This window comes from Perca fluviatilis, chromosome 12 (genome assembly GCF_010015445.1).
Source record: "Perca fluviatilis chromosome 12, GENO_Pfluv_1.0, whole genome shotgun sequence".
In the NCBI taxonomy this organism is placed as follows: Eukaryota; Metazoa; Chordata; class Actinopteri; order Perciformes; family Percidae; genus Perca; species Perca fluviatilis.
In genome coordinates this window covers 2,744,737-2,866,632 of record NC_053123.1, presented here as the reverse complement: position 1 = coordinate 2,866,632, position 121,896 = coordinate 2,744,737, and the positions used below count along the sequence as shown (strand labels likewise).

At 41.6% G+C, this 121,896-nt stretch overlaps 2 protein-coding genes and 1 non-coding gene across 3 annotated transcripts; 1 reads left to right on the top strand and 2 right to left on the bottom strand.

Moving 5' to 3' along the window:
• Positions 1–5,156: 5,156 nt before the first annotated feature.
• Positions 5,157–37,154, bottom strand: slc37a1 (solute carrier family 37 member 1). Its single transcript, XM_039818265.1, has 21 exons — positions 36,966–37,154; positions 35,551–35,738; positions 32,791–32,872; positions 31,588–31,723; positions 31,158–31,236; positions 29,714–29,789; positions 28,112–28,188; positions 25,257–25,423; positions 24,845–24,897; positions 19,905–19,979; positions 19,156–19,194; positions 17,271–17,393; positions 16,486–16,576; positions 15,320–15,382; positions 14,861–14,946; positions 13,468–13,516; positions 9,217–9,290; positions 9,029–9,107; positions 8,393–8,490; positions 5,841–5,905; positions 5,157–5,237 (listed from the first exon to the last, which is right to left on the bottom strand). Exons 2-21 carry the CDS (start codon positions 35,604–35,606, stop codon positions 5,222–5,224), a joined length of 1,584 nt encoding a protein of 527 aa, XP_039674199.1. The 5' UTR covers positions 35,607–35,738; positions 36,966–37,154; the 3' UTR covers positions 5,157–5,221.
• LOC120570676 lies at positions 25,770–25,874 on the bottom strand. The gene has a single exon (XR_005641100.1). It is a non-coding gene; the product is annotated as a U6 spliceosomal RNA (small nuclear RNA).
• A 6,489-nt stretch (positions 37,155–43,643) lies between the features above and the next one.
• Positions 43,644–74,133, top strand: rrp1 (ribosomal RNA processing 1). The gene is made up of 16 exons (XM_039817701.1): positions 43,644–43,866; positions 44,413–44,495; positions 45,389–45,446; positions 45,581–45,666; positions 53,584–53,645; positions 53,736–53,865; positions 55,579–55,643; positions 59,030–59,241; positions 60,071–60,183; positions 63,352–63,449; positions 64,802–64,821; positions 64,953–65,102; positions 66,508–67,958; positions 68,065–68,229; positions 71,781–71,847; positions 73,735–74,133. The coding sequence occupies exons 1-16, from the start codon at positions 43,740–43,742 to the stop codon at positions 73,944–73,946; spliced, it is 3,099 nt and encodes a 1,032-aa protein (XP_039673635.1). The 5' UTR covers positions 43,644–43,739; the 3' UTR covers positions 73,947–74,133.
• Positions 74,134–121,896: the final 47,763 nt, after the last annotated feature.

The following is a 121,896-nucleotide window of genomic DNA, read 5'->3' as shown; positions in this document are numbered from 1 at the left end:
GAAATGAAGACCGATTCAGCAACTGCACGGCCTATTTCTCTCTTCAAATGTTCTCATTTGTCTACTGTCGCACAGTAGACAAATTACCGTATAGTCAGGAGAAGCTCACAGGCAATCAGGGGGACGTGGAGGCAACAGTCAAGGGAGATGCCCATAGAGAGTCCATGAAAGTATTGCAACAAAATATTTGAGCAACGTTTTGCTCCTGCTCCTACGCTCATGGACAGCTCCTACTCACGCTCTCTCCGTCTCTGTGAGATATGGAATGATTGAGATTTCTCTCGGCACAGCTACCAGAAGACTTCACACTTTCAGACAGGTTGCTCACGTCACATCTACGTCTTCAAGCTCAGTTGGAGGCTGCTCAGTAACGCTCAGTAAGCACCGGGAAAGAGACTTCTAATATCCTTCACTGGTCTCCGTGGGAAGTCTGTGTCCATTTGTTTTACTGTCTATTGTCTTTATTTGTAGCTGCTAGCAAATAGCCTTCTTTGTTCTAAACATTCAAAAATATATCTGCATCGGTTGCTTTTACTGACGTAGAGGAGCCTCATTGTTAACTTTTTTTATTATGTTTTTCTGTAGGGTTAAATTGCTTGAGTCAACTTGAGATGTTTAATTTGAATTTGAGAGAGGTTTTTACAGATTGATGCATCTCCACGGATTATCTCAAAGGTTTGAATCCCCCCCACCCCCCAATCGTAGTTTCACAAAATAGGGGGCCCCCCAAACAGCATCTTGCATAGAGCCCGCCAAAGGCTAGAAACGGCCCTGTTGACACAACAGGACACGCACACATTTCACACGGTGTAGTGCCAGCTTTTCAAAAGACCTTCAAATATTCCACATCTTCCATACATTATGGCTATTATTCAACTTTTTTGAATACCATTCATACTTATTGGACCCTTTCCCATTTTTCCAACTCATTCATAGTCCTTCAACTGCTTCTTCATACAGATTAAAGGTTTTCTAAGCCATGTTGGGTGACGGCACTTCTTGTTGACGTTCAAAGTATTTTCAAACAAAACGGAGGCTAGCTCGCCCCTCCCTCCTCCTCATCCCGTCCCCTCTCCCTCCTTTCCATGCTTCCGCGCACTATCCCCCCCAACCCCCAAATCCTTCTTGTCGGTTATTGGCTGGAACACTGTTATGTTTGGTGGTGCAGGTTGGCCAGTTTGTTGCCGTTTGTAGACCCTGGGCTGTCTACAGATACCGCGTTTTTTTACAGAGTGTTCAGGGGACAGGCAGCTAGTGGATAGTGAGGAGATGTTTGCTGTATGTGACACACTGCAGTTTCTTCAGAAATGGCCTTCCATAGTAATTATTGTTATTCTAGCCTGCCGGGCACAATAACTTCTAGGTGTAGAGATAAAGCATGTTCATTTGTCACCTTTAGCAGTGTTGGAAGCTTTATTTAGACATTTGAAATGAGCCAAGATAGTTGCTTGGCTCCATAGTTAAAGAATGGGTTAAGATTATTTCATGTCAAAACGTACATACTGTTGTGGCTAAATCAGATTGCTGGTGCCTCATATTAACTTCTACTAAACTTGAGCATGCATTTCTGCACAGATCAAGGCCTGTGAGTCACTTAAGGATCACTTCAGGGCCCGTATATGGATAGAAGGAACTATTAAAAATGGACCCATAACCCCTTCAATGAACAGATCACCATGTAAGACGGACATAAAAAAATTGAAACTTGTCCTTCAATGCACAGTTGAGACGGATTTCAATCTTGTCATTTTTTTTTCACTTCAAACCTTTGGGTGGTAAAAGTGAAGGCAGAGGGTGAATTTTGGATTATTAAGTGGCATTAAGTCCTATCTCAAATCAGGGCTCAATATGCCTGTAACCAACCCTATCCCAATCCTTGTGCGTGTGTGTGTCTGTGTGCCTTGTTGTCTGCCTGTGTCACTGAGTGGGTTTCTGTCTGTCAGGAGCTTACCATTTCAGATGACACCTGCCACCTCCAGCTGAGACTTAAGGCCACTCCATGCCATGAATCAGACCGATTTAGCCGACCTGTAGTATAGTATGCTGCAAGAAGAGCAGTCAAAAACACGACCCTGGAACACCCTGGAACAGTTAGGTGAAGAAAACAATTGGTTTATTTTTTTTCTCCAGAATGCTTTGAGAGTAAACCATCCCCAAACCAAGTTCATTCCCCAAGAAGCAAGGACACATTTGGATGGTTTTTTTTCTTTACAAAATCAACTGCCCAGCAAAAAGACATACAACAAACAAGGCACACAATGTTTCAAGTACTAGGCCTACCACTGACACATAATAAATATATACACAACAGGTGGTCTTGTTTTAAGGAAGGCATAATTATGTCTCAATGCTACCATCACAACATTTACATTGAAAATATAAATGTATATATCAACCAATAACCATGAGCTTATTGTGTCTAAGTTTTCTGATTTTCAACGATAGGATTTTTTTTTTTTTTTTATGCTTACAAGATTAGATATTGGAAGATAAAATGTAGTCACTGTGACCAATTATCTTAAACACTACCCTAACGGATCGACATTGCACTGCAAAATTTATCCATATGAGGTTTGACAAGTCAGTTATCTCATTTGACAAGAACATTACATTCATAAGACCTCAGAGCTCCACACACAGAAACAAACATGAATCATTATCTGCAGGTTTTATATCAAAATACAACTTTGGTGCCTTCCTTTCATAACAAAAAAAAAAAACACCACCACAAAACGGACAGGAATAACTTAAATGACTTAAATAAGTAGTCTCTTATTTAAATCCCCACAATCTCTTTGGTTCAATAAGGCAAAAGGTGACAGTGAAACAGCAGCTTCCACCCAGTAGAGGAGGGCTCTAGTGGTCTTGGTTTGTCCTCCTTTCACTCATACAGCATCACCAGTTGGTCCAGCAGCCCTCTGTCATTTGTCCACAGAGTGGGAGAGCTCTTTCTTTCTTTCTTTCTTTCTTTCTTTCTTTCTTTCTTTCTTTCTTTCTTTCTTTCTAACAGAGCTACTTGTCAGAATTGTAAAGCACCAACTCTACAGTGTACACGTAGGAAGCTACTAGTGTTTCCATTAAGGTTCAAGAGTCAGTTCACATAAATTACAAACAAACATATTTTCACACTTCCCTCTCGTGGTATCTATCCATGTAGATCTTTTGGGTTTTATTTGTCCAGTTTGAGATTTCTGCCTCCACCCAAATCAACCCCTTCAATATAAATTGGACGTTAGCATTCACATATGACATTTAAAATGATCAATAAAAACATGTACTGCACCTACAGAAACGGTGTTCTACATAATTCACAGAACAAAGTGTCAACAGGGACACTATTTCTGGAAAGCCTTTGCTGTTGATTGTCACTTCTGAATGGTGTCAAAACCCCATTGTACTGGGATAAAGGCAGACCTCTCAAAAGGCTAAAAACCTGGACTAATAAAACCAAAATGATCCAACTTGACAAATACAACTACAGGGAGTGGGAATGTTCTTAATTTGGGTGAACTGCCCATTTAAAGATGCCCTGTGAAGTCTTTGTGTGACAGGGATCACAGAAGATCCACTTCCATTTTTTCATCATTCTGACACAAAATATCTGCATGACATGATGGATCCCATCGGGCCTGATGAACAAACTGAATTGGCATTTACTTTAAAAGGACAATTCCAGCGCAAAATGAACCTAGGGGTTAATAACATGTGTACTGAGTCGACCGTTCTCTGGGATCTGTGTTCATGCTAATCAAATGTGTCTCTAGCTTGAAACAAGCTACCGCAAACCGGTGGTTAGCTGCTAACGCTAGCTTTCGGGGCAGATGGTAAATCTCTATTTCTACACCACTAACAAGGCTCAAAATAGCACCACACTTCAACGGTAGAATAATGAGGGTCCCTACATGTAAACCGAAGCATTGAGAACTTTGTAAGTGTACAGACAGTTTATTACAAAGATAGGTTATAAAGACCGTAGCGTTAATGTTTACATGTGGCCACCATCTAGGATAACAGTCTTTTTAATAAACTGTCTGTACACTTACAAAGTTCTCAATGCTTCGGTTTACATGTAGGGACCCTCATTATGCTACCGTGGAAGTGTGGTGCTATTTTGAGTCTTGTTAGTGGTATAAAATAGCAATTTTCCATCTGCCCCGAAAGCTAGCATTAGCAGCTAACCACCGGTTTGCGGTAGCTATTTTAAAGCTAGAGACGCATTCAATTAGCATGAAAACAGATCCCAGAGAACGGTCGACTCCGTACACATGTTATTAACCCCTAGGTTCATTTTGCGCTGGAATTGTCCTTTAAGTTCATTCAATTCCGTCTGACATTGTGTTCACGAAAACAATTTTCAGATGAGTGGTGGATATTTTGCCCTAACCAATCATTAGTGAGTCCATCTTAAGTCAGTGTTTGGCAACATGGAAGCTGCGATGGCGGTTGCTAGGAGGAATTAACATCTTTCCCAAAAACAGCCTACACACTTATACTGTTGCCATTTTTTCGGGTCTGGCAAAGAAACCCAATTCTGACGACCCCATTCTTAATCCCTCCTGAAAGCTCTGATGGGATGGGCTTATAAGGATAAGAAAATGAGGATAACTACAGGCATGGAAGTTGCTGTTTCAAAAATTGCTATCTAAAATAAATAGCTCTGGTCGCTTAATACACATGTCAAAGTAAGGCTAGTTTCATACATCTGCCAATCCTCAGAGTAGAACGAGCAGGTAGTGTGTTCGAGCTTAAATTGGCTCCCATTGAAAATAGATAGAGGAAGATGAGAGAAAGCGGCAAGGAATTGAGTATGTGTACATTTCCGTGTGCAAGTACAGTATGTGCAGATGAAGCCTCCAGGCTGAAATCTGCTGCAGTTCCTTCCTTCAGCTTCAGCTCTTCCTCAGGGACGCAAGTACAGTCTTAATTACAGTGAACTGCTGCAGCTGGCGCACCACTGTGTGCACACATGTTTTATTAACATGTGCATGTGTTTGTTTGTGCGTGGTAAATGTCTCATGTCAGGGAGAGTCCAGTTATTGTCAGAGCCACAGTCCATTTCAGGCTTAGACAAGTGGTTTCAATACACTGTGTGTGTGTGTGTGTGTGTGTGTGTGTGTGTGTGTGTGTGTGTGTGTGTGTGTGTGTGTGTGTGTGTGTGTGTGTGTGTGTGTGTGTGTGTGTGTGTGTGTTCCTATGTGGAGGCAGTGCATTCAAAGAGAGTTCAGTGCTCCTTTAACCTGTGAAGTAGAGACAAACATTAAAACCACATTCATAAGTTGGCTTTCATTAAGTTTTACAGTCTGGTGCAAAAAGTTCTATGAAAACTGTCCATGAATTATCCTTTTCTTTTTCTTACTGTATACCTTTTTCCTAAGTACATCAATCAAGCTATTAGTTAGTTCAGGCCTTTGATGTTACACAAGACAATTCCTATTATAGACACTTTAATCTTTAAATTGGTTATGAAAAATTGTAATATTAACTATCAAATTCTAACCTAACACTAACCCCATTAAATCCCACTTGTCTCAGCAGTCGTGTGTCGTGCAGGGATGCTACTACTACTACAAATAATAATAATAGAAAAAGTACTGCAAGCACATACTGTAATGTATTCTGCAAAAATTAAATAAACACTTAACTGGTACTAGTTTTCAATGCACTGTATATGTGTTCATACTTATTTGTTTTTGAATATAACTGGAGAAAGCTATTTCGACACCACAGCCCAACACTTGTCTATAAAATCAAAAGGATCAACAATGTGGATGTGTGAGAGATAGGGTGTAAAGAAATGAACCATTGAGTCAAATGATGAAGAGGAGGATGGCAGGACTTACTCTACAGCGGAGATGGGACGGGATTTAGCGGAAGTCAGTTCTTTTGTCACGAGCCGGAGCAAGAGCTGCACACACACAAAAACAGTTTTTAGTTTCTTAACCATTTAGAACATATTGTTATTGTGTGGCGCTGGTATCAACACTTGCATTTAAAGCTGCATTAATTGTAGGGCTGTCAGCATTAACGCGTTAATCGCGATGCGATTAAGGGCCGAGCTTTTTTTTTTTTTTTTTTAAATCGTATGCCGCCATATATTAATTTATTTTCACTTCACTCGGCTTCGTGTCGTGCCTAACAGGCTACCATTTTGACCCTTTGCCACACTTTGCCATACTTCCTCGTAACACATCCTGCTGCTGCAGGCTGCAGGCATGATGGAGAAAGCCATATGCACATTGTGTAAAGCCAAATTAAAATATCACCGAAGCACGTCAAGCTTGAGCTACCAGCTACGAGCCAAGCATAGTCCAGTTAACATGACTCAGGTTGATGCTAGCAGGCTCAGGGAAAGCACTATTTTGGAGAGTGCTACTCGCTGACCTGTTGATGAAACCAAATCCCCAAAAATGACTAGCGCTCTTGCAAAATGGGTGGCAACTAACTGCAGACCTGTCAGCATCGTAGAAGACTCGGGTCTTAAAGACTACGGTTGGCATGTTCTGACCCGTCTTATACATTGCCGTCGAGGGGGACAGTAGTTACACACACACACACACACACACACACACACACACACACACACACACACAAACACACACACACACACACACACACACACACACACACACACACACACACACACACACACACACACACACACACACACACACAGCTGCAAAGTGATCACTGGACGTCAGTGAGTAATCAAAATTATTTAGGAGTTACTGCACACTATATTGACTCTAGATTCAAATGCGTGACTAGATTCACACATTTTTCTTTTGTTAACAGTAAATAAATAAATAATAAACAAATACAAATCTTAAAGTCAAGTTCATAAAGTCCCTTTCTTTGCATTCATTTGATTCCCAATCAAGATACATTGGTAAGAATGGCTTTCTATTGTTAATATGTACTTAAAAAACAAACAAACATTCTGAAAGGCAAAATAATAAAATTTTAATCATGTGATAAAATATGCGATTAATTGCGATTAACTATAGAAATTCAGCCATTAATCACGATAAAAAAAAATTAATCGTTTGACAGCCCTAATTAATTGATTTTTTTTTGGCGACAGCAGAACAAGCTGAAAACCCAATCTGATATATTATCACCTTATTAAGTTGTTATGGCAACATCAACATTCATTTGGAGTTGTGTGGGTGTCCATGTGATGAATATACATCCAATATTCACTCTCCTTTTTGCTCTGTATTTGTCTCTAGCATCTCCTGAGAAAATATCTGGTTCTTTAGCGGCTAAAGGCTCCACTATGGTAGTCTATATCGACGACCGTTCATTTACAGGATTGTTCCGGTGCCGCCGGATGTCACTCATTTTCAGCCGGATGTCCGTCACCTTCTGCTGTCTTTGTGCTGGCATTCTAAACTTGGGTCGATTCAGTAAAAATCCTCCGAGCTAGAACCAACAATCAAATCAATCAATTTATCTTTTTTTTTGTTGCTGTAAAATTCTTGACACGTTCCACCAAAACTAGTTCCTTCCTGAGGCTATTCTGCAGAGGCACTGTACGTGCGTCCGGCGCTTTACGCGTGCCCAAGACAATTGTGATTGGTTTAAAGAAATGCCAATAAACCAGAGCACTTTTTTTTTTCTCCTATCCCGGAATGCTGTGTGGACTAGCCAGACCTTCCTTGCGAGACTACCACTATGTTGACCGGCTGTTTGGTGCTGGGCAGACACCGTGCAGTGACTTTATCAGAGCTTTTTGGCTGAAAACATCTGGCTGCTGGAAACAAGCTTGATGACAGCGGTGGCTGCGAACAGAACCAGTAAAGCTGTGATAACTCTCTGTGGGCTCATCACTACGAGTGATCCAGTCATTAGATCCAATGTCAAAATACGAGCATTGTTTAGTGCAGCTTTAAGGTAGTCTGGCTATCACCAGACCGAGCTCAATCCTTTAAGATTGAACATTAGTCTGGGGAGTCTGCTCTGGATTTTCTACTGCACAAGAGGCGTGATCAACGGGCATAGTTCAAATGACTCCGTACGCAATTGGATAGTCCTTCAACCAATCAGACCAACGATCCAGGTGACGTAGCAGCGACAGCGGCATCAACGGGTTGCCGCGCTTCGGTGGCCGCCATGTTGAATGTTAACAAAAAGCTGCTCGCTGTCGCTTCTCTATCGCCATCGTGTTAAACCCGCCAATAGCGCGCCAGGTGGATAAGCCAGTTTGTGGACGGAAGCAGGATAGATAAACGTACAGGTTTCCAGCCTGAGCTGCAAGGAGGAATCAAATCGCCGGCAGATCGGGCTGGGTTTAGCCAGTCTAGCTTTAAGGACCACTCAATGAAACATATTCACAACAACTACTATTATCGGTAATGACGCTTGTGTAGTTTATGGTTTTTGTAGCACTCACCAACAGAGCAAGGAAGTCAGCCGTCATCAGCATGTAGAAGACCCGATCCCAGCCGCCTGCAGACAGCAGCCCAGCCAGCAGGGGGCCCAGCGCGGCGCCTGGCGGCACAAACACAAGCACGGCCATTTGTTGGTGTGTGTATTACCTCAACAGTTTCATCTCCGACAGGCTGTTATAGGTTCATGTTAAATGCTACACTGACCTGAGAAATAACAGAAGCTATGCCAACACGAACACAACTAAGCAGATCAATAAAAATATACTGCTCTTTATTTTCACTCAATTTCACATCCACTGTTCTGCTGCTTTAAATATTCAATAGAGCGCCAAATGTGGATTAATCCTGCGCTGAAAATAGTCCTCCTGGTTGAGTAACATTTTCTAAAAAATATAGTAGACTCGGAAATGACAGAGTGTGGAAGTGAAAAGTATTGAGAGAAGGACTTACACATTGTTGGTTTAGCTTTGGGAAACATTTTGAATAACGCCAGCCTTATCCGTTAATTACTTGTATTTTGTCCTTTGCATGATAGGTCATATGGCGTATCCGTATTTCGAATATATGCAGTTGTGATGCTGTGTTCCATGTTGTGTGTGTTTCAGTAACCTAAATGTCTGTTAATCGGTGATACTGACCTACAGAGCCTGTGCCATCGATGATGGCAGTGACAGTAGACAAGGCTCTGGCGTTGCCTTTCAGGCTCTTGTGGGTCCCCTAGGGTCAAAGGTCAGAAGAGGGAATGAATGAGAAGGGGACCTGTGCAGACTGAGTTGATAATCATGTACGAACTCAGAAGATTGGAATAAGAGTTAAACACGCTTACCAAATCAGCAGACACTGCAGTTGTGATGAGGGAGTATGGTCCATTGACTAGGCATCCACACACCAACAGCATGCCTGGGAAACACAGACTGGCTTGAGTTCTATCTTGAGCTGGGTTGGAAACAGTTCCCTAGCATGGAAATAGTGCACTATATAGTGTGTTCTCCATTTTGTGGTGGCGTTGGAATTCTCCACAGGTAATTTCATTCAGTATATAATCCATCTTAAATACCCACAATGCACAGTTAATTTGAGTGTACATACGATGTGCTCTACATTTTACTCCCATATACCACAATGTAATGCAGACGCATTTTCCCGGCAGAGAATAGGGAAGAAGAAGCACCACCCACGAAAACTGAAAAGGAAAAATGGAGCGGGCTTTCGTTTAAAAATATTGGAAATGTAACATGCTACATATATAATATATAACATTTTACTATCCTCCTGGGTGCTCGGTCTGTTTCAGGGACGTATTACAAGTATTTTAGTTTTGGTCGGTTTACATGATGCTGGGTGGCGCCCGCCTCCATCACACAAATAACCGGCGCATCTCCTGACGCAATGATGTTTTCAGTGTAGTGTCCGAAATCTCGTTTGGTCGTTCCCTAAATAGCTCACTATTTAATAAACACTATATAGGGAAAATGAGTGAGTGAATGAGGGAACGGTTTCGAACACAGCTTTGGTTTCAGTTACGGAGATTCTACAGCCACCCATGGCACAGACTCCTGTCATGCTGAGAACATTTCAGAAAACGTTGACTCTACTTCAGTTTGGAGCAAACCCTGTGGGCAGTAGTGTTAATTTCGTCAGACGAGACGAGACTAAATATGTTCGTCAACGACCCTTTTTTCCATGACTAAGACGAGACGATGACGAGACTGCGCCAATGTCCAAAAACGCTAAGACTAAATTAACATGCATTATTGTTGACGAAAAAAGACGAGACTAAAATGTTTTGCATAAAATAAAAACTAAGATAAAATCTCTCTTCATTTTCGTCTACAATCGTCTCTACTTTTTCATCATGAGATAGAATATTCAGCTGTTACCGAGACCCGGTGCTACGGCACCGACAGGTGCCCTAACGACCGTTATCTACCGGACCGAATAGCCTGCGCTGCTCTCTGATGCTCCTAAACGGACGTTAGAGTCAACAGAAACATCGCTGCACGGGACGCTAGTTAACACTACACTTGGCAGCAGGTAACGTTAGCATACCGTTAGCTAGCAGTTAACACAGTTACAATCATTGACATATATAAAAGGGTTACAATGCTGACAGCTAAACGCTGTAAAGGTTTGTCTCTATTTCCAACACGAGACGTACGACAGTCTGTAGCTGCCGTTGTCTGAAAAACAACACATATGTTGCGTTCACTCGCCAGTTTCGTGCTGCATTTATTTTATTGTAAAATATCCTTTTCCCAATGGAGTGGTTGTTTTTGTCGTTTACTGGTGAAATAAGGAAGAGGCTCAATATTTATATAACTTTAGCATTTATTTATTTTTATAACTATTTGACTGAAATGGTTATCAGAAATAATTTATTTAAAAAAAGACAAAAAATGTTTTGACTAAAACTTGACTAAAATGGCGAGACTTTGTCGACTAAAACTCGACTAAGATACCTTGAGTTCTCTTTTGACTAAAACTAGACTAAAATGACGAGACTTTTAGTCGACTAAAACTTGACTAACAAAAATGTTTGGCACAAGACTAAGACTAAATTAAAAATAGGTGACAAAATTAACACTAGTGGGCAGTACATCTAGCAGGCACGCTACCCCTGATGTCAATGTGTGTTATGATATTAATTATACTGTCAGAGCTGCTCATCAGCTGCACCTCGTCCTCTCGCACTCTATCACATACTGCCATTTACAAATTGCCTTCAGCATATTCTGAGCATAATGAGCCACAGCTGTGAGCATCCTGAGCTCAGTGTGAATGAATTAGGAGCCATCAGTCGCTCCACAGTGTCTGCACTGAATGAGCCGCTGATGATCAACCAATCAGTGCTGACGAGCTGCCCTGATAAACGTAGCCAGATCATGTGAGCTCATTTATCTGGATGTGTGATCAGCAGCTGGACACACACAGAGGGATATTGCGCCCAAGTGGTGGCATTTCTGTGTTCATTTACACCACATGGCTCCAAAACAAAAAGACAGATTCATTAATACGCTACAGAGCAAAAACCCACATCTGGGAAAGGTGTGGTTTTTACAACCCCCCCCCCCCCTCAATCTGGGCAGGTGTTTACCTACAATTCCCTCCCTCAAGCATCAGCCTATCGCAGGCCTCCTGCTAAGCTTTAGTCATTTCTGCCTTTTTATTTTTATCGATTGATCCGAAATCCTGTATGTCACAGCTTGTGGAAAAAAGTGTAATAGTATAATAACTTTTTATAATGAGTATAGCTGTGGTCAATGTAAACATTAAGAGGAATCCCATTCAGTGTGAAATCTTGATTATATTCATGCTGAATCCATCATGTCATGAATCGCATGATTTCATCTTTTTCAGCGTCATCATGCAGGAAAGATTGTAGCCGATCCCTCTCACCTATATTCTTATACATTCTATATTCTTTGCACTCAACCCATTCAGCCTTTTTTCTTATGCAACAGTTACTTTGTATGTATGTATGTATGTATGTATGTATGTATGTATGTATGTATGTATGTATGTATGTATGTATGTATGTATGTATGTATGTATGTATTTTTTCTGTATTTGTTTATTTTATATTAATGTTTAATATGTTTGTTTGTTTATGTATGCACCTTTCACCAAGGCAAATTCCACATAAGTGTACTTATTGTGGCAGTAAAACCTTTCCTGATTCTGACTGTGAGCATGCATTTTCCAAATTCGGTGCGCTGCAGTAAAGCCATCTGCTGGTCACTCGTGGCTGACTGAGGACACTGGAGACTTAACACGCACAAAGTGTTCTCCATGGCACTCTCCGTTGAAATGAATAAGAGAACACTTTTGCTCTGCAGCTTTACACATAGCAGCCCCTTGTTGTCTAGAAAGAGGACAGTAATGCTTTATCAGTTTGATGTAGTGAGGCGTAGCAAATATGATACAGAAAGAAACTGAAATACCTGTCGGTAAATATGTCTTTTCCCAAATGGACTTTATCAAAGTGCTAAACCTGAAACTTTGGACTTTTAAAGCTACTAATGTAACTTCTTTTACATTTAAATGCTCACAGCAGGTCTTCTGTTTGTTAAGAGTAGCCTGTTTGAGTACTTAGTTTATTGTTGTTGTAGTACATAATACATTTTAAGATGAACACTATCAGACGACTAATTTATCTGAAGTAATATGTCTAAGTGCCATTTAGGCTTTTGCAGAAACGTATGATTTTTTTCTTCTTCAAAATTTGCACATCCAATAATTCTAAGATGCGGGTACCGTGGAACATATCACATCAGACTTGATAACACAAGATCCCGTGCTCTGCTCTTTCTCAGCGTCACAATTTATTGTCGATAATAACGTTTCGGGCCCTCTGGACCTTAGTCGAGAGTGACAAAATAAGTAATAAAACACTCTTGACAAAAAGGTCCAGATGGGCTGAAACGTTATTATCAACAATAAATAGTGATGCTGACCAAGAGCAGAGTGCGGGCTCTTCCTTTTTGAAAACATTAACAACGGAGCAGATGTAGGGTTAACCATGTCTGACTGGCCTTTATTCCTCTCTGAACATTCATGTAATCCCCATCTGTTAAAGGTCACGGCTACACTTCACTGTGGGAAATGAGTCCCTAGATAAATGTGTCTTATTCTTCTATTTCAGCAAGGCCTTTTTTTGCTCCTCCGTTGGCTCTTGAGAGCATTCTGAAGTGTAATAAGTATGTATCCAGGCTTTTAGAAATCACCAACGTACAGTACCGACTGTCCACCATCTTCAGTACGGCGAGTTGTTCCATTGTTCCAAGTACAGCATTAAACATCGTTTTTTAATTTAGGCAAACATGCAGACACATTGCCAGTGGGCAAGGTGTGAATTTGCGTGGGATTTTCCCCTTTCTGGTCTATATATCCCTGCCTCTGCTAATGATAAATCTGGATACTTGAGAACCCAGAAAATGTTTGGTAGTTTTCATAAGCAACAATGTATTTCTTCTCAAATCTTCCACCGAATAGTATTTGGTCAATCAACTAATAAATTAACCATGTGATTATTCAGCACAAGCTTTGATTAGGCAGAGGAGTGAGAGCTGGTACTTACCGATGGTTGGCCCCAAACCAAACTCGCTGATCATGGAGAAGCCATACAGCTGCAGGAGCAAGAGAAAGCATGGCGGTCAAAACACATTTTGACTTGCTATTCATAATTCACAAGTCTGAACACCTTAGCAGCAGCCTGGAAGTTAAATTAAGGTCAAGTGAACAAAAGGATATCTGGATGTAAATTGAGAACACTGTGCTGTAGCTTGCAGTTATCAGAAACGGCTAAAAATGGCATTCAAATATGCCTCATTTTCATGTATATCATAAACAAAAAGACATGTAATCTATCTATTGCTCCACTGTCAACAAAAACACCCATTTGGCTTTAGTAAAATCTGTTTGCTACACAGCATGGGGAGCCGGATGCACACAGACCCCTATTTCCGACCCCCGCGAGCAATCACGGCCATTCAAGTCAATGCTTGATAATCCACCAGCCGCGCTGTGACACGTGGCAGAAGCGTGCGTGAAGCGGCTCTCCGCTCTGCTATAGATACGCGCCAGGTCTATTTTCACACGAGCGGCGGGCCGTTAGGACAGCCGGGGAGGAAGTGAAACAGCGAGAGCATCCAGTTACCAAAAGACACCCCTCAACATCGTACATACGTCTAATCCACAACACCACGGACAACAAGAGAGTTATCTTGGAGGTGGAAAAACATAATACGACATCACCAATCTTTTTTATAAGGACACAGGATCGGGCTGGCCTCGGGCTTGTGCTCCGGGTTGCGCGTTAAATGAGCGGTCAGGTGATGTGTTTCGATTGGAGCGAAAATAACAGAGGCTGGCCACTGGAGGACTTATTTTATTTCTTTGTTCCAACTTCCAAGTGGCCTATAGCCTATGTTAGTCATGAATGAATTATGTTAAAAAAAAATTATAAATTATTCTTGACAAAAGGCAAAAACAGCTGTGTGCGTGCACACATTTGAATAATGTCAGGCTGTAAACGGGTTCGAGATTTTAAAAAAGGGGTCAGTCAAAATGTACTTGTCGGGCTGGGGCCTTGTCGGGCCGAAGTCTTAAGTCCCAATTACAGCTCTAGTAGATACTAGCTTAATAAACAGGGGATTGTTCTGTAAAGTACTGCGAGTCGGGAGGACGGAACAAAACCGGAACGTAGCACAGAAGAAAATCGGGGTGAGGCCTGGTGAAGCAGTGGAACCTGACTGTCAGCTCCAAACACCTTCCGCAGGCTCCTGCTTAAAGTGAATTCATTTATTAGTCACTTCTATGCTTAGCTAGTGTCTGTCGTACTTCTAGCCACAGGATACAGATTCTTCCCAAAGAAGAAATATGGGTCTGAACTTCCTAATCTAACATCGTTAGAAGTCACTAATACTTGAGGTTAGATTCTGGGTGAGTGTAGCAGCGCACTGGAAACTTACTGTAGGAGCAGCTAGCAGCAACATGACTGCACAGGTGGTGGCTCTCTTCCCTAGTTTATCAGAGATCACTCCTGCCAAGATCCCCCCTGTGGGTGCATGCATTTGACACACACACACACACACACACACACACACACACACACACACACACACACACACACACACACACACACACACACACACACACACACACACACACACACACACACACACACACACACACACACACACACACACACACACACACAGCTTGAATCCACTGTGGCAGAATATTTAATTATAAATACAATAACAGCTAGAAGGCAATGAGCCAGGAAAATAGCATGTAATAGTTTTATAAAAACCATAATGCACAAAACGAAGTAAGTAGGCTACTGTCAGTAAGTGAATTTGGGAAGAAAAAGTCACACACACAAGATAAGAGCCAGATAAGAGGATGATGTGAGCAAAGGCACCTACCCACTATTCCTCCCACATCAAACAGGGTGGAGAGATCTCCAGCCTTCTTGGCATCGAGGTGAGCTGAGACACACACACACACACACACACACACACACACACACACACACACACACACACACACACACACACACACACACACACACACACACACACACACACACACACACACACACACACACACACACACACACACACTTCAATTCTCTGGCACAGTCTTTTGTTTGACACAACAGTGGTGGTAATAAAACAGAGTGGGCTGGTCAGCCTACACACTGTACCACAGCACAACAACAATGTGACATTACTGTTACAATGCAGTGTAAAACCACCCAGCCAAAGGCCTGTTCATCAGTGTCAGTATCCACGCTAGCCTTGAGTCTCTTTCAGACATACAACCCTTGCCGTTATTAACCTGATGGGCATTAACATGATGGTCTCGTGTCTGAATGAGCACCTGAGGCAGTTAGCAATCTTACAGGTCAGGCCTGTAGCAGATCTGTATCACTTTAAACACGGCACAAGAAGGATCTGAACGCAGTTCGATTAACATTAAGGCTACAGCAGCAGCACAAGGTTAAACAGATAGAGAGAAATGCACGTCTTGTTCTGCCTTCTAAAATCACTGGAGGGCTGTGCAATCAAACAATCTCCAAACGGGATCGCAATAAACTGTATGTCGATAGAGGGCGGAGCATAGCTCTTAAACTAAGTCTGGATCAGTCCGAGCAATTAAGGTTTATTGTGTCATTAATCGTTGACGAGACAACTAGGCCACAGAGGAAAAAAAGGAGACCAGCAGCTGCCCTGGCAACATATTTGATAATGTACAGCCTGGCTGCAAGTCAAACACATGGAACTTTCTTTTTTTTTTTTTAAATGGAGGGGATCTCCAAGTGTCCAAAGATACCAGAATAAGTCACAGTGAACATGAGATAGATAGATAGATAGATAGATAGATAGATATTTCCTTAATTTTTAACATCATAACATGTCAATTAACAATTGAGAACAAGCAGATACAGAACATCGCAGTATACTAACATAAGGTGTTGAACCTGAAGGATTCATTTTTGACATTATTTTGTTTAGTTTCATTAGTGAGAATTCTGTGGAGAAACTGACACAAATCAAGACCAATGGTTGCAGTTGTGTTTGGTGCTCACCTGCTTTGGTGATATAGAGCGGCAGCCAGAAGAGGAAGGTGTAGCTGACCAGCTTGGCAAACAGCAGACACAGAGAGAACTCGATCACTCCCTGCAGAGACAAACAGCCCACACTTTAACACAAGCTTGTTCAGTAGATTTTCTGTGACTGAATGACACCGGTGGGGCTCAACTCTCCTGATGCAGTAAAACCTTCCTATAATAATGACCACTTGACCTAGTGGACCCAGTCTGATACAGGGACACACACACACACTGTCAGAATATGTTACCACAAGGCATTTTAGAGACTTTCTGACATTCAAAATAGCAGAGAATCTCTTCACAGACTGTAGGGCACGGCCTTATCAAACAGCAGACAAAAACACTTTAGTGACAAAAGAAAGTAACTATTGGACATACATTCATCAAGTGGTCAGAAACCCAACTCCAAATGAATGTTGATGTTGCTCTGTAACTGCTGGATGTGTAAATAAGCAACTGTCTCCAAACAAGTTTGACTTAACTTAAAACTTAAAAAGGTGATATGTTAATGATGTGTTCACTTGTTCAACTGGTTTCCGCTGCCCCTAAGTGGCCAAAAATCTGTTTTTGCAAGATTAAAGTAATGGCACGTGTCTGATGTCAAGAGATTAGATCTTGTTTACTGACTTTGTGATAAATGAGCAGGGGAAACTGTGGCCTGCAATAATCAGGATGACCCTACATTAGCATGGACCTCGGCTAAACACTTCCATGGTTCTAAGTAAGATTTGAGTGCATCTGTGAGTGTATGTGGAACTGACGGGTATGCGTAGCGCTCCCATGAAGCTGATGGCGGACGGCTCGGACTCCCTCTTCACCACCACGACAGGCTGCGCGGGGACACACACACTGTCCCTGGGTAACAGCAGCTCCGTGTCATAACTCTGAGGGAGAAAGGAGAGGAGGCGAGAGGGACGAGCAAGGGCAAAGATCAGGGGCTGCAGGTGGAACTGTTGTAATGTTCATTCAACATTCTCATCAGTTGAGTTCATGCACGGACTTTGATAACTTGAATGGTAACCTCCGACACATTCAGTGCGTTGACATGCACAGCAGTAACCTGAGTTATGGTTTTACTATACTGTATAATATACTATATACCAGGGGTTTTCAATAGGTGAGGTGCGTCTCCCCTGGGGGGCGCCAAAGGGCCACACGCGAAGAAAAAATAACTGAATGGAGCTCTGTTGATATCGGTAATTGTGCGTGCGTGTATTAGCTTTAAAATGCATCGTTTCCTTGTCCCAAGTACAATAGTAAAAAATATTTACATTTTATCAGTTCATTTACTGCACAGGCAAGTGTGTGGGTTAGGGCAGGCGGACGGGATTTTGGGGAAGGGGGGGCTCGGCTGTCCTTACCTACTCTAAGGGGAGGCTCACATTCACTCAATTTGAAAACCCCTGCCATATACTATAATATGAGTCCTTAAGGACTGTTAACCAGGGTATGAGACCTCAGATCTTAGCTGGGGTAATGTGTTTACATGGTGTCATCCTCACCTGAATATAACCATTTCATGTTTTTTTTAAGGATAATTTTTTGGGGCATTTATGGCCTTTGTTGACAGGACACCTTGAAGACAGAAAAGGGAAGGGAAAGGGGGGGACGACCTGCAGCAAAGGGCCGCGGGCCGGACTCGAACCCACAGCCGCTGCTAAGAACTCGGCCAACATGGGGCGCACACTTTACTGGGTGAGCTAGAGGTCGCCCCGTAATCGGGTTTTAAAGTGCAAGTAAACACACTGAATGTGTGACAATAAATGAAAGAGATAACGTAGCCAAACTGTGATTTGAAGAGTAATCAAAGATGACTTTATCCAAGTAGGCAACCAATTAAAACACCCTGATTATCCCGGGGGAAAAGAATGTTACACACAAGCACATTTGGGTCAAATAATATCAATGCAAGCATTTATCTAGGTGTGTAAACTCATTTGGTGTAATAGATGGGCAGGGTTTGCCGTTTAGACCTGACAGATAAAACTGAAGTGGAAATAACAATTGCATGCGGTAAACCCAACCCAACTATCATTCCAAAAAGGTTCAAGAACCCCTGAGGCTGAATCCAAATGTCCCGACTTCCCCGCACTTGCACACTCGTAGACTTGACTGGCGTGACCGCAGGAGTACCGAGGGCTGTTTAATTCCAAAAATATAATATTCATCAAGACTGCAAAAGAACATAAGCGCTCCTCCTGCAGCCTACAGAGAGGACCATTCTGAATGAAGTATTGTGGTGCTGCAGAGCCGTCCTGGCCTCGTAACACATCGTATCCTACTGACTAAAGAGAAAATCTTTGTGTGGTACAGATCCTCGCAAAAAAAATAAAAATCACACTATAAATCATTTTAATTTCTTTCAATGTTAATAATTTTCAATGAAAATGAGAATAATGATACAAAAACGATCATTCCCTCCAATATCATATCGCAATCGCAATATCAGTCAAAATAATCACAATTAGACATTTTCCTCATATCGTGCAGCCCTAGAGTCCACCATAGGGCCCAAGGGCTCAGCCCACAAGTCGAGAGGATGGACATTGGGATTCAGCCTACGAATGATTTTTTTTTTTTTTTTTGTTCATCCAGCATCCCGCGAAATCTGACCATGAAACACCTGGAAGCACTGCAGGAACTGACCTTCCTGTTTTGAACCCTATCCTCGTAACAGTAGTACTCCTGAATGGATTACAATGACATGTTAAAATGCTACTTACTACAGTGTACTCATTAATCAACTATTAATTGATTCTTTTTTTGCAGTTGAAACTACAGGTGCTTTCTCTTTTCCATGGATGATTAATAATTATCAGCGCGGGGCGGCCTCTAGTTCACCCAGTGGGAGCGTTCACCCCATGAGTCCTGCAGCGGCGCAGGGTTCGAATCCGACCCTCATCCCCCCCATCATGTCTATCCACTTTCAAAATAAAGGGAAGAAAAGCCCCCAAAAAAATAATCTAAAAAAATAATAATTGTCAGAGCAATAATGTAGCTCTTTGACTGGATGTACTGGTCATGTTTAAGATCACTGAAAAAGTGTTTTTGGGGTGATGTTTTCCATTCAAGCTGTTGAAACTATGTTTTCTCAATAAATGAACATTATATTTTACTGTTTTAGTTAGTTCACATGACAGATTGATCAGTATTTGTGTCTTTCTCCCTGGTTTGAAGTAGGTGGGGCTCAATTGGAAAAAGGTGACGTCCCACACTTCTGTGCACCAATCAGGGTTTCACAACATTTAAATCAGAATGTGATGACGGTTGTGGGGTTGTTTGGTCACTGTCCATCCAATCGGATTAAAGCCTCACAGTCCTGATAAAGACAGTAGCAATGCATGTCAAATACACACTGCATGAACATACACACAGTGACACACACACACACACACCTGTGTTTTGTTGTCTTTGTATTGCATATACATCTCTGTGTGTCCATTTTCACCGGTCCAACTCTTGGTTGGAACCTGCTTGAAAAGAGAACACATCACATTGTTATTCACACAAGTTCCACTTCATTTTTCAGGCATTAAAAGGATAAAGGGCCATCCACACCAAGAACGATTACAATAATGATAACCGTATCTATAAATGTAGTTTAGTTTTTCAAATCTTTTTAACTTAAGTAGATGGTGAAGTCCACACAACAACCATAACGACAGGGGTGAACGATATCGTTGGGATCACTTTTTACAGCGATTTGATGAACGATAGAAACACTGACAGCCAATCAAAATCCATCTGAATTTACAACATGATACGGCAGATGACACTGCGGAGAGATGGTGTATTTGTTCCACGCAGGTTGGAGCAGTGGTGTGATGGGACTTTTCCTCTCCTCTCGGTGGGGCTACAATCCTTTGGGTATCTCTGTGTATTTTTTAAACATTAGTACTTTGAAAGTATTTCTCATGTCACAGGAACCACTGAGAGGGAATCTTGTGTTTGGATGTTATTATCATGCTGTTGGTGATACGTCAGTGTTTCTGCACAGACCCGGTAATAACCTTTTCAGTTCATAAAATGTACCTGAATTTACAAATATGTAGGATATTACTGTTTTATCGCATAGTGTGGGTGTGTGTGTGTGTGTGTGTGTGTGTAAAGCTACAGTCGCCCCTTCAGACAGCTGCTGCTTGAGAGACTGTAGCTATAGTGACTGTTATAATACTCCACGTTGAGTGCTCCGTGCTCGTCTCTGCACGTGAGCCACCCACATCTCCGAGCTGCCGAGGTGACTTTAATAAACCAGCAAATGTGTATTTGTTCAATCCATCTTCATAATAGAATTGTATGTAAGTCCAATTTCATTATTGCGTTTTAAGATGTCTCTTGGCTATCAAATAGGTTAATTAGATTTTCGTTGTAAAGAACTAAGAATTCAAAAACACCTAGGGAAATCTGGCAGCAGGTCTCTTTTTAGGTGAAACTCCTAAATGGGACATCTTGATATAAGGGATCAGATTTCATTCACCTTCACCGGCGCCATCTGCTGTTACTTTGATTTAACAGCTGCTACATCAGGGGCCTCATTTATAAACATGGTGTAAGCTGCTCTCTACGCAAGAATTGGGATTTATAAAAAGTAAACTTGACGGGAAAATGTGCAGCGGTCCACGGACACTCTTACCCAGGCGCACGCACAGAAACGGGTGAAAGGAGAAACGGCGACACCCACGGCAGATGGATGAAACTGAGACCATTGTGTAAAATACATCAAAACATTGCCTTTCATTAATAATATGAAGAATTCACAAAGCCATTCTTACAATTAATAGCCTACACAAACACCTGTTGGATCGATCTGCGATGAAAACGGACAAAATAAAAGATACTATTATATATTCGAAAAAAGACATTTGCAAAAAAAAAAAAAAAAAAAAACTCAAATATGTTCTGTAATTATATTGGCATGTTATGGAATTTATTCTCATGAATAATACGCTAAACAGGACAAATAATGTCTACACTGATGCCGGTTTCGATGTCATTTTAATATGGTCATCATATACAGTATCAGAGTGTTTTATACAGTGTTTGTTTTTATGGCTGTAGATTGTTTAATTTTGCTTTAAATGTGTGTTCTATTGTAGGCCTGAAGCATGTTTTAACCATTGTGAAAGGTGCAATAGAATTTAAGTTTTACTAATGACATGCTCCTTGCGCAGAAGATTGATTCTGACACCTTTAGCTTTCCAGATACAATCAAATCGATGGGTATGAAAAGGCATGCCTTGCGTAATGACGCACAATGGCCGGCTTTGCAATGTTGGAAGATTGGAAAAAAATGGAGACAGACAGCAAGAAGACTTGCTGGCAAACTAGGACGAGTGGCTTATGAGCCGGTTCTGACTTCCTCGAGCTGTCCTGTTGGGTCTCTGAGCGGTTTTGGGCCCAGCGTTACAGAGCCGAGCCTGTCCCACTTCAAGAGGGGTCAGCACCGGTGTCCCGTGGCAAAAACACTTTCTCGGTGTAGCGCTAGGCGTTGTTTTGTATCAACTTTAATATCGGACCATTTCTTTTAAATTTGGGCCAGCGGTCCGACCTCATGAGGCGGTGGCATTAACTGCGTCTGCAACAGGTTGTCACTCTACAGGTTTTTTGGGCTTAAAGTGCTCATATTATGCTCATTTTCAGGTTTATAATTGTATTTAGAGGTTGTACCAGAATAGGTTTACATGGTTTAATTTTCTAAAAACACTTTTTTGTTGTACTGCACATTGCTGAGTATGAGGGCGTGCCCTGACAGTACCTAGGTAAGGACTACTAGCCAGTCAGAAGCAGAGTATGAGGGCGTGCCCTGACAGTAGCTAGGTAAGGACTATAGCACAGGCCTCTCTAAGGACTCTAGCCAGTCAAGAAGCAGAGTAGGTGCGTGCCTGACGCAGGTAGGTAAGGACTACTAGCCAGTCAGAAGCAGAGTAGAGGGCGTGCCCTGCGACAGTACCTAAAGGACTACTAGCCAGTCAGAGGCAGAGTATGAGGGCGCTGACAGTACCTAGATAAGACTACTACCAGAAGCAGAGTATGAGGGCGTGCCCTGATAGACTAGGTAAGGACTACTAGCCAGTCAGAAGCAGAGTATGAGGTGCCCCTGACAGTACAGGTAGGTAAGAACAGTAGAGCCTGACAGTAGGCTACTAGCCAGTCAGAAGCAGAGTATGGGCAGTATTGCCGCGGCAGCTAAGGAGGCGCATTATAGCAATGTGGTTCCAAAGTGACAACGTCTGTCTCTGAAGTAAAGGCTGGACTACAATAGAGCTGTTTGGAGCAGTTTGTGAACAGTGTTTTCTGTTGGAGATGGTAAGTCCCTTTGGTGGGGACTTTGGGCTTTTTCACTTTGTAACCCTATAACGTGCACAAAAAAGATGTATAACAATAAAGGAAAGGGAAAAAGCCAAAAAGCATGATATGAGCACTTTAAGAAATGCCCACACTGTGCCATCCAAACCATTTTTCCTCTTTTCCACCTCTCTAACAAGAACTACAACTTCACATTGAGTCCTTTGCTTTGTTTTCCTCTGTGCGCATGTCGTCAGTATGAATGAATATTAATTTGGGGCGTTTCACTGACTATTTAAGAGCAGCTATGGGCGTGACACAAAGCCGCGCCACATTTAGAGTCGATTGTGATTTATTTTAAAAAGGGAAACCAGCGTAGGACGTGCGTGCGCAAAAATCTGAATATTTCTGTGCGTATGCACGTCCTGTCCTCGTCTGTATGCCACTACTGATGCAAATTTGCCGCACAGTTTTATAAATGAGGCCCCAGATGTTAAAACAGCATCATTAATGTATGAGAGAATCTTATAAAGTGACCCATTTGAGAAGTTTCCTGATATTCCAGAGCATTAACCAGATCCTCCGATTTCCTCGGCCCAGACTATACAGCTGGGTGACAAATAAAGGCAAAAACAAGAGACATGTCGTTAAATCTCTACTGGAGGGTTGAACACCATTCTCATTATGTGTTTGGTAGATGGCTCTGCAGAGTGCTGTCTACAGGAGAGGCCCTTTCACACAGAGCATGATTTGTGTGCATGTCATCTAAAATTGTATCACTCAATGTAACAATACACACACAAGAAAATTGCATATATGTGATGTCGCTTGGTTCAGCCAAGTTCATCATGGCAACAGCTACACAGCAACATGCACTGTAACAACAATGCAGGATCACCATCTGGCAGCGGCTGACACTCCTTAGTGAAGTCCCTACAAACTAGGACTACATTCAGGTATTGGCTCTCCGAAACCACTTAGCAGTCAAATTAAAACCTGTTGTACTAAATAAATGCTCACACCTAGAAACAGGTTTGTGTTAGTCTCTCCTCTCTGTGCACGGACACATCAGAAGAGCATGCTCAGGCTTGCTAACAGCATCTCTTCTGACTCCATGCTCCATGTTTTAAAACTATGAATACCAACTTGTGCTTTCTAAAAGGCCATTTAAAGTCTCTTCGTTTAGTGACAAAAGACTCTAAAACTCTTTACATCAGGCTATCCCGTTGCTAAACCAAAACCATTCTGCTCCCAATTAAGATCTGGATCATGAATATTTTTGTCATGGCTGTCGATGTGTTTTCATCTTTTGTACTAATAGTGTAATTGTTTAACTCTGTGTACTTTTCTTTCTTTTTTTTTAGCAGAGATGCTCGGCAATGCAAAATGAATTTCAGTGTAAACTGATAATAGAGTTATTGTATCTACTTGTCATAACGGGCACAGCTGACCAGAGTGGATTAACACGCTTTCAAAATGGCTCACTGTTATCTGTCCTTTCATGGTGTTGAAATGTATTGAAATAACTGGGACTAAATTCATGTCCCACTAGATGTAAATATGTTTGATGCAACAATATAGCCTCAAAACACCGTTCCCCAACGTCCCTTAGGTGCTCAGCTGGGTTCAGATCTGCTAACTGTAGAAGGGTTTATCATATGACTCACATCATTTTCAGCCCTCGTGCCCTGTATAGAAGCAAGTTATGTTTCACCACTCATTTATTAAAAAGGAACACGGAGATGAGAAGGGTATGTATGGACTTATCTAACTCTGGGGGTTACGGTGAATAAGCTAAATTCCCAATAAGTCGCCGTGTTCCTTTAAGGTTTCTCCTTTCATTTGCCACCAATCTGTATAACGTATAATCTCAATTTAATTTCACAAAAACCTAGCAATGAATGAATCCTGAATTGAGACACACTAACACTAATTTGGCACTAGTGAATGCTGGTACAGATTACACAGTGGCACATATAAAAAGTGTTCACAAGAAGAAAAAATGTGTTTCCATTTACAAAAAAAAAAAAGAAATGCTCTGTGTACTCACACTCTTGCCTGGAGAAGAACTTTGAGCATACATGCTTTTCAAGTCATTTGGATCTGGAGAGGGGAAAATAAGCCATGAAGTGAATGAGGCTCCTCAGATTCACAGCTGTGAAGTCCTGCTAAGAGCTGCTTCTGTTCTTCAGAGAGCCAGCAAACAGAAAGAAAACAACTACTCTCACAGCTAGTTACAGGTTTTCCTTTCTTCTTTAGGCTTTTGTACAAACAATTAGTGTGCACTGTTGATGGAAACTTGTGTTATTAAAGGAAGAGAAAAGTTAAGCCTGTTAATATGTTTTAATATGTGCATTAACTGCACAATAAGCTAAATCCCTCATACACATTGAGAAACAAATCAAGCCTAGGACCAAAATAATAAAATATTGCCATCAAGCCAATGAGGAGGCTGCACTCACGCTCAATGAGGAAGAAGAAGCAGACGACGCCCATGACTGCGATGATGATCCCCGGTACGATGAAGGACATGCCCCAGTTGGAGGAGACCCAGTAGCCGGCGATCAGAGAGCCCAGGATGTTTCCAACTGAGGTGTGAGAGTTCCACAGCCCCATGACGAGTCCACGCCTGACAGGAAGACAGACACATCAGCAACTTCTCTCTCAATCTCCTCCTTTGCTGGCCACAGGAAGATTCCTGTGTGCTAAATTGAGTCATTTAATTCCTCGCAAACGCTTACTGTTTTTGTGTTAAAATCCAGCTAAATGCTGCAGCTGAAATGAGCTTGCATCACACCTCCACTAACTGAAATGCTGTACGTTCTCCCCGTTTGCTGAAATGAGTGGGAACACTTTTTTAATAAGTGGAGAGAACAAATCAAAACGCGTTTCCTAAATTACGGTGGCAGAGCATTCCACAATTTAAAAAAGGAAGGAAGAAATAATATATAAAAATATAAAAATCACATTTTAATGAAACGTGAGAACGCTTCTTGATTGTGCATGTCATCTTTGCGCCAGGGGCCACGCTACTCCTCTCTATCATTCCCAGTTCAGTACATGTGAAGTGAACGGAGTACTAATGGAACTTTAGGAATGAACGGTTCTGTTCCCAGAAATAGCTTAGTATAGTAAATGGTTAGCAGTGGTATTAAAATAAAAAGGACCACACCATTTGGCACCTTAACTGAATTATGTTGGCATCAGGCATGTTTTTAAGCTGTTAAATGTGCTACAGCTAACTAACTAACTAACTAACTAACTAACTAAACTCACTATCGAGCCGACAGATGCAGCAGCAGCAGTGCAGGTTTTCCTGGTGAATGTTTATTTGATATCCCATTCAGCAAGCCAAGTCTGCAGATAAGAAGGCAATGGGTAGAAAGCTAACGTAGGCTGTGGTTCAAAGTCTGTCGTTCTTTTTTGTGTCTGTCGCAAGCTGCGGTCTGTGTTAGTCAGTGTCACTGTCAGCCACTGATAAGAGCAGTGACGTCATACTTTTTCATGACTTGATTTACAGAGCAGATCTGTAGACTGTAGCAGACATTATATTGCACTACATAATGTACTTGTATGTATGTATACATAATGTATACATATTATTGTAATTCATATTGAATTTTAACATACTAATAATAATAAACTTACCAATACACTGTCCCGTAAATCTGTGTTTCTCAAACTTTTAACACCACGTACCACTTGAGAAAATATTAGGCTCTCCAAGTTCCACCATCATGGCCCACGTTAAAATAGAGTAGCATAGGTCTACGCTATTCAGCTACGGACAGTTCACACAGGAGTAGGGCTGCACGATATGAGGAAAATATCTCATTGAGATTATTTTGACTGATATTGCGAATGATAATTTTTGTATCATTATTCTCATTTTCATTGAAAAATATATATAAAAAAGATTGAAGTGTGATTTTTTGCAAGGATCTGTACCAAACAAAGATTTTCTCGTCAGTCTGTAGGATAGGATGTGTAGGCCAGGACGGCTCTGCAGCACCACAATACTTCATTTTAGAATAGTTTGACACATATTTTGCCTTTAAAAAATATTGCGCCCCCCCCCTGCAATTTTGATATTGCACTAGTTCATATTGTGATTTCGATAAAATTGCGATTAATTATGCAGCCCTACACAGGAGGCAGGGTTATTCCTAAATACATTATTTATTGTTGACAGCCATGCTGTACTTCCTCCGTCCCGCTCCAACTGAATCCAAATTTGAGATCACTCAGGTCTTATCTCCTTATTGTTTGGCATCATTTGCTGCTAGCAGGTGCGGTGGAGACTTCACCGCCGCTGCTTCATAATAATGTATTTAATAATGCACTTGTGCTCGTCCACTATAGCTTCAACAGGGCTGTTCGAAATATTCTCCTCCTCATCCACACTTCTCTTTTTAAATGGTTCCTGTTTGGAGCCATGATTTCAGTGTTTTTGAACCATTCATTTGACCTCTGCTCACTATCTTGCCATCACAGATCGTAACTAATTATGGACGTACAGCGTTTTCCCTGGGTTCATCAAAGACTTAGGTGCACATATTTGGCGAAGGGGGTTCAAGGGTCTGTCCTCAAGAAAATGTGATGTTTTTCAATGAAAGAAATATGCAATTTGACATCATTTTGAACCATTCTAGTCACCATACCTGTGTCTAAAACTTTGGAAAAGCTAGAGCAGGTAAAAATAATAAATTAAAAAAAACAACACTCAAAAAACTTAAAGACAAAGCTTGCTAAAGAAGTCCAACTACAATCATTAGACCTGAAAAAAAGTCTTTTAGTTAGTTTGATGCTTTTTTCTAAGTTTTTGGTGCTTTTTTTGCCGCATTTCACATTCATTCAGCTTAGGTGCTGACAAAAACGTCTTGGGTGCTGCACCTAAGACTTATAATGGAAGGGAAAATCCTGATATATGCGCACACCGTCCATGAGCATAACTATGTAGCAAGCTGATATCGAAAACAAAAAGATTACACTTAAACAAACACTAGTTTTAAATTACTTTTAACTGATCATATCTTAAGTATTATTGTTGGAAATGTTGTAGTATTTCTATAGTATTGTTTTTAAATGTATTTATTTCATTTAAAACATATACATATATCAGAGATTCCATCCGCGTACCACTAGAGGCAGCTCACGTACCATCAGTGGTACTGCTACCACAGTTTGAGAACCAGTGCCGTAAATCATACAGAACCAAAAACTGTTCCTGAAATGTCCTTTAAAACAGAAGCCAAATTGGAATACATATTTAATGTTTTCCACTGTTAAAGCCAGTCTAGGAATGATTAGACCTCACCTTCCCTTTCCAAACCAGTTGCTGATGCAGGTCACCACACTGGGCCAGCCAGTGGTTTGGACCAAGCCGTTGGCCACCTGAAATCACAACAGGACAATGAGCACAGTATTCATTTTACAGTGGGATATTAGAAACACAGCTACACATATCATTTGTGTGTGTAAATGCATGGGTACATAAACCTGTGATTGTGTGTGTGTACATGTGTGCGTGTCTCTTTGTGTGTGAACATCCATCGGTGTACCCTGGGTTTGGAGTGGCAGAATGGCTTATTCATTTATCTTCTAAATGTAGCGATGCATACCAGACCCACCTTGTGCAAGATATTTTATCCTACCAGCTTCAGCAATGACACAAAAGCTAGCTAAGTCCAATTTGATTTTGTATCTACATGCTCCCTTTTATAAAATCATCCAGTGTCACACAAACAGACCTTTGCCTCAGACCTGATGACCCAGAAAGCCCGGCTGCTGTTTTATATTGTCTCAGTGACTTCAACTGTTTAATGACTTTCTTCAACTCAATAACTGAAAAATCAGAAATCACACTGTTCAGTCCCCCAAATCCCATCAGTGTCATTTGAGAGTAGCCTTGGTCCCTTGTCTGCCAATGTGAAGCCCACTTCCAGAAATGTGGGAGTAGTATTTGAGTTAAAAAACAGTTAAAAAAATATGTCCAGTCCGGCTTTCTTCAAATTAGAGCCATCTCCAGAATTAAGCCCATGCTTCATCACTCTGACCTAGAAAAAGCCATTCACATCTTCTCTGGACTTGATTACTGTAACTCCCTCCTTTCTGGCATCAACCAAAAGTCACTCTCTCGCCTCCAACTAACTAGTTCAGAATGCAGCAGCTCAGGTTCTCGCTGGCTTTAACCGACGACGTCACATCACCCCAATCCGGGCTTCTCTCCATTGGCTCCCTGATCGATTTAGAATTCATTTAAGTTTTTACTGATCACTTTGAAAGCACGCCTGGGTCTGGCTCCAAGCTGTATAGCGGAGTTGTTGACCCCAAATGAGCCAGTTGGCAGCCTCAGATCCTCTGGCGGGGCCCTTCTGGCAGTTTCAAAGTCAAGGCTTAAATCTAAAGGTAGCCCAGTCTTTGCCGTCAGGGCTCCACCTGCCTGAGGAGACACGCTTGCGGAATCACTGACTTTGTTTAAATCACTTCTTATAATCCATTTTTTATAGACTTGCTTTAATGAGATGTTGTCTTTGTATTGCTCTTTTATTTGTATTTTATTTATTTATAATTTTGTGTTGTTATATACTGTTGTCCTCGGAGTATCCTGCTTTTGTCTGTAAAAGCACTCTGAACTTTTTTTGAAAGGTTCTATAGAAAGTTATTATTATTAATTATTCTTATCCTCCTTCTTCTTATTATTATTATCCACATTAACCTGTGTCTCAAGCAGAGAGCTGAAGAGGATTTCCCTTCTAGCAAGTGTATCAGTGCATGTCTGTGTGATATGTTTACGGTGTGTGCACCTGCCGGCTCTATTTCCATGACAGTGCTTTGACTAGTACAAGCATCGCAAGTTGGCACATTCCTTGTCAGGGTGTTTCATGGTTTATGTACGCAAGCGTAACAACAGTCAAACAGGAAACAGGCCACTGGTCAGCATGCCAATCCGCTGTCGGTACAGGCGAATGGGCAGGCGCTCCCCGATGATGCCGCTGCACGGACACACAGAGGGGACATCTTAACTTACTCTGATCAATGAGGCTGTTAAATGTCTACCTACATGCAAGATTTGTTTCATAACCTTCACCAAGGAGGTTCAGTTTCAGTTCTGTTTGTTTGTCTGTTAGGTAGCAGGATAAGAAACCTGTAGCGAGATTTCAGAGAAGAATGGTGTAACTCTGCCTATTTCAATTTAAATGAATATAATAATAAAAAACTGAAGATTGCGCAGTCTTGGTGGAGGAATGCACTTTGTGAGTGCTTTCTCGGTTGTTACATGAACAGACTCAATGTTATGGTAGGTATACCTAAAGGAAAGATTTGTGAGAGGCAAGAAGTGCAGTTGGGATGAATATGTGCAGATTTTCCAGAACACAAAGACAGAAAACAAAAATGAAGTCACAGAGCCCTATCCTGCACCCGGGCAGCGCAGCGCAAAGCCCAACACAAGTGTCTTTGCTAGTTTAAGACCGACCCAGTTGTTTCCCGTCCAGCGTCCACGTCGTTTAAATAGCAAATGCACCTGCACCCATCTGTGGCCCATGGCTGGTCTTACAGGGAGGTGTGTTCAGGTGCATTCTGGGAGTATTGCCATCTTGAGGCAGCGGGAAGGGAACGCGCCATTGACCAACAAAAACCTGGTCTAAAGTCAATAACGCAGCATTTCATTGTTATTTTAACAGAGCATTAGTAAAATGTGCCTAGGCTCGTGCACAGTGTGTGCACACTGCTTGTTACACACACACACACACACACACACACACACACACACACACACACACACACACACACACACACACACACACACACACACACACACACAGGGACACACAGCAGCACACACATGCAAAATATTACAAATAAAAATATTACGGTGCAAATCCTCCATCATAACAGCAATGCTCCAAGGTCCAAACGCGCCTGGCTTTTAAAAGGGAATGGGAGATGATCTCTGATTGGTTGATTGCATGTTACGCCCAAAACACACCTCTGATTAATGAAGACAGTAAGTACAACCCTTTAGAACCATGCACCCGGCGCACAGACCCTTTTTTCTGCCGTCAAACTAGCAAAAGTGGATTTGGACACGCCCTAAATGCACCTGCACCAGGCTGACTAGCTCCAATGTGGTCTGGCTTTTTCTGGTCTGAATGGGCCATTTTTCCTTATTTAAATAACACATCCAGATACAGATTGCATTTTAGTGCCACGTGTAAATGTAGTTAATTAGTTAGTTATTTAGCTATATAAGGTGGTTGAATGCCTTATTAATATGTGTATCTGTTGACAGATATACTTTGGTAAATGTACTCTTCACCACTGCTATGAATGAAGGTGCTCTCCTCTTCTTGTCATCTTACCTGAGGTACATTCCCACTGCATAGGCACAGAGGAAGGAGTAGTCCATGGCTCCCAGCAGCTGTTTGTAGTTCCTTTTATCTGAGAATATATAGACGAGTTGTATAGTTCAGTACATATGATTTAGTTCATCCTCAGCTGTTTATTTTTTTATTATTATTATTATTATTATTATTATTATTATTATTTTATTATTATTATTATGTATTCAATTGTGTATTTCATTTCATTTTCATTAGAAACTAATTTTCTAAATATTAGCAAACTTGTGAGTGCTATAGAGACAGTAATCCAATAGCAGAACAACAGTATCATGTTGATTCAAAAATACTAAGATGACTTCAATGCATCCAGTACACACAAACCTCTGCCACCCTTTGAACACCCTCCCCCAAAAAAACCTAAAATGTCAGGAGTCAAGCAGATACAGACCAAAAGGCTTCCAGCTACAGTCCATGTCGGTGTGGAGAGATGGCAGGGAGGGCGGCTGCCCGCTGCCGCTGCTGCCGCTGCTGGAGGCAATAGTGGCTAGCTCATTGACAGATGAGCAGTTCTTATGAAGCTCGCTCTGTCAATCAAAGACAAGAAGTGCACTATTCAGTTGGCTAGAAAACACCATGTGTAACAGGCACACAGAGTGAGGTGAAAAAGATGTGCCTGAGGTGTAAAGATTCTGCCTAACCCTATGTTCTTTATCCATACAGGTTTGACTTCTTTTGTGAAATCAAAAGACTGGGGGCTGTCCTAACAAATGACAATATCATGATATATTACGTCACAATGTCTGAGAGAGAGAGAGAGAGAGAGAGAGAGAGAGAGAGAGAGAGAGAGAGAGAGAGAGAGAGAGAGAGAGAGAGAGAGAGAGAGAGAGAGAAGTGATTTCTATACTGTATACAGTGTCTGTAACTTTTGAAGAAAAAAAAAATTGTGTACAATATGTTATATTGTACGGATGTAGAATAGTATGTTCAGAAGAATTCATTTTACATGTACCAGACCACCAAGCCTCAGTCAGCCCGTATTCCAAAGGAAACTTTTCTGAATGACTCCAATTTTTGTTTTATAAGTAATTTCAAACTTATTTGTTTGTATTCTGGGATAAAGTAAGGGAAGCATTTAATTCACCTTTCATGTTATATGTATTTGTTGCTACATTTTAATCCAGCCTACACCCTAAAATCCACCAATTTTAGGATCAAATGTAACACAAAAAATTGTTGCGTAGCACTGTCTTCCAGCCTTTCCCCTTTTTGGGCCAATAAGTGTGAATGTAGCATTAGGCAGACATGTGGACTCATTCAGTTTTTTGCTTGTGGTGTTATGTTGCAAGGTTTCAACTACATATCTTTTCCACAAGCATATGCTGGTATGGCACTGGGCTGCTGTGAACCTAAAGGCTAATTCCCAGTGCAAAGCTTAAGCCTTTAAATAAGATTAAGATTATTATTATTATTATTATTATTATTATTATTATGGAAATTCAAAATCAATTGAATTTAGTCTTGCGTTTTAAACTGGCCTCTATAACTGTCAGGGTAACTGGCTCAGGGTGTGTTACTGTATGTGTGGATGCAGATGCCCACAAGCTCGTGAATGTGATACATAGAGTATACTATACCAATGAGCATATGTTACCTTGACGATGCTAATGGGTTTCCTTGAGAGGTGGAAGCTGGTGTAGAGCAGGAAGGTGAGGATGAATGTGAGAGCTCTGTACCTGCGGAGAGGAAACAAGACTATTCCTGACAAAGCCATCACAATGTATCATTCGTCAACGTTACACCCTTCTACAGTTTCACACAAACAGGATATCCTGTAACTTGGGTGTGTACTTTTCAATTCACACGGTTTGCTTTGTCTCTCAGTCATGTAATCTCACTCATCGGTATGCTGTGTTTTTGGAATTTAGTTTTAGAGTGTTCAGCTTTTATCTGTGCTGATATGTAAAGCACAGGTGAAATAAACTTGGGTTTGTTTGCCATCCTGACGGCGTGAGTGTGTGCGCGTGCACGCATGGGTTTAGTGGTAATGACGAGCTTCGCAGTAATCATCAGCTGGCTGGAGAGCAAACAGCTGAGTCTACGCCAGAAATCTGCCTCTCATCTGTCCTGTCGTACAGGCATTAGGCTGCTCGTCAGGCACTGCAGCAGCCACTTGAGACGGAGCAAGGAGCAGTCTGAGATGACTGCAACTAGACACATTCTTATGCAACAGCTGGACGACAAGCTGTGAGCGAGTTCCATTGTGTGCCCTGAGTAAAGCAGGCTGACAAAAAACAACAGCTAGATAGCTGGCAAGAGACCGCTCTTACCCAGCTGTCACCGAAAGCCTCCCTGTAGCACACACCACACTGTGTGTTAAAGCTGCGCATGTCTAACTGAAACTATATACGCTGTATATACAACTAACAATTAGGATTGGGCATTGAGAACCGGTTCCAACTTGGAACGATTCCAATAGAATGGTTTTTTATCTGATCACCGGTTCCAAATTTCACATGCAAAGGTTTTGGTTTCTACATGGGCCACGGTACTTCCAGGCGCTCGTTGTGTTGCAGCCATGGAGCACAGCAAGTGGCGCTCTAGTGTGGCTTTATTTTACACGGGTCCTGGCTCACTAAACGTTGAGAAGCTAGCACTGATTAAAGATTAAACCATACCAATCCCATGCTCATAATGACATTATTGATGAAATACTGCTGCCTTGTTAACACACTGTATTGTGCAATGCATTTGTTATTGTTGCTGTTGTGATTTGTTGTTGTTGTTGTTGTCCTGTTATGTTGGATGCTGCTATATGACCTTTTCTTGGCTAGGTCTGACTTGCAAAAGAGGTTTTATTCTCACTGCAACTTCCTAGTTAAATAAAGGTTAGGCTATATATAAATTGACTGTGGGACAGTATAGCTTACGGATAAAAAGACCACAACGATCCAGTCACTTCATCTGCCAAGTTAATCCAAAGATGAATTTGTCTTAAAATCAGAAACAACGTATGTCCATATACCAGTTTCCCATTTGCATATGTTGCCATGAGGTCATAGAGACAGTGGTGCCGTTTCCTGCACTTTCATCTCTAAGGCAATAAAAGCAGTACAAACACAAGACTACCATTCTGCACCTCCTCCCCTGGCTGGCAATAGGATGCACATGCAAATGCACATGCACGCATTGCACACACACGCACTTTCGCCACTTTGCAGCAGACGTGTTGCTCTGTGTCCACCTCTCTCTGTGGACAGAGCTGGCACAGCCTGTCTTCTGTAGGCATTCTCTAGGTGTGCCTGTGTCGGCCAGTCTCTACGGCCAGGCTGTGCTCACTGTAAGATAGATGTAAGATAGTTTGCCACTGTGTACTGTCTGTTTAGAGCTCAGAAGTTTGTTTTGAGTTTTTTGTGGTAGATGTCCAATGCTGTAATGTGTTTTTCTTCAGCCATGATTTGGTAGGGCCAGATTGTGTGAGGGCTGTCCTGAGGCCTTGTGCTGTTAGAGGAGGTAAGCCCCGGGATCAGCTGGCTGTGGGGACTCTTCTCTATGTTCTCCTCTGGGCAATGGAGGGCTTTGTAATGGTACGAGTCGGGCTCACTTGCTTTTAGGTGTTTGCAGAATTTGATTACTCTTTTTTTCTATTCTAAATAAAAAAGGGGAAATTGGCCTAGTTCAGCTCAACATCCATTGTTGGGGGTGTTCCTGTGCACTTTAAGAATACTCTTGCAAATCTTAGTTTGTAGTGTTTCGATACGGTGTTCGTCCCATTTTTCAAAATCTTGATTTACAAGAGGACCCCACACTTCACTACCAGACAGTGTAAAAGGTTTGATTACAGACTGGAATATTTGAAGCTAGATTCTAAAAAGGTATATCTATATGTTTGAAGACTTTTATAGCAATCATCTTCCCTTGTCACGGAGATCATTAATTGCCAGATTGAAATTCCATGTTTTTAGTCCCAAATATGTGTAAATGAGTGTGTGTTCTCTCATAATCTCTTATTCTCTCTCTCTCTCTCTTATTCTCTCTCTCTCTCTCTCTCTCTCTCTCTCTGAGAGTGTGGTCTAGCCCTGCTCTTTATGAAAAGTGTCTTGAGATAACTTATGTTATGATTTGGCACTATAAATGAAATTGAACGAATGACTAAGACACCAAAGCATTCAAATTCATATCTGTGCTCTCATGGTACACGGGTGGTTTCCAACATGGTTTACACTTTCAAATAGACAGACTGTTAAAGACTGAAACAGTTGGCAAACTATTCACACTTTCCCATCAGTTTCACATTGCTGGCAAATTGGCAGTCAGAAATGAAAACATGTACAAAATGACAGCTGAAATTCAGAGGAAAGACAAATATTTTAAAAGAGACTGAAGTGGCTTAAACAGTCAGATTCAGACTCACCATTGGTCCCTGTCAAAGGACACCAGCAGGCGGATCCCAGGAGGAACGATGGCCATGTTAGGATGCAAATATTGACGATCGCAGAGACGGGCAGCTGATGTGGACTCACGCTGAGGACGCTGATGGGGTGCGTGCAGACACAGTGGTGGCGCCTCGGCTCATCTCCATCTCCATCTCAGAGGAAGCTGCTGGGAGATTTGCAGCAAAAAGATACATGGCTGACACAGTGAGCACTGAAGCAGGTGGGGGGGGGGGAAAAATCAGGAGTCTGAGAAGAATACAAGAGAGGGAGAGGGTTAGTGGAGGAGGAAATAAGGAAAAGAAATGATATGAGAGGAGAAAGGTATAGCTGAAGAGATAAAGAAAGAGACGGGGAAATGGAGAAGTCCATCAGTGAGGACATGAAAAGGTCACAATTACCATAAGGTGCCAGTTTCCCAGCTGGTGTAATAGATTGATTTTTACTACTCAGCTTAATCCACATCCAGCCGTTACCATCAGAGCATTAAAAGCAGGCTCACGTATCAGTTTGACACAGACATTTTAGAATAACACAGGTGAGGAACTTCTCTGAGGAGGTCTAGCAGTAGCTACACTACAGTAACACTACATCACAGCTCTGGGATACCACATGCTTTTGCAGTTGGAAACATGATGGGCCAGGAACTGCATTAGCTGGCCTGCATAAACACTTCTCTGTCTGCTACAGTGGAAGCCAGGGAGCGTGGTGGCCACGTTACAGCCAGGAAATCAAGCTATGCATTTCACTCCGGAGAGCTTTAATAACCACTGCTCCCATACAGTTGTAAATCTCATGTGGCATAGCTTCCTGGTTTAACCATTAAAGCTTTAACTTAATATCCAGCTCTATGGCTTTCAACGTTACAGCTTACCAAAGCCAGTGGTTCCTGCTGCCTCTTGGTCAAAGTTTCTAGTTCCCAGCAATGAAGTCTAAACGAAAGCCAATACAACCCAGCCAAGAAACAGACCGGACGGTGAATTTAGACTTTAAATCCTTTTTTTTTTGTCCAACGAGACTTCAGTGTTTGCGGAGGCTGAGAACTTCAGACTTGGGAATATATATCCGACCCGAAGCTACTGTAATTATATGTTCTCTCTTCCTCATGTAACGTTAGCGTCAAGTTACTGTTGACCAGTTATCAATAATGTATCGACGAACAAAAGAACAAAGAAACCTTGAACGTCGCTACATCACATTTCCCACATTGTATGGCGTGAACAATAAAGAGGTTAGGGTAAATCACAGGCTAACGCCAAGCTTCCTTCTCATTGTAACGACAGCTAGCTAGACCGCATCGCGGCTGGATCAAACGTTTAAACCAACCGTCGCTCGGTCGGTCTGGTACCCAAGAGAAATTCGCCACAAACACTCCATTCCCTGCTGATGGGCTTACCTCGTACGGGAACGTCGACGTTTTTTTTCTTCAGTTGAGCGACATATCCTCCACTTCCTTGTTGTGTGAAAGCCACTGTCACCTCAAAGCCATACACACACACACACACACACACACACACACACACACACACACAGCTGGGCAGCTCTGACGTCAGCCCATGCTCCCTGCTGCCGCTCGGAGCTCAAGTTGCTGCCGTTCGATCTAGACTTCTGAATTAATAAACGCCTCGTTGTCCTATTAACCTGGCTGTAGCCTACCCATGGGCATTGTGTTGTAAATGGTGTAACGTGCTGTATTTGTACTATATTGTATTTTATATTGTCTATAATAATAAAGTTAAAAATTATGGTTGCTTAATCTTTGACCATGCCTCACTGTGGTCCACAGTCAAATATCCCTACTGTTACTGCATGGACAGCAATGGAAATCAGCAGACCTCCCGTCATTCATAGTATTCACATTCATTGTGGCTTCCCCCTAGTTTAGCCTACTCTAGCACCACATAAGACAGCATTTCCTCTTGTTTAACACAGAAGCTGAACTAAGCTTGTCCAATCTCTTCCTCTAGTTTGACAGTATAACATATAAGATGTAGAATGTAGAAAGAAAAAAAACCTGGCTACATTTTAATAAATTACAAAGAGGTTTGGGTCTACCAAAGATGTTATATTATTACTATGCTTTTAACTAAAGGTATCTTGCCCACTGGTCACTACCTCCTGAGAGAGCCCCACCCTATTGAGCAATCTGTTCTTGCCCCAGTATCACCCTTACAATGCCTGTCTGTTAAACTGTATGGTGAGGCAAAAACACATCAGATAATCTCTCACTTCTATGTCATTTGGACCAAAGTGGCCCGGCTGTTTGAACTGGATCCATATCTAAATACTTTATCAAAATCCAAAGTCATGTGTTGGTAGGTAGATCCCTTGTTTTGAGGGATTGGTCGGAAAAGGGAATTGTCACACTAGATGATCTGTATCTCGGTGGCATTTTGAAATCCTTCGAGGGTGTGGTACAGCAATTTCGAATCCCCAAGTCTCCATTTTTTTTAATATTTGCAACTTTGCCATCTGTTGGTGGCGATATTTTTATCCAGTTCTTTAGTCCCCGAAGGCACGAGCATGTTTAAAAAAGTTCATGAGGCTTCTGCTTATGCAGAACCTTGGGGACGGAGCCTGGACGGCCCTCAAAAAGACATGGGAAAGGGATCTGAGTATTACACTGGATGATGAGAAGTGAATATTAAAACTATGTCACGCGATGTGAGGGTGCGCCTCATTCAGTTCAAGATCATGCATCACTTCTATTGGACTCACTCCAGATTGTTTAGGATCGGTCTGAAAGACACACCAAATTGTTGGAAATGTAAGACAGAGGATGGCCAATTACTTCATGTCCTATGGTCCTGTGATAAGGTCCAGGAATTTTGGGGATACATGATAACCTATGTGGGATTGCAGAGACCCAGGTTCCATTCAGCCCAAGATTATTTGTTCAAGTAGATTGGTCAATCTTGTGCGGGATGGATAAGCACATAAGAAACAGGGTCTAGACTATTGAATGATAGCCAGACAGATTATTTTAAGGGGATGGAAGAATGAAGGGGTACCGTCAGTCCAGGAGTGGGCTTGTGAGACGGCTTAATAGTCTTGAATATTGTAGTTACTGTGTCATCTTTTCTTGATTTTTGTCTGGGTGGGTGGTGATGACTAAGGGGTGGGGGGAGGGGGGGGGGGTTGTTCATGTTGCGAGTTGTATGGTGTTAAAATAAATTAAAAAAAATCCTAATTACAACAACAAAAAAGGAAGTGGTACAGTTTTAATAGGTATCGCAGATATTTAACTTTAGAAATGTTCCAATGTATGTGAGTTAAACCTTTGCCAGTTTGTGGTTGCTTAAAATGTGAATGACGGCAGGCGCTGTGTGTTAAAAAAAAGAAAGAAAAAAGCTATGTTCTTTTGGTATCCTAAACTAAGATCAGCTGTGGACCTTTGCTGTATTTCATTCATTTGTATGTATTTCCTTTTCTTTCCCCAAGGAAGGATTGCCACGGAGGTAAAGGAGGTAACTGCCCCAGGCCTCCTTATACGTAAGAGACGTAATACAAAAAATGAACACCGGAAATGACGAACGCTTCTCCAGCTGACCTTGTTTCGTATTTTATAACAGCAAACAGCTTTAAACACTGTAAATGATATGTGGTCTAGACCTACTCTGTTATGATTTGACATATACATAACCTAAGATCACAGACACAGATCCAACATCAGAACAAATAATCAGAAAATCCCAGTGGCTGTTCACTTTTACAAAAAAAAATATAAATAGCGTCTGTACCACCTCAGACGCTACGTTCACCAGCTTTGTTAGCTTATGCTTGCTGGTCATTGAAAGACCACCGTACCACACCACAATACAAAATGTCAAGACTGATTCAATAAAACACGGGTAGAACAAAGTCCTCAGAGTCCTGCACACGCTGAATGATCTCATCTTCCTCAAGAAGAACAGCCTCTGTTGGGCCTTTTTACAGGCAGCATCTGTGTTGCTCTCAAAAGATAATTTGCTGCCAATGAGGGTTCCTAAATATATATATAAATTCATCTACTGTCTCAACATTCATGTTCTGAATAACAGTTTGTGAAAATTGTGCTGTGATCTACGGAAATCAATAATCATATCCTTTGTCTTGGAAACATTGATAGACAGATAAGAGTTTTCACACCAAACAGTGAAATCATCAACAGGACCATGCCCCACCTCGTCATTATTCAAAAGGCTCACTATAACAAATTTCACACAGTGCCTATTCTCATACTTACTCCTACAGTCATTTGTGTGCCTTATTTGCCCAATTAAAGGATTTTTCCGGAGCATTAAGCTGTTGTGCAGACTTCACCTTCTTTGAATATTCACCTTTTTGTCCTGCACCAGCAACTACATGGATGTGCACAACATCATGTGTTTTTTTTTGATGCCATGTATTACAGCCATGGCAACAAGAAGCACCTTAGCCTAAATAACTGAAATTGATCAACTGAATGTGGCCTTTCCAGAAGAGTACATTCCTCTTGAAAGGCCACGTTCAGTTCATCATACAAAGTGTGATAGGTTTAGATTTTGTAGCTATTATGCTGAGTGTGGGAATCTTTGTACTGGCACAGTTTAAGCTCTGTGACCTTGCACTAGTGAACCAATATAGCTTATCGCATCACATACAAATACTACATGCATTTTTAAAAACATTTTGAGCATTAAGTTAATTAAAGGTCCCATGGCATGAAAATGTCACTTTATGAGTTTTTTTTAACATTAATATGCGGTCTCCCAGCCTGCCCATGGTCCCCCAGTGGCTAGAAATGGTGATAGGTGTAAACCGAGCCCTGGGTATCCTGCTCTGCCTTTGAGAAAATGAAAGCTCAGATGGACCGATCTGGAATCTTCTCCTTATGAGGTCATACGGAGCAAGGTTACCTCCCCTTTCTCTGCTTTGCCCGCCCAGAGCATTTGGCCCACCCATGAGAGAGAGACATCATGGCTTTCAAACGAGCAAAGTGGCAGTTGGTCAGAGGCCAACTGCTGACAAAATCTGCACCCCACCTTGTCCCCACCATTGACCTTCTGTTGTGGTCTCTCTCCAGCTTGCTCCTGTTCCCCTGTATGTAGTGGTTTGAGGTTGTTGTGTCACAGGGCTTAGGTGGGGTTGCTTCACCTCCAGCCAGCCACTCCTAGTCCTGAACCCCAGCCTGCTGAGTTCCTGTCTCCTGGTCCTACCACTGTCCAGGAATCACAGGAGTCTCCATTCTGGGGTACACGGTTGGCTTTCCAGCCGGTCGGAAAGAAGCAACGGTCTAAGAAACGGCAAAGTCCTCTGTTGAATCCTGTGCCCACAGCGGAGTCCGTTTCTGTGCCTGCAGCCCAGTCGCCCAGCGCCACGCCTGCAGCCCAGTCGCCCGACGCCACGCCTGCAGCCCAGTCGGCCGACGCCAAGCCTCTCCCTCCGCCTCTGCCTGAGTACGCCCCGCCTCTGCCCAATTGGCCTCACCTCTGCCTGAGTCGGGTCCCTCAACCTCTGTTTCTGCCTGTCTGTCTTCACCCTTGTCTACCCCAGTACCTGAGTGTTTGTCTGCCTGTGTTTGAGTCTGTGTCCGTCTACCACGGTTTGTGAACATCCGTCCCTGCCTGACCCTACCTCTGTCCCTGTCACCGTGCCTGTCTCTGTCCCTGTCACTGTGCCTGTCTCTGTCCCTGTCACCGTGCCTGTCTTTGTCTCTCTTCTCTGTCCTGTCCCTGTGCCAGTTATTGTTCCAGTCACTATCCCTGTTATCGTCCTGGTCACCGTTCCCGTTACTGTCTCAGTCCCTATCCCAGTAACTGTGCCCCTGACCACCTTGGTTCCTATCCTGCCCACTGCCCCTAAACTTGTGTCTGAGTCTGTAGTCTCTGTGTCGGCCCAGTCTCCGTCTGCTTGTGCCCTGTCTGTGTCTGCCCAGAGTCCGTCTGCCCAGAGTCCATCTGCTTGTGCCCTGCCGGAGTCTGCCTCTCCGTTCCTGCCTGTCTGTTCGAGTGCTGCCATTCCGACCCCCTCCGCCCACCCGGGTTGGTCTTTTGATGGATGCCAGGAGGCGTCCGTCGAGGGGGGTGGGTACTGTCAGGATCCGGCTGAGACTAACTGCCTTTGTGCCACTCTTGTGGCCTTTTTGTGTGTCTTGTTGTGATTTGTGCTTGGTACTTTGTTCTGTCTTATTGTGGTAGTCTTGTTTTTCTCTTTTGGGTCCACCTGCTGAAATCGTGACACTAAGGCCTATATAAAAGAGACTTCAGATACAGTATTAGGGGACCACTAAGGTCTATTTAAAATACTTCAGATACAGTATTAGGACACCACTAAGCCCTATATAAAAGCATCCAAAGAGCACCATGTCATGGGACCTTTAAAGATTTAGAACATTCATTTAAAAGAACGATTGAATTAATCCATGTTTGATCTGCAGATCTCAAGGACTTAAGGATTGTTTCTCATTACATGTAGACTACACCAAAGAATGAGTAGCTGAATGCAAAGTGACATTATGCAATACATAAACATGCCAGTCTCTCTTACCCACTCTGGAACCGGTTTTTCTGGCTGAGAGTTGGTTCTTTGACTGTCAAAACGCAAATAACTGGTTTGAGATTAGTCACCGGCCCTCAAAATGATTTGTTGAATAGGGGCATGTGTGATTGCAGCCACTGAAGGAGTCCATTGCAGGGATTACAAAAGTCCTCCATAATCCTGAGTGCTCTGGCTCTGCACTGCTTGGTGTGTGGTGTTTCCAGACCCTCTGAATAAAATACTCCTATCCCCATCTCTGATTTTGTTAAGTGATTTTAAAATAGCCTAGTAAGAAATGAAGTTCAACAAAATGGCACATCAGTCGGTTTTGGAAAGATAAGGATAGATAAAATAGTAGGCTGATGTATTTAGATGACCTTAATAACTAAAGTAGAGTCAACCATAGGCTACTCTCTTCTCACATAGCTAGATGTGTAGCACAAAAATCACAACTTACAAATCACATTGATAAGGGATTAATGATACTAGAGGCTTCAGAGTGGAGGTTGATGCAAATATGACATGGCCATAATTTGACTGACAGAAAAACTGAAACTGGTCCACGGCAACTAAAACCACAGGTCTGTGGTTTAATAGTATGGAATTTGAATGTTGAAGGTGCCCTGCCACACGTATTTGGCTTTGGATAAAAGCGTCAGCTAAATGACATGTAATATTTCATTACTTTGTGGTAATGTCTGAAGTTCTACCATGGACTCTGTAAACATTTTTGTGTAAAGAATGCCTTGGTTACCTTGTTTCAAGCCATTCTAGCGTGGTATAGAAAGCCTGCAGGAAGACTCAGCTCGATTTCTGCCAGTTCTCATTAATATTGAACGAGCTAAGCTGTTTGAATATGATTGGCTAACAGCTAGCCAATGAGAGCCTGGCTGTCAGAATCCTTTACCCAGCACAACTGGGTGAGTTCATGAAAATGAGCTCAGGCAACATGATGTCAGACTGACCAGCTTTTGTAATTGGCCTGATTTCTCTGCTTACTTATTTTCAGTGGCTAGAGCTGACAGAGGAGGTAGCAGTTCATTTTCACATTCACCACATAACACAAACACATATGGACCTAACAGATTTCAAAAAATACAAGTAAAAATGGTTTTGTATGGCAGGGCACCTTTAACCCTTGTGTTTTATTCCCATCAACCTTGAAAAAAACACTTTTTTCCCGACGTTTTTTATGCCTTTTTTTCACAGTTTGTTTTTGCTTTTTCCAACATTTCAAATTGTTAAATTTTTCTTCTACACATTTTCAGCATTTATTTCTACGTCCCATATTTTCTGATATAAAACAAAAATTTAAAACAGGTCAAAGTGACCCGAAGTCAACACAAGGGTTAAGAGTTTTATATGAGAAGCCGCCTATATGCCATAACTGAATACTTAACTTACAAACGTTTGCACATAGCCTACATATTGGTACTAAACACTTGCACATCCATACGTATACTGTACTTGCAACGGTTCAGTGAAAGCTGGTAAAAACGGCAGTGAGGGCTGCCGCCGCTCTGTGGCGCTGAGTCGCAGAAGTACAACAAACAAACTTGTGCCAACGTCATCAGTCCGCGCCGTACGGGGAAAAAGAAACGTGGGGAAGGGAAGAAGAGAGAGCGAGGTAAAGAGGAGAGTCCCCCCCCCCCCCACGTGAATCGGTGTGAACATGGCGTCGATTCAAGAACCAGAGGTCCAGTTCGCACAGAGATTAGCTTCCAACGAGAAGCCCATTCGGACCAAGGCTATAAAGAAACTGAGGAAATACATAAACGTCAGGTCGCACAACCCAACAGGTAAGCTAGTCTGTTAGCGTTAGCCAGCCAGCGAGCTAGCTCTGACAGAGCTGTCTAACAACAGCTCAATTACTAAGATATTAATTACTTTGCTTGAACATTGGTAACATCATGGAGACAGTAATGGCTAAACCCGACTGGTTGGATTAAACCAAAAACGCTTTTTTGAAAATGAACTGAGTCCCAGTCTGACGCGTGTGTTTGGTAGCTAGTGCACACGTGTGGACATAAGTTAGCCTCTAGGCTCATGAATGTGTGCTAGCTAAAGTCCCAGCTGCCCACCAATAAAGTGTAACGTAGCAGCAATAACTGGAACATTAAACTTGTTGCAACATATTATTTTATGGTCCAACAAGCAGTCCACCTGGTCTGTAACAAAGGATGATGTCCATTGTCACCTTAGTTGTCTAACTTAGTCCATGTCATTTAAAAAAATAAATAAAGTGACTAATTATTACCACTGCAGTCAGTCAACAGTTTTTGTGTGCTGCCAACTTGTATCCTGGACTCGCAATTGTGTCCTATAGTCTTGTGTTCTCTGTACAGGTGGATTCACAGGTGATGAGCTGCTCAAGCTATGGAAGGGTCTGTTCTACTGCCTGTGGATGCAGGACAAACCACTGCTCCAGGTATGCTTTGTTTTTTGGGCTTTTTTCCCTTTATTTCAGAGTGACAGTGGATAGACCGGAAAGGTGGGAGAGAGATGGCAGAGCCCTTTTCAGACATGCACTTTATTAATGCAACTATAGATGGCAATACATGTCAGTCTCGCGTTGGAATAAGCACCAAGTTGCTCTTCTGTAAAATTCCCGTTGGCAATCCTACTAGGTTGCCCTTGCTAACTTTTCTGTCATACCTTGAATGTGGCCAGTCTGACTAGAATGCCTACGATTAATATGAAGTTTGCAGCAGCACATAGTTAAACATGGAGAGAGAATACAACATAGGTGTTATTCCACGTACTTAGAATTACTATAATGAATTGTTTACTGAAATACAGTGTCTAATACACAAACAAATTCAATCTGTGTAGAAAACCAGAAAGCATGTCAGACCAGTCCATTAAAATGGGTCTAGCAGTGTGCGTATTTATTAGGGGTTTAAATCCCAAGCTTTATCATGATATTATATTGATTATTTGGACAATGATACCGAACTTGCTGATATTGCAAAGTCTGCCACGCTACGATTTTGATTCAATTCAGGGGCCTGTGATCGATATACATTGAGCAGCGGTAGTCCACCGCTATTTATTTATTTATTTATTTATGTCATGAAGTTGTGATTACACGACTCTGCAGAGCCGTCTGCTCCACTAGGTCAAGCGAACGGTCATCTGCTCTCTGTGAGTCCATGTCCACGCTGTTCTCACCGCTCACTGTCTGTGTACTTGTTTTTAATAGCCGTTTTACTGCTGTAAGGTGACGTGAAAGACTCCCATCAATAAAATTATTATTAATATAATCCTGTTCAGTCAGCTACCCTTCTTCTCCCTGATTTGATATTGATATCCGTTCTTTAGGAGGAGCTGTCAAACCAAATCTCCACCCTGATCCACAGCTTCTGCGATATTAACGGACGTAAGTTGCCCACGCGTGATTTCATAATCTTGTGTGATTATTTTTTTTTATATATATATTTTTAATATGAGGCACGTGAGAAAAGCCCTGTACTTATTGCGAAGATGATGACGATGATGTGCTCTTCTCTGCAGAGTTGTTATACCTGGAGAGCTTCCTGCAGACCTTCAAAAGAGAGTGGACTGGTATCGACAGGCTGCGGATGGACAAGTTCTTCCAGGTCAGTGTGGGGAGAATGCTGAATGAGTTTTACCTTTTTTAAAAGGGCTGATACAGTAGGGTGCTATCTAGGGTTTGGGCGATGTCTCCTAAATTGGCAGTTGCCGATGTTTACAGTAAAACGTTGTGATGGACGATGATATCGCAGGGCTTAAAGTATTCCGGCACTGTGCTGGATCTCCGGCATGCGGCCGTGAGGGGAAAAAAAAAAAGAAAAAAAATATTTAATATTTTCGAGTCAATTGATTTCACATACCAATCATATAAGAGGAACGCAGCTCTAACACAGGGTTGAAAGTAATCGGGCCTGGTGCCGGATTTCTGGCATATGAATATTTTAGAAAAATAAATAAATTAAAAAGTCCACATGGGATTTGTTTTTGATGCGCTGGGTTTAACCAATCATCGAACTTCCACCTACAAATGAAACGAGTTCTAGCCAATCCGATACAAAGTAGGGCGGGTCTTTGCCGAAAAGCAGTGGTAACGCGGCTAAAAAAATAATGCGAAGTTTATCAAACTTGGAGCATGTAGATACAGGCAGCTTTAGTTGAGAAAGGAGTTAAAACAAATGGCGCTGGGCATGAATAGAGGACAAGAGGAAAAGGCTGGAGAAGGGAAGCCGTTTAGCACTTGGTGCCTCAAACTGAGGGAGCCGGGTGCTTGCTTCAGCAGCGCATTACCAAGGAAGACACTGGACGGAGCAGCGGTAAGACAGTGCTGGCTAGTCAGTAGATGCTAGTCCCAAAGCTTCGGTCCATGCACTCTGTCATACGAGTACGTTACCGGCAACGACGGCTACCGTTGCGACTGCGACTGTTCCTTCGCTGACCGACCGTGAAACAAACAATACGTGTGTGCACGTTCACTGTAGCTATCTGAAGCCCAAACTGCCTTGACAAAGCTGTCTGTTTGGACTCAGCATGGCAGCTATTTAAACATAATGGCATTGTCCCAGAGTTTAGACGTCTAGCTATATGAAAAGATAAACAATGCAACGTTTTTAATAAATGTAAATAAAGCAGCTAATATCAACATGGACAAAATCTTGAATGTACTAATTCGCTTTTTTGATGATGACCTGGCCAAAGTAGTAAATTTTAGTATTCACAATGATTCATTGTAGGATTATGATATTATTGCAATATGTAAATCCACATTGACTCTTAATTTAATATATGGTTGGAAGAAGTAAAATTTGATCCAAAACGTTTTAGTTTTTAAAAATTATGACTTTTATTATTGTGTAATGTCAGAAGGACTTTAACTGTTTTGCCAGTCAAATTAACTTTAATGAGTGCATATTGAAATATTACACTGTTGGTTGGCAAAAAACGCATCTCAAAATGCATCAGATTGATGCTTTAAAATATGGAATATTTTAAATTTTCGTCTGGGGGGAGCATGCCCCCGGATCCCCCTAGAGGGGTAATATCCTTCTCACCTTTTTCACCCCTGACCCTTTTTCATGCCTGAGTTATTTAAACATAACAGCCTTGTCCCAGAGTTTATGAAAAGCTAAATGCAAAGTTGTGATTGTGATGTGTGATGTAAGGACTTTACCCCCCACCCCCACCCCCTCCAAAAAAGTTTCAGGCTCAGGATTTTTTTTTCACTTTAAGCCCTGATATCGTCAGTGTTGGGGGGGGCTTCTTTTTTACATACATATTTGTTTCTACTACTATGGGCTAACAATTAACATAGAAACAATCTGACATACATTTCAATGCCCTCTGTAAATAGACAGTATTAAATACTGGCCTTGGTAGGGGCAGTAAATAACAACTTGACCTACTTTCACTTAACTACAGTGCCGTAAAGTCTAGACTCAATCAGATGTCCGTTATCTGCTTAACGACAGGAAAGTGGAACGTTTGCCTTTAACAGAGCGACAGTAATAACCTAATATACCATTTCTGAGTTTAAACTACATTCTCGGTTATATTAGCACTGAATAACGCATTCAATAAACAGAAACCTAACTCTGCACATGAACAGATGCGCAGTATTAGCTCACACATTAAATAGCACCCTTGTGAATTAGCCTACTGTTGCTAACGTACATTCATAAATCCTACATAACATCGTCATCAGACTTACTTATTCATGCATGCACACAGTAGTATAAGCACAAAAAAGTTAGGGGGGTAAAGGAAAGTGTGATAGCGTTCTACGTTAACGCTTTTTCTCTCGCTCGAGACAGCTGTGTCCAAGGCAAGGCGCAGAGCCTGGTTACCGCATGCTGATACATTACTAGTCCAGGTAGAGCGAGCTACTATACTGACAGGGAGAGAGAGGCTGTATCACTACAAATAGGTTGCACGTAGCTTGTCGCTAGTTTAAGACCGACGCAGTTGTCAGTTTCCCGTCCACTAGGATTAGCGTTTTTCTGACGGGGTGGGGGGCGTGGCATCACGATGGTGGCTCTCCATCGTGATGCTGGTCAACCGTCACGATGGACGATGATATCGTCCATTGGCACAACCCTAGTGCTATCAATGATGTCAAGTCACAGAGTTGAGGCAGAGCAGCCGGGGTGTATCGGAGGGAAAACCAGAATACACTTTCTTCATAAAATATGATCCAGTTTCACCAGAATCCGTGCCATAAAGTCACTAAAGTAAGGTAATGACAATTTTAGCGGTTTGGTATCGGCACAGAAACACTGCATCGATCATAACCTCGTTCAGATAGACATGGTGACATGCCACAGTAGGAAAACCACGTGTGTAAATAATCAAATGAATGATGGCTGAATTCCATTCAGCTGCTTCCCTTTCAGGGCCCTGGTATTGTTAATGCTGGTATAATCACATCCCCATTATTAATGTTATTAGTAACGGCTGTGCGTTTCCCACTACGACAAGTAAAAAAAGGCCTTTTACATCCCCAGAATTTGATCCAGTATTCATCGCTTTGTCAAACAACCTTACCTGTCAATAGAGCTGGGCAATATATCGATATTATATTGATATCGTGATATGAGACTAGATATTGTCTTAGATTTTGGATGTCTTTTATATAGTAATATGGCATAAGTGTTGTCTTTTCCTGGTTTTAAAGGCTGCATTACAGTAAAGTGCTGTACTTTTCTGAACTTACCAGACTGTTCTAGCTGTTCTATTATTTGCCTTTACCTAGGGTGACCATATTTTGATTTCCAAAAAAGAGGGCGCCTGGCCTCGAGGCACAAATCCAGACAGGCTTCTCAGAGGTTAATGAACATGCTTTATTATGCCTCAATGGTGCAAAACTAACTTCTATAATAAAATAAAACATGTAACAAAATAATAGCTCTCTTTTAAAATAAATAATGTTCTAAAAATGACCTATTCTGTGTTAGGAAATCCAGCTTCAACAAAATATCTCTCAATACCTTTTCAATGTAATAAGATAAGTAATAAAGACACTGAAACATATGTGCCAGCTTTGCACACGGTGCACTCCGCCTCCCACTTGTCTTGTCCCGACCGGGACTCTACGTGGGACATTTATTTAGCAGTTCAACTGTGAAGCGTGTGTGTGTGTGTGTGTGTGTGTGTGTGTGTGAGAGACTAGAGCGAGGGAGAAGTGAGAGAGTGACGGCGAATACTCCAGTAGAGTACAGAAACAGCCTTTTAGTACTTAAGTGCAGTAGTGAAGTAGTTCTACTCCTGTGTTTTCTGACCACGGTAGGAAATCTGGAGCAGGAAACACTTCAGCATTTAGTGTGCCATGCTGCTCCCCTGTCTGCTCTGGTCCCTGTCTGCTCTGGTCCCTGTCTGCTCTGGTCCCTGTCCGTCTGGTCCCTGTGTAGGTTATGTGCGCATCGCAGAGCCTCCCACAAAGCAGCCTCTCGGGAATTACGTCACACAACAAAGTACCGTAGTATTGTGTGTAAAGCGCCAGTCAATTTAAGTACACGCTTAATGGTCCCATGAAAAGCAGTCAAAACTGGACAGTCGGTAAAAAGTGGACATGTCCGGGCAAAAGAGGACGTTTGGTCACCCTACCTTTACCCACGTAGTCATTATATCCACATTACTGATGATTATTTATCAAAAATCTCATTGTGTAAATATTTAGTGAAAGCACCAATAGTCAACACTACAATTTCGTTGCGGTATAGATATCGAGGTATTTGGTCAAAAATATCGTGATATTTGATTTTCTCCGCCCAGCCCTACCTGTCCCATCAGAAGTGTTGATTTTAAGTTCTGCTAAGATATATTAAAGGTGCTCTAAGTTAGTTTTTTAGGCTACAACATTTTTTTTTAGGGCTGTCAGCATTAACTCGTTAATCGCGATGCGATTAAGGGCCGAGCATAACAAGCTCATTTTTTTTAATCGCATGCCGCCATTTATTAACTTCTTTTCACTTCACCCGGCTTCACGTTGTGCCTAACAGGCTACTATTTTGACCCTTTGCCACACCTTTACTTATCATACTTGCTCCTAACACATCCTACTGCTGCAGGCATGATGGAGAAAGACAGCAGCAACTAAATGGCGCTTTTTATTTTCCAAAACTCCCGGACGGCTCATAGACAAGTTGACAGCCATAGGCACATTGTGTAAAGCCAAATTAAAATATCACCGACCTGTTATTGAAACCAAAGTGCAAAGTGCAAACGCTGTCTCATCAACCGGTGCTCACTGGACGTCAGTGAGTAATCAAATTATTTAGAAGTTACTGCACACTATATTGACTCTGGTAAGTAGGGTTGGGTACCGAAACGTGCCGAACTAAACGGTAGTAACAAGACCGAATAAGAACGAAAATTTCGGTGCCTCATTTCGGTGCCTGACTTTACACTACACCTGACAGCAGGTAACGTTAGCCTACCTTTAGCTAGCAGCTGGATTAAACAGGGTTAAAATGCTGACAGCTAACGTTAAACAGTGTAAAGTGTGACTGTATTTCACTGTGGAGGATTCCAACAGCGGGACCTAACAGTCTGCTCTGCAGCGCAGCAGCTGCCTTTGTCGGAATTAAACAATACAGATGGTGCGTTCACTTCAAACGGGTAGCCTTGTGGTGCATTCACAGTAATTGCAAAATACCCTTTTCCCATGTGGTAATTGTTTTTGTCATTCAACAGCAATTTACTGTTGAAATAGGTTATAGTTATTACATTATTATTAAATCTTTAATTTTGACCATATGGCCTTAACAATAAACAAGTTCCTGACTGTTGTTTAGTAGCCTTATTTTTTTTTTTTCTTTTGTTTCAGTAAATAAATCTTAAAATCAAGTTCATAAAGTAATTTACTTTGCATTCATTTGATTCCCAATCAATTCCTAAGAATTGCTTTCCATTGTTAATATGTACTTAAAAACGGTTCTGAATTGCAAAATAATAGAATCTTAATCATGTGATAAAACATGCGATTAACTATAGAAATTCAGCGATTAATCGCTTTTAAAAAAATTAATTGTTTGACAGCCCTACATTTTTTGTCACATCCAGCAAACATCTCCTCACTATCTGCTAGCTGCCTGTCCCCTGAACACACTGTAAAAAACATCTCCTCACTATCTGCTAGCTGTCTGTCCCCTGAACACACTGTAAAAAACATCTCCTCACTATCTGCTAGCTGCCTGTCCCCTGAACACACTGTAAAAAACATCTCCTCACTATCTGCTAGCTGCCTGTCCCCTGAACACACTGTAAAAAACATCTCCTCACTGTCTGCTAGCTGTCTGTCCCCTGAACACACTGTAAAAACATCTCCTCACTATCTGCTAGCTGCCTGTCCCCACACGCACTGTAAAAAACATCTCCTCACTATCTGCTAGCTGCCTGTCCCCTGAACACACTGTAAAAACATCTCCTCACTGTCTGCTAGCTGCCTGTCCCCTGAACACACTGTAAAAAACATCTCCTCACTGCTAGCTGTCGCCCTGAACGCACTGTAAAACATCTCCTCACTGTCTGCTAGCTGCCTGTCCCCTGAACACACTGTAAAAACATATCCTCACTGTCTGCTAGCTGCCTGTCCCCTGAACACACTGTAAAAACATCTCCTCACTTCTGGCTGGCTGTCGTCCCTGAACACACTGTAAAAACATCTCCTCACTATCTTAGCTGGCCTGTCCCCTGAACACACTGTAAAAACATCTCCTCACTATCTGCTAGCTGCCTGTCCCCTGAACACGCAAAAACATCTCCTCACTGTCTGCTGGAGCTGCCTGTACCTTGCTACACTGTAAAACATCTCCTCACTGTCTGCTAGCTGCCTGTCCCCTGAACACACTGTAAAAAACATCTCCTCACTGTCTGCTAGCTGCCTGTCCCCTGAACACACTGTAAAAAACATCTCCTCACTATCTGCTAGCTGCCTGTCCCCTGAACACACTGTAAAAAAACGCAGTCTCTGTAGACAGCCCAGGCTCCACAAACGCCAACAAAAACAAACTGTGCCAACCTGCACCACCAATCATAACAAACAGTGTTCCAGCCAATAACCGACCAGAAGGAGCTGCAGCAGCGTTAGCACGTAGGCTACTTCCACAATGCATATTCATGACTCACCCAACTCCTTCTTGTCGGGGACTGAGCAGCAGAGAGTACATTCATAGCTACTGCTGACTCCGCGGCGGACCTCTTAACACCAGGGATATGTTGCCACATTTTTTTTCCGTTTGTACCTCAACTCAGCTACACGGTGTCATGGACTAGCGCTGAAAACTACTCGACAGAAGTCTGGAGTTGACGGAAATATGCGGTTTTAATTAACGTTTTCATTTCCTATAAGTTCTTCACAATAAAAGTCCTCTGTTATTTTGGTATTTGAATGTTTTTATTATGAAGCAGCAAAATCCGTAAATGTTGGAGATTCATTAGCAGTACCATAACGCGACTCCTATAAGCATTGTTACTTAGCAACAGCATTCTTTGACAAAAGCTGTCCAATCCGTTACAAGGAATGTTTTACAATCCACCTGCCACTCTGGCTGGTAAACAAGGCAAAGTCACCCGCCACTTTGAAAAAGTACCCGCCATTGGCTGGTGGCGGGGGCTAAGTTCCCACCCTGATTTAGTAGCCAGCTAAGAAAACCCAGAATAACAAAATAAAACCAATTTGGCTCATATCCTGCTGCTAGCAACAGCACAAACGAGTCCCACTGCGCCTGACTGAAGTGACAAGCGGACTGGGGTGTGACCTGTTTTGACTGTACTCCATTAACAGCTCCATCCTGCCAGTAATGACTCTGTCCAGTAAACAACCAGCATGAGGTGAAGGGCCAGTGTGAGCACAAATGAAGTACAAAAAAAAAATCTTAATAGTAGCAAAGTACATTCATTTAAAACACGGATGTCAAGCTCTAAGGGCCACACTGGAAAAAGAGAATCTCACCAGACATGTAGAGTTTATTGACATGCTTTTTGTTAGTGCATTTCTTTTTCATTTTTTTTTTTTTATTTTTTTACATTTTGGGAGCTTTTTTTCCTAATTTTTGCTGTTTTTGTTCCGACTTTTTTGTGGCTTTCTCAGACATTTGTCACTTTTTTTTTTGAAGTGAAGTCGGCAAATCTGCCATATTCTGCTTTGAATGTAAGGTAATTGCAGTTTAAAAAACACTTTCCTGTGTTTTTGGTTTGGCGCACAACTATGCAGGCCAAAACGTATTGTGAACCTAAATTGATATTCGGGCCTGATCTAAATCTGCAACGGGCCGGATTTGGCCCGCGGGCCTGGAGTTTGACACGTGATTTAAAACAAACTGTTATTGCATCAACACAGTTCAAATAAGTCTTGAGCTTTGAAGATACAGTGTAAGATAGATTTTGGACGTTTTTAATTGCTTAAAAATCTAAATGATCTCTCTCTCTCTCTATCTCTCTCTCTCTCTCTCTCTCTCTCTCTCTCTCTCTCTCTCTCTCTCTCTCTCTCTCTCTCTCTCTCTCTCTCTCTCTCTCTCTCTCTCTAACAGCTGGTGCGCTTCATGTTCAGACAGACCTTTGAGATGCTGAAGAGGAAAAACTGGGAGAGCAGGTAATGTATTAAAACATTGTCTACAAAACCAATTTTGGTCACGTTAATGGCATTTTAAAGTGAATATCTGTGTTTACCGTGTTTCTGCAGTGCGGTTGGCAGGTTTGTGGAGCTGCTGACGGCACAGCTCCTGCAGAGCAGCAGCGGGGCCCCCAGCGGGCTGCAGTTCCACATCCTGGACCTTTACATGACTGAACTGGCAGCTGTGGGTTCAGCAGAGGTACAGCACCACCACTGTTTTCAAGACCTTCTTCGGCTTTAGGTTTTAATTAGGGATGCACCGAAAAACAAGTTACATGGCCACCATGAAAAACACAAGTAACGAACAGTGCTAGGCTACTTTTATGACTTGTAGACATTGTATAACTTAATGAAAGGCCAGTTTAATAACTAAGGCTTATGCCGACCTTACACCGAACGACTTTTCAAGCGGTTTCACTGTCGCGGACTACTTACCTACAGTATATCGCAATGAAATCCCGAGAGTCTTGCTAGAGTTGGGGCGTGCTCCCGTCCTCTCCATTGTTTGGTGTAATGTGGTCATTAATCTCAGTCCCACGCAGTCTTTCTCCCGTCTGGACGTTCAGACAAAATCAAACGTGTTTCATATTATCGCCATTTTTAAGTGTCTGTAGTGACGTTAAATCACATTGAACATTGTCAACAACCAATGTGCATGCTCCCTCCAGCACCAAACAGGAAGCAGCAAACGGCTAGAGCCAGTGATGTTTACGGTTTCTGTGGCGCCGCTTTAAGCTAAAGAGGGAAAGTTGACGATTTTCAAGCCTTCTGAAGCGCGTTATCCAACAGAGTTTTACCAGCGGATAAACCCAGACCTCCGGGTGCTGGAGACCTTCATCTGCATGTACGGCAGGACAGAAACTAAAAAACTACCCACTAACGCTAGCAGTAGCTAGCTAGCTACTAGGAGTTTGAATCCCCAGAGGCCTCACGATACGATATCATCACGATACCTATGTCACGATACGATATTATTGCGATTTCAAACATATTGCAATATTCAGCGATATATTGCAATGTATTAACTTTTTTCCAACTTCAAATTTTTCCCAATTTCAAATGATGTCCCCTAAGGAAAATGTTGTCAACATCTGTTTTATCTAAATAGATACACTTCTCTCTGTTCATCTCACTTCAATTTTATTGCTGCGAAATGAGATTGTCAAGCAGACAGACTGACCAACACATATATCATAAAAGATCCATACTTGGCATCTGTGTATTGATACAGTATTGCCACGAAAAATATCGCAATACTATACTGTATTGATTTCCCCCACCCCTACTAGCTAGCTTGGTTACATCTTTCAAAACAAATCTAGTTGTAGTCTTGCAAGGTGTGACCCTACAATATCCCCATTCTTTAAATATTCTGACAGTGTTTGACATTAGATGTGAGATGGTATCAGACTTTAGTCTTTTCAAAGTCTGTTCAAAGTCTCCTAGTGTATGTCCACCGGTATCGTAAAAAACCCAAACGTTAGCCAACCCTGCGCTGCTAACGTTACATTCACAGCTATAGCGTTTCTGCTAACTTCTTACTCAACGACGCACACACCTCCCTCTCGCTCTTTCTCTCTCTACCGTGTTCAGGCTGCACTAGCAAGTCAAGTTTATGTATGTATGTATGTATATGTGTATAGTGTGTGTGTGTGTGTGTGTGTGTGTGTGTGTGTGTGTATAAATGTGTATATGTGTGTGTATGTATGTATATATGTATGTGTATATATGTATGTGTGTATGTATATATGTGTGTGTATGTATGTGTATATATATATATGTGTATGTATGCATTGCATAGCATTTCCAATAGAACGTAAACTAATAATTTATCAAAATTGTTTCAGCACTTTGTCATGTGGAAACTCATCAATGCTAACAACGAGCCTTGTGTGGTCTTTTCTTTTCACAGCTCACTGCAGATCAGAACCTGATATTCATCCAGCCGTTCTGCAAAACAGCAGCCAAGACCAAGGAGTAAGTCCACATTAGCTCAGCCTTCTCCGCTTCATTTATTGTAAAGCCATCTTACTAGTGTTGGGTACCTTTTGCATCTGTGTGTGTGTGTGTGTGGTGGGTGTGGTGGTGGTGGTGGGGTGTTGTGTGTGTGTGTATAGATAGATAGATAGATAGATAGATAGATATAGAACATTATGTAAACAAAAATAAAACCCCTCCCTCCTCCCAAACCCCTCCCTACAACCAATTAAATTGGATAATTATAAATTTCTTACTCACTGTAACTTTTATTGTTGTTTGTATATTGTATTTTGGCTTGTTTCATTTTCATCGTGACATTTTAATTGCTCTTTACTGTTTCATGTAAAGCACTTTGAATTGCCTTGTTGCTGAAAGGTGCTGTAGAAATAAGTTGCCTAGCCTTACAACCTCAGCCTGTCAGTCAGTCCCCAGGGCACCGAAACCACCGTTGTGCCTGCTTGTGTCATAGGAAGTGTGATGTCAACAGCACTGCGACCGCTTTCGGCTCGCTATTAATATCATATCACGGTGAAAGGTGTCCACGGGAAGTTTTGAGAAACTGTAACCACACTTGAAACCACTTAATCGGCATCGCCGGGACTCGCCGTGACTTAAACAAAACTGCAGAGCCCACGTTGCTCCGTCCGCACCTCTGCACGTGGTTGTGTGTGTCGGACCTCTGCTCTCTGTCAACATGCAGAGAGGACAGATAAGCTTGCGCCTACTCTCAGGTACCGAAATCAAGCATTGTTTGATTTTACGTGAACCAATACTCGTGATTCAGGCGGTACCGGTAAATGTACCTGGTTCGGTACCCAACCCTAGGTCTTACACTAGAAACATGTAATAACATAAGGTATCAAGCAATTAAGAATGCAGAACAGGTTATTAGGGAGCTGTATCCCAAGTAAATGATGAGTTTTGTGTGTGGATTTAGAATTTATTGCAAATAGTCTTTGATTTGGTTTTGTGTATTGGATGCCGGTGGAGTTTGTAGTCCCAGTGAAACAAACATAGATGCGGGTACACGAGTGTTCGGAATCAGCTGTTATATCAGTGTTTTTCTTCTTTCTTTCAATAATGCCTACCTTAAAGATTAAAAGCTATCATTCACACCAAATGTTTTATTTACATATGAAATAGTTTTGGCTCCAAAAAAAAAAAAAAAAAAGAATTCAATGATTGAAACTGCCATTTAGTGAATGTCCCCACAGTGTTGTATGACGGGAGAATACCTTTGGAACTTGTATGTTGAATTAGTTTTCCAGTCCTGAAAAGCGCATGTGACCCTCGCTCCTTATTGAACGATGCAACTGGGCTCTAAATGTTGAGTTGTTGCTGGGCTCCAGACTGCGACCAAATGGTCGCATTTTGCAACCAAAATTTGAGAGTGTGCGACTGAATTTTACATCCAGTCGTGTGCGACCAGTAAATTTGCCACCTTTTTTTTTTTTTTTACACATTAAACGTGGAAATTTCGGTACCTCTGAGAGCTCGTAAGCGCAAGCTTATCTGTCCTCTCTGCATAGGACAGAGAGCGGAGCTCCGACGCGCACACAAACACACGCAGAGGTGCGGACGGCGCAAACTACTCTACAAACTGCAGTTTTGTTGAAGTCACAGTTAGTCACAGAAATGCCGACAAAGTGGTTGCAACTGTGGTTACAGTTGTTCAAAACTTCACGCTGACAGCGTTTGCTGCGATATGATATTAACGGCGAGGCAAAGTGGTTGCTGTGCTGTTGATGTACACTTCCTGGCAGTGACAACTGTGTTTTATCTGCCCTGGGAACTGACTGACAGGCTGAGGTTGTAAGGCAAGGCAGCTTGATTTCTACAGCACCTTTCAGCAACAAGGCAATTCAAAGTGCTTTACATGAAACAGTAAAGAGCAATTAAAAACTGTCATGATGAAAATAAAAAAGAATAATATACAAGAATAAAAGAATACAAGTTACAAGGAGTAAGAAATAAATAATTAATGAATTCAATCATTGTAATTGTAGACTGGAGACTAGAGCTGGTATATTTTTTTTAATATTTGTACCGTCATGACAGCGATGGTGCTGTCAGTTTACCTTTTTATGTTGCATCTTCAAAAGTGCACAATAAAATGTGAAATTGAATTTGAAACTGCACATTGACATTTCTATTATCAGTGTTTATTGGTAATACAGTGGAAACTAGTAGAAATGTGAATATTTGGTTAGCATGTTGATTTACGGTGTGTGCCCCTAAATTTTGTGGTTGTGCCCCTAAAAGTTTCAGTTGGGGGCCAATGTGCTCCTAGTGTAAAAAGTTAGTCTGGAGCCCTGTGTTGCATCTTTCTTTTGGCCCTCTGCAGTCTACTCAGTAGTTAGATTGAAGAGGCTTAAACTGGGATTGTAGGTCAGTAGGCTGAATGATTTGGAGGGTAAAAAAAAGCTAATTGTGATTTATCTGCCAGATACTGCAATTAGATTTGCGATTTTTATATTTAGCTAAAGTTTGATATTCACTGTGTAACAGATAAAACATGTCATCATGGAGCATATAACATGAGACGCCATCAAAACCGCTCTATGTTCTTATGCAAGGATAGATGAATTGTTTTCTTTTAGTAAGGATGGATCATTGAACAGTTAAACATAGAACATTTATCACAAAAGCTAAAATTATAATAAGAAAAACAATTACATTAGTAAAATATGAGTACTTTCCTGTAAACCGAAATTTCTTATCTGCCTCAGTTTAATAGCAGCATCTACATATTGCACCATCTACCATGGTGTTAAATAAAGTAATGCAAAAATAAATAAAAAATCCATTGGAAATTGGACATTTCTGTAAACAATCTGTGATATGTAACATTTTTCCAGCATTTATCTTATGAAAAAACAGGTATATATAATCAAAAGAGGGGAAAAAAAGTTAAACCCAGTATTACACCAAACATTCGTTTTAATCGCGATTCTTCACGATGAGCTAATCGCATTCTTTCAAATCTCGATTTGAATGGTTGAGCCCTAGCCCTAGGCTTTCAGCTGTTGTAGGCTGTTATTATTGTGCACTGAAGCACAAAACCTGTTCTATTTAAATCCCACACGTTTTGATGCTGAGCTTGGAGTTTCTTTCACCAATGACTGCATCTCTTATTTAACTGTTGCTTGGAGGGTTTTTTCAGAGGGACCGTCTGGTTGAACCAATGTACAGCCTTTTGTTCCCCATTCAAAAGCATTTGCAAATGGGACTTCCTAAAAGCCCAAAAGACCGTTGGAGAAATATGGAGTAGTCCTCTCAGATATCGGACTGTAGCCGGTCTGGTGCTAACCACTTTCCTGACTCCTTTCCATCCGCTCACTCTGTCATCTGTTCCTCCTTCCTTTCATGTCTGTCTTCGACAGTCGGTCTCTTTTCAGCGCCATCTGCAACAGCATCTTCAGCACCATTATCGACCAGGCTCCCTTCGCTATTGAAGATTTAATGAAGGAGGTGAAAGCTGAGGCCTCAGACTCCGACTCGGGACAGGCTTCTGAAGAGGACGACAAAGAAGACCAGCTGAAAGGGAAAATGAGCAAACCAGTCGCGAAGAAAGGGACACAGAAGCAGATAAACGGTACATCAAAATGCAAAAAAAAGAAGAAGAAATAACTGGACTGGATTTTTGTTGGTTAGAACATAAACAATTTGCTCCGTAAAATGTCAAAAGTAATAATGCACAAATTACTGATTCATGCTATCAAAATAATAAAATGGCCACAAGTGTACTTCTTGAGTGGGCGGAGGACACGCTTTAAGTACCGCTGTAAATTAAATGTTTCTTTAAAAAAAAGGAAAAAAATTTTAGGAGGGGGGGGGGGTCTTGAAGTTGGAAAAAAGTTAATACATTGCAATATATTGCAGAATATTGCAATATGTTTAAAATCGCAATATCGTATCGTAGCATAAGTATCGTGATGATATCGTATCGTGAGGCCTCTGGTGATTCCCACCCCTAATAAGAAATAATTGCTTTTGCTATATCTCTTTCAGTCAAATTTCAAAATTATGTATTTATTGCTTTTTCAAACAAAATGCACGTTTTGTATACATTCAAGGATACATGTTTTTTTGTTTTTTGTTTTTTTATCGCTCATGTGATCTGGATAATGTACAAACACATGTATACAGCCTATGAAGTTAACCAGACTTCTTTATTATCATAAAGCATTGTACTTGTTCTCTTAAATGAACATAACATTGACAATAGAACATTTATCCTCATCAATAAAAAAATTAAACAAAGCATTGATCATTGAAAAAAAAAAAACCATTTTAAATAGGAGTACAAAAAATAGTCCTCACCGCTTCTGTACTTGTTTAGTTTTTCTGTTTTATTTATGCTCAGTTTTCATTTCTTTTCATAGGAACAGTGTCTGGTGGTAAATTGTGCCGTTTCTTTTCAGGCAATATATCAAATGAAGAAGAGGATGGTGATGATGAGGATGACGAGCTTCTTCACTTGGAAGAATCAGACACTGAGGAGTCATGTGACGAAGATGTTGGACCAGTCCTACAGGTGAGGGCTTTCTCCTTTTTTATTTTTTTTATTTCTTCTTTTCCTTTTGGGATTACTCTTTTGTGGTCAGACAGTTCACTTTGTGTTATTTTGATGCATTCTGCCTGTCTGTTCTATACTCCGCCTATTGTAAGTCTCACACTGTGCTCACTCACTGTCCCCTCCGAAAAAGATCCATACCCATGGTGCTGCGTGTTTACAGCCTGCTAACTACAGAGTATATTTAACCCTCCTGTTGTCCTCGGGTCAAATTTGACAGAGTTCTGTATCAGAAATTTAGGTTTCTTTCAACCAAATTGCCCCAAAATAACATGATGTTCCATACAACGCTGCTCGCAGGTAAAATGAAGGATTGGTTCACTACTTTCTTTGAATTGTGGGTGTTTTTCTCTTCCAATATTTGAAAAAGCACTTTGACCCAACTTTTCCTCTGATCTATTAGTCAAAATAATTCATAATTTCAGCTTTTCTAACACAAAAAAACATCTGTATAACTTCATATAAATGATGTTAATGCCCACAAATTTGAACAAATAAGCGTAAACTAGTGGTGGGCGGATCGATCCAAATATGGATAATATCGATACCAACGTTGATATTGATCAGTACCAGTGTAACGAGATGGATACTTTAATTTCTCTCCAGTATGCACTGCTGCGGTTTCATCAAAGAGGCGACCTGGCTGTGTGTGTCTGTATAAGTGCCGCTCCTGTCACAGCACGGAGCAGGCACACTTTGCTCCTCCTCCCCCCTCTTGTGATTTGATGTTGTACCATCACGTGATGTAAGCGAGCGAGCGACGGAGCAGAAGAACGGCAGAGAGGAAGAGGAGCGCTGTGTGGCTATATTTTCAGGCCAAAAATGAAACGACAAGCAGTATAATTTGTAAAGGCTGTAAGAAACAGTGGTAACACAACACATTTGCATATGAAAAGTCTGTCCTGGGTTTTAACTTATAATCCAAACAAAAAACGCTAAAGATCATGAAAATTCATTTAGCAATTTGATGATGAATCCATCTTAATTATTATAAGTATCGGTGATACTGGCCCTGTATTTACTTGGCATCGGTTCGATACCAAATTTTGCAGTATCGCACAGCACTAGTGTAAACTAGTAGTAAGAAGTTGGTATAAGTGGTGTGTACAGAATACTGACGGTAGTGAAAAAATGCGAAATAAAATGTTGAAAAAATCGTTCTATTTGAGTTTTGACCCTGGAAGACAACATGAGTTAACAATACTGCACATTTTCTAAAGATTAGCATAGTTTTTAGATTGAATTGTCTTCTAGAGCTCCATTGGTAGTATGAACCTAAATTTGGTAAGACTTCGAAGGTCGTTTAAAGTGATGGTTCGGAGTAATTTCACCCTAGGCTGCTTTGCACCTTATCGAGCCAAACACCCCCCCCCCGAAGCTTTTTTCCCTTGTTAATGACGTTGGTTGAGTTAGCATTATCAGCTGGTTAGCTTAGTACAGGCGCTAATGGATCCACGTTTGTATCTCGTAAATTACCCCACTAATAATGCCCGGAATGAAACCAAACGTCTACAGTAGTACAAATAGTTTCTGTACTTATAAAAGGAGGCATTAGAAAGTTTGTAACTACACCAGAAGTATATTTAAATAACACTTGCCTGATGGATACTCCTCTTGGCTGCTACTGCACGAGATCCTGCACAGAGCACATCTATTGCTTTTAAACCGCAGCCAGGATATATCCAACTGTGTGGCATCTTGTCCTATCGCCTCACGCTGCAGTAGCTGCTTCTGCTGTTCACTTGCTTCTTGGATCTTCTTCTCCAGTAGTCTTTTCTGGCAATAGATGTTGTGCTCTGTGCGTGATCTCGCGCGATAGTGCAGTAGCAGCCAAGAGGAGTATCAATCAGGCAAGTGTTATTTAAATATACTTCTGGTGTAGTTGGAAACTTTCTAATGTCTCATTTTAGAAGTACAGAAACTATTTGTACTACTGTAGACGTTTGGTTTCATTCCGGGCATTATTAGTGGGGTAATTTACGAGATACAAACGTGGATCCCATTAGCGCCTGCAGTAAGCTAACCAGCTGATAATGCTAACTCGACCAACGTTATAACAAGGGCGAAAAAAGCTTATTGGGGGTTGTTTGGCTCGAGGTAAAGGTACAAAGCAGCCTAGGGTGAAATCACTCCGAACCATTACTTTAAGAAAGGAACATTTAGTTGCCTTTTTTGGGTAAGTAACACGAGGCTGCAGCTGCCCAGGCACAGTTTTGAAAACAAAATGTTGGTGAGTTTTAGCACGCTGTTACTTTCACAGGTTGGAATAAAATCAGTATGCAAAACCTACAGCGTGGAAGCTAATGTTAGTTTTGTGGAATTTTGTGCTTGCTGCTGTGTGTCACGTGGTCCTGAACCCACTATCCAAGTTGAAACCGGTTCCTTCCTCTCAGTTGTATATCCTAACTGCAATAACTTGTATAAAGGCATCACACTGAATGTACTCTGCAAAAAAATAATTTGAACAAACTGCCCGGGGGAAGAAAATCAATGTGTAAACTGCTGTTTTTGAAAATGGCTTGTGTTCTCCAAAGAGCTTTAAGGTAAGTGTCTGAAAGTGTAGCAGCCGAATAAAGGTTGACTACTGTGTCAGTCATCCTCAGGCTCAGATTTTGTTAGGATCATTATTTATCAAGGAATGGACACAATCACTGGAGTTCTGTCAAAGTTTGTTTTTACTTGCAAGTAGGGTCAGTTTTACAGCACCTCAGCATAAGTACAGAAAAATGACTGAAGATTGTTCACAGCAGTGTCTTTAAAAAGGAGTTGGGAGTCCAGTTAGTTATTCGGTTCCTGCAATCAGTAGCTTTTCGTCTAATCTCTGGTCAGGCCCGGCATCTCCTCCACATGATGCGCTCTGCCCTCAGAGATACATCCTGTGCTCTCTGTCTTTCATGATGAACACATGAGAGACAGAAATACTAAAACAGCAGTTTGGATGCAAATGGTTTAACAAAGAAACTGAAGCAAAACCGTTCTAAGCATCATTTCTTTCATCAGAGCAAAATGGAAAATAAAATTTTAACAACTGTTTCATTTTTACCCATCAAGTGTGACTCCGATGGTGGACATTTGGAATGGTAATGGATTGGTTTGGTTTCTAATGAGGTGTGTTTGGGTCCTTTGCAGTTTGACTACGCGGCCCTGGCAGACAAGCTGTTTGAGTTAGCCAGTCGGAGCAGCACCCCCAGCCAGAACAGACAGAGACTCTACAAAATCATCAGAGTGTGAGTAGATGCTCTAACGTGTGTGTGTGTGTGTGTGTGTGTGTGTGTGTGTGTGTGTTGTGTGTGTGTGTGGTTAAAAGAGCAGCAATCACTTAAGTCAGGCGCTGTGATTAATCCTTGGCAGCTTTGATAATTCAGTTCTTCCCGCTCTTTTAATACTACCTCCAAAAAAAAAGGAACATTGAATACAGAATTTATTTTACTTATGGCCGGGTTAGCTCCGTTGGTAGAGCAGGGCGTGTGTGTGTGTGTGTGTGTGTTCGTTCTCCTTGACGCAGCGGGCGTAGGTTTGACTCCGACCTGCGGCCCTTTGCTGCATGTCATTCCCCCCTTCTCTCTCCCCTTTCATGTCTTCATCTGTCCTGTGGAATTAAAGGCCTAAAAGGTCCGTGTGTGTATGTTAAATAGCCATTGAAAACTAATAAAAAGACAATAGCAAGTGTCAAGCTACACAGCACCATTACAGCTTGGGTCTTACTTTTGTATTGGGAACCATAAGATTGTATTCGCTGTGCTTCAGCTGATTTCTGCATTTTGAAGAGAGATGGGTGAATGACATGCAGCAAAGGACCGCAGGTCTGAGTCAAACCTGCGGCCGCTGCGTTGAGGAGTAAACCTCTATATGTGCGCCTGCTCTACCAACGGAGCTAACCCGGCCACAAGTAAAATAAATTCAGCATCAAATGTTTCAGTCAGTGCTCTTACTTTTGTGAAGGCAGTAATGATAGAGCTGGAAGCAATCTTATCTTGAGTTATCAGAGCTGCCAAAGGATTAATCACCGCGCCTGACTGAAGTGATTGCTGCTCTTTTAACTTTAAGAGGTCTGCTGCCCACCAGCCAATCGGCATTCAAAGAGCACAGCGGCATGTAAGGCTGCGTTCACACCAAATCAGGCGCTGCGGGAATAAGGTTTGTGATTCAGTCCGGGAGTGTCACTTAAATTATGTTTTGTCTGATCGACAGTAGGTGACGTGATTGGCCACCGCAGCGTGACTTTGGGTTGCGTTTCTTCGAAAGTTCCGTGTCAACCATTCGCCACAGGGCCGCTGTGCTTTCCCCCCCCCGACATCCCCTGCAGTACTGACCGACGCAACCTCAACACACTATCCACATTCAAATAGGTCTGCGGACTGGCGTTTTTTTTTTTCCCACCAATGCCTGATTTTTTTTTTTTTTTTTTTTTTTTAATGCACCTGAAGGCTGCTGTTCTGGTTCAGCCATGAATGGACCTTTGCTCGTGGTTCAAATCAAATCCTGTGGTATTTATCCTGCACCATGATGATCTCTGCTGAAATCCAAACTAATGAGTTTTTCTTCTTCTTGTCTCACCTTGCTGTGTGTTGAAATGCAGTCTGCGGGACCTCAACGAAGGTAGGGGCCGATGATCACACCTGTCTTCACACTTAGTTTGATATTCAGAAAAAGATCAAAAGAACAGAATTCTTGTTCTTGATCTTTGACCTCGTCTTGTCTCACTCCATCTCTGCCTTGACTCCCTTCAGGCATCTTTCCTCAGGATGAGTATCCAGAGGAGGTCTCCACGGATGAGGATGATGAAATGTTCGGAAGCAGGAAGAGGATGAAGAGACGAGGACGTCGCATGGAGGAGGAGGATGAGGATGAGGGCGTGCCAGCAGTGAAGAAAAGCAAAGGTATCTCATGTTTGCACATTTACCTCCTGCCAATGCAATATTTTTAAATGTGCTATGGAATTTATGGAACCCAGAAATCAGAAAGAGCAGTTTACAGCTTTAGTGCATAACGTTTTGATATTAATAAACATCCGTTACATTCAACCCATTGCCAAATTTGTTGCTACGAAGCTAATTAAGATTGAGGCTTGTATCATGTGGAATTTTAGTAAAAATAATTCCAAACCTATTTATCCTGTTTACTTAGAACATCTTGTTATTTATTTAGAGGTACAGTGTTTCCTCTATGCTGACCCTGCAGTGGTGGCCCGCCACGGCCAAACCTCCGCCGCCACGGCACCAGAAACAGGGCAGACGCGCGTGCGGTTGTAAGTGCACAGACAGTTCACTAAAAAGATTATTTAGAAAGACGGCACCGGCCATGCACACAGGTGGGCGCCAACCCGGGAAAACGGCCACGAACGACACACAACCAGGCTAGCTTTGATGCCATGACTCGTGCTTGTTAAACTGATTGAGGGTGAGTGCAGAGGAACATTTTACACTCTTTTTTTTTTTTATTTATTTTTTTTTTTTTGTGTCAAACTCTGCACAGTAAAGTAACAAAAAGCAAAACACAGTTTTTGAGTGGAGGCGGACAGAGTTATTTAAGTAAGTGGACCACTTACATCAAGCCATAAAGCTGCGTCAGGCTCGACCATGGCCTCCAACTGTGGCACCGGAAGATGACTTTTCCAGACTTTATTCCGCTTGCAAGGCTCTGATTGGCTCAGATGTTTTCATGTGCCGGAAACTGCACAACACCAGACCTTAAGAACATCTGTAATTGGACACTGCAGAAAACTTTTCCAGCTCAGACTTACAGGTTGACATGCTTTTGCCATTTAAAATCAAAAACTTCAAAGTTGCAAAATTACATAAGACATCAGGTGAGTTGCATTGGTCTTGAGTAAGACGTGGCTGAGCGACTGGATTGGTTAACAATTGCTGAGAGTATTGCCTGGGCCTGCATATGGGCCGGCATTATGTTTCTGTGTAGTGCTCTTGAGTCGGAGGGAACACTACTGGGACAATTTAGCATCCCTTAAAGAGGGATGCTTGCTTTGTTTTTGACCAACTAGAGTTATCACAAAGAGAATTATGACAATTCTACCTCCTCAGATAAAACTGACCTCCAGAACACAGTTCTACCTGTAACTGTATGTATATATGATTCCTATGCATTGTGTATGGTAGCCTTTACAATGTTATTTATTTACAGCATTTGACCGCCATCAAATCGGCATATGTCAGACTGACCAGCCGGTCAATCAGTGCATCTCTATTTTATTTATTTTTTTAAATGAAGAAATTAACTATTTTGTCTCCTTGCTCTCCATTTAATCATGTCTCTCTGCTCCTTCAGGGAAGAAAAAGGAGGCATCCACACTCAACAAGCAAAACGAGGAGCCGGTGAAAGATGACAAGGAACCAGCTGACCTAACTGCAAATAATGAAACCAAAAAGAAGAGGAGGAAGAGGAAGAAGAAAAAGAAGGCAGTGCAGGGTGGAAGTGCAGGTGGTGAGGGAAATGCAGAGAGGTCTGAACAGGCTCAAGCTCAAATTAAAGAGACCAAAGGAGGGCGAGAGTGTTCACAAACGGAAGATTTAGAAAAGGAAGCGCCGACAAAGCAAAGCTCCGTCTCGTCGGTAGAAGTGACAGAGGCTGCTACTCCCGAGGGCCAGAGGGAAACTCTGCTCGTCTCCGAAGTAAAGAAACAGCCTACAGTTACAGTCACAGAAGAAACTAGCCAACCCACTCCCTGCACGACTGACAACAAGGACCAATTGGAACCGTTCTCAAAGAACAAGAAAAAGAGGGAGACTTCTGAGCTCAAACCTGCGGCAGCAGAAGAGCAGCAGCCCGCTGTCCCAACAGCGCCAGAGACATCTTCTAATGCGGACCCTACAGTCTCTGGGAAGAAGAAAAAGAAGGTGGGCCTGAAGGCTAAGTCCCAAACAGACGAGATTGTGGCCAAATTGCAGCTCGATGCAGAAGCAGAGATCATACAAGTAAGTAGTAAGGAGTCAGCTGAAAAGAATGCACTGGACATCGATGCTCCGACCCCCGCCAAGAAGAAAAAGAAGAACCTGAAGGCCGAGAAGAATGTCGCGGAGGTTGAGGTTGAAGCACAAGTCAATGGTGTCAGCACAGATGTAGATTTCCCATCAAAACGTTGTGAGGATCCAGAGGAAGATGGCCCAAGCACCGGACTCGAGAAGCCATCGGATTCTACGGTCACATGCAACAAGAAGAGTAAGAAAAAGAACCTCGAGGCTGATGTAGCACCACAGGTTGAGGCCGGGGCCCAGTTCGAGGTAGAGGGAAAGCACACGGATGCCGAAATCACGTCAGTGCCACTTAAAAAGAAGACAAAGAAAAAAGGCAAGCAGTTGGATGCAGGCCTTGAAGCTTTACCTGCTGCAGATGAAAGCACTGTAACCCCACTGAAGAAGAAAATGAAAAAGGATCAAAAAGAATCTGAGACTTCAGCCGCGGCGGTGGATACTGAGGAACTGCCCTGTGAGGTCAGCATGACAACGCCAGCAAAGAAGAAGAAGAAGATGATGATGGCGGAAGCCCAAGTGGACGAGAAAGATCACACCCAGTCGCCGGCGGTTGGCAGTGTTGATGCAGAGCTCCCGTCGGATGAAATGGTCTCTTCCTCTGGGAAAGCGGTCAAGAAGAAGAAGAGGAAGATCCCTGTGGTGTTTGAGTACGAGGCCGATGAGCTGGAGGCGGCTGCCCAGGAGGCTACAGCCATCAAAGGCCTCGCAGAAGAAGAAACTGTTGCCAAGAAGTTAAAACCAGGCAGGGTGAGTTTAATGAGGTTAAATGGTTCAGAGGAGATGAGGCTGAATTGCCGGTGACTATCTGATGACACCGAAACATCGTTAACTTTGAATCCTTTTCCGTTTTCAGGATGTTGGAGAGCCAGCCACACCTCTGCGCACTAAAAAGTCACAAAAGAAGCCGAAGACTACCTCCGCGTCTGACTTCATCACCTTTCAGAGCAATACTACAGTCCCGACACCACTCTTTTGCAAAACCAAGGGGACCCCCAGCACCCCGCTGTCCAGCAAGAAGGTAAAAGTGAACAACAGTCAGAACTAAGCATCAAAGAGTTCACACAAATGTGTAATCTGGCTCCACTATGTTCACCAGCTAGCTGCTACCTTTGTCTGCTGTTTGGTGCTGAGCAGGTAGGGTACAGTACTCCTGCTGCTGGAAATGAACACCCCTCTCACATTACCTAGTCATTTGATCTATTGTTGATGTAAAGCCTTGAACTTGTTTTTTTTATGTTTTTTTTTTTTTTTTTTAAGATCGTTATTGGGTTTTTTATGCATTTGTATTTGATAGTACAGATAGACAGGAAGGGGGTAGATGGGGGATGACACGTAGCACCTGGTGAGCTAGAATTCGCCCCTTGACATTTTTTTGTGAGAAACGAAATGCATTCAACACGTTTGTCAGGCTTAAAAGGTATACACATTTTCTTTACATGAAAACGCTTCTCGGTGTAGCTTATGTTGATTTGCACTTCCGATTTGGCAGTTAAAGGGAAACTGGGGGGAGGGGGCGCTGAGTGATTGATCATCCCACCGATTTTTTTTTGCACCTCTTACTGTTAGCGTAAGCTTGACATTTTGGGTTAAGCATTAAAGCTGGTTATTAAATCTGAAAGCTTTATCCTGCTTTTGAAAAGGCAAAAAGGAGAGATTTCACAGATTTTGTAGACCACAGCCCCAACAACTACAGACCCATCTCCAATCTCCTCATTCTGTCCACAATTCTACAACGCACCCTCACCTCCCAACTCAAAACCCCACCTGGACTCCAACCAACTCCACGAACCATTTCAATCTGAGTTTAGATCCCAACACTACGCCCACTCTCAACATCCTAATCCTACTCTTCCTCAGTGCTTCCTTCAACATCATCAATCACTCCATCGTCCTCCCCCCGCCTTGACTTTCTCCTTCAGTATCACTGGCACTGCCCTCTCCTGCTTTATATCATACCTTTCTGACCACCACCAGTTCATTAGTATCAATAAATCCAACTCTAACACAGCCCCAGTCTCTCAAGGTGTCCCCCAAGTTTTAGTGCTCGGTCCCCTCCTTTTCGTCCTCTACGTGCTTCCCCTTGGTCACATCACACGCTAACATGGCCTTCATTTCCACTTTTATGCCGACTACACCCAGCTCTACATCTCCACCAAATCCATTACTGCCTCCACTCACTCCACCCTTACAAATAGAGCTGGTCCGATACCAGTATCGGTATCGGCTCCGATACTGCCTAAAACGCTGGTATCGGTATCAGTAAGTACTGCAGTTTATGCACCGATCCGATACCACATAATAAAGCCCTAAAGAAAATCTACGTTAAAGTAGTTTATGTTCTTTTTCTGTTTTAACTGACATTCATTGTTTGTGTTTGTTCATGTTTTACAAAGAGTTTAACCTGAGTCAGACAGACAACAAAGATATAAATAATATCACTTCCATACAGGGATAGTAGTATACAATTGTTAAAACATAATAAAATATATGACACACTGGTATCGGATCGGTACGGAAGTTCAGGTATCGGTATCGGGAAGCAAAAAATTGTATCGGACCATGTCTACTTAAAAACTGCCTCGCGAATATAAAAACGTGGATGCAAGCTAACTTCCTCAAACTCAACAGTGACAAATCTGAAACCCTAAGCCCCAAATCCCTCAACAGATTCTGCCATAACTTCTCCCTCTGCATCGATGGCTCCACTGTTCCTGCTTCCACAGACCTTAACCTAGGTGTAATCTTTGATTAAGGTCTCTTTGAACGCCAACTTAACCATATTACAAAAACTTCCTTCTTCAATCTCAAACATATTACCCATCTTCGCCCCTCCATCTCCTCAGCCGCTGAAACGTTTATCCATGCTTTCATCACCTCAAGACTTGATTACTGCAACGGCATCCTGTAAAGTACAGGTCTACACATCTACCAAAAACCTCGACAAACTACAACACATCCGAAACTCTGCCTTCTGCTCACCCACCCCCCAACCAGAGATCACATCCCCCGTTAGTTCTTTAAAACCTCCACTGACTCCCAATTCAACAACGAATCCAGTTCAGAATTCTCATCACCTGCAAAGCCCTCCACAACCTCGCCCCCTCCTACCTCACTGACCTCCTGCCCCGATATGCCCCTACCCGTAACCTCAGGTGCACTGACGACGAACTCCTCACCCCTCTCACCCAGTCCAAGCACCGTGACATGGGGAGACGGGGCCTTCTCCATCGCTGCTCTCTCTCTCTCTCTCTCTCTCTCTCTCTCTCTCTCTCTCTCTCTCTCTCTCTCTCTCTCTCTCTCTCTCTCTCTCTCTGGAACTCTTTCCCCCAACACCTCAGACTTTCTTCTTCAGGACCCACCTATTTAAATCTGCTTTTAATCTGTGATTTATTTCTCATAGCTGTATTTGTATTAAGTATACTTTTACTGATTGTACTGTTTTTGTTTTTTATATGGAATGCCTTTGAGTATTCTTTAAAAGTGCTATACAAATAAATGTATTATTATTGGACCAGGTCCAAAATAAAAACCCAGTATACCTAAATTTGTCAAATCAGGAGTACATAATCCCAGATATGCTTAAATTTCTTTAAAACGGTTTCAGATTTTTTGAAACCTTTTTATATTGTTTTTGTGAAAATGTAACTAATAAAAAGCATTCCTTGCTGAGGCTATATTGAGCACATGCCTAATTTTAATTATTTGGCAGTTTACAAACACAAAATAAGGTGTCATGGAGGGATATTTCCCAAAAGCAGAATGCAGGAATCCAGGCTAACCGAAAAGGCGAGGCTTGACCTAGTCTAGTCGGCGCGTGCTGGCTTTGTGCGTTTCACATTGGCCAAGCCAGGCTGAGGAGGCGACTAGGTCAAGCCAGGTGTTAGAAAATTCAGATGAACGCTTGGTCAACAGACCACGAGGTCAATAACAGACTTACTGATGCTGAAGTAGAGAACAGTAAGGGGTAATGCAAAAAAAATGGATGATCACCAGTTTAAGTTAGGTTTCCCTTAACTTTACCCTTAACTGCCGAATCGGACGCTGCGAATGGAAAGCTAACTTCAGTGCTGTGATACTTTGCCCACCTGACAAACTCACTTTTTGTATTTACTTGCCCTCCAATTATGTTTGCACTGCTGTGTTAATGCAATTTTTTAAATGCTATTAGTGTCTGGCACATTTTAATTAGCAGATTAAACATAGACTCATCAGACCGGCTGCAATAATGAATGCAAAGAAATGCCTTTTGTTCTCTCTCTCACACACACACACACACACACACACACACACACACACACACACACACACACACACACACTGTACTATATATATGAAAATGCTCCTCAGTACTTCTGTTTTTACAGAATCTTTAGTTATGTTTTGACGGAATAAAAGTGTAGAAGCTACAAAGAACTAAGAGGTACAATAAGTTGTAGTCTTTTATCTGCAAAGTCTCCAGCACCTGCCTGTGGTCAGGTTGAGTGGAAGATTTAGTCCTTTCAGATTCTCTCTCTCTTCATTGCGTCGTTCTCTGATGGTTACAATGTTTTCTATGTTTTTATTTCACAGAAGAGTCAAACTCCCAAATCAGAATCCAAGAAGGTGACCTTCGGTCTCAAGAATAATAAGACAGCTGGTAAGAAATTGGATGCAATTTGATATTTATAATCAATATTAAAGCTGAATTCAATGTAAATAAAAAATTTGATCACTTGTTAAGTCAAAACATTTCAGAAGTGTTCAGAGCAATAGCTACTGCTAATGCTTGCTCTTGAGGGAATTGCTGTGATTGTTGGGGCTTTGTAAATTATAGTGTGGTCTAGACCTACTCTATCTGTAAAGTGTCTCGAGATAACTCTTGTTATGAATTGATACTATAAATAAAATTGAATTGAATTGAGCAGACTGTACAGCCTGTCTCCAGTTCATGTTGCAGGATGTGGAAGTTAGGGAAAATAGCTCTTTGGATAGATTTCATTTTGTTGTCCTGAGTAACTCCCTTGATTTGGGAAACACTACAGCACGACAAAGTCAAATGTGAATAACGGAGAAACAGACAGACACATTGATGAATACAAATCCACGGAGTACAAACTCACGGCAGCCTCTAATAACTAATATAATCCCACTGTGAAGTTAAATGGCCGTGGCTGCTGTGAAGGATCACTAACTGCCCACAGTGATGGACACCAGACACGTAGACAACGGACTAAAAGAAAAGCTTTGGAAAGAAGTTTAAGAAAATAACGTAGCCTCAAAAGTAAAATAAAATCTTTGCTTTTTTAATTGGTTTTAATTTAATTATAAGCAGTGGCAGACATGCGTGCCCTTCCATGCAAACTCTGCTCAGGTTTTTGGTGTGTGGTGTGAACGCATAGTCGACCTGTTCTAGTAGTAGTGACCGTAGTATGAACACGAGTTGATTCATTGGTTGGTCAATCAACAGAAAATAAATACCCAACAATTTAGATTACTGATTAATTATTTTGAAAGGCTGCCTGTTCTACATCTGGCTGGGGGACTACCGATGAAAATTAGCACTTGAGCTAACTCAGGAACATTTACATTGTTTTAATGTTCACTGTCCCCTTTCAAAAATAAAGGAATTAAATTAATTGTTTAAAGGACAATTTCGACGCAAAATGAACCTAGGGGTTAATAACACGTGTACTGAGTCGACCGTTCTCTGGGATCTGTTTTCATGCTAATCGAATGGGTCTCTAGCTTGAAACAATCTAGCGTAAACCCACTGATTAGCTTATAACGCTAGCCTTCGGGGCAGAGGGTAAAGTAAAACGAAATCACGATTTCTACACCACTAACAAGGCTAAAAATAATTGGCATTATGCTACCGTAGAAGTGTGGTGCTATTTTTAGTCTTGTTAGTGGTGTAGAAATAGTGATTTCTTTTTACTTTACCCTCTGCAACCAAAATTTGATTAGCATGAAAACAGATCCCAGAGAACGGTCAACTTGGTACACGTGTTATTAACCCCTAGGCCCTAGCGTTGGAATTGTCCTTTAAGTAATTTTGTTTAAAATAAAATAAATAAATAAATAAATCCCTAAGAATCTTTTGGTTTTAGACTATTGGTCTGACAAAACGTTTGATGCATTTGAAGACATCACCTTGGGCTCTGGAAACTGTGATGGGCATTTTACATAAAAAAAATTACCAATAAATAACCAACCAAGAGAATAATTTGTTCATTCAAAGGAAATTGAGAATTAAGGTAACCTTTAATTGCAGCCCTATTCAAAACCTCAACCTCTATCAAATGAACACAACTGTGATAATTATGGCATCTGTGAAGTGATGATGTGACTCAGAGTAACCATAGGAACACATACTGTATGCATGCTATAAATGAGATTGTATTCTCAACTGCGGTTTCCAAATGACCTTTAAATCCTCAGCTTAATAGTGTTTTAGCTGGATCTGTCAGATTAATAAGAACGTTATAAATCCAGTGAATGTCTTGGTAACGGTGTTGCCTGTACTGTTTATCTTGTCGTGATGCAGAGTTTAGGAAGACCGATCGCAGCCTTCTGCTGAGTCCAGACGGGTCATCGCGAGTGCCCTTTGACCCTAAGCAGAAACCCAAGTTTGGGGTCTTAAAGTCTCCACCCACACCACTCTCTGCCAGAAAGACCCCCAAGGCCAACAGGAAGACCAGCTCCAATACTCCAAAGAGCACACCTAAAGGACGCCCCACAGCAGCAGACTTCTTCTAACGTCCCCCGCTGACAGACTGTAGATAACAGATGTAATGCTCTCTGTGAACTCGTCAATAGACTCATTTCAATTACTCTTTTGGAGAGATATATATAGAAGTATTTTTATGTTTATCTGATCAGTGTTGCTTTTTGCCTCTTTGAGTGGCTCAACGTTTTAATAAAGTTACTCCTTTTTCCAATGTTATCAACTTTGTGTTATGTTGTGAAAATGAACTACTACCTCCTCTGTCAGCTCTATACACTGAAAAGAAATAAGCGGAAAAAATCAGACCAATTACAGAAGCTGGTCAGTCTGACATCATGTTGCCTGAGCTCATTACTATTCATGAGCTTGACCAGTTGCGCTGGGTAAAGGATTCTAAGAGCCAGGCTCTCATTGGCTAGCTGTTAGCCAATCAGATTCAAACAGGTTAGCTCATTGAATATTAATGAAACTAGCACAAATCGAGCCGAGTCTTCCTGCAGCCTTTCTATACCACGCTAGAATGGCTTGCAACAAGGTAACCAAGGCATTCTTTACACAAAAATGTTAGAGTCCATGGTAGAACTTCAGACATTACCACAAAGTCATGAAATACATGTGGCAGGGCTCCTTTTAAGGAGAAAACAAAAGAATAAATCATGAAGTGTACTCCATTTTACAAAGTTAAGACAAATGTCTGAAGAGCGTAAAACAAAGAATAGTAACGTGTACCTCTGTAGTCATTTTTATTGTAAAAAATATGCTACTCAGACAGGATCAGGCTCCGGTGGGAACGCCACTTCTATTTGTACTAGTGTGTCACCCGTTCAAATCATGCCAGTTTTGCTGCTCCACACTCAACACTGCACTTCCTCGGGTCCTGGGCAACACACACCGTGACACAGTCTCTTCACGTACCCAGGTCACGGTCAGACACCTTGCAGATTCAGATTTTACTCACAAAACATCACAATTAAAATATGATGCATTATTATTCATGAAAATATCCGGCATTACGTATTGAAAGCTCCACCTTTTAATAATGCCTCTCTCACCCTTCACTTTAACATTTGAATGCAGGACTTTGTCTGTGTGCTTTTAATCATTTACTTTTAATTGACTGTTCTTGACCCAACATGCTTCTAAAAAATTGCCTGAGGTAAAGCTTTCGGTTTGCTGAGCCGTCCTTTTAACTGATTGGTACATCTGTTTCAGAGCTGAGACCAGTGATGGGACTGGTGAGAGTATTCAATAATCAACCGCTGATCTATATTCACCTCCACCCTTTTGTACGTGGCACATACATCAACTAAAATAGAAGGTGCGCATGGAGACGCCCACACAGTCCATGCCTATGACCTACCACCCTGCATGTGACATTTATTTAAATTTTAACTGAGGGTGCGCAATGTAATTCTGTATTTAACTTTTTACTGCACTGATCAAGTCAAATTCATGTGTATACGATACATTTGGCGAATAAAGCAATTCAGAATCTGAAAATAGATCTCAAGCCCCCCCCCCCAAATGTTGTACCCAAAGGCAATCTTTTCATTTGCCTATATAAAGAACCAGAGTTAATTGACAACACTTTTACATCAGACTAGCTTGCTTTCTTGTTAAGATAATTTGGTGGGCTATTGCCTAAATTAGGCTGGCTGTATTGAGGTGTTGGCATATGGTGCTGGTTCAGTGCCTCTCCAATCAGCTTGTGAGGTATGGGCCCATAGGCATTTGCGAGGTCCAGCCACAGCAAAATCGGGTCCCCCTTGTTGTCCCGGGCTTCCCTGATTAGCTGGGTGACCACGCCTATGTGCTCCAGACACCCCGGGACCTTCTGGATCCCTCCTTCCTCGAACAAAGTATCGATGTAGGAGTTCCTCAGGAGTCTGTCAGGCGCCTGGTAACAATGTTGAAGAATACATTTCCCTCAACACTGAGCAGCGAGATGGTTCTGAACTGATCATATCTGTCTCAGGGTCTCTGTGTCCCAACCGGCAGCGCCTGGGTCCGTCCGGGGTCTCTGCCTGTAAAAAGGAAGATTTTCCTCGCTACTGTCACACCGAATGCATGCTCGTTGGAAACTGTTGGGTCTTTGTAAATTATAGAGCAGAGATATTCTAAATTATATATACCAAATCCACAGATACAGTTAAGCTAGAGGATTCACTTCGTAACATTAAACATGATGTATAAATATATAAATACGTCAATATTTATTATTTTAATAGCTTAGTATTGTATGCACCGTAAAAAGGTATGTGTGAAGGCTTTAGGCCGCCCTACACGTTATTGCAGGCCTACTTTAATATGCAATTTATATTTTATTCTCATATTTTATACAATAGGTATATGTAGTAAAGGGTCCCTCCTCCATCTCTTTTTCAACTGAGGGGTCCTTGGCCTAAAAAACCAAGACCCCTGTTATAGAGTATGGTCTAGACCTACTTTATGTGTAAAGTGTCCTGAGATAACTCCTGTTGGGATTTGACACTATAAATAAAATGTAATTGAATTGATCAATGTTCTTAGACTCTTCCTGCGCTACCTCGCCTCTCCTCCAGATCACCATCAGGATCCTCCAGCGCCTGTGGAGTAACATTGGGAGGGTTTTGTACACCTTATATAAGGTACCTCCTTGGTCCTGAGGGAGATCTTGCTCTTGCCTCCTGGACCTCCTTCCTGCAGGTGGATCAATCAAAGACCCACAGCGGCCCAGATCTTGCTCCCTGGATTCATCACTGATAGTGTCTCTAAGGTCAGAGATCGACTGCCAATCTAAGTTTAGGAGTAGGTGCGCTGGCCGCTGCACATCTGCTCTAGCAGCTGTTTTGTAAACCCACATGGGTGCTCTATAAAAGGTCACTGCCACTCAACTCTCTTCAAGGTCTCGAGCTTCTGCAGAGGATGCTGCGCAGCTCTGTGAGAGCCCCCCCCTCTCATCCCTGGCCTCCTTGAACTGCCGTCTCAAACTCTTGGGCTCCTGCCTGAGCTGGTGGATCTCCCTCACTCTGTTGCTCATGGTGTAGGGGAGTTTCCGGGCACTGTGGGTTGGGTTCTTTTTTTAATCTCTTTTCTTTCATCTGATTGTTTGCGTGGTAAAGGCCGATTTATGCTTCTGCGTTAAATCAACGCTGTGGGTACATACGTAGGTACGTGGAGATACGGACCCTACTTGACGTGCATCTCTCAAAAAACTTAGCTACACGTCAGGGCGACACCAGCTGTGATTGGTCCGCTCGGCCGTGGCTTGGTAGCGTTGCATTTACCCCCAACTCTTTTCCGGGTTCTCCTTCTCAGTAATCAACATGAACTCAAGGAGAGGGTGAACTTTTCCTGCTACAGATTTTTGACCGCGGTCAGAAAGCTCAGGGGAAACACTTTGTTTCTCTCACTATTGGCGTTTTTCCATTACATGATACCTGCTCGACTCGACTCGGCGCACTGTGCGTCCGTTTTCCATTGCAGATTTTAGTACCGCCTCAGCGTGGCTGGTCGTCATAGTGGCGCCGCAGTAAACTGCCGTGACCTAACGCGACACACACACAGAACGTCGAAGGTGATTTGTTGTTGCCACAGCCACAAGACACATTTTGTTTCAAAAGAAGCTGGAGGCAGCAAAAATAAAAAAAAAACACCGCTGGTTGCTCAGGACACCCCCGTCTGTCGCTTTCACGTCACCTTTTGGTATCGCATCAGCTCGCTTGGAACCTTGACTGGGGTGGTACTATAAAAAGTACCTGTTAGCAGGTACCAGGTACTTTTTTTCGTAATAGAAAACCAAAAAAGGTGAGTAGAGTCGAGGCGAGTCGAGCAGGTACATGTGATGGAAAAGCAGCATAAGAGATAAGAGTCGGCACTCGCTCCAAAGCTAATCCCCGTCACTCTCACTTGCTCTGCACACACTCCCTACGCGCGCACACGTGCCAGGCCCTGCTATTCTCAAATAGATCGACGCAGACACCAACGCACAAGTGGTGTCTGCAACTTCAGTCCACTTACGTAGGCTGCGGCGAAAGCTCTGCGTGGAGCCTCCGCAGAAGCATAAATCCCACTTTAGCTGTTGTCTGAGTCCAGTATCTGTGTAATGTACCATTCTTTTTTAGGTGTAACATTGGGTGCATAACCTGTATGAATTGAAAAATCAATAGATTGAAAGAAAACAGCTACCTGCAGTGGCCAAATATGACGTTATGAGAGCCATTAGAGTGAACCAAAACAACGACGTTGTGTGCTGGACAGCGAAGCGATGAGCTGAGACTCACTGTAGAACTCTGTGAAGCCGAGGTGATCATTTTATGGAGGTTCTTCACCGTGACAGAGCCCTTTACGAATTGCTTTCACGTAGTCATTTCATACTTTATTATAAAAATAAAAAAATTACAGCTGCTTAAATATGTAATACTTCCTTTCTTGTTTTCAAAAATTCTTAAGCTGCTCTCACCACCATCCTCAATTTATTTAGTACTCCTATTATAATTCCTCCATTTCCTTTGTACGTTGCATTGTGTGACAGAACGTTTACACCAAGAGCACACTCAAAAACATTTTTACTATACATTCTGACTTTTTTGAGTACAATATGAGAACAATTTTCATACTCAAAACCTGCTTAGAATTAGTGTAAAACTGGCCAAACAGCTAATGTCTGGTGCTGGTGGAAGTGACAGACAGTGTGTTAGAAAGTGACACTTCTTGTACAGTAGAAGTCTACATAAGTTCCTACCAATCTAAGGTGTGTTATTAAGAGTGAAGCTAGTAGGAAGCAGGGATGAGAGTGGGGTGGAACTATGAAAAGGCTACATGATATGCTCTGTAGTTAAAGGTCCAGTGTGTAGGAATTTCTCCCATCTAGCGTTGAGATCATATATCGCAATCAACTCTTTCGCACCACGCAGTTCACAGTACGTATTACAGCTACGGTAGCCTTCACGCTTCAAAAAGCCGGTCTATTGCTCTTTTCAATCTCCTTTTTCTTTTTCTGGGCGAAGAAGAAGAAGACTCCTGTTCCTGAAATTTGGATTTTGAATACGTGTTGTCCTCCATGTTTTCCTTCTTCAAACTTGCCGGGGCCGGGAAGCTACGATACCCATTAGCAGCATTAGCAGCACCTGTGAGTTCATCATGTGACAGCGAAAACATGAAAGGCGGAGCAGTATGTCCTGTATGTCCCTTACCAGCTACCGTATTTCAAGATGGAGCATGAATATGGAGCATCTACCCCAGTTCATGCTAATGTAAAATTTCAAGCCAAAAGGAATACTTGGAATTGATGGTGGAGGTAAATATTCATGAAAAAGGACACGTTTGTGAACGGGCAACACAGATTTTGATAATGAACAACTAAACACGTTACACACTGGACCTTTAACACAAACTTCTCTCACCACCAGTGTTGGTAGTAACGCGTTGCAAAAGTAACACAATTACATTAATGTATTCCTTTTTGCCGTAATCCAGTAATATAACGCATTACTAATTAAATGTCGGTAATATTAAACCCGTTACAATCTCTGTAACGCGAGTTACAACGCATTCTAAGAATTCACCAACACCACGAAACATTTTTCGGCAGAGAAAGTGTGAGTGTTATTTCCTGTTGCTGTATTCCATGGTTGAGATGACTGCAGAGACGGATACATTTGCGAGATGGATATTATTTCCAGGAGTTATTACGCTGCATTGAAGCAAGCTGTCCCGTCACTGTTCCAATGGTCAGAGCCAGAGCCAGTACGGACAACCTCTGTGTCCCAACAGGTGAGGGTACGTTTCATTTTCTCCTACTTGTCTATTGTACGTTTTACTTCTCTATTTTATAGCTTTAGTTAGTGATATATACAAAATATTATGAATAAAGTATGATGGATAAAGATGAGACTTTACACTTTATATACTTTATTACTATTGATCCTGTGGTGAAATTCAAAAGCTACCTGCCAAGCCATAGCCTACTTCCGCTGTTATTTTGGTGAACTCAAAAGTAATGCAAAAGTAGTGTAAAGCATTACAATTCAGAGACAGTGTTGTAATATAACTTATTACTCTCAAATGACAGTAGGGTAACTAGTAATAATGTATTACATTTTGGAAGTAACTTGCCCACCACTGCTCACCACACACACACACACACACACACGTATTTCAACTCAATGGCAATTCCGTTGAAATGAACTGATTTAGTCCCAGGTTGCTAGGTTTGGTTTCAACATTGGTGGAAAACTATGTCGTTTGTAATAAAATAAATACAAGAATACATTTAAAGTGGGATATACAGTGTATTAACAAGATACACGTATACTGTACATATATTTGATACTATAAATACAATTTTATTGAATTAAATATCCCAGACACATGCAACTGCTGAATTAGTGTACTGGCACCTTTGGTCCAATTCAGGCACTCTGGGAAACGTTGCAGCGTTCTTTCAGATTTTCCTTGCTGTTTGGAGGGTTGTTTCTTTTTGAAGTTCCAGGAGATTTGAAGTGTGTTATCAGCAGACACCAGTCTGACAGAAGTGGCAGTCAGTAGAGAGGCCCTTCAGACCTCCAGTGGATTTGCCACATATATGTGATTTGCTTGCTCTCCATCAGGGCAGCAGTGGAGAAATGAAAAGGCTGTAATCTATGACAGCTAGGTCAGGACACAGAGGTAATGGGCTCTCTAGTCTCCACTTACATTATTTCCAGACTTTAATCTCACTGTCACTGAGACATTTCTCAATATGCGGGCCAAATGGATAGAGGCTGACTCCATATAAAGTGTCTCCCTTTCTCTCCCAAACTCCCATGCCTTTCATCTCCTGATGTATTTTTGTCAACAAAAGGAAGGAATGATACAGAACACACCATCCAGAACACACCATCTTGCCAATTAACAATAAGGTTATGTGGACCATTATGGACGTCTTTGTATTGCATAGGATTCACAACATGCAACTGATTCCATGCAGTGCCAATGCCACTATCAGCATGCATTGTTATGTCCACTAGGGGACTTCTACGTCATCGCGCATTGCATTTCTGGCACGCCGCACAGCGACAAACACAAATCAACCCTTTAAAGAAACACCTAACAAGTGAAGCGGCTCTGTTGTAAAAGGCTAACGGGGGCCCTAAGCAGAATTTGATTTGGGGCCCCCCCTCCCACCACGCGGAGTCACCTGTGCTTGACGATTATTGACACAAATGTCACGCTATAATGTTACATTATAAGTGAATACAGTGAGGTTATGTATTAATACATCGACGGATTATGAACTACTGTCCCCCCTGGGCACAGATGCATAAGGACCCTCCCCCCCTACTCTATTTGTGCAAAAGTGGGTGCAAACAGTGAATTTGGTAGATGTGATTTCCTGTATTCTGGTGCATTTTGGGGATGGTCAGCTGGAGAAGGGCAATACCTAAATTTTTTCAGATTCATAGCCTTTTGCTTTTTGATTTATTAAGGTAGTGACTTCACGCCACTACTTGGGCTTCAGGGCCAATCAACACATTCAATCCCACAGGACTTTATGTTTGAGTAAAATATGACATCTATTTATCCTAATAGGGATGCATATTTAGATTTTTTTTCCTGACCGATAGTTCGCCCGTGTTAACCGTGTTAACCCAGACGGGTTAGACTAAGTCCAAGTCCACCCGTCTGGCAGAGTTAGCAGCCACAATGTTGCGTACATTGTTGTTGACACATGCAGCAACTTTCCCAGTCCCAGGGGCAATTCTAGGATCTAAGATTGTTTTTTTTTTAAACCCTTAAATCATGACTTCTGGTGAGTTTTGGGGAAAGAAATAGACTGATTGAGACATGCAATTATGACAAACTATCAACAGATTCAAGGCATCTTTTGTGAAAAAAGATGGAAGCTACAAAGCATGATTATTGCAGCACACATACCCAGGGACATCAGACTGGGGGGAAAAAGGGGACTGAGTACCCAGGGCCCTCATGTGAGGAGGGCCCAAAAAGATGCTAGAATGAATAGCTGTGGATGCGGGGAGGGGCCCATAGAAAATGCCTTTCTACAGGACCCAGAATTTTGAGTTACGCCCCTGCACATACCTTGAACTGGAAAAATAAGCCTTAACATATTTTTAGACTTATTCATGTTTTTTTTTTTTTCTGCTGTTCATTTTCAACTTTTTCATTTACACAATTGATAGAAACTGATATGGTTATACAGCTAAATGATGAATAATCTAATCTAATAATGCCTCTGAACCAGATGGGGAAAATCCAACTTCTTAAGAGCCTAGTCCTCCATGAAATACATGTGTAAATATAATGTGAATGGAATATTTTAAGTGTTTTTGCCCGTATAATATATGTCCACTTTCTCACATGGTTCTTCCAGGTCCCTCTCTTTGTGCACTCTCTCTCCATCCTCCTCTCTCCCTCTATCTCCCTCCCTCCGTCATATCACTGACAATCACATACAAAACATTTTGTAATCAACTAGAAAATAATCTTTAAATAAAAGAGAAAACACACAGTAGTCCTACTATATATATTATATATATGTCTTATAGGCTACCTAGCCATTTTCTCACCTTGTTCATCTTGCTCTATCTGCCCTTCTCCCTCTCTATTCTCCTCACTCCTTTGTGCTGTCAACCAGAAGGCAAATGTAATCAACTAATCAACAGAGAATGTATGTGTAGGCTACCAAAGGTTATAAATTCACCTATTTATAACATATGTGAATATGGGGTTGCTGTTCAGTGCAGTGGGATTATGTGAAAAGGCTTATCTTATACTTTCTCACCTGAACCTGGCTGTTTTCTTTAAAAAAATAAACGTATATCCATCTATGGGGAAATAGACTGTGGGTCAGGGTTTGTTGTTCCAGTGTTTCAGTTCTGATATGAATGAGTCTGATGATCCGTCAGGTCGAATTATTTATTTTTCATTTGCATTGACAGTTAAAAATAATAAAGTGTCTGGTAGGGAGGTAACGGCAGCATAGGCGGCACTATATGCTATTTTTAGCGGTCCTCAAGCCAATACGGCACACTTTAAAAACTCGTTGTAGGCTAGCTACTCCTAAGCTACACATGCCTACAGTTAGCAATTTGTCTAACGTTGCACAACAAAATTAAATTACTACACCTGGAGCCTACTTAACGTGTTCATTCAATTAGATTTAATTTTCACTCCATTAGCCGTACCTTTTCAGTGGTTGAAAGTAGCCATACTCTGACGAGTGAATTCCCCAAAGTTATCTGCGCAGACTGAACAGTAGGCTGACTGAGGCGCCCTCATTCAGGGAATCACAGATAGGCTACAATGACTTTAGGCTACAACTGAGCTGAGCCTGTCGTCATTTATCCTATTCCATCGCTAAAATCAGGTTTGCAAAAGTAATAAGGTTTGAGCACTAAACGATTTCACAGAATCACAATGATAAGAACTTTATTTTCAGGGGTGCTGAGATGATTTTTAGGGGTGCTTCAGCCTAGGGCCGCCTATGCCCAGTCCCCAAATCTCCACCACATCAATTAGTTTAGCTGCATGGTTGTCAGCTGTGGGTCTGCCTGACATACTGTGTTAGTAAGAAGTAGGGCTGGGCGATATAGCCTCAAATGATCATTCATGATTTAAATCGATTAGATAGATAGATAGAGTCTGAATTCTGGCTTTAGACTCAGAACTTGAATACATTATTTTGTGTGGCCCTAATCCTCTATCGTAAAGTGAAAATGCAAATTGTGTTATTGCATTTTCATTTTTTCTCAAAAAAAAAAAAAAAACACAAATTAAAATGCTATTGAGAAATCACATTTTTAATTTTTAAGTTTACATTAATCACTTTAATTCAGGCCCCTATGGTCTTCCATAGCCGAGTCCTCCACTCACTGTTCTGTCCTCTCGGATTTGAAAAGGAGACGCGGACGTGCATCGCCACCGCAGCAGCCTGCAGTCCATCTGGATATCACCTGCAACACCTGAACCATGTCCAAGTTTTCTCTGCCATATTTTTTATTTTAGCAAACGGAAACAACGCAATGGGTTTGTGAGGACATCGAAAACTGAGGTAGGCTAAATTAAGTTTAATCTACTTTTCGTGCTAATTTATTACAGATTGTTGTATTCCACATGGAGGTGTGTAAAACAATAGTCAATTTATTAATAATACTCTAGGACTTAATTGTGAATATTGACTTAATAGAGTGAGATTGTGCTTCATACAGCATCCCTCTGGTCTGTTCAGGTCTGCAGTTCATTTATTGCAATATTTCCGTGCTCGTGCCCTATCATATTCCTTTAGTAGCCCTATCCTGTCTACAGGGAGAAGTGTGTGCGCGCGCTGCAAACAGTGAGTTTAAAGCTGGAATTATGATGCTCGATACGGTCAATCCTGTTGTTGAGAGTTTTGTTCCGATCAATCATGTCTCGCTTTAATTCACTGGTCTCATTTAAAAACGTAATCATAACAGTCATGGAGCAGACTCGTGCGTTTTCTTGCAGATATTTCATGCTCTTGAATTTGTGTCTTTTTGACAGGACCAAGATTTAAAATGTTGCCAGGGTGTTTCTCCTCGGTGACTGTTCTCTTCGTCTATGTGGCGTTACCAGCCGTGTGCTGTGAGTATTAACCCTCCCTTCTCTCTGGCTTGATCAACTTTCTTATGTCTCCCCACTGCCGGAATATACAACTTTCATTCAGATTATATTCATCATAAAATAAGTTCTTATACTCGGATGAGTTCATATATATTAGTAGATAATCGTCGGCATTGCAGTCTCGGGAGACCATAGCAAGGTAAGCGTAGGTTTTGTTTCAACGTTGGTGGGGACACATATTAAGTGGGGGATCTGGGGGGGGGGGGTCCTCGACCACACAATTTTTCTTTTATTTTTCAGATTTCTGCCTTTTCTGCATCAATTTATAGTGGACGTGTCTTAATAAATTTAAAATTAAGCCCAAAATACAGATGCAGGGTGACTTCAAAGTATAAACATGTAACAGAATACTGGGAATAGTAATATTAATAGCAGTAGGGCTCTCAGGTATCCTATAGATAGATAGATAGATAGATAGATAGATAGATAGATAGATAGATAGCGTGACAGATATCGGACCGACTGAATGTACATACATAAAAATGTACATTTATGAACTACTGCTCTTAACTGAAACCATTCAATGAGTCACTGTCATTTGCAAAAACGAACAGTTGTACACTTTGCATTAAAAGCGAGCAGTGGAAGTTAATATGACTTAGGAAACTTATATTTTAGCCCATGAGAGAGAGGGAGAGAGAAGGTAAGAGGTAAGAGATATTTACGCATTATATTCTGGCGTTGTAGAAAATTGATCTTCATTGTAAATTTCCTGAGTAACATTATCTTCTGCTCACTTTTAAGGCAAAGAGTACAACTGTTAATGTGTGCAAATGATTAGTAGCCTAATCCTTGAATGGAATGATTATGACGGCTTCAATTCAGAGCCGTGGTCAGTTAATGTATATATTTAGGCTACAATTACGCATTCAGTCGGTCTGTGATCGTCTGCTACGCTTTCTCTCGCTGTTTCATTACTGCGGCCGTGTTTCTTTTCTTTTTATACAAATAATGTGTTTCACGTCGTCATACTTCCACAAGAAGCTGCTGCTCTCTCTGTATAAAGTATGTACAATGCGTATTCTCCATTTTGGCATCAGTAAATCTGTGATCGAACTCGCGGTCTTTTGAGGAAAGCCGTGGACGTGCATCTATCTGAATTACTTCAGCCTGGCTCAGCCTAGTCTCTCCTCCTCAGCCTGGCTCGGCCTTTGTGAAACGCACCAAGCCAGGATGCACAGATTAGACTAGGTCAAGCCTCACTTTATCAGTTATCCTGGATTTATATATTCTGCTTTTGTGAAACACGCCCCAGGTAGGCACACCACACTAACAAACATTTGTTGGCACTACGCCATCTTGGTTGTTTTAGAAGCAGTCTCATGATCATTATACACTACATTCAGTCTCTGCATGTTCTTTTTTTCTGTAAGACAAGTGGGCAGTGTGGTGTACAGAATGCTTTGAATAAAGCTACCTTAACATTAGCAGAACACATGCCAAATTTACGTGCAAGCACATTAGCCTGAGCATACTTCTTGCGACACTGTCTGTTGATGTCCTTATCATCTGATAAATCATTAACAATATGATGGCCAAGATATTTAATCTCATCACACACTTTAATAGCAGGACCAGATAAAAAGAAATCAGGAAATACTAATTTCCAGTCTTCTTTACTTCTAACAATCATAATATTGCTCTTATTTGCATTATATTTGATATCGAAATCCACACCGTACTGAGAGCAAACCTTCAAAATTTGGTAAGATGTGGTATACACATTAAAAAGGAAAGGTGGCAAAATACCAACCTGACGAAAATGGTTCTGATACAGAACCCCATTTGACCTGCATAGACTGATGCGAATTAGCCTGGTCCTACCAGACTCTGGTCCATTAGCCTGGTCCTACCAGACTCTAGTCCACTAGCCTGGTCCTACCAGACTCTGGTACATTAGCCTGGTCCTACCAGACTCTAGTCCACTAGCCTGGTCCTACCAGACTCTGGTACATTAGCCTGATCCTAACAGACTCTGGTCCACTAGCCTGGTCCTACCAGACTACATTTCATTTGTCCAGAGAGTCTGGCCACTCTCCACTGACAAGTGTTAACTTCCTTGAAGGCGGGTACTCTGTTGAAGTTTAAAACTATTGGATCTGCCCAGAGCCACTCTGGATCTGCCATAACCAATCGCTAACGTTTGGTCGTGACGTCGGCTTAGCATCGCTAGCGTTAGCCTTAGCCAACTCCTTCACCACTAACGGAGCGAGCTGGAAAATCAAACTTTTCCCGAACCCCGTGGGGAGGAGGGCCACAACATCATGGCAACTCAGCAAAGATTGTTCTTGCTTGGGCTTTAACTTCTGGATATTCGGCAGCGTTGCCACAACGGACCGAATGGCTTCGCTCGCATCTTTCTCCGCTGCCATTACGGAACTCACCGAAGGTTACCGAACCTCAACGTCATCGTTCTCAGCCACTCCCTCTGTTCGCTGATTGGACCAGTCATTTTTTGACCGGAAAACCCCAAGAATTACCGCAAACCCAGATGATGTACTGAAGGAAAATGAAAATTGAATGGAAGTACGTAGGAGGGCGGAGCCAGGCTATATGAGAATACCAGAAGACTAGAAATCTTATAATGACTTTTGGGACTCCTCTATGTTGCAATTTAAGAAATAATTTTAATGGTTTACACGCTCAGAGGCCTTTGAGGCATCTATGAAACACATAAAAGTTGTGGAATTCTGGCTATTATAATGATCTAAAATTTCCTTTAAGGCAAATATACACGTCTGTACCGTATTGATGTTTAAAACCAATCAGTGGTAAGAATATACTGTTCTAACCTGTTGAGAAGAATTCTCTCCAACACTTTACATACAATGCTAGCTAGGGCTACAGGTCTATAATTGTCCATGCTGTTTATTTTGCCAGCTTCGTCTTTGTTGACGGGCATTAATAATACAGGTAAGATAGTTTTCAGGCAGAGTCCCATGAACTAAGAAAACTTTTAGATGTTCAGCAGTTATTTTATCAGTGACACACACTTTATTGTCATCTAATCTCAATACTGCAGATTGTACCTCTTCTTAATTAATAACCACATTTTCATTATTATCAACATTAAAAGTATTCCTCCAAATACAGTTACACAACTCATTATAATGCCGCCATAGTGAATAATAGTTCTCATTCCAGAGTCAAGAATTTGAGTCAAACATTTAGAACTCCCACTTACATTACTGGGTAACTACAACGTTATATTTCCAGGAGGTCACAGAGGTTGTCTGATCAGGGCTTTGTTGCTTGTAGCTTGCTCCACTCTTAAGAGAATATACTTGGAGTTTTATTGATCTCACTCCCATTGTACCTAAAAGGGGCATTTCAGTCAAACCCCCAAATCTTATATGAATATTTTCCCACTCACCCCTCTTAGATAAATTCGCTGAGAAATCAAGTAATCTGACTCTGAGATTTCTGGTGCCACACCAATACATTGAAAAATGTCTAGAATCAGGGAGTATGTGTACACCCACACTAATATTCCACTATTATTCCAAATATGACAGTATTCTGAATATGATACAGGTCACGTAAACAGCATATTCCGTTTGGATATTCAGATTAAGGCCTTTTTCTGAATAAAGCATTTTCAGATCAATACATTTGGGATAAGCCGTTATTATTCTGGTTTTAGAAGCATTCTTTGGACATGTAGACAGCACATTCAGAATGTGTCTCAATTAGGGTTTTTACTGCAGTTTGTGACAGTTTACGGCCTCTTGCCTGTTTACGGCTTACGGTCAGCTCTGCGTTGCTATTCAGCTGTTGTTACCTAAAAACTAGGGCTGTGAAAATAACGCGTTAATTTCGATTAATTAATCTGACAAAAAATAACGCGTTAAAAAAGATAACGCAGATTAATCCATTCCATATTGATGTTTGACCCGGAGCCATTCTAGCCCCTATTCGACTGTAAAATGAAGGAGGGAGACGAGAATGTGCTGCCTGGATCATTGATTGGAACATTTAGCTACTTGTTACTTCTTCCTGCCAACCCTGGCTACTGAAATCTGGTGCCACTGATATGTCTGCTCTTCTCTCTGATGCTCTGAAACAGACGATACAGGCAGCACGTGACGCTAGTTAACACTATACTCGACAGCAGCTAACGTTAGCCTACCGCTAGCTAGTAGCTGGATTAAACACTGTTAAAATGCTGACAGCTAACGCTAAACGGTATAAAGTTTGACTGTGTTTTACTGTAGAGGATTCAACACCGGTATGTAACAATCTGCTAGCCTGACCAGCCAGCTGCCACTAGGGTGCGTCTAGATTTCTAGGCTAACAATCTGCAGCTGCCGTCGGAAAAACAACACAGACGGTGCGTTCAATGAAACTGGTAAACTACAGCCTCCCATTTAAAGTTATTGTAAATGTCCTTTTCCCATCTGGTGGTTGTTTTTGTCGTTCAACAGCAATTTACTAGTGAAATAAGTTATTGTTATTGTTATAGATTATTATCAAATCATTTAATTTTGACCATATGGCCTTAGCAATAAACAAGCCCTTCTTTAATGTCACCGACTGTTGTTTAGTACCCTTCTTTTTTCTTTTCTTTTTTTATCGGTTCAGGCACCGTTAATTATGTATGCGATTAATTTTGATTAATTAATCACAGAGTATGTAATTAATTCGATTACATTTTTTAATCGATTCACAGCCCTACTAAAAACTGATATTGAGTATGGTATTTTGTACATCATTTACTTATTATAATAAGTGGTGGGGTGATGGGGTGTGATTTAGACTCAGACACAGGCAGTGAGTTAAACTCAACAAACCAAAGTCAATTCACTTTTCTTTGCTTGAGTCACGGCATAACCTCAACCCTGGGAAAACTTGATGCTATCGTTACATCAAGGGCTTCCAGAGTTTTAGCCGCCCATGCATATGAAACTGCAGAGCTAAGCGCTAGGCCGCCAGGCTAAAGTTAAAGGTAGGGGTGGTCTACCTCTCATCGTAGCCCCGGCGCCACTTTGCTCTGTCGTTTGACCAGCTCAGTCCTTGCTCCGTTGACAGTTCATTTTTTAACCATTGAAGATGCGGACAACTTACATGAACACAGCTTGATGGGGGAAAGAGGATTCCTTCCTCACGACATGTAGAAGCACATGTCCTTCCTCTCCGACTGTTAACTTCGGCTTTGTAAACTCCTACAGCCCTGTGACGCAGGCAAGCCACACCCACTTCAGCCTAGCGACCAATAGGAAATCTTGTGCCGTGTCATTCATTAGTGGAAATAGAAGTCAACAGGGACTGCCCACTTTTTTACGGCTCTGACTCCGGAAGCGTTTTTCCCATTTCAGTTGTTTCATTGACGTTTCAAAAATTGCTTATCTATAGAGTTTTAAGTCTGGAACCGAGCCAACCAGCTACGAGATGAATAGTGAGCATAAAACATTTGATTCGGCGCAAAAAACATTTTGAAAACCGCAAAAAAGGCAAAGGTACAAGACCGTGTACAATAACTATCGTAGACTTCAATAGTCGAAGCTGGCTCTAGCCGTTCGCGGTTTTGCGGGTACGGTAAATGTTTCTATGGTAACAGCGAGTTGGACCAATCAGAGACGTTGCTGTTACGCTTAGGATTGTGGGTAGAGTAGTTTTTCTCCATAAGATCGCGGATAAAACATGTTTTTCTTAAAACAAGGTTGATTACATACAGACTTCTAGCTTCTACAGGAGCAGAAACCTTTGTTTCACAACCACGTAGCTCGGGGTCAGTCTAGCTCGGATGGTTTAGACTGATTATGACATTATGATATTCTAAGGGCCCTATCTTGCACTCAGTGCAATTGCCTTTGTACACTGACGCATGTATCATTCCTATTTTGCATCCGATGCACAGCAGACTTTTCCCTCCACAGACGCACGTCGGTAAATTAGGGAATGAATTTGCGCTCCCGGGGGCGGTTCAGTGAAAAGAGGAGAATCTTGTTCGTTATTTTGCAACGTTTCCTGGAAAAAAAAAAAATGAAAAGTACACGCTTACACTTCTCTCATCTACACGGACGCATGCAGTTCCCATTTTTGCAAACCATACATAATTACAAAGAAAAATATTACTGAAAATGCGCTTATAAGGTGTTTGGATAGATCAGGAGGCACTTTACAGTACAGTCCTCAAAAAGTCGCAGCATTCTTTGTGGCTTGTTGTGTTTTACACAACATTTTCATGAATCATGGATGTGTTGATGACATAAATGAGGAAATATTAGAGGACTTAAGGAGATGTGATGTTGAACTACAGATTGGACACTCCGGCGGAATCTGGTCCGGGAGTGGCAATGCACGATGCGCTCCTGGTGGAGCGGGTGGACGGAGATGGAGTGGGGGGAGGAGGAAGGGGCACAACAGGAGCAGGTGGTGCGTTTGGAGGCCCACGCTCCATGGCTGCAGCAATCCTCTCCAGACTTGAGGAGATGCGCCCGAGAGGAGCAGCAACATCGCCACCAGGTCAAGACGGGCATTTATTACTTTGCCGCATCCCGGACAGCTCCCGCTGGCGTGCGCCAGGCAAATCCGCCGTCATAATAGCAATCCGCCATGGAACAAGCGCGCCTGCTCTTAAAGGGAATGTGAGATGACGCTCTGATTGGTTTATTGCACGTTACGCCCAAACCACACCTAGCTACTTCAGACCAACCCATTTTAGATTTACGTCGGCGCAAGAGTCATTTATCCCGCCGGTATCATAGCAACAGCGCCCGAGATCCACCCACAAAGCTACTTGCGTTTCACGTTTGATACTTGGGTTTCAGATCGTTAAAATAGGGCCCACAATCCTTATGGAGAAAATCTATTTTTACTTTCGGAGTCGGCTGTGGGCTGAGGTCTATTGAAGAGAAATTGATAATGATGGCAATGAGTGAAACTCAACAAACCACAAATTCACAAATTTAGTTCATTTTAAAAATGTGGTGGTGTTCTGCTGATTACCAAGCTGTTGGAAATTCCAGCTACCAAATAGTTGCCTGTGTGAATGTGTGTCTGTATCTGCACTATTAAGTCCTGTAAGGGAAGGTGCCTGCTTTTCTTGCCTGTAGATGACTAATGAGGCAATTTCAGGTGAGAAAATGTCACGTGTGGTGCGGGTACTCTGGAATTTAAATGGAGCCTCTCTGTACAGCCAGCATTTTGATAAGCCTGCAGGCAATTGCACCCAGAATAAAAGCCCTCTGAGACATATTCCGCACCAAAGATGCAGACAGAGAGACTCTGAGGTGATTGTTTCTTTATCAGTTAGAGCACATGTGTCAAACTCAAGGCCCGCGGGCCATATCCGGCCCCTCGCAAGTTTTGATCCTGCCCGCATATCAATTTAGGTTCACAATAGATTTTGGCCCACCTAGTTGTGCGCAGAAACCAAAAAGACGGGAAACTCTTTTCAAACTGTAATTATGTGACACTCAAAGCAGAATTTGGCAGATTTGCCGACTTTGAGATTCAGGAATTCCCACAGAAGCAGAGAGTTTTCATATGTAGGCTGTGAAACAGGTTGCTGTAAAAAAATGTAATCATTGTTTTGCTTGATTTGCAAAACTCTGATGGCTAAGGAACTTTTTTTTAGGGCTTTATGTCGACATAACTGTAAGTGAGAAAGCTATATGAGACATGCAATACTACAGTCAAATATATTTGACTTAGATTAAATAAAACTCTACATGTCTGGCCCCTGATGTGATTTTTATTTCCAAGTGTGGCCCTTACTGAAGTTGATTTTGACACCTGTGAGTTAGAGCATTTAGAGAACCAGCAAGGATAAATTAGGCATATAATCGTCGTGCAATTACCATATGTTTTGATCCTTTGGCCCGATTTGTCAATATGGGACTTAATGGTCACTAGCTTTTTCCAGTGCATTAGACCATATCACATGACTTTCATCAGTGGATAGAGTTTGCTTATTTGTCATGAAGATTGATCTGTTGATATGGTTGCTCCGTAGCTGTTCCATCCATAGCACTTTTACAAATACTTAGGCTTAAAGGTTCTAAGGGTAGGTTAACTTTCAGAAAATCCTATTTTCCTTATTAACGATACTGGCGGCTGTTAAGTCGATGTTGTCGCATGCTCGCACTCCGTAGGTGCAAGCGAGTATCAGCCAAAACAGTGACGTGACAAATATGAGAATTAACGTAATTGACTGACATCATGTTGATAGGATGCTGAAAAATAAACTACAATCATATTTAGGATAGACCTAGCCTGCCGTTTGCAAATCTGTCCATCAGCCAACACCACGAGGCAACCAACGGCAGATCCATGCTGCGCAGCCAAGACCCAACCAGCTGGCCAAAGCTAGCGTTGCTTTATGGTTAGCTGGTTGGCCGCCCCTGCCTTGCGTCGCTATTGGCTCGTAGAAAGCAATTGATAGTTATACAGACATTTAATGTCTGGTAAAATCAACACCTGACTGAAGAGAGGCAATGGACTTAGGACCGCAGACGGCAGAAGGAGAAAGAGAGGAGCTCAGTGTGTCAAAGGAAGTCCACCGGCAGTCTAAACCTATAGCAGCATAACTAAGAGCTGGTCCAAGGCAAACCTGAGCCAGCTCTAACTATAGGCTTTATCAAAGAGGAGAGTTTTAAGCTTATTCTTAAATGTGGAGACAGCGTCTGCCTCATGATCCCAGACTGATTCCATAGGAGAGGAGCCTGATAGCTCCCATCTCTAGGAAAGGAGATTCTAAGGCCGGTTACACACTGTCTGCGTGGCGTGAGCGTGGCGTTTCTGTTGCGTGTCAGCTGTGTGGATTTTTCAATGTCTTTACACACCAGAAAGGTGTCTGACGCGGCGCTGCTGCTGCTAGCCTTGTCTGGACTCATGGATGTTTCCCATTGATAAAATGAAATACCATGTTAAACATAAATATATACTGATCGGATTACAGCAAAGACAACGTCGGCAGTATTGACGGCAAAATAGGCTACACAATATTTCCTTCTGTAGTGACAGTGCAATATTAGAAAATATTTCTTTTTATTTTAATTACATTTATATATATCTGCATTTATATCAAAACCTTGAGACTTTCAAACATCAACATGTCATTTATTAATATGTTTTCGTGTCTAAATGATATATAAACATCTTTTCCTATTCTATTTTGCCTGGAAACACTTCCAACACGCTTGCGTGTCACGTGAAAAATAGTTCTATTTCTAGCAGGCACGTTTTCGGCGCGGCTGAGACCTGCGTGTCATGCAGGCAGTGTGTAAGCTCTAACCTGTTAACACGGGAGCTGAATATAAACGTCACGCCACGCAGCCAGTGTGTAACCGGCTTAAGACCCACAAAAAACTCGGCATTCTGGGAGCGCAGTGTTCTTGTGTAGCAATAGGGTTCTATGAGCTCTTTAAGATATGACGGTGCGTGAAAAAGTGCTTTGTAAGTGAGCAGAAGGATTTTAATTTTAACTCTGGATTTTACAGGGAGCCAGTGCAGTGTAGCTCATACGGGAGACCCATGGTCTCTTTTCCTAGTTGTGTCAGTACACGTCCCGCAGCATTGTGGATCAACTGGAGAGTCTCAAGGGACTTGTTGGAGTAACCTGATAATAAGGAATTATGTTAGCATTAATGCCCAACAAAAGCCCCTGATCTGAGGCAAGTCAGGGGAAACTGTATGTGTTGAGGCTATAAATAGTAGAGATGGGAAAACCATGGATGTATGGGTGGAAACAGGCTATTTTGTGAGCACGTGCCTGGCTAATTGCTGCCATTCTGCACAGCGCACTACCCAGGCCAGGCTTCCGTGGGAGATCGGTGCTCATAAGTAGGTCACCACTAATCAGCGGATCACAAAGGGAGGGAAAGGTTGGAAGAAATGGGGGGCGCCAACAGCGCTAATGGCAACAGAACAACGACCTGACCTCCCACTTTAGCCCGGCAAGGGCAGTGCGCAGTGCCCAGATAGTGCAGAGTGCTACGATCAGCCAGCCAGTGGGACACGGACACGAAGGGAGGGGATTACAGTTTCAAGAACCCATTCTCATTCCCAAGGCCATCAAATACCGATGCCAAAAGGAGGGACTCAAATGCACACACGACCGGACTGGATATCAAAACAAAGAGCAGAGAAGCTCGGATTATAACACACACAGAGGGGGTGTGACTTAATTCTCAGGACGCCATTACTGCACTATATCTTTACATAGCAAATATTAGTTTGCTGCTACTGTATATTAATGTTCTGTCATAGACAGGACCTTTAAAGCCTGTAATTGTGTTTATGGTTTTTTGGAAAGCTTGGTCAAAGTGGAGCGCTTGCACTGTGTGAATATGATTCACATCACAAAATAACATTCTTATGGCTGAATTTCCCAGCTGATTTTGAAAATGTCTTTAGCTGACTGGTAAGAAAAAGGACAATATAACAGTAACACAAATCTTTTACTGTAAGCCCTTGTTACATTTTTCTATTCATTAAATGTGGGATCCGAGACACAGCTGGGGGACAGAGATACACAGTTGGCACAAGTCAAACTGCATTCCGGCAGGCTCATTATCTGGAAAATTGCACCGAGGCAGGTGGTGACCAATTCATCACCTCTACCACACTCACGCACGCACGCACATACACAGGCACAGACACAGACACAGACACACACACACACACACACACACACACACACACACACACACACACACCTCCAAATCTACACATATCAATATTCATGACAGCCCACTGGAAAAGTGTGCAGTCAGTGCACGCTCGTATTAACATGTATGAACTCAAACACCCCCTAACCATGTTCATCATAATCACACTGTTGCGCTGCATCAGGAGGCTTGTTCACACTCACACCACCGGTGGAATACACCGCCGGCTACGACAACATGTCATCCTGAGAGACTGTGAAGTCCTGACTTCATCTAAACACATTTCTTCCCCCATTTTCCCCCTCACCACCATCATCACTTTCCTCTCATTAATGCAAATCAAATGACAAGGCCAAGGTGTGAAAACAGTAGGACTGTAATTGAAATACACGCGCGCACGCGCACACACACACACACACACACACACACACACACACACACACACACACACACACACACACACACACACACACACACACACACACACACACACACACACACACATCTCCAATTAGAGAAAGTCCAGTTTGATTAAGAGCTGCAGAATGTCATGTAGCAGCTGGAGTTCCAGTAAGTGTACATAATAATGCTGTACCGCAGCTCCTTAAAAGATTATACACTGCCAGGAATAAGAGCTCAAAGTAAACATATACTTATTTTAAAACATTTCTTCTATCTAAAATATGGTGCCGCATATGGCTGCCTTGGTGTGTCGGTGCGCATTGTTTTATTTTATTATTGTATTAAATTGGGTTTCTGCTGTGATACCCAGAGCTCTTTCACCAGATATGAGCACATAAACATCAGGGAAACAATTTCAGCTGATTTATTTCCTACTTATTCTCACATCATCTGTGGAATTATTGGACATTCTGGTCAAAGGTACATTCACCTTTTCGATGCAGCGAAACGCTGTAGGAGAGGGAAACGGGCCGGTGCACTTAGTGTGCTAAAGGAGACCAGAGACAGGAGCGGGATATTTTGTTACCGGAGTAAAGAGAGACAAACATTTATGTAGTTGAATAAGCTCACTAAATAACTTAAAAGTCCCCCTCCACTCAAAAATGTGTTTTCTTATGTTTATGTTCCCTAAAATGTCAGACTTTGACTACACTGAATTGTATCCTTGCTAAGTTTGTCACTAGAGAGGTGTTTTCACATCCTTGTACTGACGAGGGAGATGCCTGTCCACTTTCCTGAAATCTGAGATTTAAGCGTATCCTTGCCAAGCTTGATTAGGTACGTCACTAACCTGTAAACCAATCTCTGTCTAATACGCAAAAGCCAGCAAAGAAACCTGAAACCTCCAGCACATACTGGGAGCAAAAACACACCGTCATCGTAGCTGTCAAGCTAACAAACATAAACAAACAAAAGATGCTAACGACGCTGCACACTCTGATACGTCTGCTAGTCGCCGATTTTAGTGCACAACAGATTGATCCGTCTGACTGAAGGTGGTTTTAGGACCTATAGCTTCCGGAACTCTGCAAACTGGACGCCCGCCCATTGAGCTTCTAGAACAGGCTGTCCAGGCTCAGTCCAACTGGGAGATGTGCAGCCGCCCCCAGTGAGGCTCAAACATGTAGGCCTATGGCTAAATCTCTCTGATGTTTCTAGCCATCTTGATGCGCTGCTCTTTTACGGGTCAACCTAGAAAGATAGATCGAATGTAGTCACCGAAATAGTCTCAAACTAGCACAAACATGCGTCTTTGACTGTTTTCCTGCTTCCAACGTTAGGTACATGATTGCTGGATATATACAACTAACTTTTCTTTACTTTCCTGGAGCGCGAGCGCATAGCTAAAAGGAACATTGCGACTGTCGCTTTTCCGTGTCTATTATTTCACTAAGAGAAAACTCTCTAAAAAGCCATTTGCCAACACAAAATATCAAACAAAAGCCAGACATATTGTCAGACTATATTGTATTAAATTGCTGTGAGCTGTACATTCACCACTTCTAAACGGAGGCAGAACATAACGTAATCTCGGAGATTATTCCTTCACAGCGCTGTGCGATGCGAGACAATCCCAGAGCTGAACCGGGCAGACACATCAGTTTTCATCAGACTCACCCTGGGTTGGGTTAATTAAGTCTACTGCTAACTTACAACACTAATAACATTATACCGTCACCAAAATACCCCTGTGAATCAAATCCCATACTTTACCGTTAATCCTCAAGCCACTAAACCTCTATGGAAATGAACACCTCTGCTGAAATGTTAAATTTGTTAACAATCATACGACACAACATTTTTTTTTTTTTCTCTCTTTCTCTCTCTCTTTTTTTTTTTTTTTTTTTTTTTTTTTTTTTTTTTTTCACACACACACACACACACACACACACACACACATACACACACACACAAACAACACACAAAACACACACACACACACACACACACACACACACACACACACACACACGGTCCGGTGCCGATTAGCTCTCATAACGAGCCGGGTGGGTAGCACACTGCCATGATTCCATGAGGCTGATTACTGAGTCTGATGACTCCACATTTTCATTGTGATATTTTATGATTACATTCTGAATCTGCCACGTTCTCTGTCAGGTAAATCAGTAAGTTAGTAGTAGGGTATACAGGAGAGTTGCACATTAAGTGGTTTGGGGTCCTTCTGTAAGTAATTTTGGGTTACAAACAGGCACATTTTCAACGGGCACTGTACTAGTACTTTAAAAGGTATGTGGAGTGGGACTTTAAACAATGCAGAATGCAGAAAATGAAGTGTTTGACGCTCAGAATTTCAATTTTGCTCAAAAGTGGAGATCTCAACCCCCCCAAACAGAAAAGTACAGAGATAGTTTTTTTCACAGTAAGTCACTTGCGGTTTGTTCCATCTTTGCTATTGAAAACCTTTGGTATAGGAACATTTGGGGTTTGTATGTTTATCCTGTAACTGAGGTTGAGCAAAGTAATCAAAACTCTCAACAGAATCGCCTTCATCCGTGCTGTTTCTAGCTTGTGGCTTGAGTTCTGCTGCTGAATTGTTGTTGAAGTAGGCAGGGTCAACTAAAGCGCTCGGTGAAAGATCACAGTCAATCACTTTGTACACTCACTGACACAAAAGTAGGAGGAATACAAAAGCATATTTACAGTACATAATACATAGGAGACCGGTTTGTCAGAGTTCACCTGCACCTTCCTGGCTTTCCTCCTCTCTGTATTCTGCTCAGTTTTCAGTAAAGAAATAATAACAGTGAGACAATATTGGCACAGAGAGTAGGCAGCAAATACCTCCATTTGTCTTGTGTGTTGCCAGTATTAATGGAAGTGTTTGCACATGGGATTCATCACAGTTTCTGACTGTATGAGCCGCTTCGGCAGTGCTGAATTTATTGAATCTTCATTCTTCTGTTAGTCTTTCTGCATGCTGAGAATAATTGGATTTCATGTCCATTTACAATAATAAACCACACACACAGCTTGTATTACTGATTTACATTTCTTTCTTTGGTACTGATGTATCTTTGCACAGCCAGCTTGTTGCTGGCTTATAGAAAAGTCCAAATTAAATGAATCTGTGGAGAAAAAAATATCGTGGGAGCCGAGATGGGTCTTGACTAATTGATAATAATAATGTATAATAATAATAATACTAATAATAAAGAAAATAAATGTATCTGGCAACTTCATATTGTCAAATATTGTTGTCTTATACATTTTCTTGAATTGAAAGATATTATTACCCTTGAAATCATTATCCAATGAATCCCAAAGTTTGACACCACATACTGAAATGCACATTTGCTTTAAAGTTGTTTGTGCATACTGATGTTTACCGATCCTCAGTTTCTGAACTAAAAACCAACATTCTATGCAATTCTTGCTCAATACTGGACAAATTTCAAAGATTCTTGTTCACATTTTTCACTTAGCCACCAATGCGTGGAAAAATAGGGTCCTGATTGAAAATACTAAAAGTGCCAGCTGTTTACTTAAATGTATATTTTATATGTCTTGATAGTAATAGAAACACAACAGACTAATTTGAACATGCCCTGGTGAACCTGTATTGGAATTGGAATTTGAAGTAAGCTTTGTTTGTGTAATGGGAAGTCTGGGCAACTTGGATTCAAGCAGCAGGAAGTCATCTGGCACACTTTCCTTCCCATTATTCACATGGGCAAAGTAGTGTCGGTAGTAGTGTAAAATAACACATGCGGTCACCACCACCTTTGCATCAGGCAGCGCAAAATAGACAAAACTGTGTCGATATATGCACAATCAGAAACAAAAATAGTGTGATGCTTAATAAATTTGTACTTAGTACAATTTTTTTGTCATTAAAGTTTTTATTCACTTACGTATACACAAACAGACAGTATAGTATCCTTACATTTGGGTACAAAATGTACAAAGGCCTACATTACATAAACATCTACCAGTAATAACAATACAACCATGCATTACCTTGTCCCAGAGGTGCAATAAGCAAAGAAATTGTCCTAAGCCCTCTTAAAATTCCCATCATTATTATTGATCCTGGCTAACATGTGTTCATACAATAATATTTCTAACATAAATTCCATCAACTTTTTAATATGTGATGTACTTTTCCATAATCTGAGAATAATTCGGGCAGCCGTTACCACCCCAACCTTAATCACTGGGAAATCATACTTTGAAACATTGGGCATTACTGTTTGGTGCTCCAATCAACATAATCTTGGTGACAAAGGTACTGTCGAACCTAACCACATGCCTATGTATTCTAGTACTTTTTCCCAAAATGGGTAAACCAGTTTACACTCCTAAATGGCATGTAAAACAAGTTCCTGGTTCTCCCTGACATTTCCAACATAAATAACTGGTCAGTAAACCTATCCTATGGAGCTTAGAAGGAGTAAAATAGAACCTATGAAATAACTTAAGGGTGAGGCTATTTGCACCCCTGGTACAATTAGCAGTATGCTATTTGTACCCTGGTGCAATTAGAAGTGTATGCTATTTGCACCCCTGGTACAATTAGAAGTGTATGCTATTTGCACCCCTGGTACAAATATCAATGTATGCTATTTGCACCCCTGTGCATTTACAGTACCTTGGCATATATTTACACACAGTTATCCATACTACTCATGTATTACACCTTTTTGGAATATTATCGCCTGAGATTTTTACCCTAACCATAACCATCCCACTCCTCTTGCCTAAACCTAACCAACCCAACCAGAGCAGGCATATTCATGAGTCTTCCCCTACCACCCTGCAAAAAAAAACGCGTTCGCGGGTCCTGACTTGCGCAATTGCGTGCAAATTATCCAATTCAAATTTAAAAAAATAAGATCAACACACAGGGGAATCGAACGCCAAACTCCCATACCAAAGGCAAGCGCACTAACCACTCACCTAGCAGTTCTTTCAGGAAGTTGAACAACTTTTTACCACTTGGTTTCTTCAAGCCTCAGTTGCTAGGTAACCATACTGTATACAAAAAAATAGGTACTAACTAACAAACTAACGGTTGTATGCTTTCACTGAAGACAGAAAGTGCAACTGTAGTATCCATTTTCCGCTAGAAATTCAATTGTTATAAACTTTAGAGACAAAACTTCCCTAATATGCCAGTTTCTGCGGTCATGGAAGATGAACGTCCGCCATGATTTCGGTGCACGCGAGTAACGTTTTTTTGTTGTTACGTCACAGGGTGTAAATAGCTCAGCTGTGTGGCCGAGGCTATTCGTACCGGGGGTGCAAATAGACACTCCGATAACTTAAACTGAATAAGACTTTAGCAATTGTTAAGCATTAAGTGTATTTTGGATTGGGATATTGGGATTTAATTTAAGTAATTCACTACAGATGACATTGGAATGAGTGATGCCTTGGAGAGAAATAGTAGATTGAACTTCCAGTGCTTCTAAATAGATGCACCTGAAGCGAGTTTTCATCATACCAAAGGCACGCTCAATGACTGGCGATCCCTGGAGTGCTAATTGTTCATTGTGGTTGTCTGGTCTTGTTGACCATTGTTCTGCCATGCCAGGCCTCTTTTATAGTGTGTTAAGGGCCAGGGGTTTCTGTAGACATGCCACCATCGGCTATAGGATGAATTACGAAGCTGGAGGGTAAGTCCTCCTAGTGTAGACGTGGCTGTTCTTTAGGATGAGTGCATCATGCAGTGCTATTTCATATACTAACTAGGGATGCCATGGTGAGGACATTTTCCCACTGGGTTAATAAAGTCGTGAAAACACTGGTTACTGATTACTCCCCAAACGCGCCACAGCAGTGCCTCTGCGACTCTTTGGTCGAGCTTTTGCTGTACCGCCCATTTTGGCAGCAGCAGCAGCAGCAGCGGTGAGACAGGAGGCGGAAGCGTTGCAAAGCGCTGCCCCTCTCCTTCGGCACCCATGTTAACCATAGACTGTATTGACTGAGACGAAGTGCCTCCGCTTCTGGTGGGCCCACATGGGACCTTATTTCGGAAAAAATAGGTACCGTAGTGAACGGGGAGAGACCATGAATTACACTTATGACGTTCATCCGTTTATAAAAGATTATTTTGCCAGTAAAAAGAGTCTCAGATATGCTGATAAAGTATCAAAACTGTGAAAATAAGGAATTAGAAAGACTACTCACCCCAAAGTCTCTGATTGACGTCTCTCTGAAGCTACGATGTCTGTGTGTTTCGCACTGGGATGTAACATCACTCTCACTCGCTGCTGGTCTTGCTCATCTTTGCTTCCCGGCTGATAAAAAGATGCTGGATAAAACACATCGGGTAAGATAACGTTACATGTGTTGTGGACCGGGCTAAGCTAGCTAGCCAGCAAGCCGAGCAGCACGCAAGGTGACATAAATTGTGCGAGACGGGAGATGTAGTTCACTGAGCGGTTTCACACAAAACTGAGTGGTACTACAACAATACAACAAACTGTGACTTTCTTTACATGCAAAATGATCTTTTAAATTCACAAACATGTGTAATCCATGTCAAATGATTATTCACCACCAGGGTTTTTCTGGCTCAGAATGGGCCTTTGGGGGGTATGAAGTGGGGTGTCTGGGGGTCCTCCCAACAATTCAAAATATAAAATATAATGCAGTAAGGGGGCTTTTGCGTCTTACTACACTTGACCACAAAGTCCAGTTCATTTAAAGTGTCTATATAATGAAGAAAAAAAAACACACAAACTTTGAAAAAATCCATCCATGCTGTTTTGAGTGAGATACGGTTTCTGAATGTGTCCTGCCTTCAGTCTCCGGGTGAGCTGGTCAAAATCTGCACGGCTTTCTATGTCACTAGCCGAAACGAGCTGGCTAACCGCAACCTTTAGCATGCTAGCGCATTCTGGTGCAAACTTAAAATACAATAATGAACCTGAAAATGAGCATAATATGGGCGCTTTAATTAGTATGAACAGAGCATATTGGTAACTTTTTTCCCAAGGAGCACATTTTACGATTGTGATGTAGGAGTGACTTACATAAGGTAACTGCTTTACTGTTGCAGCTAATTTATACAATAATACTGTAATGGCCGGCAGGATAGCGTTGTGTTGACTGTTCTGCACTGCAGTGCAAAGGATCATGGGACTAGGTTATTAACGGTTCCTGTCCTAGTTTAGTGTGTAAATTATGTTCGGTTAGTGTTTTCGTTATGCTTTTATGGTACCTGGGTTTTAGTCTCGATAAATGGCGCTTACCCACTGCTAGTAGCAGCTCTCCTTGGCTCGGCTGCGTTGCCCCGTCCTCCTTTTTCCATTGAAGATTTAAAGTACCGCCTTGCGTGAAGCGAGCGCGGCTGGTCGTCATAGCGCCACCGCAGGAAACTGCCGTGACCTGACGTGACACACGCATAGAACGTCGAAGGGGTGTTGTTGTTGCCGCAGCCAGAAGACAAATTTTGTTTCAAAAGAAGCTGGAGGCAGCAAAAAATACCACACAGCTGGCTAAACTATTTAAAAATGGCGGCTTTGTTCAGGACACCCCCGTCTGTCGCTAGCAATGATGACGCAGTGATTAGTGACAATTTTCTCTGATCAATCAGTAGTCTGCAGGTTTTCACGTCACCTTTTGGTATCGCCTCAGCTCGCTTGGAACCTCAACGGAGGTGATACTAAAAAAAGTACCGGTTAGCAGGTACCAGGGACTTTTTTTCATAATGGAAAACCAAAAAAGGCGAGTAGAGTCGAGGCGAGTCGGGCAGGTACCATGTAATGGAAAAACGTCATTAGTGTTCATGCCTATTTAAATTTGTTGGGTTACCATGACTGAGACACTGACATAGATTGATGACCTCGTGTATCGAGTGTGTGTAGAACGTGAATAAACTACCTTCAATTTAAGTAGCTCTGGCTCTCTGACTTCTTACACGTAGCTCGCTACAATACAATTTTGAAGTGTAATATTTTCTACATTGAAATACATTTTATTGATTAATATATTGTCAGTGATGTTGAATAGCCTGTAGGCCTACAGTAGTGGTACAGTAAGGTTTCATGAGATCCAGCCCCCGCAGTACAGCGAGCTGCTGCTGCTGTACGGAGCGGAGCAGACACTTTCACAGGGACACTGATTCTGTCAGTACCAAGAGCAGATGTTTATAAAAATCTGGGGCTGGAGGTCGGAGGGAATGGTTGGATGCATAAATCATGCCCCTACCAAAAAAAACTCAATTTGGTGACTATGATGAAGATCATGTGTTGATCAAAAAGGGCCTTCCCACCCCCCAACCCTCTAACACGGATAATTAAAAATACATGATGGACTCTTCAGAACATATAAATATCTTGTGATTTTTATGTCCTCTTTATTTCCAAAGCTGAACGCTGCTGTTGTCCTTTCTAAGCAGTGACCTAAAACGCATCACGCAAGCCTACTAAGAAATACACAAGAGTTTTGTGGAGCTGATAGACTTAATTAGCTTTTTATCAACTCATTTGGCAATGGCTTTAATGTAACAGATGTGCATTAATATAAAATAGCTTTAAAGCTACTACATCATTGTTGTGGTGAGATTGTTTTCTCAGAAGAAGAAGAAAGAGGGAAATTGAATTCAAGTGTACCCATCCACCACGCACAAAACAAAGCATATTATTGCATATGGAACTGTACTAATGAAAGCCGTGATTAGATAAAGAGCTCCTTCATGCATTATAGTCGCACTGTGTCTCTGAAAAAGCACTCACGCTATTTTCTCTTGCCTGCCCAGAAAGGAATGGCTGAAGACCACAGACTAGCAATGAGTAGCTGCAACAGGAGAATAGTACACGCTGAGTTTGTTGGCCTGAGGTAAAATACCTATATTGATACCACAGATAATAGGAGATTGTGTGCAGCTGAGTCCAATCATGCAGCTGAGTGCAATCACTCGGATCTCCACCATGTCCAAGGAAGGAAGAGACAAACAACAAAACACAGAGTCACAGCACTGGCTGTGACATATACGTTTTACAGCAGCTTGCTGGTAGTTCAACTACATACATATTTGCATAGTGATTCAATTAGTTAAATTACTTTTTTTGCCATTTTTTGTGTACTGAAACTAAACAAAATATTGAGCCAAAAGAACAAAGGAATTTTACCATTGCATTTTCTACTGTTATTGAACCCACTTTAACCAGCCACGCCCCCTGTGAAGGCATTAGGCTTGTCCGAGATGAGCTAGGCCTGTGCATCACCTGCGATCACCGACCTGCCGGTAAGCTTTGTGTCTGACTTGATCCTGACTTGCTCTGACGTCATGCACACGTGGGCAACGATAACCTCACGAGATCAAGGCTGCCGCAGGTTTGAGAGGCAAGCTGCAACCGCAAGACCCAGGGCATGATGGGAAACGCCTGGCTCTCAGCTGATCTAACGACTCAACATGATGACGTTTTATATAAACTTTTTATTGTTTTAATAAATAAATAAATAAATAACCTTTAATTGCTATTTGTCTGATTTAAAGGTTTTATTGTGTACAGAACACAAGGTGTGGCTAATTCAGATTCATTAACATCAGCAACAGATCACATGTAGAGCATTTTGACAGCTACTCTGTCATAATAAAAAAAACTGGAGGCAAGCGGATATATGGGTCTGATAACATTTTAATAATCTGACCTAACAGGATGGGAGTATTTCTGTGACCTCCTGTTCAGACCGAAGGCTGCTGGAAACAGCTTTAATCTGTCCGACTAGACCGCAGATTTTTCTCACCGCCCACTGCTGCCGCCGCCTGCTGCCACCGCCTGCTCTCGTCCACTTTACAGGCGAGGCACAGCTCATCTCAAACGATCCTACTGTTTCAGGCAGAGGAGCTGCAGCATTGAGCAGTATTTTGTTTTTAACCTAAAAGCATGTTAACCTATTCTACAGTAGTAGACCCCAAGAGTACACATATATATGACACTGAAAATAATTATAATAGGGGCTCTTTAACAGCTGCATACATCAAATAACGTGAAACAATGCTGATTGACAAGAAAGAGTAACAGGAATCTAGAATGGATTGATGAATACATCTACCGTGTCAATGATTTACTGTACAAATACTTGTTGGATCAATACAAATATGAATGGAAGTGTGTGTGAGTGTGTGTAGTCTATTCTTTTTTCATCAAGCTGGCGTGTCCTTGCATATTTGTGTAGGATTTTTCAATCAAACAGCTCCTAATTATGGAGACGGAATCAGGCTGAAAGATTAATGGAATGGCAGTGTGTGTGTGTGTTTGCGGCTGAGTCGACCATGTGTAATTGTAGGTTCCAGGTGGACGTAACGATACCCGGGTGGTCTGACTGTGTGTGCTGCTTGATTGATGTGTTGTTTTCTAATGAGATCTCTTCTGCTCATACATCTAAAACAACAAAAGATTTGGCCCTAACAGAGCTAGTGAGCTTGTGTCATAGCAAAACAAAATTGACATTGAATGTATTTATTTCAACATTTTAAATATATATGGGAAAAAACAAAACATAAAATAACCAATAATCACGATGGATATGTCTAACAATAAGCACCATAAATTATTATTTCCTGTCCGAGGAATATAAAGAAGCACCATGCTTGTTTAGTCTGCCCCTATTCTATACTCAATACTCAGATTCTAGAACCCCTCGCATGTACTATCAGGGCTAACCAACAAATAAGCGGTATTAATATATATGGGTATGATTTAAAAAATACATTTATATGCAGATGTTACGCACTAAAGCTTTAACGCTCTCAAATCCAGAAACCTCAATGCCACACTTATTTAAAACTATACATGAATGTGGTAACCTTTCAGGATATAAAGTAAATTGGAATAAGAGTGAAGCGACACCTCTCAACTGCATGACCTTTCCAGCACATCTTCCCACTACTCAGTCTGGAAGAAGGAGGGGCTGAAATATCTTGGTATTAATATAATTTCCCCGATTGAGAAGATTTCCCAGATAAATGGTCTGAAATTGATTAACACTAAAGAAGATCTTACCCGATGGGGGAGCATTTCCGCTATATTTGTGGGGCAGAACAGAGATAATGAAAATGAATGTTTTTCCCAGATTATCTTTTAGGATATCATCAAAAGGCTCTTCATAATGTTCTTATGGGGGAATAAAAAACCAAGCCATAGTAAATTAACAAATCATAGGAAAGACAGGGGTTTGGGGGCCTTTAATGGTAGGTACCCAATGCTCTGGGCCCTTCAAAAACAGTGCGATGTCGGTACTTGGATATGGCTAGAACAGAAGATTGTTGGTGAGAATGGAAAACTATTATCACTTCCTTCTTTGTGGTACTGTACAAATACCAATACAAACATTAAGAACCCAATTATTAGTTTCCCTTGTGAAATAGTAAAGATAATCAAAAAAACGTAGGTATATTATAATTATATAATATTTAAATATGAACAACAAAATACTGAATCAATTACATAAACCAAGTCCTCCCGCTCCGCGCCCCTCGTCCATCCTTTTCATGGATAATCAACAACACAGCCCAATGGAGATTCATCACCATTAGTGTGCTTTACATTCCCCTTCTTCATTTCTATACCTTGCAAAAAAAAAATTAAAGCTGTCTGATATTACATTTTGTTTGATTTCTTCCTTCAGTCAGTTCCACAAAATCACCCCACACATTTATATGCACATACGTTTAAGATAAGTGTGAACATGTTTCAAATTCAATTTTCCTCTTAAGTTAATACCCCACTCTCTGTCAAAAAATAATATGTGAAAATGGCTGGAGGTCATAGTTGCAACAATTGCTACTGCTTTTCTTCCAGAAGTACTTAATGCACCCAGAAGAGAGACACAGCTAATTATGAGGGATGTGGTGTATTGGGATTTTGAGCAATAAAAATACATATTGGCATCTTGCTGCTGATGAAGTGACTGCTAATCAGAAGGCTCACAATATAAAAAATAACCATTTAAAATATTGCCTACATTGGCTTGGTAAATTTCTGCAACCGTGTGTGGAAATGCATTTTGTGACCTTTTAATTTAAATACACTCTGAGTGTTGTTGTCGCTGCTGCCATCAGAAATAGTGAAGAGAACATTGTCTCAGTGTGGGTTCACTCTGCTGGTCTATTTTAAATGTACTGCCTGAAATGAAGTGATTTCAATCAGAAGAGACTTGAGAGTGAAATAAGAACATAACATGGTGCATGATAGGTTGATCTTTGGGGATTAGACTCTATCGCAATGTTAAATTATAAGGGGTATAGAGGCCATGGATATATAGGCATATCCCCCTGATGGAGTCTAAACACTGGTGGTCGTGATGAAGGGATAAAGGAAGAGAAGAGCTGGATGGATGTGATGTAAAGCTGGGCTTCTGATGGAGGAACGCTGGGCGCTGGGAATGATAAGAACTGGAGGTGAATGGGGTGGAGGAGGGTTGCATCGATTTTGCCTGAAAAAACAAAAATCTGGTTGGTTTAACCGAAAGAGTAAACGCCCACATTCAGCTGAGGACATTGCAGCTGTTTAGGTCGGGAGTGAGGGAGAAATGTGATTCATAGAAGTCTTCCTGGAAAAAATTACGCTGAGCTTCATTACAATTCAAGTCAATTTGATGATTATAAAAAAAGAACAGTAAATGAGGATTTATTGTGTGTAGCGGGTTGAAAATATGTACAAAAGGTATTTTCAAGGCAATCAAAAGGGATTAAAAAAAAGGGGTTGGTCATTTTTTAGAGTATTTTACAAAATCCACTGAGAATTTCCCCTCTGATTGTCTGAATGAACAATAGACCCTTTTCCCTGACTTAAAATAAAAGCACAGGTGTTACTAATTACATTAACAATGGCTCGGTTCTTTTCAAGTGCCCAGTGTGACAGTGAGCCAGCATGCAATCATTCATTGTATTATTTACACCTGTGCTTTTCCTACAGTGACATTTCAACATGTCCTCTGTGAGAAATGACTATCAGACTGGTCTTCTGAGTGTCTGAGTACAAACAACAGCACTAAAAGAAAAAACTTAATAAAAAATGATACAATACTGTTACAGCATATTTAATTTGTCTCAGGACGCTTTCACACCTGCCATGTTTATTTCGGTTGAATCCCGCTAGAGTTTGATTGCCCCGCTGGTGCGGTTCCTTTGGGCAGGTGAGAACGTGTTCTGACCTTGAACCGCACCAGCTATATAAACTCTGCAAGTCTGAGCTGATCTCCTGTAGTCAGGTGTGCTTTGCAATCTGACATGCAAGCAGAACACGCAAACTGTAGCAGCTTGCAGTGTTTCTCTCACAGAAATAGACTGCAGTTAAACTCGCCTTTACGTCTCCCTTGGTCAAACCACCTGCAGCGTTGGAGCAGGACGTTGACTAGACGCAGAGCCCTACGAAGTCTTGGTGACCAGAGCGAGCGTAGTAAGTAACGTCGCTTCGTGAAACAATGTCTGATTATTTAAATGAAATGAGCTGGTTTGATCACAGGGATCAAAGAAATATCGGAAGTCCAGAACACAGGACCTTCTTCCTGTTTTTTACTTTCTTTCTCCAGACACATCCGACCAATAAGAGGAGTAAATATTCTTGCTCGATGGTGTTTTTTTGCCTCCAACTGCTCCTTCCAGGCAGCGCTGCGACCGCTGCCTTCAAGGCACCTAACCCTAATCTTAACACTTTTAAATACGATTTTTTTAATATTAGGATAGAATTTATTCTGTATTGGGACGCCAGGCTTTTTATTTATTTATTTATTCATTACGTAACTCTATGTATGTATGTGTGTGTGTGTGTGTATATATATACTGTGTATATATATATATATATATATATATATATACAGTACAGGCCAAAAGTTTGGACACACCTTCTCATTCAATGTGTTTCTTTATTTTTCATGACTATTTACATTGTAGATTCTCACTGAAGGCATCAAAACTATGAATGAACACATATGGAATTATGTACTTAACAAAAAGTGTGAAATAACTGAAAACGTCTTATATTTTAGATTCTTCAAAGTAGCCACCCTTTGCTTTTTGATAACTCTGCAAACCCTTGGTGTTCTCTCAATGAGCTTCATGAGGTAGTCACCTGAAATGGTTTTACCTTCACAGGTGTGCTTTTGTCGGGGTTAATTAGTGGAAGTTTTTTCCCCTTATTAATCAAAAGCAAAGGGTGGTTACTGGAAGAATGTAAAATATAAGACATGTTTTCAGTTAAGTACATAATTCCATATGTGTTCATTCATAGTTTTGATGACCGTGAGAATCTACAATGTAAATAGTCATGAAAATAAAAAGGAAACACATTGAAAGAGAAGGGTGTCCAAACTTTTGACCGCTCAACTCTACAAACTCATCAACTGATTCGGACCAGAGCAAACTATTGGTGTGAAAACACCCTTAGTGTTAAAATGATAGTGGGAGTTTAACCAATGAGACAGTGTCCTAAAAGGTTGACAACAATTGCTGTATCACTTTCCAACTCAGTCCTTTAGCAGGCAGGACAGTCCCCAGTAATGAGCGAGGAGATGTAGTTGGTCTGAACGACACTGTGGTTGGCTCTTTGAAGTTTGCAGTAAACTCACTCTTACTCGTGGAAAAGCATCTAATGATGTGAAGGTTGGAGCAGTGGTTTCATAGTGGATGGTACTGCATCCATTATTGAGCCAGCCTTTTGAAGTTGTCAAAAATAATTACTATTCCGACAGCACAGTGCCCGTACTGTAATTGCGGAGCACGGCGATTGTTTCCCTAACGCTGAGCACTGCCTTGTCATCGTTTTTTTTTCCATCATATAGCTCCTGCTGCTTTTTGGTTTTCACATACTTTTAATAATCCCAAAATCACGGAAATCCATTTTTCAGATTACACACGGGCCTGAAATACCACACATGCTCAGGACCTATACATGCATAAATAGAGAGATGTTAGAGTGAAGGGGCTTTCCATAGGATGGCGCCCGAGCTGGTGGGGGTTTGATGCTTTGCTAACCAGCTACCAGTCCACACTCTGTCCACCGTTGGTGACCCTCCGGTTTCCCAGTCCCTATGGACTGACCTAGACTGAGCAGAGATTTAAAAAAGTCAATTTTAAATGATGATGTGCCGAGTTGACAGAGATGGGAAGTAACGCATAAAATACTTCGTTACTGTACTAAGTAGATTATTCGGATATTTCTACTTTACTTTACTATTTTTATTTGTAGCGACTTTTTACTTTTACTATTTACATTTTAACACGAAATATGGTACTTTCTACTCCTTACATTTAAAAAATTGGCTCGTTACTTTAGTTTTGTACAAGAGGTGCGTGATAATGGGTAATAGCGGACACGCCCACTCACACCGCGACACAGAAAAAGTGAGAAAAAGAAAGAGAGACTGCTGTCCGGAGGATAATCAGTTGAGATGGTGTGTGTACGTCCTTGAGAACTGTAAGTAGTATAACTTATGTTGTCAGTTAATGTAAGCCTGTTGTTGTATTGGGCTATAGTTCCTGCACAGTTAAAGTAGGTTAGCTAGTGATTTAGTTTGTGTTCTTCACCTGTTAGCTAGGTTTCACGTTGCTTGCAAAGCATCAAAAGAGAGAAGTTGTCTCTGTCCGTGTTTTACAGACACACCTGGAAGGGGGGGGCGGGGGAGTTTGAAACTTAAATACGGTCCTAATCTAGTCCTCACTAACAAGTTTCAAATAATTTCGCTGGAGTTACCGTTATTATTTTTCACGTGATCAATACCGAATTCAATCTAATTGGATCGAATATACTGTAGATACGTTGCATGTTACGCACCACTACAAGACGACTCGACAGATTCGGCCCCATTCATTTGCGGCAAATAATTGCAGCATGATGGTGGTAACGTTAGCACTAGTAGTATGGACGGCGACATGATTGAAAATGAAGAAAACAGAGATCCCAGAGATTAGGCAGACAAGCAGCAAGACATTCCCAATCATCCCTGGCCTTATCTGAGAGAGATGTTTGAGATAGGCTAGAGGCATCAAGTATGACTCCTGGCCAATGTGCTGTGTAACTCTAAAAGTATGGGGAACTTCTTAATTAATCTATGTTTAGTAATTCATATTGTATCCTTTATTTTCTTTCTATACACACATACATGTAGATTCCTTTAAATGTTAAGGGGACGATTAAAAAAGAGAAACTGGATCTGTGAATTCTCACAGAATCGCAACTGAATTCATATCTTGCTACTCAGTCAGAATCTTATTAAGCTGGAGTCCCAGTCTCTGTCACAATAATCATATATGTGATGTTTGGCAGACATCCATTTAAAATGTAGACAATGGCATATAAAGAGCCTGGTTTTTATGTCCACTGAAGTTTCTCATCTTGCACTCTAGTAACGTGTGTGGTCCAGGTAGCTTTGCATAAAAAGTGGTTGTCATTCGCAAGGCTACTTTTACTTTTATACTTTAAGTACATTTCAAAGCCTGTACTTTGTTACTTTTACTTAAGTAAAGAAGTTAAATCAGTACTTCTACTTTTACCAGAGTATTTTTTAACACAAGTATCTGTACTTCTACTTAAGTACGGGAAGTGAGTACTTTTGCCATCTCTGCGAGTTGACTAGTGATTTTAGATTTGAAAACCAATCGTTCTTTTTTTATCCCGATTAGCAAACGGGAGTGAATCCAAAATCCTGCTTCCGTATGGTGCATGCACAGTTGTGCAGAAAAGCCAGGGTAACTTACGAGAGCCGCTGCTCCAGACTCTCGTTCAGCGTGACTCTCCGCCAGGCCCTTACACCACACCGGTCAAAGAAAACAAGCCAAACACAGCTGTCACTCATCTGGCCATAGCAATGCGTGGATGAAACATTACGTTTTTTAATTTGACTCATTTAGCGTCTGGCTCTCTGCCCCGTTAACATTACCTCATTTACTACTCCACTGCTCGATTGCCCATTGCTGCAAAACTTCACCTCCGCGACTTGCTGCAAGTGGGTTTTATATGGAAGTTTATGCTCTGAGATCCCTTACGGGTCACATACCCCCTGTTGAAGATCTCTGCTCTAGCTCTGTTGAAATTACTGCTGTGTCAAAGTAACCATGGGGGTGCTAAAATGTATGCATTAGTGTAGTGCTGTTACTCAGATACGCTCAGCTGAAATTTTAGGTTAAAATGAGGTTTGAGGCTATGTTGGATTTATTTTTGCCTTTTGGGGACTAATTAATGGCTGCTGCACCTTTAGAACTGTTAAGCCTGGCTCACACTACAGGAGTTTTAAAATCCTAACCGATTTTGAAATCTGGTTGCAGCACACACTTGAGGAGAATCTTTGCAGATTTTCTTCCCTCAAATCTTAAACATGCTCACACTACAAGATTTGAAAATAGTGGGGCATCACACACTACAAGATATTCTTAAGATTATCTTAAGACAGATTTAGCACCTCACGTGACGCAATCTCATGGGGAAGCGCATGTAAACAAAATGGATAATGTGTCACGGCAACAATACTTATTCTTTGTACCAATAAAAAGCAAATGTACATAGTTAGAAGATTACATAATTTATATTTTTGTGGTATTTGTTTGTTCTGCTGTAAAATGCTTTATTTGATTCTGCTCCCATATATTTATGTTATGTTATTAAAATGTTATTTAAAAATAAATTATAATTTAAACTCACAGCATGTCTATTTGCTATTATTAAAATAAAGACAGTATTCATGGTCACATTTCAGTTCTTTATTCAATTATTTTCAGCATACGAAAGTATTAAACTTCCAACTCAACATTTTAAAATATGGATTCATTCATACAACTGTCAAAAGCTTTCACTTTGAACTACACATCTCTTACAGTAACTTCAAATGCCATAGTCATACATTTCAGGTCTTAAAGGGATAGTTCACCCAAAAATGAATATTTTGTCATAAACAGGTTTGAAACAACATGAGGGTGAGTAAGTAATGACAAAATATTCATTTTTGGGGAACTATCCCTTTAATGAAGTTGTGATGAACTTTGTGTATATTGTACTGCATATTTTATCTGCAACTACTCATCCATATCTTCTAACATCCTGAAATAGTTTTGAGGCTGAGCAGGACCCTGAGGAGGCAGGAGCTGATGGTAGTGTTGATGTTGTGGCTGTGTGTATGAAGGGATTGAGGAGAGCATTTGTGTAGGTGTGAGAGGTGAGTATGTAGCTGGTGGAACGTGTGAGGATGGTGATGGAGTGGACTGGTCAGCCTCCTGGGCCTCAAACAAAATATTCATTATTTTTTTCTTTGCCCTGGTCTGTATGCTTACATTTTTTATTAATTTAAGTTCGACAGCAACTTGATGTCCAAAGGAACTGTAAGGATCTGGAGTGGCAAGAACTGAAGTGACTTGCTGTAACAAATTAAGTTTCTGTCGCTCAACAGAATCTGCATCCCTTTTGCGACATGTTTTTTGAGGAACTCCAAATTCCTCAACAGCCAAGCCTGCTTATGAGTGAGCCCTTTCTCCCTACTCCCACTTGGTTTGGGTTTGAGAAGCTTGGTGTATTGTGTCCGTAATGTTGTTGCTCTTGTTTTCACCTCCTCCACTGAAAAATATACACTGACACTGACATACACTGTTTCCTCTCTAAATTCAGCTGAACTAATATCATTAAATATTAGTAATATTAGTCAAACAAACTATGAGCAAAGCATCTTTTGTTAGACCTGAATATAGCAGATGATCATTGACCTAGATCTAATGTTTACATTTGCTAGCTAGTGCGCTAGCAACTTTGTACACTCACCCGGTAGGTCCAAATCTGAAGCGATCTCTCCCCAGCTCTCCAGATTCGATCTGTGAACGCCTTACATTACCAGATAATCTGCGCTGAACATCGGAACCGATCGAGGTCCTCGACAAGATTTTTCTCAGATTCTCGGGAGGGGTAAATCGGGCATAAATCGGCCTAAAACTCCTGTAGTGTGAGACAGGCATAACAGTGAGTATGTTTACAGGCACAGTAATATTCCACTTATTAAAATATGACAATATTCCGAATCTGACGCAGGTCATGTTAACAGCATAAGTCATTTGGATGATCAGAATAAGGCCTTTTCCCAAATATAGCATTTTCTGATTAAGACATGTGGGATATGCCGGTATTATTCTGGTTTTAGAGCCAGATAGTCTGTGACTGCCCTGCTTTTATTACAGGCATGTGAACTAACCACAGACCGTTGCCTTCTGCATGGACTCACAGAAGTGCGCTGCTGAGAGTGAATAGGAGAAACACGGATATTTGGCATAATCGATTGTTCTGGCCCACTATAATCGCTGGTAGTGCAGTGTGAGCTGTTGGTTTGTTTATAGTGAGCTGCTTAGAAAGGTCTGGCTAGTCCACACAGCAACCCGGGTTGGGAGAAAAAAACGTGCTCTGGTTTATTGGTATTTCTTTAAACCAATCACAATCGTCTTGGGTGGCACTAAGCGCCGGACGCAATAACGGTGCCTCTGCAAAATAGCCTTGGGAGGAACTTGTTTTGGTGGAACGTGCTCGTTCAAAAGTTGTTTTAGTTGTGCAAAAGAAAACTCAGATTGAACAGATACTCTAGCTAGCTGTCTCAATTCACCCTGCAGAGATCTGAGGAGCCATAATACTCCACCGGAGTTTAGAACGCTAACACACACAAAGTGGAAGGTGACGGACATATGGCCGAAAATGAGGGACATCTGGTGGATCTTGCGGCGGCACCAGAACAATCCCGTAAATTAATTGTCATCAATATAGACTAGTTTGTTTGTAAATGTAATGTGCACAATGGAAGTCAGTGTGGCAGTCAGACTTAAAATAGATTGAGCATCTGAAATGAATTACAAAAACGTAACATGCCTCTTAGACACCCTTCCAGACGGTCGCACAACTGTGGGGATAAAAACGGCCCTGATATCAACAATGCAGTTGAACTCTGAATTGAACTCTGACCTTTGACCTCCTCTCTCTGTTTCAGGTCAAGATACCAGTGGGCCTAACGAGAGCCTACTAAGTGGGGGCTCTGGTGGGATCAGCATGGGAGGCCTCAAATCTGTCCTTGAAGACACTGTGTCGCCAGCCTTCGGCGCCACCATCATCATCATCATCACGGTCATCGTGTCTGGCAGTGCCTACCTCTGCTTCCTCAAGTACGTCTGTTCCGGCTGCTGCAAGCCTATGCAGGTGGCCCCTACTGTGGACGTGGACCACAACAAGGTGGAGGAGCAAGTGTAGCGAGGTGAAGAGATGGAAAAGTGACACAGACAACAAGCAATGTTTTCTATTGGATTGGTGTGATTCTGGTCATGTCAAACTACCAGCTGAGGATGCTAAATTGAACCGATCATCAATCAACCGCTCCCTTTCTGGCCTCTGCAGATCTGCAACTCTCCTGAGCACAGTGTGTCACAGAGAACTCTTGTTGGCAGCATGGGCAAGGTCAAACACGGCTATTTCCACTGTTTTCTTTTCTGGTAAACCCATCTGTAACATTTTTAATGGTTTCCTGTAGCTTAAACAACTGAATCAAGGGCTCAGCCAGCAGATCTGTATTAACATGACGGCCAGTCATCTCTGTCTTGACTGTGTAGAAAACAGCAAATCATTGCAGGGTCAAATCAACATAACTGTAAGGCTAATGCCTGCTTAAAGGGGTGATAGAATGCAAAACTGATTTTACCTTGTCATAGTTGAATAGTGACAGTTTAGTGGGTAACTAGGACATACATAGAACCTCTAAATCAAATTGACACCTCTTTTCTCTGCAAATCTCACTATTTGAAACTGCCTCTGAAAACGGGCGAATCTCAGCGAGCCCCATAGTTGACGTCAACTATTGCGGCTCCTCCTCATTTGGCTCTAGTCTCTCTCTTTGTCTCATGACCAAACTTTGCATAGGCTACACAACTGACCTGAGATCAGTTAGTCTTCTGAATCTAGGTCGTGCAGATCTCAGAAATTGTATACATTGTTCATATGCTATTTTACCATTAAATTCACTTCTAAGACTTTTTTTATGCGAGAAATCAACTATGTAGAGTTCAAATATGGGCCGTTTTACAAAAATTGATGTCTAATTGCAAATTTTGTCCGACGTTGTGTCGGAGTTCAGAGGCCGGTGCTGCCTGTGTAGCTGCCTCGCCGCCTGGCCTGCCTTCCTTCACAGACCCCGGCCTGCTGTGAGGTAGATGGAGCTCAGTCACGGCTGGCAACCCAGCACTCCATACCAGCGCAAAGTCACCGTTTTGGGCTAATGGACTACGAAACGCCGCTGCTCTGACAGAGCTCCAGGGCCTCCAACTCCCCTCTTTCTGCTAGCTAAATGCCCGGTGTATGTGAGTGAAAACACGGTCAGCGAGCTTGTTACGCCAGCATTCTCTTACCACAGGTTCCAGTTACTCTTTTAATGTGTGTAATTATAATGTGTTGAGTTATTTAAACAAACGATTGGGGAAATAAACGCCGCTTGTCCGTGAGTCTCATTGATAGAGCCTGCGGCTGGATGGAGCTCTATCAATGAGAGCTAGCTAGCTAGCCTCCTCTTAGAATTCCTCTGGAATTCACAAATATTAATTAACTTGAAATCTGACGCAGTTGTTGGGTTTATAAGACATTTAGATTTTGTGTAAGTGGCGTGACGAAATTCAAACTGTAACTATACTCGAATTAAGGCGAAAAGGAAGCTAACTATCCGTGATTTGTAGCTAGGATTGAAGGGACAGTCGCAACGAAACCCCTAGCTAGTGAACACCTAACTAGTCTTCACAAATATTAACTTGAAATCGGACACCGTTGTTTATAAGACATTAATTAGATGTTGTGTAAGTGGCGTGACGAAATTCAAACTGCACTGTAACAAATTTCATGTTAGTTTAACTTGGAAATGCAAGTTCCCTTGCTGCCTTGAAAATCGAAGTTCACTCAACTTAAAGACTGCCTTTGTTTTAACTTAGAAATTAAAGTTAATGAGGTTGATGTAACTACAGTGTTCTAGTTTTGTTAAAGTTGTTCTTTTAGTTGATTTAACATTGTATTACTTGGTTTAACTTCATACTTTAAGTTCAAACAAATCATTTATTTTCTTTAATAATGCAAGAAACCTTCCTTGCCTAGTATAACAGACATACCTTTCTTCTTTATTTCAACTCAAACTTTCAAGTTAAAACAACATAACCACATTTATAGCGGAGATACCGTGAGTGGGGCCACCCCAGGGCCCTGTGCAAAATAGCGGCCTCTCTGCTGATCTTGTGTCACTTGACATAAAATGGCCGCTAGTTAAGTGACACACCGCAGATTAATGGCTGAAGAAAGCCAATTACTGCTCAACATCTAACACCGTTATACTCCAGCTCTTCTTACCAAACGTAACAGTCACTTAACTCATGGTTAGAAATTTAAACCAGCACAACAATGACAATTACCAGGAAACAAAACACTACATTCTAAACACACGTTTAATAAACGTAATTCATAAAGTTACATTTGTATTTCGAACAAACTGCAAACTCTTCAGCCAATTTTAACAAAACTCTATTTACCGCCTTGCATCATGGGAATTGGCCAGCCAGTTGCAGTCCTGACTGCAATTGGTTGATAACTTAACTTACATACCTAAGTTGAATCAACACATACAGTTTTTTAAATAGTCAACCCAACGAATAAATGCAAGTTTAACTTTCAAAAACTCATAAAGTTGAGTTCAAAATCGACAACTTGTATAAGCTCGTTCAGTTAAAAATAAGAAATAAGTGGACATAACTAAATGGGTCTGTAATATTTTACAGTGTGTAAATATACTCGAATTAAGGCGAAAAGGAAGCTAACTATCCGTGATTTGTAGCTAGGATTGAAGGGACAGTCGCAGCTAACGAAACACTTTGTCTTCACAAATATTAATTAACTTGAAATCGGACACCGTTGTTAGCTTTATAAGACCTTTAATTAGATTTTGTATAAGTGGCGTGACGTGTGTAACATGTGGTAAGAGATTGCTGGTGTAACAAGCTCACTGACCGCGCTCTCACTCTCACACAACGGGCCATTTAGCTAGCAGGAAGAGAGGAGTTGAAGGCCCTGGAGCTCTGTCAGGGCAGCGGTGTTGGTAGTCCCTGCTGTGGGCTGCGAAGCAGGCCGGGGTCTGTGAAGGAAGGCAGGCCGGGCGGCGAGGCAGCACCGGCGGGCGGCGAGGCAGCACCGGCGGGCGGCGAGGCAGCACCAGCGGCTGAACTCCGACACACAGTCTTACCAAATTTGCAATTAGCCATCAATTTCCGTAAAACGGCCAATATTTGAGCTTTATATAGTTGATTTCTCGCTTAAAAAAGTCTCAGAAGTGAATTTAATAACGAAATAGCCCGACAAACAATGTATAACTTTGCAGTGTCTGAAATATGAGACCTGCTGCCGAGTCTCCCATGTGTTTCTATGTAGTTTTCTCAAACCAATCAGCGCGTAGCTCATTCTGAATATTCATTAGCATACCATATTTGGAAGAAAAGCTCTTGTTCCAAATAGAGCCATATTCACAGGGTAGTTAAGGGCCTAATAAAATAGCATTCAGGCAATTTTCAGCCCAACCAATGTTACATACCCCATTAGGAGACCTTAAGGAACAGTGTAAAATACCCTATATAATCACTGTCTTGACATTGGCCTGGTCAATTTGGCATGTTTAGCCTTATCCCTCACAATGTTAAGCCTGTTTAATCACAATCAGGACGTCTTAGATGAGTTCAGGAGCATGGTGGGGAAATAATTGAACGGGGGTTCACCAAACCTCAGGAGCTGCAAGGCTCCATATTAACCCTGTTGACAGGTCTTGAACCAGCTAAATCATCCATCCCATCATCTTATGGACACTTGTACAAGATCATCAGCTTGTGTCAACACAGCACAGTCTGCATATATGTGCTTGTCAATTGTGCTACTAATTTATTTATGCTGAGCCCAGTAGTTTGGAAAATCAGAGTATTGTAAATTCTCATATAAAAGCTGGTATTGAAATAATGACCAAGTCTCAAATGATAGCCATTGGCCAGCACAAACAAAGGCCAGTCGCTGATAAAGGTTGGGTAAAACCATTGAGGACGTATTGTAATGGCGTAAATTCTGCATAATGTTCATGTCCACAGCACTAATTCCAAGGCATACTCTCAAGCCTACATGTGGAACATGCTTAAGGCATGCTTTTGTGTCACTCACAGATACATAAATACTTGTGTAGGTATATTTATTTCAACATAAACATGCCTTAAAGGACCTACATATCTACACATTACAAAATAAACTGATAATCTCCTGTATCGTAAAACTTAATTTAAAGACCTTAAACCTGTCTTCCTCACCCTCTGCACCATGGTTGGTGCTAGACTAAAGACAGAGCCCCCTAGCAAGCAAGCTAGCTTACCAACCAGTAGACTGGCCGGCTGGCCGGCCACTAAATTAGTAAAATTTCACAACTTAATGTGAGTGTAGGATAGCACATTGCTATTACCAGATGACTGATAACTTTGTTCAGCTTATTTTTCTGGAACAAGTAGAGTATAGCATGCAAATATGGCAGATAAATTACAGTAGCAAGCTAGCTAACTAACTAACTAACTAACTAAATAGACATAGTGGCTACTGGTTTGGTTTATCTTGTAGGAGTGTAGATTGGGTTGTTCTTTTTGTTTGTCTTGTAAGAGTTTTTGATTTTCTTTTTTGACGTAGCTGTTACTATTTTTTGACGTAGCTATTACTACTATTATTACTGTTATTCACCAACCATTTTGGTAGGGGAAATGTCAGGTGTATTGTTTGTTCGCTGTGGATATTCGACCATACTCAGTCATAGAGAATACCGAATTAAAGCATATGGTCAAAGTGCTTGAGTTAAACCGAAAACAAAGTGACCCTAAAAGCGAGAACCGAACCATGAATTTTGTGTACGTGCGTTACAACCTTACAGGGGTTACACACCTACAGGGGTCAGAGACTTAGTTTGGTGCTTTTCATAATCAAATTCAAGCTACAATCGGTTAATCAATTAAAAGCCTATCAAAAAGCAGAGGCTGGAAGATTTTCATTGGCAATAGCTTAAAGGAGAATTCTGGCCAATTTTTACGTTAATCTTGATCGCTATAGCTACGTGAGTACTTTCGATAGAAAAACCCCCGACCCGAATCAGTGCAGGTAACACGGAGAAGCTGCAGCTACGTACTACAAGCGTCCCCTGAGCTAAAACGGCAGTGCTCGGGGCAAGTTTTAAAGTGCCTTTGTGCCTCTTAACAGACACAAAATGCAATTAATTAATTAATTAATTAATTAATTAATAACAAGATGCGTTTTCAACTCAGACATTGTTTTAATTCACCTACCCTGGTCCCTGTCTCGATCCTGCCAGTAGCTAGCTTGCCCTGCTAGCTGATAGCCGTTAGCTGCTAGCTGCCGTCCGGTGAGTGTATTCAGATAGGCTTCTGTGATAATCATCCCAATAACAATCCACAGAGTGGTGGTGGTGTGGCTATGTCCTCCAGAGGACAGGTCATGTCACGTCTTGAAGTGTATTCCCCCCTAAAAAAAACAGTAGTGCGGTAGTAGCTGTTAGCTGCTAGCTGCCCCTCGATCATTCCCAGCAGTGGCTCCTAAGCTGTGAAATGACTTGCCTCCCTCTCTACGTTGTGTGAATTCTGTTGAATCTTTTAAAAAGCAATTGATTATGTTTTATTTATGGTTGTTTGTTATGTTTTCTATGGGTATTTAAATGTTCCTGTGTTTTAATTTGTTGTATTGTATTGCATTTTATTGTGAAGCACATTGTGATTTTTATCTGTGAAAGGTGCTATACAAATAAACTTTACTTACTTACACCTGAAATTAATAAGTGAATATAAACAGTATTTTAGTAACTATATGTAACTTTTAAATGTTTCAATTTTTCATCTGATGATTATAAATGACCTGTAACAGCAAACAAGAGTCACAAAGTCAAAAAATGAAATACCGCAGGTAGACCTGCTCTGCAATCAAACATTCTGATGTGTGACAGATTTCGGTGTAACACCGGAAAAACCTGTGGTATTGTATCCAGCCTGGTAAATGGTAGCAGGAGATAACTTTATATAGGCCTAATTTTATTTTAATTCTATTTTAGAAATTATCTGTTGTAGGCTGATACTGGGGCAGGGCCATCACAGAAAAGAAAGGAAATTAAACGAAGAACTAAAACCTAAAAGGGAAAGTGACAGATGACGGGCAAAAGCCATTGCAACTATATGACCTCCCGGTAACGCTAACTCAGTAATACAGTGAGCAATACAGCACCATAAAGAAAAGACCTTTACCACAGCAGGTGTGGT

Bases quoted from the DNA above. Each gene is read 5' to 3' on its own strand.
- slc37a1 (XM_039818265.1), bottom strand. From the start codon at position 35,606: ATGGCCATCGTTCCTCCTGGGATCCGCCTGCTGGTGTCCTTTGACAGG. The intron at 9,108-9,216 runs GTAAGCGTGTTT...CTTTGACCCTAG, and splicing joins CTGCAGTGTCTGCTGATTTG to GGGACCCACAAGAGCCTGAA. The intron at 8,491-9,028 runs GTCAGTATCACC...TTGTGCCGCCAG, and splicing joins CGATGGCACAGGCTCTGTAG to GCGCCGCGCTGGGCCCCCTG.
- rrp1 (XM_039817701.1), top strand. From the start codon at position 43,740: ATGGCGTCGATTCAAGAACCAGAGGTCCAGTTCGCACAGAGATTAGCT. The intron at 53,646-53,735 runs GTAATGTATTAA...GTGTTTCTGCAG, and splicing joins AGGAAAAACTGGGAGAGCAG to TGCGGTTGGCAGGTTTGTGG. The intron at 53,866-55,578 runs GTACAGCACCAC...TTCTTTTCACAG, and splicing joins CAGCTGTGGGTTCAGCAGAG to CTCACTGCAGATCAGAACCT.